The 127,427-nt window shown below is 40.7% G+C and overlaps 5 protein-coding genes and 2 long non-coding RNA genes across 9 annotated transcripts; 4 read left to right on the top strand and 3 right to left on the bottom strand.

The window, feature by feature from the left end:
• The first annotated feature begins 1,305 nt into the window (after positions 1-1,305).
• Positions 1,306-2,990, top strand: LOC115796657 (Fc receptor-like protein 5). The gene is made up of 4 exons (XM_030753018.1): positions 1,306-1,509; positions 1,640-1,894; positions 2,442-2,687; positions 2,842-2,990. Exons 1-4 carry the CDS (start codon positions 1,422-1,424, stop codon positions 2,988-2,990), a joined length of 738 nt encoding a protein of 245 aa, XP_030608878.1. The 5' UTR covers positions 1,306-1,421.
• Positions 2,991-12,498: 9,508 nt separating this feature from the next.
• LOC115796748 (uncharacterized) lies at positions 12,499-13,726 on the top strand. Its single transcript, XR_004021335.1, has 3 exons — positions 12,499-12,571; positions 13,027-13,098; positions 13,404-13,726. It is a non-coding gene; the product is annotated as an uncharacterized LOC115796748 (long non-coding RNA).
• Positions 13,727-16,081: 2,355 nt separating this feature from the next.
• LOC115797476 (uncharacterized protein DDB_G0290685-like) lies at positions 16,082-36,450 on the bottom strand. 3 transcript variants are annotated; one of them, XM_030754057.1, is made up of 7 exons: positions 36,311-36,450; positions 35,753-35,926; positions 27,165-27,276; positions 21,121-21,465; positions 20,773-21,030; positions 20,549-20,665; positions 16,082-19,011 (listed from the first exon to the last, which is right to left on the bottom strand). In XM_030754057.1, the coding sequence occupies exons 3-7, from the start codon at positions 27,268-27,270 to the stop codon at positions 17,168-17,170; spliced, it is 2,670 nt and encodes an 889-aa protein (XP_030609917.1). In that variant the 5' UTR covers positions 27,271-27,276; positions 35,753-35,926; positions 36,311-36,450; the 3' UTR covers positions 16,082-17,167. The 3 variants fall into 3 exon arrangements, with proteins under 3 accessions (XP_030609917.1, XP_030609916.1, XP_030609919.1); XM_030754056.1 differs by lacking the exon at positions 35,753-35,926 and having other exon boundaries at positions 36,311-36,442; XM_030754059.1 differs by lacking the exon at positions 35,753-35,926 and having other exon boundaries at positions 20,773-21,027; positions 36,311-36,442.
• Positions 28,824-32,894, top strand: LOC115796656 (low affinity immunoglobulin gamma Fc region receptor II-b-like). Its single transcript, XM_030753017.1, has 11 exons — positions 28,824-28,847; positions 29,296-29,337; positions 29,503-29,748; positions 29,847-30,113; positions 30,600-30,644; positions 30,770-30,889; positions 30,964-31,038; positions 31,402-31,476; positions 31,683-31,757; positions 32,542-32,628; positions 32,866-32,894. Exons 2-11 carry the CDS (start codon positions 29,301-29,303, stop codon positions 32,892-32,894), a joined length of 1,056 nt encoding a protein of 351 aa, XP_030608877.1. The 5' UTR covers positions 28,824-28,847; positions 29,296-29,300.
• A 10,596-nt stretch (positions 36,451-47,046) lies between the features above and the next one.
• Positions 47,047-56,057, bottom strand: LOC115796655 (butyrophilin-like protein 2). The gene is made up of 11 exons (XM_030753016.1): positions 56,027-56,057; positions 51,937-52,030; positions 51,236-51,577; positions 50,183-50,476; positions 49,961-50,089; positions 49,781-49,854; positions 48,408-48,458; positions 48,180-48,251; positions 47,955-48,104; positions 47,644-47,751; positions 47,047-47,554 (listed from the first exon to the last, which is right to left on the bottom strand). The coding sequence occupies exons 2-11, from the start codon at positions 52,022-52,024 to the stop codon at positions 47,417-47,419; spliced, it is 1,446 nt and encodes a 481-aa protein (XP_030608876.1). The 5' UTR covers positions 52,025-52,030; positions 56,027-56,057; the 3' UTR covers positions 47,047-47,416.
• Positions 56,058-67,230: 11,173 nt separating this feature from the next.
• On the bottom strand, positions 67,231-98,167 carry LOC115797477 (CD276 antigen homolog). The gene is made up of 12 exons (XM_030754060.1): positions 98,040-98,167; positions 76,780-76,873; positions 76,278-76,619; positions 75,369-75,662; positions 75,143-75,274; positions 74,963-75,036; positions 69,602-69,700; positions 69,259-69,309; positions 69,031-69,102; positions 68,806-68,955; positions 68,495-68,602; positions 67,231-68,405 (listed from the first exon to the last, which is right to left on the bottom strand). Exons 2-12 carry the CDS (start codon positions 76,865-76,867, stop codon positions 68,268-68,270), a joined length of 1,548 nt encoding a protein of 515 aa, XP_030609920.1. The 5' UTR covers positions 76,868-76,873; positions 98,040-98,167; the 3' UTR covers positions 67,231-68,267.
• LOC115797478 (uncharacterized) lies at positions 94,284-95,338 on the top strand. The gene is made up of 3 exons (XR_004021417.1): positions 94,284-94,368; positions 94,845-94,939; positions 95,285-95,338. It is a non-coding gene; the product is annotated as an uncharacterized LOC115797478 (long non-coding RNA).
• Positions 98,168-127,427: the final 29,260 nt, after the last annotated feature.

Here is a 127,427-nt window from a genome sequence, read left to right as displayed (position 1 = left end):
GCCTGGTTGAGTTTTCAATGCACAGCAATAAAGCTGTTGTGACTCCTGTATTATGGGTCCATCTCCTGTCTGCCACACAGCTGATGTTGACAGAAGCACTCGAACATAAAATATGAACTCTGTGGACATGAATTTGGCTTTGGAGGAGAAAGCCATCACCCAGCTTTTTGGATTGTACCCTGCACATGCTCAGTACAGAAACCTCTCCCAAAAGACAGATTCAGGTTGCATTGTATTTTTGGTTTTTTTGGACACCATTGTCAGCCTCCTGACAATGTCCATCTCCTTCATCACCTTCATTGATGCTGGTTTCCTGGGAGTTGTCTCTGTCATTTACCACCAGGAGAACAATAATTCTTTCATCAGCATCTGGAGGGAAGTCTTGGTCAAGGTCTTGGGTTTTTGGGATGTTTAGGGGTTACATAGTTTTGATTATCTAAGATATACTGTGTTTACATTCTCGGGTTTTAAGGTTCGTGTTAGTTTGGTTGACGCTGTGTTCTTTGTTTCCCTGTTTTATTTACATGGCAGTTTCTGTATTCTCCCACAGTTTCCCATCTTCTTGTTATCTGGTCTTGTTTAATGTTGCATGCTTCCTCAGGGCTGTGTGTTCTTTGCTAATGTGTTTTCTGCATGAGTCTAAATTTTGAAATATTTGTTCCTGCATGAGTTTTTGAGTAAACTGCACAGCAATAAAGCTGCTTTTGAATTACAGTATGTCTCTTAAGTCCTGTATTGTGGGTCCATCTCCTGCCTTCCACACAGCTGACTTTGACACCATGAGTGCCTAATTTATTTTTTGTCCACTAATTCATATTTGATGGCAAAACAGTTAATATTGCATGTTGTCAGATTAAACTATCTATGTTAATCTAAACTGCGATTTAATACAGATGGAAATGAATGCATGAGAATTGTCTGACTCACTATGATCACGTAATATAACTTTTCAAGAGAAACTGGACATGTTTTTGCAGTTTATGATTAGTAACAAACTTCTAACTGCATTCATGAACTGTGTATTTTTTTTAAAAACCACAATTAGTGAGTCCCCAGCTTTTACACAGGAAGAGGAAGTTTTCTTATGCAATAGACATGAGCTGTAATTCAGGCTGTGTTTCAGTTGAAGGACAACATGAAGGTCACAGTCATCTGCTTCAAGATGTGTGAGTTCTCTGGTTTTGCATATTTCCTTGTACTTGAAAAGAACTGTTTCACTTAGTAGTGGCCAACATTAAAATTGATACTTATTGTTATTAAATTACTTATTGTTTTGGCCAATCTAATCTTCATCAGGTATGTCATTATGTCCACAATGTGCAGTATATTAAACCCGCTTAAGGTCTGACAGATTGAAATGCTATAAATTAAAAAAATATTCCAGCAGGAGGTTGTGTGCAGTTCAATTCCTGTTATGTTTGATGGATCCAACTCTTTGGCTGATAATTTGTTTAATTTTTCCAGGGTCGCTTGTATTCATTCTGATGGTCATACATGTTGAAAGCAGGGGTAAGCAGCTGAGCAAGTTTCTCTCTTAAATCACATTACTTTGTTTTACAAATTTTTGTATAATAAAGAAAACAGTTGGATCAATATTTTTAATGTATACTAAATTTTGACCTCTGTCTTTCTGCTTAAGGTGCCATATTCCGCATTGTCCCAAACAGACTGCAGTTCTTTGAACTGGAGTCTGTCTTCTTTCACTGCGAGGGTCTTGATGGCTCTGCTCAGTTGAAAGGGATCAGAAACACTGAGGAGTTCATTTCAGTGTGTGACAAGAAGTCACCAACGCTACTGTGTGCGATTCATCGAGTCTATTCAACTGACAGCGGTGAATACTGGTGTGAGACTGGAGCAGGAGAGAAAAGCAAGAGTATCAACATCACTATCACTCGTATGTTTAACACTCAGGCTGTTATATACTCATATTGTATTAGAGATATTTTAATACATCTATTTGTATGTGTAGCTATGGTGCATCCTATTTGTGATATCTATTCTAAATCGCCCTTATGTAATTATTTATTTATTTAAGGAAAAAAAGGATATAACCTGAGTCAATTCAGCTTTTTTATTTCACAGTTATGTTGTGCAGTATTTGCTTTATAGATTGTGTAGCTGTAAATCTTGTCATTGTAGGTGTGTCAGACTTTTTTCACTGCAAGTTGTCACATTATAGTGATTCCAAGGTTACAATAAAACCAAAGTCTATAACATTAAAAACACATACCTATACTTCTGGGATCATACACAGTAAATGGACCAACACACTTTACCTTATTCTCAAAACATCAGCAGAGACACTATGGTAGTGACAGGAATAGTATTAATAGTAGTAATAGTAGTTTAAATAAAATGTACCACTAATTATTTTGATGTTGTCTTTGTTTTGTTTGAAATGTTAGTGATTTCTGTATAAGAGAAAAAGTCTTGTTTTTCAGCTGGTTCTGTGATCCTAGAGAGTCCCGTTGTCCCTGTCATGGAGGGAAACAATGTGACTCTGCGCTGCAGAAACAAGACAAAGACTTCTAACCTCACAGCTCACTTCTATAAAGATGGCTTCTTCATTGGGACCAGCTACACTGATGAGATGACCATCCGCAAAGTTTCCATGTTTGATGAAGGACTCTACAAGTGTAAGATCGTTGATACTGGAGAATCACCAGAGAGCTTGCTGACTGTCAGAGGTAAAACTATTTTAAACCATACATTAATAGCTCTAATTTATTTTAGCATAAGTTTGAGTATAGCACACTAACTGGAACCAATCAACTTCCCCAGTTTTTTCATTTAAAGCTGAACCTGATTTGTGTTACAACAGATGCATTTTTATCTTTGCAGACCTTCATGGAGAGACCTGCTCGTCTTGTTGTCCTGCCATCTATGTGTTCCTAACCTTGAGGACTACGTTCACCGTTCTGATGGTGGCTGTGTTTCTACTGGTCGTTGGATTATTTCACTGTGGAAAACTTGGTGTTAGGCAGAAATAAGTGAAATTTGCATATTAATATATTAATTTATTAATGACTGATACAGAATGTTCTGGAAGTCTGGATATTTAAATAATGAAACTGCAAAAAACTGGACAGTCACAAGAGATATACTATGTATGTGTACTTCAGCTTCAGTTTTCTTTACTGTATGCCTTTTTCTCCTCTGCAGTGTTCAGTTGACTTGGTTGGTTGCAGCTGTTAAACGCTCTCAGACAGAGCAGTTTAAAAACCACAGGCCTGCTGACAGTTTTAAAAAGGCCTCTCAGTTTCTCAGTATGTGGTGCTTTTAGATGCTACAGATGCTCATGAGTAATTTTAGCTTCTTATACACAAACCACGTGAGAAAATGTCTGTATGTTTCTTAACAGTGAGCTTATACTCTGCTTCAGCTCCATGATTCTAGTGACAACTTGACAATTCCAATAAAGTTTTGTGAAAATGTCAATGTGTCGTTTATTTATGATCTCATCTGCAAAGACCTAGCTTCAGCTAATTAGTGAACATGGCACGAATATCTTATAAATACATTTTTATTACAGCACAAAGGGGATGTGGATGCCAGATGCTTTCATATCTTCATCATCAAATTATTTCATGATTTTAAGAATTCACAAAAAAGAGATATTTACAGTGGGTATGAAAAGTATTCAGAACCCTTTAAATTTTTCACTCTTTGTTTCATTGCAGCCATTTGCTAAAATCAAAAAAGTTCATTTTATTTCTCATTAATGTACACTCAGCACCCCATCTTGATAGAAAAAAACAGAAATGTGGAAATTTGTGCAAATTTATTAAAAAAAGAAAACTGAAATATCACATGGTCAGCATTCAGAAACTAATATTTAACTCACATGCTGTCCATTTTTTCTTGAGATGGCTGTGCTCCTTCACTGGAGTCCAGCTGTGTTTAATTAAACTGATTGGACCTGATTAGGAAAGGCACCTATCTGTATAAGAGCTCACAGCTCACAGTGCATGTCAGCGCAAATGAGAATCATGAGGTCGAAGGAACTGCCCAAGGAGCTCAGAGACAGAATTGTGGCAAGGAACAGATCTGGCCAAGATTACAAAAGGATTTCTGCAGCACTCAAGGTTCCTAAGAGCACAGTGGGCTCTATAATCCTTAAATGGAAAAAGTTTGGGACGACCAGAACTCTTCCTAAACCTGGCCGTCCAGCCAAACTGAGCAATCGTGGGAGAAGAGCCTTGGTGAGAGAGTAAAGAAGAACTCAAAGATCACTGTGGCTGAGCTCCAGAGATGCAGTAGGGAGATGGGAGAAAGTTCCACCAAGTTAACTATCACTGCAGCCCTCCACCAGTCGGGGCTTTATGGCAGAGTGGCCCGACGGAAGCCTCTCCTCGGTGCAAGACATGAAAAAGCACGTGAAGGACTCCCAGAGTATGAGAAATAAGATTCTCTGGTCTGATGAGACACTATCAAACTTTTTGGCATTAATTATAAAGGCCTTTACACACCAGACGCGTCAATTCCGTGCGAATGTTTCGTGCGTTAAAAATATTTTTCGGACTCGCCTGTTCTTAATGCAGCCGTTCACACCAACCGCGTCATTTCACAGGACAAATTTGCGGCATTTATTTTTTCGGATCAAGTTCGATTTTTCTGACTTTCGCAAGTAAACAAACCGGTCTGACCAATCAGAGTGCTGCATTTAGCAACATGTGAGGTCATAGCTCAAAACGCGCGCCGATGTACTGAATATACAGTGATGTGGGAAATCAGAAATCAGAAACACAGCTACACGCTGCTCCAGGTCTCACTCAGGTCTCTGATATTATCCTCTGCCTCCTCACATGTGATTCCATCTCTTTCAACAAGAGCTTAAACTGCCAACTGATATCCTGAAATATTCGTAAAAGCGGCCGTGATGCAGCTTCAACTCCAGGATCAAACCATGAAACTCTCTTTGCTGCTGCTTTCTTATGAGTTTGGATGAACCCAGAATCTCTGTTTCTTCCTTCTCTTGTTTAGAAACATCAGGACCTCATTATATCATCGCTTGATGTCGACTGCATTTTTTTTTCACCATGCTTTATGTAAGGAGGATTTAGGCGCAAAAACGCAATATTGGTATATTGGTTACACGACAGGTTCGCATCCGAAAGATTTGGAATTTCGTGTCGTTTTTACGCAACGCATCCGGTGTGAAAGGGCCTTTAGCAGTATGTGTGGAGAACAGCAGGCACTGCTCATCACCTGCCCAATACAATCCCAACAGTGAAACATGGTGGTGGCAGCATCATGCTATGGGGGTGTTTTTCAGCTGCAGGGACAGGACGACTGGTTCCAATTGAAGGAAAGATGAATGCAGCCAAGTACAGAGATCCTCTTCCAGAGGGCTCAGGACCTCAGGCTGGGCCAAAGGTTCACCTTCCAATAAGGCAATGACCCTAAGCACACAACTAAAATAACAAAGGAGTGGCTTCGGAATGACTCTGTGACCATTCTTGACTGGCCCAGCCAGAATCCTGACCTAAACCCAACTGAGCATCTCTGGAGAGACCTGAAAATGGCTGTCCACCAACGTTCACCATCCAACCTGACGGAACTGGAGAGGATCTGCAAGGAAGAATGGCAGAGGATCCCCAAATCCAGGTGTGGAAAACTTGTTGCATCATTCCCAAGAAAACTCATGGCTGTACTAGCTCAAAAAGGTGCTTCTACTCAATACCGAGCAAAGGGTCTGAATACTCATGACCATGTGATATTTCAGTTTTCTTTTTTAATTTCTACATTTCTGTTTTTTTTTTTTTTTTTTTTGTCATGATGGGGTGCTGAGTGTACATTAATGAGAAATAAAATGAACTTTTTTGATTTTAGCAAATGGCTGCAATGAAACAAAGAGGGGGGTCTGAATACTTTCCGTACCCACTGTAATACCTACTGTAGTACCCACTGTAATACCTGCAATGATTTTGTTTTAAAGAAAAAAATTAAAGACAAAGTATTATATTTAGATAAAGTAGAATAATTAGAAACCTATTTTGTAACTTATTAAAAGATCAAAAATCTTTTTTTCTACAAATTTAAAATCTAGTAGTTCAGAATTTTAAGTGGACAGCAGGAGTTTGAGTTTCCTTACAGTACAAAGCCGAATGTGTCATCGGGGACACAGTATAAGTGTGTGCCACTGCTGGTGGACTTGTGACTACAAGGAATTCCTCAGCTTTTATAAATTGATTAACTTTTTCCAATAGGACAAACGGTCACATAATTATGGTAATTCAAAGTGTGTTTGATCAGACGTCTCAGCGGTGATACGCTTTGTGTTATCCAGCTGTTCACTACTACAACAGAAGGGAATGAACCAGCTATATCCATATTGGATGTAAAATACCCTAATCAATATCAACTCTCTGGTACTAAAACTCATCTAGTTTAACTAAAACATGAGAACACATTCATGGCTTTGGCAGAGAGCTGCATGAACATTCTGGTCAAGAACCTCCTGACTTATGGACTGCTGGGAGCTGCAAGTCAAAGGAAGCAGGGAGATGTGATTACACAACAAATACATGCCAGTCTTGTAGGTCATGTTAATTTAGAAAGCTTCTAATGGTGAAAGAGACCACCTTTTTTTCATTTTTTTTAATTATTCTTTAGCATGATTACTTTCCTCTAAGTTTCCCCCTTTTTGTTACCTCCTGCTGACTATTGACTGAAACATGGAGAAAGATGAGTTTAGAAGAGTGTTTGCACAACATCATCACATTTCCATGAAAAATAAAGACGACTTAACACTCACTGGTGATTTTAATAAAGGACTGGAATAATTTCTCCAACTCAGCCAATTCGTGCTTTCAGGCCTCTTCTGTGGAGCCAGCTTCCAGTTTGGATTTGGGAGAAAGACGCCCTCTCTATTTTTCAGATCAGGCTTAAAACTTTCCTTTTTGAAAATGCTTATAGTTAGCAACAATAGCTTAATTAAACTGCTGGGGGGGTCCATGAGTAGAACAACTTTTCTTTTCAAAAACACATGCAGTGAAATTCAGTCGTCCAGAGTAGGGGGTAGCTAGAGAGCTATCTGGGGTAGGCCTTGCTCAAAGGCCCACAGTGGTGCTAGTGAGAGTGAAGACAGGGAGTAGCAGTCTGGGATTTGAACTAGCATCCTCCCAGCTGTAAATACTGATAAAAACCTCTTCTTCTCCTCTAGGCAAACACACCCCCTAGATGCACTGAGTGTTTCATTCACCTCCTTTAATCAACCCTCTCTTTCCCCTCAGCCCAGTGGTTCTCAAATCCAGGCCTCGAGGTCCGGTGTCCTGCAGGTTTTAGATGTGTCCCTGATCCAGCACACCTGGATCAAATGGCTGAATTCCCTTCTCAGTATGCAGTCAAGTTCTCCAGAGTCCTGCTAATGACTTCTATATTTAACTCAGGTGTGTTGAAGCAGAGACACATGTAAAACCTGCAGGACACTGGACCACGAGGCCTGGATTTGAGAACCACTGCCTCAGCCCCAGCTTCCCTGAGCCTGGTTCTGATGGAGGTTTCTTCCTGTTAAACGGGAGGTTTTCCTTCCCACTGTCACCAAATGCTTGCTCATGGAGGGTTGTGTTGACTGTTGGGTTTTCTCTGTAATTATTAGGGTAGGGTATTTACCTTGCATTATAAAGTGCCTTGAGGTGACTGTTGTGATTTGGTGCTATATAAATAAAATTGAATTGAATGTGAAAACTCAAAGGAGCACGGACTTATCGGTCAGATATTTATCATGCAAAGAGATAATCCATAACTTTGATAGAAAAGAGTATCTAAACACTCAAATTAAAGCCATTTTTGAAAGAAAATGGTTGGGGGAGGGGGGGGGGGGTGAGTAACCACACCAACTCTGGAAGAAAGAACAAACTAAGCAGAGCAGATTTATGAGACTAAGAAATGGCTAGGCGGCTATATCAAAGAACAACTAAAGGATACTGGAAAGTAAAAAAAGGTTGTTGGCAAACAAACCAAACCAAAGCTCCACTATTATGGGTGAGCACTAGCTACTTATTAGTAGCTGAAAATACCACTAAACTCAGACAACGTGCATCACTTCAAGTAATCACTCTCCAGCTAGCCCACACTAAGCCTGAACAGCTCTTCACCAGCTTTTATAGTGTCTGGTGGTTAATTTGCTGAGTGGAGCCAGCTGCCCGTGGCTACTTGGAAAAAAAATGGATGGCAGCTGAGTTCATGGATGATAGAGTAACACATGACCTGTATTATTTTGACCTTTTGGTGCCCCAGGTGCTGAAAGGTGGGCTTGTCATGATTACAGAGAATCTCAGTGCAGAGAGATATCGAGATAGGATTCTGCTACCAGTATCCCATATCTCCACAGCCCGGGACCAAACTCTGTCCTCCAAGAAGAAAAACCTTGCTCACCACAAAGCTGGGTTCATCGGAGACTACCTTCAGCATTTGGGAGTGTACAGTAAGTTTGGACACAACATAACCACACTGGCTTACTTGTGACAAATTGTGCTGCAGGATACCATCCCACCTCTGTAGCCTCTTTTCCACCAACAGGGCTCCGGAGCGGTGCCTTTATTTGCACCGTTAGGTTGGTTTTCCTCCACAGAAGCACTCGGTGCTCGGCCGAAAATCTGGTTCAACTCCGGCCCCGCAAACTAGCTGGTCTCGAACCAAGAACGCGTGACGAAAGCAGCAGAAGGGCGTGACTCTGCCATCTCAACTTCAAGTTTTCTATCATATTACATGTGTATTACATGAGAAAAGCGAAGCGATTTTCACGGCTGTGAATTAGGTTGGGCTCTAAGGCTGAACTTGCTGCTTTGTATCAGTTCATATCACAGATAAAAGGACACAAAGTGCATACTTGTCGTCTTGCTCTAATCGCTGTCTGTGTTTCCCTCTGTGCTGCACACAGATGCTGCAGTAGTTTGGTTTGGACCCTAAAACGTATTTGCAGCACAAGAAAGGGTAGCGTGTTCTCCCACGTTTGTGCGCTTCGGCTTCTGTGTCCAGACGAGGACCCGCCAGCTGAAAATGAGCTGGGTGAGAGGAGGGAGAGAGCAGCAGAACACAGTAGACCTGGTCAAGAGCAGGGCACCTCCAGTCCCTTTTCATCAGGTCAGAAATCATTTACGGAGAACAACAACAGTTAATGCTGTAATGTATGAAAGGTTCAATGAAAAGCTGAAATGTATGAAATGTTGAACAAAAGTTCACTGAATTCTTACACCTCATGGTGATAAGATTTACCATAACTTTAATGTAATGGCTTTAATTTTTACTGGTCCATATATCACCACATCTACCACAGATACTTGGCCCCTCTGTGAATACTGTGGCCCCTTGATGGCCTCTTACTCAGAAAAATCCTAGATTCGCCACTGACCAGCACTATGTGTCCGATGTTTAGTCACTCTTTGGCCTCCTTTAGCAGTAATAGTACTTGAATCAAATGTAGCTTGTTTGTAGCCTTGAAGGCAAGGTGAATTGAAGACCCAGCTCCACAACCTGGAAAATCCTGTAGCTAGCCAGACCCTGGTAGTCAGTGTGGAACAAGGTAGCTTAGCCCCCGTTAGCTCTCCCCCAGTAGGCTGTCCAGAGCAGCTGGGAAATCAGGCCAGCTGAGTGTAAGCAGGAAGTGTAGTCCTAAAGAGAAGTACCCAGTACACCACCGACCCGTTCACGTTTCAGATTGTTTTTCCAAACTTGTCGGCCCACCCACCAAGAAAAAACTCTGGTTATTGGTGACTGTGTTTTGAGAAACAGGAAGCTAGCGACACCAGCAACCAAACTGCACAGGAAGAGCAAACCTGCCCTCCCCCAATGATACTCTTCAGTTGTAATTTAGTTTGCTACTCAGACAAGCAGCAGCAAGAAAACATGGTGATTACAGCTCCCTTCTTCAGAATATGTGAGTAATGGTTCTTTATATTTTAAGATTTATATGTACATACAGCAAATAATTTATGACTTCCCTTTGCTAATCTAGTGATACTTGAAATCATTCTGCTGGGGACACATGTTCACAAGAGCTGTACTTACAAAAGTGGTGAGTAATAAAGACAATTTAATAAAATTCATTATTTTTTCTTGGCTTTTGGGGGGTTGATAAGTTGGTGTTGACTTAAACATTTTAAATGTCTATGTATGGATGTATATATTTGTTAAATTTGTGCTGTTAAGTTTAATCTTCTGTCACTTGTACATCTGATTTATCTGTTAATATCTTGTGCTATTTTCAGGTGCAGCTGATTTTCATGTCACTCCCAACAGACTGCAGCATTTTGAATATGAGTACTTATTGTTTGATTGTGGTGATTACACTGAGCTGAGAGGGATGAGAATCACCCATGAAAGGTTGGAACCTTTTAGTCCAGTATGTAAAATTAAAAAATCATCCTCTTCATGCACAGTTTCTAGAACTTATCCAACAGACAGTGCAGAGTACTGGTGTGAGACTAAAGGAGGGCAGAAAAGCAACAGCGTCAACATCACCATCACTGGTAAGTTTTCCTGATTTCTGGACTTATTTTTTTTTAATTATGTAAGATTTTTCATAATCATGAGAGATTTATCATCCACTGTGTCTTATTTATGAAGCTCATTAATTTGTTATTTAGACTGTTTTACAGAATAGATACAGTCCCACTCAAAGGTTTGGACACACTTACCCATTCAAATGAATGGATACATGTGTTTATCACAAGATTTAATTCAGCTGAAAGAAACAACTTTACTGATAGTGAGCATGTACACATTATATTAATATTAGTTTTTTTATGTTTAATGCCATTACATTATGTTTATTATTAATCATCATCACATTAACATAAAAAAGGCAGCATTTTATTTCCAACAAGATTATTTTATTTGTAGATGGTATCTGTTTTATTCTGTATGTTTGCTTCTCTTGTGGGAAATGCCAAGACTGTACATAAAACAGCTGCTGATAATATTTTGCTTTTCCAATATATGATTCAGCTGGTTCTGTGATCCTGGAGAGTCCTGTTTTCCCTGTGTTTGAGGGAGATACTGTGACTCTGCGCTGCATAACCAAGAACACTTCCACCATCCAAACAGCAAAGTTTTACAAAAACAATGGCCTACTGGAAGGAAGTGCTTCAGACAACATGCAAATTAATAATGTTTCCAGTTCTGATGAAGGACAATACAAGTGCAACATTCCTGATGTTGGAACATCACCGGAAAGCTGGCTTCATGTCAGATGTAAGGCTAAAAATATATTTGGAGTTTCATGGCTTGGTAGCGGTCGTAATAATAAAATTTCTGTTTTTTTGGCACTTGATGGAAATGCATCAATGATGTAGCAACATTTTTGAGAAAAATTTACACATGCAGTGATATTTATAAATTTGCTCCATTGCAGCCACAGCCAGCTCTCCAGCAGCAGAGGCTCATGGCTCCATTCCCACTCCTGTCCTATACCGGTTGTGCATTGCTGCTCTTATTTTAGTAATCCTGCTGCTACTGCTGGTGGTCAGATTTCAAAATACAGGTAAAACAGTGGTAAGTAAGTATGTGTTTAGCCTATATTAAATGCAGTCCATCTAAGCAACATATAAAAATAAATAAATTAGTTAAAAAAAAAAACTGTTAAAAAATATTTCTGTTATTCTCATCAAATACTAAATTTGGTTGACCCTGCTTTGCCTCCAAGACCAGATCAGAAGAAGTGATATCAGGCATGTTCAGGGTGGTTGGGCTGTAAACTGTTCTGATGGTTTATTAATAACTTCAGATGATATATACTAATAGAAAAATGCTGCTCCAAGTGGAGGAGAAGTATCAGATCTTGTTCATAAGTGAGGGGAGAGGTGAATGAAAACCAGAGCTGAGCATAAAAGCAAAGCTGTCGATTTACCTATCGATCCATGTCCTCCCCTCCTGTGTGTTGACAAGCTTTACACAGTGATGAAAGAATGAGATCAAAAATACAAAATGACCCTCCTCTCCTTTAGAGGTGGGGTGAAGAGTGCAGTCATTCTGGAGGGGCTCAGAGCAGAGCCTCTACTCCACAATAAAAGCAGCCAGTTAAGGTGGCATGTGACTAGGATGCCTCCTGGGTGAGGTGTTCAGTCATGTCCCACTGTGTCATTTTACATTCAATACATCAAATTTTAGATGTGTATTTACAGCAATAGAATTGAATTTAACAGTTTTATCTTTAAAATAAACATATTTGTGAAATTATTACACTTGTGACATTTTTTAAGTAAAATGTAAAACCTTCTTTTCCCGTTACATTTCTCTATTGTCTGTTGTTGCTCTCAGTTCATTTGCCTCCTCTAAGATATTGAAGTGCTGTTAACTGAGATATGCTGCACAGCAAAGACTATTTTTGCCTCCTCTAAGTGTGTCATATATGAGTTTTGTTTTAGACGCTGCTGATCTTTGTGATAATTTGAACCTCTGCCTGAGGCCAAACCAGAGCAGAAAGCCACACATAGAAAAGTGTACAAATATAAATATGTATAACAGCCTCTCGTGCTTACAGGTGGTGCCACCCCTGCAGACGAGTCCTCACCTCAAAATGTTTACATTAAAGTAGCCACAAACGAGACACGACAGACTCAACAAGATGGTTCGTATATTAAATACATTTGGACATTTTATTACATTTCTTCAAGCACATTTAAGCTACAAATCTTTACAAGATGATTAACATGAATCTAGCTCTGGTATAGGTACTGGTAGGTTGGGATTATTTTCATGATAATAAACTTATTTCTTCTGTAGTTGTGTCTGTAAATACAGCAGGATCAAGCAGGAACTTTAATCTTGAAGTTGGTCAGACACCTCCTCCAGTCTTTATTTACGCTAAAGCAAATGATGACAGAACAAAAGGAGGAGGAAAATAGGACTTAGTGGATTCTTTGGGTCTGTAGATGGTTATAAAATAAATGTTTATAATTTGTCAAGTTGATGTCAAGGCAGAGAATTTGTTTGTATAATGCATTACAAAACCTTTGAGATTATGCTCAAAATATATTGCTTGTTTCCTTATAGAAACACTTATTCTTCTCATTTTCATTGCAGAATCTGGATCATCAATTTTTAGATCAACCCCTCAGTCCCCCTGCTGCCGAAAATTTGAGCTCTCCAGAGAAGGTTGTTTATTCACCTGTCCTAAGACTAATGATTGTTTTGGCCTCAGGCAGCCTTTACAAATGTAGCTGTTACAGACTATACATTGAAATATTTTCTGCAGTGGAAATGTGAAATACTCTATGCTTAAATATTTACAAGATAATATTTGAATCTTGTACAGTAAATACATTGCAATACAAGTATTATTGCAGACCATCTTTTTCTTGTCCTTTGTAGTGAATAGGGTGAAATTGTAAACTGTAAATTTAATTTACTGAAAAGTCCTGGAGAAGCTAAAGAGTTTTTTTCTTTTTTTCCTCTTTCAGGCAGAAATGTGCAGTGACACCTAAATTCAAAATCCATGCTGGATACCTGAGAGAGGTTCAGAAAATATAGTTTTTTTAATTTTGTAAAACTTTAGTTTCTGTTGTGTTTTTGTTAGTCTGTATGCACATGTGCTGGTCCAGTTACAGTTAGTTTCCTTGAGAGGCTCAAATATTACAGGTCTTATTCACATAATCATAACTCAATTGCATTTTAGTTCTTTTATATGTGTTTGTTTATGATACATAATCAATAATTTAGTATACTCAATTAAAATATGTGATTAAATTTTTGTTATTTAACTCATGATGTAATTTTATCAGTTTGAGCCTCGATCAGGTCTGATATTAATGTCGCTAACTATTTGTTTCTGTTATCAGACAGTGATAAGTTGTCTTGTTTTAGAGCTCAATAGCACAGCCTGTATCAGCAATAGATCTTTTGGAGTATTTTGGAGAGTACAGTACAGTATTTTACTTCAATACCAGATGTTTGGGCTGTGTTACCAAGACCATTTTGATTTATTTTCCAATAAAAGTTATGAAACTTGTGATTGTTTTTCACTATATCATAGAAACAAGTACAAAATAATCAAAATGAGAACTTAAGTGGCATCGTGTATGAAACACAATTTGTGCCACTGCCAAAACATTTAAGCATGACTGCTTTGTGCTACCTGCAGTCCCCTACAGTACATCATTCACCTCATCATTAAAATAAAATGTAAAAGAGAAAAAAAAGATGGTTAAGAGTTGGCTGCTCACTGCAGGGATCTGGATTCTGACCCAACACTTTTCCTGAATGTCTCCACTTTTTACCTGCCTAACCACCTAATAGAGGTGGTCTCTCTCTCTCTCTCTGTCTCTCATATTCATATATATATATATGAATGTTGACAGTTCCATGGCTTGGTAGAGCTTGTAATAATGAAGTTTCTGTTTTTCTGGCAGTTGATGGAAATGAATCAGTGAAGCATCAACATTAGAAAAAATGCAGTGATAATAAATATATATATACATTTTGAAGCTTAAACTTCAAAATGTTGTTTATTTTCCCACCAGTCTACTACACAGACCAACGAAGGGTGGAAGTGCTCCTGTGATAAGCAAACTCCTGAAATTAAAGTTAAGCATCATAACTGGATAGTTTTATTCAACATTAATGTCTCACTTGTTATAGTTGGAAATTAATCATTCGCTCAGATGTATTCCTTGTGATTGAAATGTGTCATGCTTGTTTTAACAGCTTATTTTCAATAAAAGAATTAAGATTAAACCACAAAAAGGAGAAAAAGTTCGTTCTCCGTTTAACCAGCTGCTTTTACACAGCTGTGCTTCACACTCACGTTGCTAGGCGGCATGAGCTATGCAGAGGTGAGGGGAGGTGACGCTGATATGAAGGCTAGCCGCTCACTTCCTCACTTTGCGGGAGGGGGGAGGCTCATATATTCAATTCAGTTCAATTTTATTTATATAGCGCCAAATCACAACAAACAGTCTCCTCAAGGCGCTTTTATTACATATATTACAGTTGTAATTCAAATAATCATAGAATCATGAATTGCATTTTAGTTCTTTTGTGTTATATATATTTGTTTATGTTATATAATCAATAATTTTGTGTACTTAAAATTTGGGGTTGTGTGTAAACTGTTGTTAATAATCTCATTACATCATTTTATCAGTTTAAGCCTCTATCAAGTGTGATATTAATGTTGCTATCTAACCATTTGTCTCTGTTATTGGCCAGTCATAAGTTGCGTTGTTTTAGAGCTGAATGGTGCAGCCTGTATCGGTATTTTGGATAGTACAGTACAGTATTTTACTTCAATATCTATGGCCAGATGTTTTGGCTGTGTTACTTTTCAATACAAGTTTTGAAACTTGTTAAATGTTTGTCATTGTTTTTTCACTATATCATAGGAATATGTACAAAATAACCAAAATGAGAACTTAACTGGCAAAATGAAACAAAAAATTTGTGCCACTGCCAAAATGTTTGGTCATGGCTGGATCAGGCCGATGACTGCAGTTTTTCACTTTTTGCTGCAGTCCCCGACATAATTCATCTGCAGCATTAAAAGAAAAAAAAAAGAAAAAGAAAGAAAGAGTGAAGGTTCTGCCACTATCTAATAAAGGCAAAAAAATAAAATAAAAAATAGAACCTGATGGTTCATAGTCTGAAATCCACTTAGACTCCGGAAGCAGCCAATTTATTATTGCATATTTGCAATTGCACCCTAATTGGAAGTCTTTTTGGCCTATACCAAAGACCATTATCTTATAAGCAGACTTATTCAATGCTTAGTATAAAATTCTCAACATCTAACAGAGCAATAAAGACTGAAGGATTTATAGGAATCCTTAGATTTATAAACTTAATCCAGATTCAGCAAAGAATTAAACATAAAAAGAGAGCACTCTTACATAAAATTGGTAGAAATTGGTTAAAAAAAAAAACAAAACTTCTGTTTGGGCTCAACATGATTTTGTGCTTGTAGTGCAGTACGCTGGCACATCATCGGGAGCTATGGACTGCACAGCTACCTGAACAGTGTCTGTTAAGGTAGTGTCCAAATTAGAGCTGACAGTGTGGCGTCTGTTGATGTGAGGATCCAAATGCAGGATGCAGGGGCAGGCAGAGAAGAACAAAACAAAAATGAGTCTTTATTGTAGCTGAACAAATACATGAACCAAAGAAGATAACTGAACTGAAGAAAACCTAAACTGGGAAGGAGATCTACAGCACACAGACACAACACAGCCACTCCGACAACAAGGCTCTGACAAGAGACAAGGGGAAGACTGAGACAATAAAAACACAGGAGGGTGATTAGTGGAGACAGCTGAGGCAGAACAGGTGCACTAATGACACTAAGACAAACTAAATACAACTGAACACAACATACAGGACTGTAATGTAGCAGACTGTCAAAATAAAACAGGAAGAACCCAAACATGATACAAACACACAGGGAGAGACAGACACACTAAGTCAAAGAGACACAGGAAAGTCCACACAGAGGAGAACACAATGGGATAAAACACAGGGAGAACTAAAGCAACTGGGAACATAAGAATATATGAGGGGAACACATGAAACAATGTAACAAAATGACATGGTGATAATGAAGACAAAATAACTACAAAAGATCATTAACTAAGAAAAAAAGGCCACAGACCCAGGACCATGACAGTGAGTGATAAAAACATATCTGTGGGCTTGCGTTGTTGTTGGTCTGTGGCAGCTACAGAGAAGAACAACATCTGAACAACATTCAAAGAACCAAACTGAAACTGAGGGTTAAGATCACGAAAAGTCCACCTCATCCACAGTCTGCTGTATTTTTTAAATTTTCATTGTCTTTTGGAATTCTCTCATTCCCATTGAACTCCGCTGTTGCTCCCTTCACCTGCCTTGTCAGGCAATCAGCCCTCAGCCTACACACTAGAATGTTTGTGTTGTTGTCCTCTACCGTGATCCACCATTGTAGCATTTCCTGCCAGAATATTATTAGGGTGATATTTGACATTATTGCCAGGCTTCTCTAGGTTTGTTCTACTTCCTTCTGAATGTGAAGGCAGAGTATCAGAGTTTCTCTTGCTACCTTTTTCTGTCATCCTGCCCTTTCTTGGTGTCTTCTCCCTCTGCCTGATCATTTTGACTCATGCCTTTGTGAGTTGAATCTGACATTTTATTATTTGCAGTTTCTGTTTTCTCTCCATTTCCATCATTATTCTGATCTTCTAGATTCAGTTGAATGTCCTTATTGTTGAGCTCCACTCACTGAACTCTCAGGCTGCTCTGTATTACCAGAAGACTTTTGGTTTGTTCCATCTGGATCTGTTGGCTGAACACCAGGTTTTGGCTTGCTGTCTTCCTCCTGCCCTTTTTTTGCCTCTTCTCCCTCTGTAGGACTTACATGTCTGCCAGGTGAATCTGCTGTTTCAGCTACAGTTGTTGCTTCTGTTTGCTCTCCATTGGTGTCATTATTCTGAGCTTCTTGATCACTTGTTGCATTTTGTGATTTAATTGTTTGTTGTTGTTGATCTCCATTCACTGAACTGTCATCTGTTGCTGAAGTAGTTCCTGACTCCTTTTCCTTAATATTAGGCTGCTCTGTCCTAGTAGGAGGCACTTGGTTTGTTCCATTTTCTTCTGGATGTGAAGGTTGAGTATCAGGTTGTGGCTTGCTACTTTTCTCTGTGGCATCCTGCCCGTTCTGTGACTCTCCTCCCACTGCATGATCATCCTGACTCGTGCTTTCGTCTGTTGAATCTGTTGTTTTATTTTCTCCAGTTTGTTTTCTCTCTAAATTGTCATCATTATTCTGATCTTCTAGACCACTTATTGGATCTTTTGATTCAGTTGAATTTCCTTCTTGTTGATCTCCACCATCTGGACCCTCATCTGTTGCTGAAGTATTTACTGACTCCTTTTCCTTAATATTAGGCTGCTCTGTCCTACTAGTAGGAGGCACTTGGTTTGTTCCATTTTCCTCTGGATGTGAAGGTTGAGTATCAGGTTGTGGCTTGCTACTTTTCTCTGTGGCATCTTGTCCATTCTTTATCTCTCCTCCCACTGCATGATCATTCTGAGTCGTGCTTTCGTCAGTTGAATCTGTTGTTTTATTTTCTCCAGTTTGTGTTATCTCTCCATTGCCATCATTATTCTGATCTTCTAGACCACTTATTGGATCTTTTGATTCAGTTGAATTTCCTTCTTGTTGATCTCCACCATCTGGACCCTCATCTGTTGCTGAAGTATTTACTGACTCCTTTGCCTTAATATTAGGCTGCTCTGTCCTACTAGTAGGAGGCACTTGGTTTGTTCCATTTTCCTCTGGATGTGAAGGTTGAGTATCAGGTTGTGGCTTGCTACTTTTCTCTGTGGCATCTTGTCCGTTCTTTATCTCTCCTCCCACTGCATGATCATTGTGAGTCGTGCTTTCGTCAGTTGAATTTGTTGTTTTATTTTCTCCAGTTTGTGTTATCTCTCCATTGCCATCATTATTCTGATCTTGCAGACCACTTATTGCATCTTTTGATTCAGTTGAATTTTCTTCTTGTTGATCTCCACCATCTGGACCCTCATCTGTTGCTGAAGTATTTACTGACTCCTTCTCCTCATTATTATCAGGCTGCTCTGAATCCTGTCCGTTGTCCTGTTCTTCCTCTGTCTCTTCTCCTTTTGAAGAATTGGGTTCACTTAAATTTCCCTCAGGTGTATCTGCTGTGACAGGATTTGTCAGATTTGTCTGACACTGATTTAGCTTTTCCGTATTACCATTACCTGGTTCTGGATGTGTTTCTAGTTTTCCCAGAGGTGGTCTTTTATCAACTAATTTGGTCTTTTCATCGCTGCACATTTCATTTGTAGTGTCTCTTTCTGCTTGGTCATTATTTTGTTGTCTTTCACTGTGCTTATTTTCACATGACAATCCGTGTTGCTTACTGGTATGTGCAGGGTCGTTTACATCCACCTTTTCTTGATTCATCACTGCCTCACTCCCTCCTTTGCATTCTTCTGTGTTCTTCATCAAAGGTTTTGTTTCTGGATCTTTACTTGAAGAGCACTGTGATTCTCCATCCTTTGAGCTCTTTTTGTTCTCTATGTGCAGATACAGATGGCAGTAGTTATAATATGGAAATTGATTTCCTTGACTCTATAAGTCAGATATAAATAGGTTTTGTTATAAATAGGTTTTATATATATATATATATATATATATAGTGGCTATGGAATGCCATTTAGGAAATATAATATATATATATATATATATATATTAAAATGAGAATCTGAATATATAGAATGAAACGTGAATATATGGAATGAACTCTGAATATATACAATGAACTCTGAATATTTTGAATGAAAGTCTGAATATATACAATGAACTCTGAATATATTGAATGAAAGTCTGAATATATTGAATGAAAGTCTGAATATATTGAATGAAAACTGACGTCACGGAAGCTCTTGCGCCATCTAGTGTTTTCGTTACGTAAAGCACATTATGTCGCTACAAGAAATGGCACTACGAGTCAATCTGCAGGGAATTTAGTGGCAGAAATCCCAAATAATGAGTAGCTAATTAACACCCTGGCAAATGCATGAACTGGCCAACATAATGCTAGCAGCAGTGTTCCTAATCATACTACTGATGAAGAGTTTTATTCAGTGAATCTCTCAGGTCAGACAGCTCCTGCATATCAAGCTAGCAATAAGCAGAACATGCCTTCCACGTCCACATCTCAGATTGTAGACGGCGCCTGTTGTTGTGGAGGGTGCCTGTGCATGTTCTGCGTAATGTTAGCTTGCATGCAGGAGCTGTCTGACCTGAGAGGTTCGCTGCATTTGGTCTTCCACGATGAAACAGTGAAGATGAACTGCAGATTGACTCATAGTGCCGCTTCTTGTAGCGACATTATTTGCTTTACGTAACGAAAACACTAGATGGCGCTTCCGTGACCACAGCTTTCATTCAATATATTCAGACTTTCATTCAATATATTCAGAGTTCATTCAATATATTCAGACTTTCATTCTATATATTCAGAGTTCATTCAATATATTCAGACTTTCATTCAATATATTCAGAGTTCATTCTATATATTCAGAGTTCATTCAATATATTCAGAGTTCATTCAATATATTCAGACTTTCATTCAATATATTCAGACTTTCATTCAATATATTCAAGTTTCATTCAATATATTCAGACTCTCATTTTAATATATATATATAATATTTCCTAAACGGCATTCCATAAGTGGCATATGATAGTATGTGTAAGCATTCAATGGTAGCAGCACCAGTTGAACCTGAACTATCAGTTTTGTTTTTTGGACAAAAACAAATTACTGCAAATTTTGTCCCTTTTGTGTCACAAAGAAGACCAGACAACATTTGTGAATCCTGTCTGATCTCTCACATGTACTGAATGTTGATGACCGAGGGTTTTAGATGTGATGTATAAAACATATCACCAGAGTCATCAATCATGCGATCATTAGTGTTAACTAAACTTAAAGAGATGTTATAATGATATTTAAAATGGAATATCACTTCCACTGAACAAAGAAAATTCAGTACACTGGGACCAGGACATTCATTGTGTTGCTCTGAAAACAGTTTAGATTCTCACCCATTTTGTTTTTTCTCCATTTCCACACCAGAAACAATACAGCACTAACAAACATGATGCCAGCAATCAAACCAATGACAGATCTAGTTGAGGAAGATGACTTCACAAAGAAATCACCTGAAATGATAAAGCACATGACATATGATTAATAATTAGTAATAACTTGACAAAGGCTATTTGTAGCTAAAATATGGATCCAACAATAATAAATACTGGAACTTAACCTGGAACATAGATCGTCGCCTCTCTTTGCAGGTTATTCTGTTGGATCCTACAGGTGAAGTTGTTGCTGTGTCCCTTTTCCAGAGTCAGTCTGCTGCTGAGGGTACAGAGGTCGTCAGGACCTCTGAATGTCTCTTTAGATCCTGCAGAGAGGAGCTTTCGCTCACTCTCCAGCCAAAGCACCTCAGGCTCTGGATACCAGCCTTCTGATTTACATTCCAGCACTCCAGGACTGACTTTGGTTATCTGAATATCAGCTTCTGATAAAACATCAAATTGTAACAGAAACTGATGAAAAAATAATAATCAATAATCAAACTGTAGCAGCAGTATACAGCTTGTCCACTTACCAACAACAAGTTCAACACTAAAATCTGTTTTCAGTCCGGGAACGAAGCACCTGTATGTTCCTTCATCTGACAGTCTCACTTTGGTGAGTTTCAGTGATGCATCTCCCATTTTCAGTCCATTGACAGACATCGACGTTCTCTCCTTGTAGGAGGGGTTTTGGTCAAACATGTGATCTTCACCGGACCGTCTCACATGCACAAATCTGGGATTGAGGTCAGATCTCGACCACTCCACCATCTCGTCCACAACATCAGTGGCAGGATGTATGCTGCATGGCAAGGTGATGCTTTGAGTGTGACCAATTACTGCCAGCATTCGATGCTGACTGTTTGCTGGAGATTCACCTGAGGAAGAAATAACTTTTCTTTTATTAGAAAATAAAAAATCGTGTTAACTTTAAAATGGAAACATGTTTTTTTTTAACACAGTTTTATAGTAATTTTATTGTATAATAAGTCTAAACTTGGCAACTTGTTCAGTCTCATGAACCTGAGTGTTTAACATGCTAACTGAGGCCTGTAGAGTGTTGGAGTGAATTTTCTTGGACATAATGCTCTTTGAATGTTTATCATTTTTATACCTCAAATAATGCTTTTTGCACTGTAGAATGATGGACTTCAAACTGACTTTAAAACACAAATGGCTTCTATAAGATCATCACTGATACAGTATCTATTACGCCAATGATTACTCCATATTAGCCCACTGCTTTTTGGATTTGTTTTTGAGAAATAATAACATAGCATAGAAAGAAAAACAAATCTTACTATTGTACTATCTGTGCTTATGTGAATCCTCTGAGGGGCCACGTCATCCAGCCAACTGAGAAAGTGGCGCCGGTGAGGTCAGCAGCCGTCGTACCTGCTCCTACGCTTTGTTTGTATATATTAGGTTTAGCTCTAATTTTGGACTTTATAATTCCGCCTGCTCTGTGTCATATCACGTATGACAGACAGACTCTTTTTAATATCAGAATACAGCACTCTGGCTGTATTCTGACACCTTTTTCTCCCGACTCGACTTGGCCTCAGGACATACTGCGTTTCCAGTGGGCCAGCTCAAACAAAGGACGGACCAGGTCACGGACAAGGCCCCGAGGGAAAAGAGCCGGCGTAAGAGAGAGGCTGAGGCGTAGAGCGCACCAAACGCCACTGCCGAGCATCCTGTTGGCTAATGTCCAGTCACTGGATAACAAGCTGGACGAACTCAGGGCCAGGATACAGTTTCAGAGGGACATAAGGGACTGCAACATCATCTGTCTCACGGAGACATGGCTGACTCCCCTCATACCGGACCACGCCGTACAGCCGTCGGAGTTCTTCAGTGTTCATCGCACGGACAGAACGAGTGAGTCTGGAAAATCAAGAGGAGGAGGTGTGTGCCTAATGATTAATAACAACTGGTGTGACAGTAGGAATGTTGTCCTTCTGAAACAATCATGTTCACCTAACCTGGAGCTCCTAACCCTGAAATGCCGTCCCCACTACCTGCCCCGCGAGTTCACTTCGGTCATCTTCAGCGCCGTCTATATTCCACCTCAGGCGGACACAAACACTGCACTATCCGAGCTACATGAGGCTATTTCCACCTATCAGGCTAACCAGCGTGATGCGGCTCTCATCGTAGCCGGGGACTTTAACAGTGCAAACTTGAAAAAGGTGATACCGGAGTTGATTCAACACATCGACTGCCCCACCAGAGGAGAGAGGACCCTAGACCACTGCTACTCTGCATTCAAAGATGGCTACAAAGCAAAGCCTCTTCCGCCTTTCGGGAAGTCTGACCACACCTCTGTACTTCTCATGCCGAAATACAAACAACGGCTCAGGCAGGAACCCCCTGCTGTGAGAGAAGTGACACGGTGGTCTGATCAAACAGAGGCCGCTCTGCAGGGTGCGTTGGATTCAACCGACTGGGACATGTTTCGCAGCAGCGCGGGCGGAGATATCGAGGAGTTTACGGAAACTGTTGTGGGATTTATTGGGAAAGTTGTTGAATACACTTCACTTAGGAGGACCATCAGGACTTTTCCCAACCAGAAGCCGTGGGTGGATAAATCTGTCCGCGACGCCCTGAGGTCCCGCACCGTTGCCTACAACTCCGGCCTCGCCTCTGGGAACATGGAGGACTACAAGGTTGCATCATACAACGTCCGCAGAGCGGTGAAAGAGGCTAAACATCGCTACGGCCGCAGACTGGAACAGAAACTACAACAGTCTGACTCCAGGGGACTGTGGCAGGGACTACGCACCATCACGGACTACAAAGCACCACACACACACCCGGTGAGTGCCGACGCTTCTCTGGCTGATGAACTCAACATCTTCTTTGCGCGCTTTGAGTCGGGAAGCCGACAGCCCGCTGCGCTCCCGGCCGGAGGGGCGGAGACACTCACTGTGACGGAGCGCGACGTGAGGAGGGCGTTTAGACGTGTAAACACCAGGAAAGCGGCTGGACCAGACGGTATTAGTGGACGTGTCCTTAAGACCTGCGCTGACCAGCTGGCACCTGTGTTTACACTGATATTCAACCTCTCACTGAAACTGTGTGTGATTCCCACCTGCTTTAAAAAGTCCATCATAGTCCCTGTCCCAAAGAAACCACACCCCAGCAGCCCCAATGACTTCAGGCCCATAGCACTCACCTCTGTGGTGATGAAGTGTTTTGAGAGACTCATCAAGACATTCATCACCTCCTCACTGCCCACCACCCTCAACCCACTACAGTTTGCATACCGGCCAGACAGATCCACAGACGACGCCATATCCTTCCTCCTCCACAAGACCCTTTCACACATAGACACTGGTAAGGGGAACTATGTGAGAGTGCTGTTTGTAGATTACAGCTCAGCATTCAACACCATAGTTCCCTCCAGGCTGGTCTCTAAGCTGCTGGACCTGGGCCTGGGCCCATCCCTGTGCAGGTGGGTTCACAGCTTCCTGACCAGCAGACCACAGGTGGTACGAGTGGGTCACCTCACCTCATCCTCCCTCACCCTCAACACTGGATCCCCCCAAGGCTGTGTGCTCAGCCCTCTGCTGCACTCACTGTACACCCATGACTGCGAGGCCACATCAGAGTCCAACGTCATCATCAAGTTTGCTGACGACACTGCTGTTGTGGGACTAATCTCTCACAATGAGGAGACAGCCTACAGGAGAGAGGTCTCCCGCCTGGAGAACTGGTGCCAGGAGAACCACCTCCTGCTCAACGTCAGCAAAACGAAGGAACTGATCGTGGACTTCAGCAGGAAGCAGCAGAGGGACTACCATCCACTTGTCATCAGTGGTGCTGAGGTGGAAAGAGTGGACACCTTCAAATACCTGGGAGTGACCATCTCACAGGACCTGTCCTGGACTCATCACATAAACATCACTGTGAAGAAGGCCAGACAGCGTCTCTACCTCCTCAGGCGGCTGAGAGACTTCAAGCTCCCACTCAAGGTGCTCAGGAACTTTTACATCTGCACCATCGAGAGCATCATGCGTGGGAGCATCACCACCTGGATGGGAAACTGCACCAAGCAGGACTTCATGGCCCTAAAAAGGGTGGTTCGTTCAGCTGAACGGACCATCAGAACCACCCTCCCCAACCTGCAGGACATTTACACCAAGCAGTGCAGGCTGAGGGCCATGAAGATCCTAAAACAGCCCAGCCACCCCGGACACTCTCTCTTCTCCCTGCTCCCATCAGGCCGGCGTTACCGCTGCCTGAGGGCTAAGACTGAAAGGTTGAAGAAGAGTTTTTACCCACAAGCCATCCGTCTGCTCAACTCTGAGCCCTAACTGGACCATTATTGCACAATGTAAATATTATAATTTATAAAAGTATGTATAGTGTATAGTATATAGAGTATAGTGTATAGTGTGAATTACTTTTTTTTTTTTTTTTTATTCTTCTTATTTATATGTGTGTGTATATATGGTTGCAGGTACAAAATACATTTCACTGTGCATTGTACTGTGTATAACTGTGCATGTGACAAATAAACACTATCTTATCTTATCTTATCTTATCTTTAAAATATGAGGAATTTTGTGTAACAGAGTGATTTCATTGCCTCAACCTTAATGGGTTTGCTGTCTAAAAATAACTAAACAGTGAGTGAAAAGAAAAGTAGTGAAAGGCCTTTATCTTAGTCTGCTTAAGACATTAAATCTACACCAACACAAACTGACTAGTGCACAGTGTAAAGATACAAAGACACCAACCGAGCACTTACAGCTTAACTCACCACAGTTTACATGTTGGTGTATATTTGATTTCATTAACGAAGTACAATAAATGTCATGACTCTCAGTCTTTGTCCCTGTACCTGTTTGTTTCCAGTTTTACTTTGTCAGTCCTGGTCATATTTTCCTGTGTTTAGTTCTGCTTCCTGGTATTTTGCGATTCACTGCACCTGCTTCCCACCTGCTGCCTGTCCCATCATTTCATCCAGTGTCACGATGTCCGCACTGATTTTCCTCCTGCTGTGCACTCTCTGTCAAAGTGAGTTCCCTAGCTTATGCTGCTGACTCCATCCAGTTCTGCCTGACTAGAGTTTTAGTAATAAAAGCTAAAGTTGAGTTAAGTTCTGTCTGGAGTCCAGCTTTGGTGTCCCCAACCTGCCTGACACAACAGTTCATGACAATAAAGGCCTTTTATTGTCTTTGCAAACCTACCTTTAATTCCTGGACTTGGAGTTTTTTTGGACTTGGAGTTTTTCTTTTTTGGTCATAAACTTTGCATGTTTCCTAGTGAGTACTTAACTCACTGGATAGGCACCAAATGTAAAGTCAGGAATCACACACATACACATGCTACTGATCATTTGGACCTGACATACAGTACCAGTCAAAAGTTTGGACACACTCACTATTAATATGAATGGGTGAGTGTGTCCAAAGCCTTGACTGGTACTTTAGTAACTATGCCAAATCCAACTGATGCTGGATTTTGATTGGAGTGAAATGTAAAGCTCCCAGGTGATGCTTTATCATAGAAGAAGATCATAGAAGTCAGCACAATATTTGATCTCTGATGCCTTGTCCTTGTAAGGAAGCTTGTGTGACTCAGTGAGCCTTGAGAGTTATATTGATGGGAGCTTAAGCTCCTGGCAGGTTTAACCAAGCCAAGCAGGTCTCGGGGTAGAGACCAGACAAAACTCAGTACCTGATCCTAAAGGTTGGAGGTTGGACGAAGGGCTAACAACCCTACTCCATAAAAACAACACCTTGTTATGGAAACTGCAGGAAGTGAGCGGCCTTTTGTCCCAAAAGGGATGGAGAGGACTGAGCAAATAATGTGTAGTTTTGATTTTTCAGTGTCATGCCAAACAGCCTATTGTCTCACCCAAAATAAATTCTGTAATCCAATTCACAATCATATTTCATAAAGAAAACAGCACTTCATTTTTTTGTAATTATTAACAGTTCTTTGAAAAACAAAGTTAATGATAAACTGTCACTCTTCCCTCTTTGATTAAAGTATGATCCAGTCTTTATTAAGATGAGCTGCTGTCTTAGGGACCTCCTAAAGTCCACATGCAATAAAATTAACTGACTAAACAATAGGAACACTTTCACTTTTATTATTAGTAGTGCACAGACCTGCTTATTTAAACAATGCCAATTGTGGTTAAACTGTAACTGCTGATATCATCATCTTGAACTAGTCTTTTGCACTGGATTGACCAAAATCTGAAGGGGTTTGGATCAGCGAGGGACTGAACAAACTGAACAAACCCACGTCACACTCTCCACTCCACACTGCAGAGACAGCAGAGCTCCTTCTCCCTCAGACCGATTCAACCTCACTGCCTCGTTGCCTCGCTGCCTTCTCTATAAAACGTCCACGCATGCATTTCTGTATCATACATTCTTGCAGGTGTTTCTTAGATTTACAGTGTACATATTATTTATTAATTAAATTTTCACTTCCCTGTTGCACAATCTCCATCTTACTTTTTACTCTTGCATCTACATTATGTGTATCCCAATTGTGCATATCAAAAATATTTCTATCATATTGGCCTTTGTCATTGATTTTGTGGACACATTACCTCCATTGATGTGCGTGAGTTGAAGAATGATGACGGTGTGGAAAATCATCGTGCTCCATCCCCTGAGTTGAGATTTACAGGATCGTGGGTCCTTGCACTGAGACATCTTACGCTGCGGGAAAATTCAAATACACTACAATTAAAAGACATGTTGTGGTACAATAGAAATGAAATTATTGCACCAAAAGTCGAGCACATCTTACGGTCGGCTTGGTTTTAAATCAACACGTTACAAACTGTCAGCACGTTTGCCAGGTCCTTAAATCAATAACCTGACCTGCGCCCGCGCGCTCCGTCTTATCTAATGTTCCATTAGATTCTGCTCTGCACAGCCTGTAATACAGAGCTGTAAAAGAGGGGAGCCACGCCTGTACGCTGGTCTCAACTGTTTTTAGGGACACAGCTCAAGAACACGTTCTTTTCCTAACTGGATAAATCGAGTGTCACCTTGAGAAATCTCACCATAATTTTCAAGCCAGTTAAAAGTTGAATTATTATCATAAGAATATTGTATGTGAGCGTGTGTTTGATTTATGTCATTTCTGTTTATTTACTCCTAACACCTTTGAAAATGGCCCTGTGACAGGCTGGCGACCTGTTCAGGGTGTACCCTGCCTCTCGCTCTATGACAGCTGGGATAGGCTCCAGCCCCCCCGCGACCCTGACCAGGATAAGCGGAAGTGAATGGATGGATGGATGGACCTTTGAAAATGGGCTACATGCACAGTGCCAGTCAAAGGTTTGGACACACTTACAGATATAAATGAATGTGTGAGTGTGTGCAAACTTTTGACTGGTGCTGTAAATAAGAGGCTGTACTTTGATCCTGTTGCCGGGTAACTTATCAACATGATTATAAAATGCTACAGCCAGGCACCAGTGAAGCAGTAACACAGCAACTGCATTACTGTACTGTAACCTGTAACATATTTACTACTCAGCAGGGGGACCTGTGATGTTGCTGCCATACTCTACTACTCAAGCTTATGTAAAGCTACACTCCTGGGTCCTGTTTCCCTCCCTCTCTCATTTTCTCTGCTTTATTATCAGTGATGGTCTCTCCAGTTTTTAAATAGTAAATGGACTAGTTTTTATTTATCATGTTCCTCTCTGCTCAAATTTCTTTATACAACACGCCTCATTCATTCTCATTTATACAAGCACTTATTTTTCTCCACCTAAGTGCTTTCTAGCTAACATTCATGCACATTCACACTCCACTGAACACATCGGAGAGCAGCTTGAGGTTCAGTATCTTATCTCTATAAGTTTTCTATAGGCTATTCAGAAGAAATAAGGGGACAGAGTGCAGGTAGACACACACACACACAAAATCATGCTGTGTTATGTTGTATCTGTGAGTGCCTTTGTGTCATATCTTAACAATGCTGATGTCACCACATGAAGCTCCTTTTCAAATTTATTGAAATATATTTATAACAGTTTAAATAAGGGATCATCCATAAATCCTATGACAGATGTTTCTAAGATATCCTTGTTCCATATTTGTCATTGTGAATCACTTACAGCAGCTTTCATAGCAGTTTTGCTAAAGTCTGCTCAACACCAGAAGTGATCTGCACAGGAAGAGGACGGCCTCAGCTACATATTTAGCTTCAAGGCTGCTTGATTCTCACAGTGAGCAAGGCAGCATGGAGGTCACATCTTTCTGCAGCAGACTCTGTGAGTACAGCATTTGTCTCTGGTCTCATTTACTTACATATACAATCTAATTTGTTGTTTCTTTGTTTGCTTTTTTATGCAGTAGTCAGTGATAGTAGTAGTGTTTACTTACTTTATTTTTTACCATAAAGTCTTCATTCAAAGAAAACGTTAGCTGTTTATCTTACTGTATTTTATCTATTTGGTACTTATGCAAATAACTGTACTGCAAAGTGTAATGAAATATTGCATAATTTTATCATTTAAACATTTTACAGGACTCATAATGTGACATGCATTTGTGCAAATGATGAACTGTTGCATGATGATATCAGATAGTTTATAATAGACACGCAAAGTGCTGATCTTTCATGAAAAAATGTGTTAAAGTATCTTTATACTGATTATAGATCAAATAAAATTTAAATGATACATATTGGTATGGAAACAGAACTGTCTGCTTCTGCAGGGTTGATGCTGCTGATTGCACATGTGCAGAAAAGTGTGTCTCGTAAGTAACATTCAGATCATTTTTCCAACCATTCCAACTAACTCCTACCTTATTTCTCACCACTGACCTTGAATTAAACTCACGATTTCTGTTGGGACTATAAAACATTATTTTTGGATGGCTGGGAACTAAATTAATATTTCATTACATGTGTTTCTTTCTCAGATTCATCTTTTCAAATCATTCCATCCAGACTGCAGCTCTTTGAATATCAGTCAGTCTCTTTTACCTGTGAAGGGTTAAATGATTCAGCTGGATGGAAAGTGAGGAATACCAGGGGAATTGTTAATAGATGTTCCAATGGCACTGTGAAGACCTGCAGCATAGACTATGCTTTTGCATCAGACACTGGAGAATACTGGTGTGAGAGTGGAGCAGAGAGAAGCAACACTGTCAACATCAATGTCTCAAGTATGTTGCTATTAGCGTTAATAATCTGAAATGGGGAACGTTATCTAATCGAGTTCCTGCACATCCAATGAAATATCTACATTTCTTCACATTTTCAGCTGGTTCTGTAATCCTGGAGAGTTCTGTCTATTCTGCAGTGGAGGGAGACGCCATGAGTCTGCACTGTAAAAGCAAGACGGCTTCCTCCAATTTGACAGCAGAGTTCTATAAAGATAACGTCCTCGTGGGCAGCAGCTATGATGGGAAGCTGAAGATCCAAAAGGTTTCCAAGTCTCATGAAGGTCTCTACAAATGCAAATTACACGGAGTTGGAGAATCACCAGAGAGCTGGATGGTTATTCGACTGAAATCCAGCACAGGGGGAGGTAAGTAACATCTGTGTTGTTTTTGCTCTATGTGTAAATGTCCAGTCACTGAACAGCCAAATAGTTGTTCCAAATTCAGCATCCATGTTAGTTTTCAGCAGTGGTCTCTGCTGTCTCAACTCTGAGAGGTTTCTGCACTTTAAAGCCTGGTTTAAAGTTCTGCACTGAATCCATGCAGAGCCTACAAAACAGCAGTCAGTGGGAGGGTCTCTGTTTTAAGTTTTTCTGCTTTCTTCCAGTCCACAAAGAAAAAATCTGTGGCAGAAGAAGTCGTCAGAAATGTATATCAGGTATAGACAGTACTGAACAGGCCAATCACAGTCATTGTTGATGAGTCAACACGATAAGAGCCACATGTTAGGTTATGCTGTAAGTTACAATGTGGGTTTCAGAAGGGCTTGTGGTTACAATATAGCTATGGTATAGATCTAACACATGACTATTCATATATTAATAGAGTTACAATTTTTTTTCTGTCACATGCAGGTGTTCCTGTGACCCTGAAGAATCCTGATCCTCCTGTGACTGAAAGTAAAGTTTTTACTCCAGAGATAGGTGGTGACACAACACTCATTAAATTCACAATCTTTATCAGACCTGTGAACTAAATGTTCCAACTCTGAAGATCTTCTCTTTCTGTATTTCTGTTCTTCCAGGATCTCACAGAGAATTTCCTCTGTCACACCTTTACTACATCCTGCTGTGGGCGGCTGTCGCTACTGTGTTGGCTCTGCAGCTTCTGGTGTTAGGACTTCTTTACTGGAAAAAGCAACTTGGTATAAAATGTTATATTTGAAACAAATAGAAAATACACTACAGGTTGATAATGACTCTATCCTTTATGTCTCAGTGGTATCAGTGATAAAGATGAATGAATCAAACAAGTACCAAGACGCTGTCCCAAAAAAGCCGAGGAAAAACAGAGGTAATTCCCTATTCTCGCAATCTCTCTCTCCACACACACACACACACACACACACACACACACACACACACACACACACACACACACACACACACACACACACACACACACACAAACAAACAAACAAACAAAGAAACACCATTTAAATACTATTTGTAATGAGGGCCTCCTCACACTCCTCTTAACTCTGGACTGACTTACTGTGCACATCTCTGATATCACTGTAGCCTGCACAGTAACAGCCCAGAGCAGGATAAAGTGTAAATTATGAGTAGTTATAAGAGCACATTATTTTCTAGCTGTTACAAGAAATACTTCATAGCTGTTGTTCTTGGCATTTATGTCATCTTCATCTTCTTTTAGGCACTGAAACTGCTGCTGATAATTTGAGCTTCTGTCTTGAAGCAGACAGCGCCACAAACCCACAGACAGGAAAAGGTAAGACGTGTGAGTCTGCGGTCCTCTGCAGCTGCTACGTGTTATATTTATACCTAAACAGCATTCTGAGAACACACCAAAATTGACCTGTTAACTGCTAGATGATAATTTAACTCTTAACATGCTCCTCTACTGTCACATCTTTATCAGTCACTGTGATGTGAATGATTAATGGCCTTCTTTATTTCCATTTGTTTCGTTTCCAGATAGAGATGAACTCTCACCTCACATGTTACACTCTACTTTCATGGGCAAGAACACTCCACAGTTTCTTCAAAATGGTGACTTCTGTTTTTCCTTTTTTCTTGTTTATTCTATTCTATTCTATTCTATTCTATTCTATGCTGTTCTATTTTATTCTGTAGTATTGCATTGTCATTTGCTCACTGTTGTGTTTATACCAAACATCACGGGAGGTTTAAGTGTTTCTATTGCTTTGAACAGGTGAGAGTGCATTTTGAAACTTCTTCACATGTGTATTTCAGCGATCTGGGAACCCTCTGGATTTTTGGTTATGTAGCCTCTGGGGACAGCATTCAGTTTTTAAAGGCTTCTGGTGTAGCAGGTCAAGACTTCCTGCTTGCCAGCAAGCAGCTTCAGCCTGCTCTATAGTGAACATGCCAGAAGCTGAGATACTGTGTTGGCTTCAGTTGTCCTGATTTTCCTCAGCCCTAAATGAGAAGTAGATGACTTGTAATTAGCAAGTCTGTCTGTACGAGGATGCAAACCCTGGCAAAGCCCCTTCTGGATTGTGCATTTTTCCACGATAGCTCCAGTTTAACCAGCTAATTAAAAAAACATGCTAGGTTAAGAAAAGAGAGAAAGAAGATTTCATCATCAGCTATTTGTGAATGAAAGGAGACTTTCAATCAGAGTAAACACACCATTACCCGATGATGATAAAATGACTCACTTTTCAGCCAACTTGTGCACATTCTTGATTGCAAGGATAAACTGTCCTTTCCTTTTAGGGTTCCCTGAAGTGAATTTAATGTTTTACTTTCAGCTGTGTTACAAAGACGAGCAAATCTAACCAGAGGCTGGTAATTCGGTTTGTTTCCGCAGAATCAGGAGGATGCGGCGTGCAAGCTGGTCTGTCAGATCCACGTTTAACTTATCAGAGACATCAGCGTTCTACCATCAAGTGGGAAAGTATGAGACTTTATACTGTGTACACTTTGTATATGTTAAAAAAACAGTGGGGTCAGGAGCATAGTAGAAAGTATGTTGTCACATGAATCATGCCTCTGTCACCACCTAGTGGCAGTTTTGACTTCCTGAGATTGAACGACGATGAATTATTTGAGTGGAATCTCGTATGATGTGATTTTGTAACATCTGGTTCTGCTTACTCTTTAAAATATTGATCATTTCTTTCCTTCCTTACAGATCACCGAAAGGAGACTCAGCTGAATTGAGGAGATTTTGTGACGTGCTTACTGTGCTGTTACATTTACTAAGATTGAGTTAAGTTTCTTAAAGTTTTGTCATTTTAGTCTTTGCATATTTAGAAGAATTTGATTTAAATTAGCAAATACAGCAGATTTAAGAAGTGAACTGTTTCATTACACAGTAAAGGTTTAGTCATCTCACCCATGAGTTAAATGTGTTTAAAATTCCAACATGTGCTTTACAGCATTATTATTTTTCTTGATTGTGTGAACATGATTGTGTTGTAGTGAAAACATTGTGTTGTAATGGAATGTTTCAAAAAATGGCTGCAATAACTAAATATCATGCAGCCACATGATATTTGTTTGTACTTCTGTAAATAAATATGGAATCATTTCAGAATTTGGTGTCAGAATTTCTCATTTGTCCGTATTTAATGTTCCAGTCCTTTCTTTGTTTCATCATTTAGTAAAATTTAACATTAGTTTAACTTCTTCTAATAATTGATTCAGATTTTCTCCCCACACTGGAACTAGTTCTACACATATTTTAACTCTCCCACAGTTCCAGATTTCCTGTATCTACTGTGTGTCCATGTGTCTCTGAATGAATGCAGCTATGATTACTTTCTCTTGTTTATCCTGGTCTCAGTAGTGACAGCAGCACAAACATAACATTATTGTAGAAGCTGCACAATTCATGATCAACTCATGCGATACTCAAGTGTGTGGAAATAGATGAAATGATGTGACATGCTTTGATAAAACTCATCTGTGAATACCTGCATAGAATAATTCATTTCACCTTTTAAAGACACATTTGTACAGAAACCAGAAGCTACCTCGAACATGTATGCTGTGTGTTTCCGTTTGATCTGGCAAATAGTTTTCCACTCTTCTACTGATGGTTTAGTTGGTGGTAACCTTCAAAAGAAATATCTAAAGTATTTTTTAATGAATAAAATCTGCTTCTGAAGTTATAATTTCTGTTTCTCAAAGAAACAGAAAATGGATGGAAAATTCAAAATACAAGGTCGAATGTAAGACATTTGGTGGCATAATCATGTATTACCACAGAATGCTAGAGTACTACTGCTTAACCTACGACTATAAAAATAACAGTAATAAGTAAAATTTGTGTTTGATGTGGGTTTATAAAATTGTCCCTTTGCATGAATTGTAAACTCTTCAGTCCCCTCCCTGGACTTGTTAACCGACTCAACAGGAATCATATCTTCAGCATGCTTATGTCCATGGGTCGTAGATTTAAGGCAGTCATTGACTGCAAAGTACATAAAAAAATTAATAAATCCACTGGTATACAGAGGCAAAACTACAAAAACTGTGTAACTGTCCAAATACTTATGCATACTCTACACCGGGGTGACCAAAAAGTATGGCCTGCAGGCCAAACACGGCCCAAGCTCAGATTTTATGTGGCCTGCACACCTTGTCCATACATGCTTCATTTTTGGCCCACCATCACAAGCAATTCCTCTTTTCAACTCATGGAGGCAGTGTTGTGTAACAGATGTTTGCCAACTGCTTCAAAACCTCAAAAAGCGTTACAGCCCATGCCATGTGATGCTGTGCACCTTGGGTAGGTGTCATAGGTGACACACATTGTTGCCAATTTAGGGACTTTTCAGAGCCCCTAGAATTTTTTTTTTCTTAAATGGGACTTGTGAGTAATTAAGCTACTTTTTGCAGTGACTTTGGCAACGTTTGAAGACTTTTTTGAGATGGACCAGAAAGCTGAAATCCTCCACAGATGCCCTTCTGTGTACATACAGCACTCCTTTCATACGACTTCGCTTTGGCACCAAGGGGACACCCCCCCACCCCACCCCACCCCCCCACCCCTCAGACCTTGGTGCAAACAAAGCTTTTCCAGAGACACTTGTCACAAACGGCACCCTGCACCACACACTTCCAGCTCTGTGGGAGTTCATGGTTGTCAGTACGAGTGTATAAACAAAGCCGTGTGGAGCAGTTATCGCTGGTGAGTTCAAGGACCATTTTTGCGATTTTGCTGCTATTGAAAAGGACATGTTGCTGTTTGATCCTAATGATGCTTGATTTTACCTGCAGCTACGCCTGCAGCTGGAGCAAACTGAGCTTCAGTGTGACAGCTGAGCCCAGCATCTCTCTATCACACCATTTTACCGGTGTGGTGCCAAAAAGTGATTTTTGGAATTTGCCAAAGAATATTTGGTGTATTTAAACTGGTGTAAATGACTTTTTGGCCTACAATCTGTCAGAAATATGTCTCATGAATGATATCAGTTATTAAGAAAGAGCTTTCCTTTCACTGGTAGAAGCTGAAATCCCTTTATGACAAGGGGACTTTTATATATTCCTGTCAGTAGCTTAGCTGTTGCTCTGTTATCATAATTACAGAGCAGTATTTTACAGTTTCTGTATGTTATAAATTTCAGCTGTAAATTCAGAGCTTTTATGCTCTACCTTTGGCTTCTTCATGTTTGTTTGCTGCATGGAAATGAAAGTATTAAATAACAATATTTATATGCATCTTTTATTCTTTAAAATAATGTCATCAAGGACTGTTGGCCGTCGGGCACTTTCACACTGTGAAATCTGGCCCTGCACCCTGAATAGCTTTTCAGTCCGTTAGAGGTTTGAGGGACTGGGACTGGGCATTGGCCCATTGCTCAAAGAGGAGACATGGGCACCCCTTCCATTAGGCCCAGGAGGTGTCATAAGGGTTAGGTGCAATGTGTGTGGCCAAGGGCGGCGGCCCTGACGGACTGATCCCTGGCTATCACGACTGGCTATTGGGACATGGAATTTCACCTCTCCGTGGAGAAGAAGTCTGAGCTAGTGCGTAAGGTTTTGAGATGCAGGCTAGATATAGGCAGGCTCACCTCAACACATGGCCTGGGCTCTGTAACCAGGAGTAGGACAGAACTCTGTTCCAGTCTGGAGTTCCCCTCGATGAGAGCCGGTAAGCTGGGATGGGTATTCTTGGATCCCCTTGGCTTGCTGCTTCTACGTTGGAGTTTTTTTTTTGTTTTTTGGCCACCAGATAAGCTCTGCTTCTGAGCAAAGTGGCTCAAACCAGCATCAACACCAAAAAATAATATTCACAGGAAGAGCTTATTAGCTAAACTATATTTATCTGTAGACCTGCGATACTCATTCACTCAAGTTCAAGCTTTTTGCACAAGGTTGTGTGAGTACTGAGTGTGCCTTTATGTATTTATTTTTTATATAAAATAGTTATATACATCAACTGAAAGCTATTTTGTGCCTGGAAATATCATTTTATATAGTGTCTATTAGCATCCAAAACCTCTAATTAAATAAAATACAATAGAGCACAGACATCCTTTACTTAAGTAGAAGACATTTCCTGGTCTTTCTAATAGCCTATCAATCAAACAGAAATGCAGTTAAATTCATTATTATGTAAAAAGCCTTACCGTAGATAAAGACCCCGACCAGCAACAAAATGATGCAGACTGTCCTTTCTGTTTTCATGAGCTTTACACTGAATCAGACATTTTTTCTAGTGTTTGTGTGGAATTATCTGAGCTTGCTGGAGTCCAGCAGGTGATAAAATCCACCAGCAAATGAAACTAAAAGCAGCAGTGTGCCGTTCTCTGTGGGCTCTGGTTTTCGTTAAACCGGACACTCCGGTAAGTTGGCTTCAGCTCCTGAATGAAACAAGTTTTCATCCAGCTCCATTGCGCAATCCGGACTTCACTTTACGCAAACAGAATGGCTGTTTCAGCCCACACAGCTGCAGTATTATTTGGATCCAAACAAGCCATAGCAATGTGTAATAGTGATGGGTCGGTCACGAAAGATCAGGCTCTAAGAGCCGGATAATGAAAGTGAACGACGGGAGCTGGCTCCTGATAGTGAATCATTTCTTTTTTCTTTTCATTTGTTTCTTTCTTTTTTTTTTTTTATGGAAGTAGCATGTGATTGGTTAAGATGTGTGGCAGAATCTGTGTGTCTACATGGAGCAACAGGGTGGGGGCAGAGACACACTACACAGTGAGTCCACACAGATCAAACACAGAGAGAGCGTCACCTCCAAAGTTTGCTCAGAGACCAGAAAGAGCAAGAGGAAGTTGCACTTTACATAGAGGCTACATGCAGGAATGGTGAGGAAAAGTAATTCATTTTACACCTTTTTTTAACTACAATCTGAGGAACCGTTTGGAAGCCGAAAGAGCCAGCTCTCTGAAAAGAGACGAACTTCCCGTCATTAATGTGTAAATTGTTTTAAGACACTAATACCACAAAACAGTCACTTGTTTTGCAATAAGATTCTTAAACAGCAGAACGTGTCACCTTCAGGGATTTACCCCTGTGACTTGTGCACCTGCGCCAGAGGGTCCTCACTTTAACCTGCTTTTAGTCCAGTTTTACTGTCTTAAAGCAAGTTCAAACTCAGCTGGATTCTGAGATTATAACAAACAGGTATTTCTCTTTTATTGGGACTGATAATAACATCACATAATGTGACAGGCTCATTGATCACCGTGTTATGTATCTGAAGCTTCATGTAAATAATTTTATTTGATCAGCAATCGCTTCAGGGGCACACAGTATAAAGGTTTTAGTGTGAAGGCTGCATTAATGTTGTTACTGTTAGAAAGATCAAACCTGAGATGATAATTAATCCACAATGATCAGTGATCGCTGTCTCACACTGATGACAGACTGATGATGGAAGTGCTCATGTGACATATAAGAAATGACAAAGATCTAACATGAATGACACGTTTTTAAAGACGTAAACTTGTGCAGGTTGATACACTCCAGTGCTTTGATGAGGAAACTCAGTCTGTTGAAGAAAACCTGCCAGGTGAGTCTTTTACCTGGAACTCTCCCAGCATGTGTCACACTCTGAAGTTTATTTGCTGCACTTTTAGTTTTGAATAAAGAAAATATCTGACTGTACTGTGATGGTGTGTAAGTGCAGGTGTGTTTGATATTGTTGGTATTTATTAGGGCTGAAAAGGTTACAGCAGCACATGTATAATGGGGCCCTGACCTCATTCTTCTTGCTGATGAAGGCAGAAAGATTTCAAAGGCATCAAAATTTGAATGCAAACACTCTTTGTCTCTCTGTGTGGGCTGTTTGTCTGTGAGCAACCACAGCCTGCTCAATCATGACACAAAGTGCAAAGCTTCCAGTGATATAAATCCTACAGATTCCATATTTTCATGTGCAGAGATTCATTCACAGAGATCATGACTGTGACTAGTAACATGTTTCTTTCATGGCTGAGTGATTTTAGTTTGAACACAGGAGCTCCCCAAGGCTGCATGCTCAGTCCTCTGCTGTTCACACTCCTAACCCATGACTGTGTAGCCACACACAGCTCAAAGTACATCATCAAATTTGCTGATGACACAGCATTGGTGGGGTTGATTACTGAGAACACTGACGCTTTGTACAGAGAGGAGGTGTCACAGCTCAGCAGCTAGTGTGTTGAAAACAACCTGTCCCTCAATGTGGACAAAGCAAAGGAACTAATCATTGATTTCAGGCGACCTCCAGGCAAACACATGCCACTAATTATTAATGACCTCCCAGTCGAGAATGTCCAGAGCACCAAGTTTCTGGGCATCCACAGACATCCTATCATGGACTACAAACACCACACACATCACTAAGAAAGCCCAGCAAAGACTATTTCCTGCGGAAGGCCCACCTCCCCTCCCCCATCCTGACAACCTTCTACAGAGGGACTATTGAGAGTATCCTCAGCAGTGCCACAGTATGGTTTGGAAACTGCACCGCTGCTGAAAGGAAGGCCCTGCAGCGGACTGTGAGAACAGCCCAAAAGATCACCAGAACCTCTCTTCCCACCCTCTCTGACATCTATAACACCCAATGTCTGCGCAAAGCCACAAGCATTGTTATGGACACAACACATGATACTTTTCCCTACTGCCATCAGGAAAAAGGTATGCCAGTATAGTGGGCCACACCTCCAGAATAGTGAAAAGTTTCTTTCCCCAAGCAGTCAGACTGCTGAACAGCAAAAAATCACACTGAACTGAAATGCACTCCTGCACTTTTTCTCTGCTGCTAATTATATATCATACCTCCACCTAAATGTGTATTTAACTGACAGTGTTAAATTATAATAACCAGTGCCTTAACTTATAACAGCCGTATGTTAACACATATAGCCAGCGCTCTGGTACAAATGTACCTATGGCCTTTCTCCTGTTGGGTCACACCCTTGTTCGTCTTAAAGTCTCTACCTTAAGTAGAAACTCCACTATGTAAATTGTGTTTTGATATTGTAAACTGTGTTTAGATATATTTATATGTAACATCGCTGGATCCATTGTGAAATGTTGTTTTGTCTCACTTTATACAGTGTATATTGTTGAAATGACAAATAAACCCACTTGAACTTGAACTTGAAATTAAGAGAACCCAGAACAATCACAGAACTGTATAGTTCATGGCAGTTTTGATTGTTTTTAGAGAACATTTTAACAAACAACTACATACCTGAATGTCGCACTTCAGTCATGATCTGATCAACTTGTGTAAATCAATGATAGGTACCTACGGAGCGCAGCAGTGTCCATAAAGGAGATAAATTGTATTTCGTGACTAAATTTTACTATGCTCAGTGACCAAAATGCTTTTTTATTTTTTTATACTCAATATGATACAATTTCTTTCAGAATTTGAGTAATTAGTGCACAAATTTTGGATAATTTGTTGCCCATGTTTAATTTTTTTGAGCATAAATGTGTGTACATAAAGAGCCACCACAACCTTTAAGCTTCTGGTTGTTGGACATAAGCTCCTACAAAAGAGAAGTTGTGTGTGGTTTCTGAAATAGTTTAAGTAAACATTTTTTTTTTTGTGCATTTCTATTAATAATACATGTCCATGTTCCAGTACCAGGGGTGTAGCAGCAAATTCTGGACCCTGTACACTCTCAATGTCAGTGGGCCCCTATCCATGCCAGTACACAAGGCATGTGAGCAAAAAAGGGGGAAAAAAAAGGGGTATTTATTTAAAATAAAAAAGCATAAATAAGGTTTTATGCTACAATCAGATCAGATTATATTGATGAGTGGTTCTTTCATTCACCACCTGTATTGATGCATTTGGCCTACTTGTACTCAAATACCTAAAACATTAGGCTACATCTGGTTTGTGTACTAACATTATGATCTATGACACGTGCAAATTTTGATTTAAAAACATTTACTCTTGAACAGGAGACAACTGTACACTCAGAATCAAATCAAATAAGCTGCATTACTTTTGTAATGAGAAGGTACAGTAGAAATGAACAGTCCAATTCCAATTGTATGGCTAATTGGCTTTCAATCGACAGAATGGCGAGGCTGTTCAGTCTATCCTGGCCCATTGTTGGTCTCAGGTAGTTCTTAACCAGCTTCAACTTGTTGAAAGCCCGTTCACCCCCTGCAACTGTGACAGGAAGTATGCAGAAAATTCTCAAAGCAATACAAAGTTCTCCAAAAATGCTCTTTAGCTGCATCTTCCAGATAGCATTAAGGAGCTCAAGAGAGGACAGATTTTTTGGAAATGTAGCATTTATGGTGCGGAAGTGTAGCACTTCATTTTCAAATTCTTGTGAGAGATCCATGTGATATATTTTTGCCAGTGCCCGGCATGTTGTTTTTATCTGGGCTTCAGTCATATCAGTCAGCTTCAGAATAGGTGCAAATGTTTCACATATGTTTCCTGTGGTCTGGAACCTTGCACTCAAAGCACTGATGATGCTATCCATTGCAACAAAAAATATGTTGTTCCTGAATGCATTTTCAGCACTGTCTTCAGTAGTTGCATCTTCTTGTGTCATCTCATCAGGCATGCATTTCCTTTTCCGCTTTCGTCTCTCTTCACTCCAAAAATAACCAGGGACGTCCATTGCTTGTGCTACTAGGGAGGCCTCTGCAAACAGCGAGTCCCATCTATTATGAAGAGCCTGCATTTCCTCTTGTAGTGCCTTGATGTTTGCAGCCTCAACTTCCAGAGAAATATCTCCTGCCTGAAGAATCACATTTCAATCAATGCACTGCAAAATCTTTACCCACACAGTAAGAAGGACAATGCCATCAAAGGTCTTGAAATAACTGATCACACCATTTGCCTCGGACTTGGCTTCACTTGTCAGACTGCAGGTGGCTAAGACACATTCTAGTGCCTCAAGGATGGAGGGCAAGTGAGCTGCCACAACTGGTACTGCAGCAATGCGGGCACTCCATCAAGTGTCAGAGAGACGATGAAGAGAGCATCCCATCTTTTCTTTCAAGGTTGCCCATCGCTCTGGGCTAGCACTGAAGAGATTATAAAGACGGTTTACAGAGCAAAAAATGTTGCAACCACTGGACATGACTCAGCCGCATGGACACCAACCAGACTGAGGGTGTGGGAAGCACAGGGGGAGAATGTAGCAAGAGGATTGACTTTTAAAATCTGAGCTTGTACTCCTTTCACCTTCCCAGACATGTTGGCTCCATTATCATATCCTTGTCGTCTACATTCTTGTAAAGGTATGCCATTGGACTGCAACGCTTCTAGAATCATTTCGGAAATTTCCTGGCCTGTCTTTTTGTGAAAATCTTTGAATTCAATAAACCTCTCAATTATCTTCCAAACACCACTGTCTTCTTTGTTGTGATGTACATATCTTACCAATAGCACGTTCTGTTCTGTATGAGATGTGTCTGGTGTAGAGTCACATATGAAAGAGTAATATACTTTGCATCTTCTCTTTCTTTCAGGATAGTGTTGAGCACTCTTTTGCCACAGAGCTCAATGAACTCATTCTGCGTGTCTGGACTTAGGGTCACGTTTGACTCACTACCTTTCGTCTTTTGTCTTACTTTTTCTAAGTGCTCGTCTAAGAAGGGATCATAATGGGCCAAAAACTCAAGAGTTCCAAGAAAACTGCCATTATGGACATCGTAAAAATTTGAGGTTTTGCCTCTGAATGCAAGACTTCTTGAAGCCAAATGAAGAGTTACATCCAAAAGCCTCTCTAAGATCTTGATATGTTTCTCTGCTTCTGTCTGGAACTGTTTTTGAAGGTGCCCATCAACTCCTGTGGCTACCAATAATGAGTGCTGAAGGCTTTTCCATTTTACATAGCACTGCTTATGGGGAATGTGTCTCATGTTCTGGGAACTTTCTATACATTTTTTTCCACTTAATGTCTGATAACTTAAGTCCATCTTTGCTGTTCAGTGCACTTTTAGATGGCCTTCTCTGCTCATGTGAGAACATAAGGCATGGGATGCAGAACAGAGCCTTTGCACTGTCACTGTGGATCAACCAGTCCTCCTAATCTTCTCACGGCCATTGGCTGACTTAACATATTGAAGATAGACAGGGGATGCTTTGCCTTCCTTGTCTTTTGGTGCCACTTTGGTCAGGTCTACACTTTCACTAGCCAGTCTGCAAAATTGAGTCTCTCTCTGCTGAGCAGTTAGCTTGTCTGGCCAAAATCCTGGGTCCTCTGACAAAAACTCCTCTGTATTTCCCTCACTTGGCCCTTCCTTTTCTCTCTCCCAAGCCTCCTCACTACTCTCAACCACATCTACAAGCATAGGAGAGAAATAGCTAATTGTTTTTCTATGTTCTCACCACCTACCTCTCTCTCTCTCTCTCTCTCTCTCAAAAATGTATGGCAAAAAACATCACAATTGTTTTTGATTGATATTGAGATCAGTTATTTAACATGATTATTCATTGGCTTTGGTAACATCATGAATTTATTGAGCATTGACAATAGCTTTTAAGCACTGCAATGTTAAGGCTTTTTTGCCAGACAAAAATAATAAATTGCTTTATTGCTTAATATATTACTAGTGTGCACTTGAGCCTACAGTGATATTGGTAGGCTATTTACATGTTGATATATGCAGCAGAAATATTGCTAGGTGGATCATTTATTAAGTCTCAGCACAGAGTTTCACTTTCAGCTCTGCTGTGTTAGTAGACAATAGGCTATAGCACATGCACTGAACCAAAAGGCTATCTTACTTTGAACTTAAGGTAAACAACTCGCATTTAGGCAATAGTTCTACCAGTCAGCAGCTCTCTCTCTCTCCCTCCCTCCCTCCCTCACGAACCAACAAACCAACGTAAGGCGGGGTCAGAGGGGGGAGCTCGCCCTTGAATACTTGAACAAAGATCTCACCTTGTCTTTGTTCATCTCTGAACTCAGGCTCATCTTCAGAAGAGCCGCCAGGACTGGCCACTACTGCTCCAGCTGCTGCGGCTGCGCCAGCGCCACTGTTTGTTTCTGAAACTGGTTAATGTTGACAACTAACGTTAGCCGGCTCATAATTGTCTTTATACTTACAGCCGCAAGCAGCCTGGTTGGCAACTAGCTAAGCTAACGACTTCACGTGAGCATTCAAACATCAGCAGCAGCTGTCTGGAGTGGACTACGTTAACTTTAATTGGACTTTGCATAACAAGCAAACTCGTTTCACCTTTGGGAAAGAAAGCCGTCAACAGCTGCCTCCCCTCATTCTGCCTTCTTTCTTTTTCCTTCCTTTCTTTCTTCTTTTGATAACCCGATTTCTGCTTTTTGGGCAGCATAATGTCTAGCCTCCCAGATCATTCAATCTGGGCTCACTGACATTACACCACTGTTGCCAACTCCTCACCAAGGAAGATAGTTATTGGCTGTCCTAAAAGTCGCTAGAAGTCGCTATATGATGTCATCACATCACAGAGAGGAATAACATTTTTAGAGAGACAAAAAGTGAAGAAAAACACAATATATATGTTTAGAACTACTAGGGCTGGGCGATATGGACCAAAATAATATCTCAATATTTTTTACCTGAATGGTGATATACAAAATATATCTTGATATTTTTTCTTCACATAGGTATAAACAAAAAGGCACTTCTGAGTCAAAGCTACATGTCCCAAATGTCACACAGACACTTTTATTAACATTCAGCTGTAGCTGTAGATGTACATGAGAAATTGCTCAAAAATAAACCACTGGCATTTAAATAATAATGCTCCCTTAATTAAACGAATGCTTTTTTTTTCCTCCACAACAAAAGACTCAGAGCCGTGCTATTAAAATGTAAACAGAAAAGATCCAGAGCAAAAATAGCAAAAGGCTGACTGATTCTTTAAAAAGCCAGTCTGCAGTGAAGTAGACTTAACCAAAGTGCTTCCTCCTGTGTAAGATAACAAACATGTAAACAAACTGAATGAACAAACTTCCGGCCTCAGTCAGCAGGATTTGTGACAGGGCCCCACCCGCTCAGTGCGGCGTCGTATCTGCCGCCTGCATCAGGTGACACAAACAGACCCACTTCCGCTATTTAGGTCATGTGACTTATGGTACATACCAACAGCCAGGTACTCTTGGGGTATATACACAAAACCCGGTGACAGCGGAGGATTTAGGTTAATAAAAAGCTCTCCAAAAGTCGCCGACATCACCAGGGAAACTCGCTAAATTTGTCGCTAGTCGCTTTTTGGAAAAAAACTCGCTGGGGGGGGGGGGGTCTGAAAATCCGCTAAATCTAGCAATAAAGTCACCAAGTTGGCAACAGTGCATTACACTTGTCGCCGGTTGCTGTCGGGCGGACTAAACCATTTTGCGCCTCCAAGAGGGGGGCCCCAGAATGTCCAATATGTTGAGAGGACTGTGACTAAAGTTCATTCCCTCAGCTGATGTTATCGATATATTTTAAATATAAATTAATAAGTAATTAATTGGAGGGCCCAATTCATTCGAAATAAAAACACAAAAAAAAAAAAATAAATCAGGATTTTCATGGGCCCCTCTCCCTACTCGGGCGCCGGGTAGTCAGGTCCTCTTTCTCCCCCACTACCACGCCCATACTTCTGTGCAGCAGTCTGTGAGCTCTGTCAGTACTGACTGCACACTTTATTTACTTATGGAAAATTATTAAAACCCTCAGCTAATACTTTATTATCTGGCATTCAGAAAGTACTAAAGTATGCATGTATTGTCAGCAAAGTTTCAAAAAATTCAGCTTTATTAGTACTTTAAGCATTTCCAAATGCCATAATAAAGCATTTTATTATTGTAAATTCCATTAAAACACAAAATCTATCATTGGATTGGAGCAGAATTGGAGTGGCGTTACAACAACGACTAAATATGAATTAAAAATATGAGCCTTATTTGTCCATTTGTTGGCCTAATCTGTAATTATGTTCCAAATGTGAAATGTTTGCAAACCCACCACCTCTGTCATGCTGATCCTCCTGCTGCTGTGCCTCCAAAAGGAGGTGCAGAGGTCAGCAGGAGTCCTGATGCAGTTTTCCATAAGATCACAGATTGTACCTTCATGTCATGTAAAACACAGCAGGTCATATGGAAGAACCACTCACATGTCCGCATATTAAAAGGTTAAAGTCCTGAAGAAGTTTGAAGATTCACTTAAGCAGCATTGTCCAAATCAAACACTGTACTACAGACAGTGACACAGTCTGAGTTTGACTAACTGTGAGGTGTTTAATGGTGAACATTAAAATAGTTTAAAACTATGCCGAGGCCCCGGGGAGTAGACTGCCTTCACCATCAGCTCCTTGGGGGGAACTGCAGAAGGTTCTCTAGATGCTCCTGAGTCTGTTACAAAGACAATACAGATCTGTGAGACAGATCCTCTGCACTCCAATTTTATATACCTCGTATTTGACCTCAATGCAGGAATACATGGAGCTGAGCTTTTTGAATAATATTGGGGCCTCACTCAGAACCACTTTGGCAGGAACAGTTCAAACTTCAGACACATAAATGAAGTTTTGTACTTGAAAAGATCATTTTACAATCATATTCAGGATCACGGTACCATCAGCCACCCCACCAGCTGATTGATTGTTTTTGCCCAGACCTGATCCTGGAGCACCTTAAATCAGCTTGAAAATGGTGGAGTGGTGATATCTAATCTCATTTTCTATTGCCACCCATGACACAGACTACAAAAAAATCAAGTTTGATCAATACAAATTAAATAACAAATATCACTGATCAGATCAAATAACAGAAATGGTTCCAACACGCACAAAAAGCAGTGAATGAGCAGAGCTGGCAAAAGTACTGACATTCTGTACTTTAGTGTTAAAAAGTACTCTGGTAAAAGTTGAAGCACTGGTTCAACTTCTTTACTTAAGTAAAAGTAAAAAAGTACAGGCTCTGAAATGTACTCAAAGTAAGAAAGTAAAAGTATCTCTTTGCAGGACGTTTCTATCAGCTATTTTTGTGTAATGCTAACTGAACCTCATCATACATTATTGTAATAATATTAAATGAGAAAACAAACATTATTCCAATCTAATTTTTAATTCTAATGAATGCACTCAGCTTGAATCTGTTATGTAGGACACAAACTGTGAAAGGGAATTTAAACACAGCTCTATTCTGTGTCCTCCATAGTAGAGGGTGACTGTGCCTCCACCTAAACACCAACATGAGGATACTCAGGGTTACAGAAGGTGGAGGAACCCTAAGATTAGCTGTAGTGGCTCTGCATTTAGAAACGTTGCCTTTAAAATTACCTGCTACATGTTGCTCTCTTTATGCTCCTTCTCTGTAGTGCTAGTTAAATGCTGAATTACCGCGAGCACAACTTACAAACATCGGTGCTCCGGCCCGCTGTAACCCCTGAATATAGAGCTATAATGATACAGTAATTATATGGGTTTGCCTCTTTAATGTCTTTGTACGCGATAACTCTGGTGATGGAGGACACGCCAGTGTGATTTTCTCTTCTATGTTATTATTCTTCTGTTTAGGCTCAGATCGTTTGATGGAGCACTGACCGGAAATAAAAACGTGTTAAACCTAAAGTAACAATTCTGTTTTGAAAATGTAAGAAGTTGAAAGTACAAATACTTGTGTGAAAATATAGGGAGTAAAAGTAAAAAGTAGGAAAATAAATACTATGATACCTGAAAAATGTACTTAAGTACAGTAACAAAGTATTTTTACTTCGTTACTTCCACCTCTGACAATGGGGAACAGAAAAAAGGAACCAAAGCAGCTCGTTAGAAGGAAAGAAAGAAAATCTATTACTGAAGCCACACAGGACCTGCTGTATAATACAATCCAACCACATTTGGCCTTGTATTGTGTTCAGTTGGATACAAAAACATCATTGTCAATTCAACATTTGTTTATGCTGATTATTATAGAGTGTCAAATTCTACATATTGTTAAAGGCAACTCTCATTAATTTGGCCCACAAATTTGTTTGGCATATAAATAAAACTGAATTGAATTAAAATAATTTTCACTAAGAATCCAGCTGGGCTCTTTTTGGAGCTCTTGTGAGGTTTTCACTCAGGCAGCTTCAGCTTCAACAGACTCAGTGAAGCCTCATCTTCATCCATGTCCAAGCAAAACTACTTTTGTGTTGCACCTCAAAGAATAAGGAATCATTTTTAAAGATCACATTTTATATCTACAAATTTTTAGTAACATACAAAATTTAATGATGCTTAAATGAGACAAAAGTAATTCTGGTGAATTCACAAGTGTGTCTTTGTTTTTAATGAAGCATCACTTCAGTCTGTGCTGCTCTCCAGTGTTGCTGATGAGGTCGATCTTCAGGCTGTCATCCAGGCTCCAGTTCTCCAGGTCCATCCAGATCAGGTCATCACAGTCAGTATTTGGGTTTCTGGTAGCTGGTATCCGTAACTGTAGATGGAGCCAATAAAAAGGTCACAGATGTCCAAGTGAAAAGAAATAAGAGACTGAAAGAAAATTCTAGTAACACAGAGACTCACAGTGAGTGTCCGCCCAGCTCTCAGTGTATAGTCTCCTTTAAATTTGTGTGTTATGGGTTGTTGTTTGCTGTTCTGTAGTTTCAACTCCCAACCTCCCAAAAATTGATCCTGGAAGAGAGAATGAGGAGAATGAAACAAACAAAAACAATCAATAATATCAACAAAGTTCAGTGTGTGTTGAATCCAAAGTGTTTATGAACGAAGGCGTGTGATTTATGACTCTGTTCTATCTTTTTGTTTTGGAAATTATTTTTTGTACATCTAAAAATCATATTGTTTGTGCTACAGTATCAGCATGTAAGCAGCATTACCTCTCTGGAAATGTTTTTGAGACAGAGATAGCAGCCATTTCTATCGACCTCTTCCAGAATGATGTCACCTCTCACCGGGCTCTGATTGGCTGAGCTGCTCTGATTCTGCTCCTGGAAACATCTCAGAGATTCATCAGACTGAGACTCTGACTGAGAGAGAGAGAGAGACTGTGTGTGAGAGGGTGTGTGTCTGTCTGTGTTTTTTTTGTGTCTGTGTGTATTTACCTGTTGTACTTTTGTTGTATTCAGTTCTTCAGTGTCCTTCAGCTTCTTGTCAGCTTCCTGGTTTTTCTCCAGCTAACAGACACACAGTGAAACTGATGTCAGTGAAAACTACTCTCACTGAAACATTGTGTTTTTAACAAATGCATTTTTTTGATTTTTTTTGTGTTGAACTGATCAGACAATGTAGAATATAAACATGAAATCATTTATAATCTGGTGTCACCCTGCCTCTGAGCCTGTGGCAGCTGTATTCAGATCCAGCAACTTCTCCCCGAGACCCTGAAAAAGATAAAGCAGAAGACAATACATGGATGGATGGATGGATGGATGGATGGATAATCTGGTGTCAGTGTTTTTGTGAGCTTTATTAAATTTTCAGTCCACTTTGTGACAAACACAATTGTCAGACTTTAGTAGTTTTCATATAAGAAAATAATAAAACACAAATACTACAGTTTATTTCTCAGTCAAAGTACTGTGAACTTTTTTCTGTAATTTCTTTTTAATAATATTAATATGAAATTAAACTCTTATTTCAAAGGTTGACATTGCTATAAAGGAGTGGAACTAGAGTTAATACCAATGAAGGCTTATGCTTTTGTTCTTTGGCATCAAGCAAATGTTGCAGCTGCTGCTTCTCATCTTTGAGTTTTTCTACTTCAGCCATTCCACCTCATTCTGGGCAGTTTGTGGACATTTTGTTGTTTTCAGTAAAACCTTCACTGTTTAGTAACTTTGAGTTTGAGGTACAGGAACATGAGGAGCATCCAACTGAAACTGTAAAATTCATTTTCCAACTCATCAATTTAAAAAAAAAAAAGAGAAGTGTACGGCCTGTACACAGCAGGCTGTGCAGAGATGCTCCTGAGACAATCCAGCACATAACAGCAGGGTGCAAGATGCTATCAGCCAGGGCATACATGGAACGCCATAACCAAGTGGCCGGCGTAGTATACAGGAAGTCCAGAGGTCAAAGGTTTACGCTTGTGGCATTAAACAAAGCTGCTGCAATGTGCTGTTTATATTAGAGAGCAAGGAGCAGACTGCTCATTTCATTCAACACTTTCTGGAGGCACAGAAACAAGAAACAAACAGGTTTATAATCTCTGCTATGGAGAAATTCAACTGTTAACAAGGCTGCAGGGACAGTGTTGTTGTTTCTAACAGTCCTGTTGGCAGGTTTGATCCTTTAAACACAAATAAGATCATCTAAATAAATACTGCTGTGTGTGTCCTGTTGTTCAAGGATTAACATGATCAACACATTCTCTTATTTTACTTCTGCTATCTGGAGGAAATGGACCTGCAGGGGAAGGTACTGAACCTGCCTTTTTAAGTTTATAAACAAAAAGTCGATTAAATAACTGACAGCATTTTTTTTCATGTAATGATAAGCAGAAGAAGATGGATGGATGGATGGATGGATGGATGGATGGATGGATGGATGGATGGATGGATAAAATGTGTTTGAATACTACAGAGCTAAGGTGGTCACAGGGATGTTTAGCATTCTGTTAGTGACCATCTTGTTATTTATGTTGATATTTATGTTTATCTCCTGGTGCTTCCATCTGAGTCTCTGTTTTTCCTCTTGTCATTACCTTCATGAGCCTCTCTTCCTCTCTGTTTTCTTCAGTGGAAGCATCTTCACAGTCCTCGAGGGTTCTTTTGGTTTCTTTTTGAAAATAAAATGCAGAAACATGAGTTAAAATTTTAAACCTCTCACAATTCAAACATTGATGCTTTGCGTTTTAGTAAAGCATAATTGATCAGTGACTTACTAATCATGTTTCGTCTCTTCATGTATACAAGAAGAGCAGATGCTAAAATTAACAGGATGATGCAAAGAGCCAAACAAACAGCCAAACCGGTGACTGAGGAAGAACTACACTGGACCTCAAAGAAATCCTCTGAAATCATAAACAAAAATATTATTTCAAGAAAATTGGACTACAGATACTCAAAAAGTGATAATTTCATAAATTCTAAAGTATAATGTGTACCTGGAACATGTATGTGTGTCTCTCTGCTCTGGTTGATGATCTTCTGTTGGACTCTGCAGGTGATGTTGTTGCTGTGTCTCTTCTCCACAGTCACTCTGCTGCTGACAGTATAGAGGTCATCAGGACCTCTGAGGGTCTCTGTAGGTCCAGCAGAGAGGAGGTTTCCCTCACTGTCCAACCACAGCAGCTCAGGCTCAAAATACCAGCCTGCAGACTCACACTGTAACACCACTCCAGGTCTGTTACTGTCAATCCCTGATAGACTGATGACAGGAGAGGTGGCGACATCTGGCACTGAGAAAAACAAAGAGTTTGATCATATATTTTGGTCAGTAATTCATAATCAGTAAATTATTAATATTACAAAAATTGGAAGTTGTGTGTTTTCTGTCATGAAGTTTATGAATAAAGGTTTCTAGGATTAAATATTTCTGCATATAGTGTACACAGCATGATGCAGTCATATAAAAAAAGAAAGAAAAAGGCAAAAGAAAACAAAGGGAAGTATTCATCTTCTTGTATTACATGTGTGATATATATAAAGACAATGAAATAATTTTACATATTGCGTATCACGTAGATACTATAGCCAAATAGGAATCAGTAGAATTTTAACAGTTATCAAACCTCCCCTTTTTCCAAAACAAAACAAACAAAAACAGCATTTATAAATATTTTCAGCTTGGGTTTTTCTCATCTTGACCAAAGGAAAACACTCACTAGGAACTCCATATTTCCTAAATTCATTTCTCATATCCATACAATTGGTTGCATCAATATTGTTTGTATTGAGAGTTGCTGGTTTGAGTCCCCATCTGAGCACATGCTGTCATTGTGTGAATGTGGTTGTGTTTTTGGTGGTGGTTGGAGGGGCCGTAGGCGCAAATTGGCAGCCCCGCCTCTGTCAGACTGCCCCAGGGCAGCTGTGGCTACATTAGCAGCTTACCACCACCAAGTATGATTGAGGTGTGAATGAATAGTGCATGAAATTGTAAAGCGTCTTTGAGTGTCTAGAAAAGTGCTATATAAAACTAAGGCATTATTATAACTTACCAACCACAAGCTTAACCAAAGCGTTTTTATCCATTGAAGGAACCTCGCATTGATATGTTCCTTCATCAGAGAGTTTTACTCTGGAGAGTTTCAGTGAAATGTTTCCATTCTTCAGCTCATTGATGAACAGTGATGTTCTTCCTCTGTATGAAGGATTTCTTGTGTTCACGAGATCCTGACCAGAACGCCACACATGTACAAATCTGGGCGTCAAGTCAGACCTGGTCCACTCCAAGATCTCAGCTGTCACATCCTTTCCAGGCTCCACGTGACACGGGAGAATGATGTCATTATCAACTAATGCAACTATTGGTTGATGTGGACCAACCACCTGAGACTCCCCTGTAGAAAAGAGAAAAAAGTATATCTATTCATTTTGTCATTTCTGCAGGAGGGACGTTTGTATCAAACTTAACGATGAAAAAGAAAAAAGATATCTTGTGCTTAAAATAGAACATAATTATTTTTCCTTTTTTTTTTTGGACCCACAGGTGTTTTAGTTAAATTAAAAACAGATGCTTCACTAAAGAATTAAATACACATATGCAGGCAGTCAATAAATCATATCTCCAAATTACAAATTACCATTTGGACCAGTTTGTACAAATTTGTACCTTTTTGGAATAAGTATCATTTTTATACAGTCACACTACACACAAAGTGATATTAGTACACTACAAAAAATGTAAAATCCAACATACCTCTGTTTAAGTCTATTAGAAGATGGAGAACTAAAATACTGTAAACTCTGATTGGAGAAACAGAGGATCCGTATATCTGGGGAAGCATCCTCCTCTGAAAATGCAGCAGGAATATTATACAGTGATTCTCAAAGTGTGGGCAACATGAGGTTATTGGATAGCATACATTACATAATAAATACATTTCAGTCTTTTTTTTCTCTTCTAAATACTGGATGTGACAGCACCTCTAACGTACATACATGACCTCTGTGATGAACCTCACAGGAGGTGGTAAAATTCCAACAGGTTTCATTGTGAACAGGTGAGTGAATGGGATGATACAGGAATGCACTGATTGTGTCAACAGGAAAGTGTGAGTGTGTGTGCACATGTGAGCATGCATTTGTGTATGTTAAAAATGTGTAGTAAGAGAGACAGAAGGGGGAGGGGGCAGTGTTGCATTTGGACAAATGAGTATGAAAGGAGGGCTATTAGGAAGATTTATTCCTCTGGTCTTCCTCTGAGTGAGGAAAGAACAAGATCTGAAGAAGGAATTTCAGCGAGCAGCACCAGAGGATTAACCACTGACCAACCACTGTGGACTTGGGAATGTAATGGGATTTTTTTTTTTGAAGGGGGAGGGGGGGGTCTATTGATTTCAACACCAGTACCAAAAATTAATAGTAGTATAGCATAGCATAGTTACATGATTTGATCATGTGATTCATATTATTCAACTGATTATTTGATTGGCCTTTGCTTTGCCTTGCTAAATTGCTAAAATAATATATCATACATGTAAAAGATGAAACTGTGGACATTCCCTTCTTAAGCTCTCTGTCTGACAGTAAAGGAAATGTTGTGGATAAGTATTACATCTCTTCAGTGGTTCTCACAGGTTACTCTGACCCTGCTTTAACCTATTGTTGATAACAGGTGAGGCTGTTCAATCACACTTGACCTGCATGGCTGCTCAGGCAGCGTTTTATCACCACCATCTTAAACAGTTTCTGCATTGCCGGTTGAGGAATATTCCTTGGAATCAGAAACCAGTCCAGACTTCCTGTACAGGAGTAACTGATCAATCCACAATACAAAGTACTCAAGTGATTTAAAGTGTCAGACCAGAAGATGTTTTGATCTTCTGCGTTGTTAAACAATTTGGAATTAAAATTTCGGGAACACCGCAGATTTTAAGATTCTCAAGTGGGTCATAACATTTGTAAGTTTGGGAATAACTGGTGTGTGAAACCAGGCAAATAGAGTGGGGTCAACTAACTACGCTGCATGTAAATGTAAATAAAGACTGGCATAATGAGCTAATTATAACTTTGCTAAAAATAAAGACCACAGATTCATGTGAGGGAGTGAAAGTGTGAACACACCATCTACTGACCACTCATTAACTTACATGACTGACCTCTCTCACTTATCTTTATCCCAGCTTGCATTTACTTCAGGAGGAGAAAAAACCAACCACAAAGAGGGTTAAAACCTGGCCTTTCTGGGTGCCCGGGTGGCTTAGTGGTGAAGCTGGCGACCACATACATATGCCACATTGCATATGTATGTGGGCGGCGCGGGTTTGAGTCCTGGTCTGTCACCAATTTGCCCGTGAGTCTTCCCCCGCATCTTTCCCCCATTTCCTGTCTTCCTCCACTGATAATAAAAGGCGCTGTGGCCAAAAATACAAAAAAAAAAAAGAAAAGAAAAAAAAAGCACCAACTCTTCCAGTTACTCCCAAAGAGTCGACTGTCTTATATGAACACTGTACATGCATGGACTGTGTCACGCTAAGTATACCTGGGTTTCTGTGAACCAGAAGCCGTGGGTAACGTGAAGGTCGCTCACTCCTGAGAGCCCACAATTATGCCTTCAGGTCAGGAGACAAAACTCTGTGTAGCCCAGCCAGAGCTGACCTGAGGGCAGGTACTGAGGCTACAAAAACACCTATAAAGACAGAGTGGAGCAACATCTCCCTAAGCTATGCAACGTATGGCAGGGATTAAAACTGAAAACTAAGTACAACACTCCTGTAACTGCAAGCCCCCCCCCCCCAAAAAAAAACAAAACAAAAAAAACAAAAAAACAAGCACACGCACGCACGCACACACAAACACACACATTACATTCACTCACCCACTCCAGGCTCCAGAGTGGAACATTTCTGAAACGCTCCGGTCTCCATTTCCGTGTAGACACACAAAAATCTTTTTGGGAAATGGGGAACTCGCACGTGTGCACTATGTTTGTGACCTGGCAATAGGAACTGCAGCGTTTTCAGCGTCTTGTGTTTCCATGTAAACAGAGATTGTTTCTGAAATGTTTCCATGTGAACGAGTTACTTTTCAAAAAAGAAAATGTCAAAATGACACAGTTTCCACTGGAAATGCTCTCGTGTAAACGGGTCCTAAGAGCTTCAACTTTTCCATGACCCACAGTGCAGTCCTGTGCTGTATCAAGGCAGCTATTTAAATCTCCATCCCATAAAACTCACAAAACAACAATTTAAGTGACTAAAGGTCCACTGAATGAACAAAAATGATTGCAAATGCTTTGAGAGGCTTGTGTAACAACCTTTTCGCTGCCTCCTAACCTTCTCAATTTGCATACAGAACAAAAAGAACCACTGATGATGCCTCGATGACTGACTATCTCCACAGACCTCCATACTGCTTGAAGCCATTTAGACTTTACAGGGACCTCAGTCAGAATGCTCTTCATAGCTTCACTACAATCATCTCTGGCATCCTTATTAAGAAGATGGCAGCCTGGACTTCCTTCTGCCACCTGTGCCTGGATAAAATACTTCCTTTCAAAAGGTCCACAGACTGTGAAAATTGGTAACATCATCTCCTCCACCTTCATGCTCAGTACTGGTGCTCCACAGAGATGAGTGCTGAGCCTTCTCCTATTTTCCATCTACACTCAGTACTGTTCCCAATCCATCCCACCAACTCAGCCTTGAAGTTTGTTGATGACACCACTTTGGTGGGCCTTATAAGTCAAGTCAAGTTTATTTATATAGCACATTTAACACAATAACAGTTGACCAAAGTGGTGTACATAACTTTAGAATCTAGAATCAATTTAGGACCAAATTATTGTTGTCAAAAATATAACGAGCGTTTCAGAACACCATTCCAAAGACAGAGACAAGCAAGAGATAAGTGCTCCGTGGCTTTGCTGTAATTGCGGCCACTGGCGTTTAAGAAGAGGGAAACAAAGCGAACACAATAGGATAGATAAGGAGATAAAATCATCTTATATTTTGTCCCATAATCGGGGCACAGTATGAGGATGAAAAACCTCTGCATATAACTGAAGAAGAGGAGATGGCCTACAGGGACGAGGTACAGCAGCTGGCAGAGAGGACAATTTACAATTTGTCGATCAACTCAAAGAAAACTAAGGACTTATAGACTTCAGGAGGAATAAAATTGCCTCCACCCCCACTCCGCTTTCAAGGTGACTGTTTGGAGAAGGCTTCCTCCTTCAAATTTTTGGTGACTTACGTCACCAAGAATCTCTCCTGACAAGTACACATAGTTACAGTGCTGAGGAAGGCCCAACAGCAACTGAGAGTAGTCAGGAGGAACCAACTGAAAAAAATCATTGTCCACCATCTTCCCTAATTCAATAATATCACAAGAAGTTACAGGAGCTTAAAAAAATCAAGACTAACAGAATGAAATGAAGCTTTTTTCCAATTATTATTCCTCTGCAATATCCAAACTTGAGTTCAATAGTCTGAAAGACCTTTACTATATCTGGTTATTCCACTCCCACTGTTAAAGTTGTCATTGAATAGGATTTATCATCTATTTATCCTCATCACAGGTGAGGATGACTCAGAGTACAGACAGTGGACTCAGGACTTTGTGGGCTGGTGCAGCGGAACCACCTCCTGCTCAACGCTGCTAAAACCAAGGAGCTGGTGGTGGATTTCCGCACGCGCAGACCCACCAAACTGACAGTGGTGAACATCCAGGGAGTGGACATGGAGATAGTGGACTCTTATAAGTACCTGGGTGTTCACCTGAACAATAAACTGGACTGGACTCATAACACTGATGCGCTCTACAGGAAGGGTCAGAGCAGACTCTACCTGCTGAGAAGGCTGAGGTCTTTTGGAGTGCAGGGGGTGCTCCTGAAGACCTTCTATGACACTGTAGTAGCATCAGCCATCTTCTATGCAGCACTATGTTGGAGCAGCAGCTTGTCTACAGCTGAGAGGAAGAGGATAGACAAGCTCATCAGGAAAGCCAGCTCTGTCCTCGAATATCCTCTCGACTCAGTGCAGGTGGTGGGAGACAGAAGGACTCTGACCAAAATAACATCACTGATGGACAAAGTCTCCCATCCCATGCATGAAGCTGTTGCTGAGCTGGAGAGCTCCTTCAGTGACAGACTGCTGCATCCTAAATGCACAAAGGAGCGCTACCGCAGATCCTTCCTCCCAGCAGCTGTAAGACTTTATAACCATCACTGCTCCCAACAAAACCACAATAACCTACACAATGTAGGATAATATATAATATACTGTAAATAGTCCGGCCTGTTAAGGTTCAACACACAGGCACATCATGTACATTGTATATACTATTATTATTATTATTAAGGTCAATCTTGTTTGTTCTTTATATATATATATATATATATTCTTCTTCATAATAATGTAAATTATTATATTTACACTTATAATAACTGTGGGTGCTGTTGCATCCAAATTTCTCCTCTGTGGGACAATAAAGGCTTTTTCTTCTTCTTCTTCTTCTTATTTATTGATTTATTTATAGGATAATTTACATTATTCTAATGGGATGAATGTTCATGTTTCTTTGTATTCATCAAGTACAGCAGGGAAACCAGTTTGAGTTCCCAACAACAATAAAGCCTTTCTTATCTACTCACATCGTTTTACTCAGATTCCAAAGAGTAAAACAAAACCTGTGGAACTATGTGGTGAACAAACCAGTCAAAAATAATATCAGTTACTTGTTTCACATTAAAAATGTTAATAAAAACATATCTTTATTCACTAGCTAAAAAATACATATCAAGTGTAACAATATAAATGACAGAATGCCTAAATGAAAGCACAAACTCAAAAACTTACATCACCTTATATTCAAGTATTAATCGATTAAATTTATTATTATGTAAAAAGCCTTACCGCAGATAAAGACCTCGAGCAGCCACAAAATGATGCAGACTGTCCTTTCTGTTCTCATGAGTTTTACAGTGAATCAATCATTTATTCTCAGGTTTGTGCAGAATTCTCTGAGCTTACTGGAGCCGAGCAGGAGATCAAATCTGTCAGTAAATGAAACAAAAAGCAGTGTGTCACTCTCTATGGGCTCTGGTTTTTGTCAAACCAGATGCTCCGGTAAGTTGGATTCAGCTCCTGAATGAAACAGGTTTTCACTCCATTGCACAATCCTGACTTCGCTTTACACCAAAACCGCCTCATCTGTGCCCAGAAACACACAGCTGCAGTATCATTTGGATCCAAACAAGTCATACTAAGACACACATCACAGGGGTACCTATTGGTTTATGCCAGTTCAGACAGGTATTACAAATGATGAACATTTCTACTCAAACATCTGCTGGGATAACATTGTTAGTACCACTCCACTTAGCCAAGTCTTATCTCTTTCCCCCTCCTGGCCAGAAGAGTACGAGGGTGGGGGCCTACGGAACTCCATTTTAGGAGCACACCTGTCATAAAACACTGCTGAAGTATAACATAGTGTTACAGGTGTCATGAGGAACAGCGCTCACTCTGGCAACTCTCCAAAAGCCTCAAACGCACACCCAAGATCTAACAGGTCTCACCCTCACCCCAGTGACAGCGAGAACATAAAGCACTCTATACATTGGTGTGTGTGTGTGTGTGTGTGTGTGTGTGTGTGTGTGTGGGGGGGGGGGGGGGGGGCTTTTCTCTTACTTTTTACTTTGCACAAGCCATAAAAGTGATGCATGGTATCTAAAACATGAGAATAATGACTCCATGCACCGGTATGAAGGCCATAGAGAATATAAAATAGTCTCAGTGTAGGTAATAGAAGTAAAAATAGTGACAATACAAATAACATAGGTGAAAAATAAGAGTAGATATATTCTCATATATGTGATGATAAATGAAAGTAACACTGACTCATCAGAGGCCCCTGGGAACAGGGCCAGTAATTAGCCATGGGGAAAGCAGAGTAAAATATTGAGATAATAAATGAGTCCCTCAGCAATGGAAGAGTGGCCCTCACAGTACATGGTATGGAATGATAGATGCCCCCCTGCTATGGGTGGGGAAAATCTCATCCTGTATATGACGCAGTGTGTAAGGCTGCTACCAGTGGGGAAGACCCACCCAGCATACAGTACAAGATATTGAAAGGGCGTCTGGAGCCGTCACTGGAAGGTATAAACTTGTGCAGGTAATTATTCATTATCATTCACTCCAGTGCTCTGATGAGGAAACTCAGTCTGTTAAAGAAAACCTGCCAGGTGAGTCTGTTACCTGGAACTGTCCCAACATGTGTCACACTCTGATAGGCCTTAGTGTAATCACAGCTGTCAATGAAAACCTGCTTTGGAGAGATTTGAAGTTTCTTTTCTGCACTTTTAGATCAGTTTTGAATAAAGAAAATATCTGGCTGCACTGTGACAGCGTGTAAGTGCAGGTGTGTTTGGTTTTGCTGGTATTTATTATGGCTGATAAGGTTACAGCAGCACACGCAGGTCTCTACTTCTCATCAGCTTGTTTGTGATTCTCTGGCTGAAAAAAAACAAAGAGACAGTTTGAACAGGAACTGACCAGAGCAGGTAAGTACCGGTAAAGAAAAAACAAACTAATTATGAGCATAAACAAAAATGAACCATGGGTTGAAAAAAAATACAAGTGAACTAAATGTGCATGCTTACAAACAGAACAAATGCATTTAACCAACCAATTTATTGCAAACTAAAATAATGGTACTTGTATGAATAGTGCATAAGGGAGTTACCGACTTTGCTGGAGTGTGGCCATATGGCCATCACAATTATTTAAAGTATTATGTAAAGTTTAATTATAGAGAGCAGGAACAAACATGACATGAAATGGTCTAAAAATAAATATATAAAGAAAAAAAGATTAACCTTCTCTGTTAAAAGTGGGACTTCTCTCACAGTGTCCTCCCTCCTCTGCTGGTTATTGTTCAGGCTTTTGGGGGATTCAAAAAGTGCTGAGATGAAGCAGAGAAGCACAACCGACATTTGACACTTTATTTGTTAGGACATGTGAGCAAACATGCTACAAAATGTTATTAAATGTTATTAAAAAATTGAGCGTCCATTACTCTGTGAATGACGTTGAACAAATAGTGACTTGTGCAGTGTTGCTGCTTACCAAAGGAAACCAGGATGACTGGGCTGCAGCAGATTGATTTGCCTCCAAATGGGAGTAAAGAAACACACATATGGTTACTTATAAACAGACTCACGCATTTCTGTTTTCAAAAATGTTATTAATTATTTTGGTTCAAGTTTCTAATAGTATCACTTTCCAGAAAATAGAGCACAGTCAGATAGAAGAATAAATCCATTGATGTAAAAGTCTGCTCACTCAATACATTCACGGAGCGAGCTGACCTGACATTTTGGGTACAGAACAGAGTAATGGGCTCCCACTTTATGTCAAAACGAATGATTTATGGTGAGCAATAAAATATGATTGATGACACATCATAATTCTACGACCGGATATATCATATTTCTATAATTGGAAATATTTTTCATATTTCATATTTAATATTTCAAAAATGGGCAGTGAAAATGTAGGTCGGAAATGCTTCAGAACCACTAAATGAAATTGTCAACTTTTTTCACGAAAAAGGCTCCTTTTTTATAAAATAGAAGTGCTTGTCTGTCCACTGACCAGGGAGATTGTATTTTATTTCTTTACTGAACAAATAAGACCAGCTGTTTTTAATCCGATTGACTCTGTGCAGCTCCTTTGCTCATCGACATGACGAAAACGCAGTGCGGCTTCGGACCGCGGTGGAAATCGGTATTTAATTTTGTATATGTTTTATTCCTCCTAAAATCAATTGTGGCCGACCTGGGTGGGTGATCGCTCCCTTTTTCTCTCTCCTCTTGCTTGCTCTCTGTGAGTTCATACCACACCTGTGGTTGATTGCAAAGTGGCGTCCCTTAGGATAAAGGCATGCGGCTTGCGAGTTGGATTATTCCTCTGTTTAGCATAAAGTGTGGAAGTACCAGCCGGTCGAATGGTGTTAATTCCTCGTGTGAATACGCCAGATAGGCACTACTTTAAACTGCTGTGGCTGTGTGTGTTTGTTTAAGCAGTTACTGATGTGCATTTAATTACTGTGAATGAGTCTTGTTCTTGCACTCCAAAAACCTTCGGTCGCTAAAAACTCAAGCAGCGTTTGGGCTACAGACACCGTTCTGGTATCAAAGCGTTCAGCCTGTTCTGGAGATTTATGCTCTTACTTTTCTTTTTTGTAACCTTTATACTTTTTAAGATATTGAACTTTTTATAATCATTTTTGCCATTCAAAATGAATGGGGAAATATCAAATCCTTTCAGGCTTTAAAAGCTAATAACTTCAGCATACTTTCAGCTAGAAAAACCATTTAAGCTTTAAAATAAAGCCAAGCCTTTCAGCTATCCAGCAGTTCAGCTATTCAGTAATTCAGTAGTTCAGCAGCACGAATATTAAACTGCAACAGGTGCTGATAACCCATTTTTTTTTTTTTTTACAAAGCCAGGAATCCTACAAGAAACTACTAATTATCTTGTGACCAATTATGCTGAAACCATTACAACTTTAAGTCTGGCGTATTGCCGTTTAAGTGAGCTTACCGGAAAGGCAGGTTTGTAGATATACCACCATGCTAAAAGTCAAGGCTCCTATATCTGGCAGCTACACTGTAACTAGAAAAAGCATTTCCTGAAGAAAATGCACTGTGAATGCTGCAAGCTGAAAGATTGCAGCTGAAATGCTAAGAAATGCTTCAAAGAGCTGAAACTATTTGCTGAATGAGCTTCAACAGCTGAACTGCATGCTTCACCCATGACAGCAGTGATTATCCTCTATCACCAGCCTGCTGTTTTGCCTTATGGGGATTGCTTTGCCTAGCGGCTTACCGTTTTCATGAAGGGTTCTTGTTCTGCCCTGAGACGGATGTTGCGACACCTCGCTAACGGACTCTCACCCACCTGGACTAAGTATATCGCCTCGGTTTGACACATTATACTGGAACTGACTATGATGCAGTGGTGGGATCCACTAGCGGAACAAATCAGAGCCGGGGCGGGGCAATTGACCGGGCCCTTTATACCCAAATAATAAACATCATTTTACAACATACACATGCCCAGAACAATGGGAATGTGTATGTTATGAAGTGCCACTCATGTTAGCTTAGTCCGTAAAAATGTTCCACTTAAGGCCTTTAAGGCCCTTTCACACCGGATGCGTTGCGTAAAAACGACACGAAATTCCGAATCTTTCGGATGTGAACTTGTCGTGTAACCTACATACACACTGGACACGCTGTGTTTTTGCGAATAAATCGCCCTCATATAACACACTGTGAAAGAAAGGAAGTCCACATCAAACGATGTGGTGTGAAAATAAAGCCAATCATGCAGTCCAACATCTTATTCAATATTTTACACCTACTACATCACTAAAGTCAGTCGGTCTTGTAAAGTTTTGAGCAACCATGACTCAGTCCTGACTGTGGCAACCTTTAAAACCCCCGTGTAAAACATGAATGATGGGTGATGTATAGTGGGTTGTATACTGTGCACATTGAGCCATGCATATTGCGATATAATCAAGACAGGGCCCTCTTTCTCCACCTCACCTCGGACGTAACAGAGGCCTGGCTACCTGAAATCTTATTCTCCTCTCCTCTCTCCCATCTGGGCCCCCTGTAGCCCCGGGCCGGGAGCGTGCCGCCCTCCCAGCCCCTCCAGAAGCTCCGCCCCTGGTGGGATCTAATCTACATAGCTTGGCGTCCCTTTTTAACTATTGTTAGTTTGTTGGTTTTATGTTGGAGCTTTTAAGTGTTTTTGACGCCTGTGTGTGTGTGTGTGTGTGCGTGTGTCTCATCGTATACTGGGCATTTTAGAATTGTTTTTTTTTCATTTATTTGTACCCTTTGCCAAATTGTTGTCATAAGGTGCTCATTTGTGTGATTATTGCACCTCATTGTGAGTGTTTTTTATTTGCTTTTGTTTATATTTCTTCTTTTCTTTGGTTTTAGGTGTGACTGGAGAGCGACGAGCCAGTAGCAGTGTGGGCCCTTCTTGGTGGTGTGGTTTTGTCCAGTTTGTGGTCACGATTGCTGTGCTGCACTTGGGGTGAGATCGTTGAAAAGTAATACTTTCCAGAGGGTGAAATTCCCTCCGGTGGCGTTGTCCCAGCAATTTACTAAAACACCAAAAAAAGGCTTTGACGACACCGTCACACAATCAATCAAAATCTGTCTGAAACGCCGACGGCGGCTTGTCGGCGTGCAGAAGTCCTTGTAATTGCTGAGCATTGTTTGCAGAGGTACTGAATCAGCTCTGAAGTTGAAAAAGCCGAATGAACGCTGAGAAAGCCGGTGTCGTTACCCAGAGCGCTTCCAGTGGGATGCCACAAAGAGAAACCAATCACGAAAGGTCAGAGGGCTCTCCAAACACCCCCTCCCTATTCGGGATACTCACCAAAGACCCCCTCCCCTCAGTCCGGGGGCTGCAGGCACCCCCTCCCCTTCAAAATCAACCCATTTGTCTGATAAGATTTGTGGGTGATATCCAGGGGCATAGCAGCAAATTCTGGGCCCTGTACACTCTCAATGTCTTTGGGCCCCTATGCATGGCAGTACATGAGGCACGTGAGCAAAAAAAGGGGTATTTATTTAAAATAAAGCATAAATAAGGTTTTAAGCTACAATCACATCAGATTATATTGAGTGGTTCTTTCATTCACCACCTGTATTGATGCATTTAGCCTACTTGTACACAAATACCTAAAACATTAGGCTACATCTGGTTTGTGTACTAACGTTTTGATCCATGACACGTGCAAATTTTGATTTAAAAACATTTACTCTCGAACAGGAGACAACTGTACACTCAGAATCAAACCAAATCAAATAAGCTACATTACTTTTGTAATGAGAAGGTTCAGTAGAAATGAACAGAAATATTGTTTCAATATGAAAAAAAGAAGTTGACTGGTTTCTGCTTTTTACATCAAAGGCCTATATCCTCTTATCAATAGAGCCTGCGATAGTGCAAAACGTCAACTGTCAAATTGTTCTTCAGCTTGCAGAAAAAGAAATAAAGCCTTGCTGACACGAGATGTAAAGATGTAATTTACATCCCAGTAAATGCCCACTGACGGGTCTTTTTGTTTGAAAAGTCACTAATAAGATCTGTAAAGTCCAGTTGTTTGGCTAATTGGCTTTCAATCGACAGAATGGCGAGGCTGTTCAGTCTATCCTGGCCCATTGTTGGTCTCAGGTACTTCTTAACCAGCTTCAACTTGTTGAAAGCCCGTTCACCCCCTGCAACTGTGACAGGAAGTATGCAGAAAATTCTCAAAGCAATACAAAGTTCTCCAAAAATGCTCTGTAGCTGCATCTTCTAGATAGCATTAAGGAGCTCAAGAGAGGACAGATTTTTTGGAAATGTAGCATTTATGGTGCGGAAGTGTAGCACTTCATTTTCAAATTCTTGTGAGAGATCCATGTGATATATTTTTCCAGTGCCCGGCATGTTGTTTTTATCTGCGCTTCAGTCATATCAGTCAGCTTCAGAATAGGTGCAAATGTTTCACATATGTTTCCTGTGGTCTGGAACCTTGCACTCAAGGCACTGATGATGCTATCCATTGCAACAAAAAATATGTTGTTCCTGAATGCATTTTCAGCACTGTCTTCAGTAGTTGCATCTTATGTCATCTCATCAGGCATGCATTTCCTTTGCCGCTTTCATCTCTTTTCACTCCAAAAATGACCAGGAATGTCCATTGCTTGTGCTACTAGGGAGGCCTCTGCAAACAGCGAGTCCCATCTATTATGAAGAGTCTGAACCAAAAGGCTATCTTACTTTGAACTTAAGGTAAACAACTCGCATTTAGGCAACAATTCTACCAGTCAGCAGCTCTCTCTCCCTCTCTCCCTCCCTCCCTCCCTCGCGAACCAACATACCAATAGGCATACCAGGCGGGGTCAGAGGGGGGAGCTCGCCCTTGAATACTTGAACAACGATCTCACCTTGTCTTTGTTCATCTCTAACCTCAGGCTCATTTTCAGAAGAGCCACCAGGACTGGCCACTACTGCTCCAGCTGCTGCGGCTGCGCCAGCGCCACTGTTTGTTTCTGAAACTGGTTAATGTTGACAACTAACGTTAGCCGGCTCATAATTGTCTTTATACTTACAGCCGCAAGCAGCCTGGTTGGCAACTAGCTAAGCTAACGACTTCACGTGAGCATTCAAACATCAGCAGCATCTGTCTGGAGTGGACTACGTTAACTTTAATTGGACTTTGCATAACAAGCAAACTCGTTTCACCTTTGGGAAAGAAAGCCGTCAACAGCTGCCTCCCCTCATTCTGCCTTCTTTCTTTTTCCTTCCTTTCTTTCTTCTTTTGATAACCCGATTTCTGCTTTTTGGGCAGCATAATGTCTAGCCTCCCAGATCATTTAATCTGGGCTCACTGACATTACACCACTGTTGCCAACTCCTCACCAAGGAAGATAGCTATTGGCTGTCCTAAAAGTCGCTAGAAGTCGCTATATGATGTCATCACATCACAGAGATGAATAACATTTTTAGAGAGACAAAAAGTGAAGAAAAACACAATATATATGTTTAGAACTACTAGGGCTGGGCGATATGGACCAAAATAATATCTCAATATTTTTTACCTGAATGATGATATACAAAATATATCTTGATATTTTTTCTTCACATAGGTATAAACAAAAAGGCACTTCTGAGTCAAAGCTACATGTCCCAAATGTCACACAGACACTTTTATTAACATTCAGCTGTAGCTGTAGATGTACATGAGAAATTGCTCAAAAATAAACCACTGGCATTTAAATAATAATGCTCCTCAATTAAACGAATGCTTTTTTCCTCCATAACAAAAGACTCAGAGCCGTGCTATTAAAATGTAAACAGAAAAGATCCAGAGCAAAAATAGCAAAAGGCTGACTGATTCTTTAAAAAGCCAGTCTGCAGTGAAGTAGACTTAACCAAAGTGCTTCCTCCTGTGTAAGATAACAGCCAGGTACTCTTGGGGTATGTACACAAAACCCGGTGACAGCGGAGGATTTCAGGTTAACAAAAAGCTCTCCAAAAGTCGCCAACGTCACCAGGAAAACTCGTTAAATTTGTCGCTAGTTGCTTTTTGGAAAAAATCTTCGTAGTGGGGTCTGAAAATCTGCTAAATCTAGCAATAAAGTCGCCAAGTTGGCAACAGTGCGTTACACTTGTCGCCGGTTGCTGTCGGGCGGACTAAACCATTTTGCGCCTCCAAGAGGGGGGGCCCCAGAATGTCCAATATGTTGAGAGGACTGTGACTAAAGTTCATTCCCTCAGCTGATGTTATCGATATATTTGAAATATAAATCAAGAATTAATTGGAGGGCCTAATTCATTCGAAATAAAAACATCACAAAAAAAATCTGTCATTCAGAAAGTACTAAAGTATGCATGTATTATCAGCAAAGTTTCAAAATTCAGCTTTATTAGCACTTTAAGCATTTCCAAATGCCATCTTCAAACCAAGCAGCTCCCACTATGCAAACATCAGTGTCATCAGAAATAAAGCATTTTATTATTGTAAATTACATTTTGTGTTTTAATGTAACATTGGATTGGAGCAGAATTGGAGTGGCGTTACAACAACGACTAAATATGAATTAAAAATATGAGCCTTATTTGTCCATTTGTTGGCCTAATCTGTAATTATGTTCCAAATGTGAAATGTTTGCAAACCCACCACCTCTGTCATGCTGATCCTCCTGCTGCTGTGCCTCCAAAAGGAGGTGCAGAGGTCAGCAGGAGTCCTGATGAAGTTTTCCATAAGATCACAGATTGTACCTTCATGTCATGTAAAACACAGCAGGTCATATGGAAGAACCACTCACATGTCCGCATATTAAAAGGTTAAAGTCCTGAAGAAGTTTGAAGATTCACTTAAGCAGCATTGTCCAAATCAAACACTGTACTACAGACAGTGACACAGTCTGAGTTTGACTAACTGTGAGGTGTTTAATGGTGAACATTAAATAGTTTAAAACTATGCCGAGGCCCCGGGGAGTAGACTGCCTTCACCATCAGCTCCTTGGGGGGAACTGCAGAAGGTTCTCTAGATGCTCCTGAGTCTGTTACAAAGACAATACAGATCTGTGAGACAGATCCTCTGCACTCCAATTTTATATACCTCGTATTTGACCTCAATGCAGGAATACATGGAGCTGAGCTTTTTGAATAATATTGGGGCCTCACTCAGAACCACTTTGGCAGGAACAGTTCAAACTTCAGACACATGAATGAAGTTTTGTACTTGAAAAGATCATTTTACAATCATATTCAGGATCACGGTACCATCAGCCACCCCACCAGCTGATTGATTGTTTTTGCCCAGACCTGATCCTGGAGCACCTTAAATCAGCTTGAAAATGGTGGAGTGGTGATATCTAATCTCATTTTCTATTGCCACCCATGACACAGACTACAAAAAAATCAAGTTTTATCAATACAAATTAAATAACAAATATCACTGAACAGATCAAATAACATAAGTGGTTCCCACACGCACAAAAAGCAGAGAATGAGCAGAGAATGAGCAGAGCTGGCAAAAGTACTGACATTCTGTACTTTAGTGTTAAAAAGTACTCTGGTAAAAGTTGAAGCACTGGTTCAACTTCTTTACTTAAGTAAAAGTAAAAAAGTACAGGCTCTGAAATGTACTCAAAGTAAGAAAGTAAAAGTATCTCTTTGCAGGACGTTTCTATCAGCTATTTTTGTGTAAAGCTAACTGAACCTCATCATACATTATTGTAAAAATATTAAATGAGAAAACAAACATTATTCCAATCTAATTTTTAATTCTAATGAATGCACTCAGCTTGAATCTGTTATGTAGGACACAAACTGTGAAAGGGAATTTAAACACAGCTCTATTCTGTGTCCTCCATAGTAGAGGGTGACTGTGCCTCCACCTAAACACCAACATGAGGATACTCAGGGTTACAGAAGGTGGAGGAACCCTAAGATTAGCTGTAGTGGCTCTGCATTTAGAAACGTTGCCTTTAAAATTACCTGCTACATGTTGCTCTCTTTATGCTCCTTCTCTGTAGTGCTAGTTAAATGCTGAATTACCGCGAGCACAACTTACAAACATCGGTGCTCCGGCCCGCTGTAACCCCTGAATATAGAGCTATAATGATACAGTAATTATATGGGTTTGCCTCTTTAATGTCTTTGTACGCGATAACTCTGGTGATGGAGGACACGCCAGTGTGATTTTCTCTTCTATGTTATTATTCTTCTGTTTAGGCTCAGATCGTTTGATGGAGCACTGACCGGAAATAAAAACGTGTTAAACCTAAAGTAACAATTCTGTTTTGAAAATGTAAGAAGTTGAAAGTACAAATACTTGTGTGAAAATATAGGGAGTAAAAGTAAAAAGTAGGAAAATAAATACTAAGATACCTGAAAAATGTACTTAAGTACAGTAACGAAGTATTTTTACTTCGTTACTTCCACCTCTGACAATGGGGAACAGAAAAAAGGAACCAAAGCAGCTCGTTAGAAGGAAAGAAAGAAAATCTATTACTGAAGCCACACAGGACCTGCTGTATAATACAATCCAACCACATTTGGCCTTGTATTGTGTTCAGTTGGATACAAAAACATCATTGTCAATTCAACATTTGTTTATGCTGATTATTATAGAGTGTCAAATTCTACATATTGTTAAAGGCAACTCTCATTAATTTGACCCACAAATTTGTTTGGCATATAAATAAAACTGAATTGAATTAAAATAATTTTCACTAAGAATCCAGCTGGGCTCTTTTTGGAGCTCTTGTGAGGTTTTCACTCAGGCAGCTTCAGCTTCAACAGACTCAGTGAAGCCTCATCTTCATCCATGTCCAAGCAAAACTACTTTTGTGTTGCACCTCAAAGAATAAGGAATCATTTTTAAAGATCACATTTTATATCTACAAATTTTTAGTAACATACAAAATTTAATGATGCTTAAATGAGACAAAAGTAATTCTGGTGAATTCACAAGTGTGTCTTTGTTTTTAATGAAGCATCACTTCAGTCTGTGCTGCTCTCCAGTGTTGCTGATGAGGTCGATCTTCAGGCTGTCATCCAGGCTCCAGTTCTCCAGGTCGATCCAGATCAGGTCATCAGTGTCAGTATTTTGGTTTCTGGTAGCCGGTATCCGTAACTGTAGATGGAGCCAATAAAAAGGTCACAGATGTCCAAGTGAAAAGAAATAAGAGACTTAAAGAAAAATGTAGTAACACAGAGACTCACAGTGAGTGTCCGCCCAGCTCTCAGTGTATAGTCTCCTTTAAATTTGAATGTTATGGGTTGTTGTTTGCTGTTCTGTAGTTTCAACTCCCAACCTCCCAAAAATTGATCCTGGAAGAGAGAATGAAGAGAATGAAACAAACAAAAACAATCAATAATATCAACAAAGTTCAGTGTGTGTTGAATCCAAAGTGTTTATGAATGAAGGCGTGTGATTTATGACTCTGTTCTATCTTTTTGTTTTGGAAATTATTTTTTGTACATCTAAAAATCATATTGTTTGTGCTACAGTATCAGCATGTAAGCAGCATTACCTCTCTGGAAATGTTTTTGAGACAGAGATAGCTGCCATTTCTCTCGACCTCTTCCAGAATGATGTCACCTCTCATCGGGCTCTGATTGGCTGAGCTGCTCTGATTCTGCTCCTGGAAACATCTCAGAGATTCATCAGACTGAGACTCTGACTGAGAGAGAGAGAGAGACTGTGTGTGAGAGGGTGTGTGTCTGTCTGTGTTTTTTTTGTGTCTGTGTGTATTTACCTGTTGTACTGTTGTTGTATTCAGTTCTTCAGTGTCCTTCAGCTTCTTGTCAGCTTCCTGGTTTTTCTCCAGCTAACAGACACACAGTGAAACTGATGTCAGTGAAAACTACTCTCACTGAATCATTGTGTTTTAACACAAATGCATTTTTTTGATTTTTTTGTGTTGAACTGATCAGACAATGTAGAATATAAACATGAAATCATTTATAATCTGGTGTCACCCTGCCTCTGAGCCTGTGGTAGCTGTATTCAGATCCAGCAACTTCTCCCCGAGACCCTGAAAAAGATAAAGCAGAAGAGGATGGATGGATGGATGGATGGATGGATAATCTGGTGTCAGTGTTTTTGTAATCTTTGTCAAATTTTCAGTCCACTTTGTGACAAATACAATTGTCAGACTTTAATAGTTTTCATATAAGAAAATAATAAAACACAAATACTACAGTTTATTTCTCAGTCAAAGTACTGTGAACTTTTTTCTGTAATTTCTTTTTAATAATATTAACATGAAATAAACTCTTATTCCAAAGGTTGACATTGCTATAAAGGAGTGGAACTAGAGTTAATACCAATGAAGGCTTATGCTTTTGTTCTTTGGCATCAACCAAATGTTGCAGCTGCTGCTTCTCCTCTTTGAGTTTTTCTACTTCAGCCATGAGACGATCCACCTGAAAGGAGAAACAAGACAGAGGAAAGATGAGAGCTGTGTTCTGATTTATTAAGATAAACAGGAAGATGTTACATGATGGAACTCCATAGTTGTTTGTGTTTGTTTTGTTGTTTTTAAATAGTTCAGAGGTCAGCTGTTCATGTATGAGTGAACCTCTATCTTTCAGTGCGGAGCAACATTATAATTCCATCTCTGTAGAGAGGAGCAGCAGAGAATAAACTCATTCTGGGCAGTTTGTGGACATTTTGTTGTTTTCAGTAAAACCTTTACTGTTTAGTAACTTTGAGTTTGAGGTACAAGAACATGAGGAGCATCCAACTGAAACTGTAAAATTCATTTTCCAACTCATCAATTTAAAAAAAAAGAAAAGTGTACGGCCTGTACACAGCAGGCTGTGCAGAGATGCTCCTGAGACAATCCAGCACATAACAGCAGGGTGCAAGATGCTATCAGCCAGGGCATACATGCAACGCATACATAGAACGCCATAACCAAGTGGCCGGCGTAGTATACAGGAACAGCTGTGCCGAGTATGACCTGGAAGTCCAGAGGTCAAAATGGGATACAGCCCTGAAGGTGACCGAGTATGACCCAGCTAAGATTTGTGGAACAGCCAGATACAGACGGACAAATTAGTGATGGCCACCTAACAGACACAGTAGTGATGGACAAACAGAGGAAGAAAGCTGTAGTGATAGACGTTGCAATACCAAGCGACGGCAACATCAGGAAGAAATAACATGAGAAGCTTGAGAAATACCAAGAACTGAGAGAAGAGGGCAGAGAGGACTTAAGGTGAAGGTAACAGTGGTCCCCGTGGTAATCAGAGAGCCCAGGGTGGTGACCCAGAATAAGTCAGCCTTTTGCTGTTTTTGCTCTGTATCTCTTCTGTTTACATTTTAATAGCATGGCTCTGAGTCTCCTCAAATAAAGCATTGCGACTCTTTTGTTATGGAGGAAAAAAAGCATTTGTTTAATTGAGGAGCATTATTATTTAAATGCCAGTGCTTTATTTTTGAGCAATTTCTCATGTACATCTACAGCTACAGCTGAATGTTAATAAAAGTGTCTGTGTGACATCTGGGACATGTAGCTTTGACTCAGAAATGCCTTTTTGTTTATACCTTTAGGAAGAAAAAAATATCAAGATATATTTTGCATATCGCCATTCAGGTAAAAAATATCAAGATATTATTTTTGGTCCATATTCCCCAGCCCTAGTAGCTCTAAACATTTTTCCTCTCTCCTACAGACTGCAACTACATGCAAATAAGCAGTTATGCAAATTAGGTGATGACATCACATCGGGATTTTTAGCGACTTTTAGGACAGCCAATAGCTGAGTTGGCAACAGTGCAGTTCACAAAGCGCGGCGGAAACGCAGACCCGTTATTAAGCGTTTCGCCGGTTCATTGGAACCGACACCACAGTGGTTTCACAAGTTTCACAGGAAACCCTTTGTGGTAATGACCCACACTTTTTTTTTTTTAAACAGCTTCGCTCATGTGATGATGAATAATAATGTGTTAACAACAACATCCAAAGGGGACAACCCCCACTGAGGTTTAAATACCTGCAAATCTCCACCTTTCACTTTTACAATTGTCAAAAAATAAAGTCCAGTCACCTTTATTCAAGTTCTTGGGAATACTGGGAATGACACTTTGATTATCAAAGTTAGGGCTGGATCACGTGACCCTGAACCAGCTCTTAAAACACACCGACAGCGGAGGTTTCAGGTTTCTGGTGTTGTACCAAAAAGTCATTTCCTTTTTTTTTTTATAAATGTTTTTCTTTGCTTATATAAATTAAATAAAATGAAGAAATTACTTGTTCTTCCCCTCATCAACAAAGAATATATTTTAGCGTCTGTTAATACGTTGAAGAAGATGATGACAGATTGCCAGCAAAAGTTGCCCTTTTATCAACAATTAAATGGTTGCTGTGGGCCGCAACCATGCCAACAACAACAACAACAAAATGGGACTCCAGCTCTGACTCTGGCTCTCACTCCGTGCGCACACAAGTTCAAGGACCACCAAAACAGTGGGAAATCAGAACATCTGCACAGAACCATCTTAACTTTAACAGAATCGCTACAATATTAAAGTCACTTTGCCAAGAAGTCATTGCAGCTTCTCCCATGTGACAGAAATGTTCTTTATGACTCTAAATGAATTGATATCATTCATAAGAGATAATGTTTGAGATATGCTTGACAGATTATAGAGTGTGTGGTGCCATGTACATTTTGCATACATGCAGTGCAGTACAGAATCACATTAAAATTCACATCAATTTATTGTAACCTATAAATTCAAATATGAAGGTATATCTTTTAATTAAAGGGTGTACCCTCCTCTCACCCTATGACAGCTGGGATAATTTACAGAATTTTTCAACACCAGGGTGTGTTTTTATAGAACCCAGCAAAGGACATCGGAGATTAAAAAAAAAAAAAAAACGGGGGAAAAAGAGAGAGATGTACACATACACTTAATATATATGATATAGATAGTTTTGTTGTGGTTACAGCCAACAGGAACCGCTGAATTATAAATTAAAGGCCATTTTTGCTGCAATCTGTCGCCGATCCTTTCAACTTCCTGACGGACGCTGCCATGTCCCCCTCGGTGCCAAAGAGAGGTCCGGACGATGCCACAGCATATGAAGGGACACAGTACGAGCGCTGTATGTACACAAAACACGTTGACAGCGGAGTTTTCAGGTTTCAGGAGTCAAAAAGGGAGTTCCTTTCATTTTTTTTTTTTACTGTTTTTTCTTTGCTTATATCAGTAAACAGACAGGTGCACAGGATTTATGAAGGGCTTATATATAAAATGAAGAAATGACTTGTTCTTACCCTCATAAAGAACATATTGTAGCGTCTGTTAAGACGTTAAAGAAGGTGAGAGATTGCCAACAAAAGTTGCCCTTTTATTAACTATTAAATGGTTGCTCTGTGCCGCAACCAAAGCAAAACAGTAACAACGAGACTGACTCGGATAATGACGAGAGGGAACCCGGCATGCTTGATGCTGAAATCGCCCAACTGTTCAACTCAGACACTGAAGATGAAGAATTTGATGGATATTCTGAGTTATTGTGAATGAGTTCAATAAAGTTCAACTTACCTGACGCTTTTGTTTCGCTCTACATATGTTTTATCATGTGCCTTATAACCCGGTGCGCCTTGTGCGTGAAAATAGACCCGTTCAATAATTGTGCGCCTTATAATGCGGACGCCTTATGGTCCGCAAAATACGACTGATCACAAACACCTCACATCAGTAGCCACGCATCTTATCACATCATCACAAAGAGAGACATCCTGAGCATAAAGGTCAAAGATCGGTGACACTATGACAGGATCACACATGTCTGTGTTTGATTCTGTGTTCTGAGTGCTGCTTTCAGAGCTCTTGGATCCCAGCACAAAACTTTCATCCAGTGATATCAGCCTGCTCCCTCTCACATTTGATTTCCCAAAGGCAAACCGAGATGCTGATGTTTCTGCTGTCTTGGTGCAAAGTTACAGGGTAACTGATCTAAACTGTTGAATATTCTCATTGTGAGAAAAATATTTCCAACCGTTGTGGCCTCATTTAGTTTTAGGAATGAAGACTATTATTTATGCCTTTTCTCTAATGGCAAAGGGGGAAGGGAAAGCTTTCAAAAGGACTGAAAAAATCAAGTAATAAAAATGTCCTTCTTGAAAAAATCTTTGAGTGTTAGAATCATTATGCTTTTGTCATGCCTAAACTGCGAGTAGCGATGCTTTGTGCTGTGTCGGGTTGTTCATCTGAAAGATTGTGTAACTCTCTCCACAGTCCCGAGCTCGATGGAAGGAGCTCAGTATTCTGGGAGAGAGCAACCAGTTGGAAAAGATCATTTAGAGCATGTTTCTGTCTTTTTCTGGGCATCATTTTCATTGTGTCTCCCTTTTTTTGCCCATATCCACAAACTCACTGCACAGGGAAGGAGGCGACCCGGTTTATTTACTGAGATCAACAGCAGACAGTTTAAGAGTTAATACATAAATGAAAATGACCCAAATCAGAATAATGAACCACAGCTTCTAACATGTGAATGATGGTCAGATTAGGGTTGATCTTTTTTGGATAGGAGTGTAAATCAGTAAATCAGTCTATAGCGGAGTCCTAGTTCAGCATCCTTCGAATGCCGCAGTTGAAGGTTGATTGTGTCACAGCGAGGCAACAAAGACTGTCTCAGTTTGAAAGCTCCTCTACTTGAGGCCCACAAATGCATCCTCCTTTTCCCCAAATTCCAAGAACATGTCCCGAGTATCCTTCGAGGTCTAGCCTATCCCAAAATTCACAGCATGGCGCAGCCCATGTTTCCTTCTTCACAAACAAATGTCAGCAGCAGCAGCAGCTGATTTTAGCTTCAAATGTAAGTTTATGTTTTGACTCTCAGCTTGAAAGCTCTGCTGCTTTTTAACTCTCAACACTTTAGTTTTCACTTAAAGTGAACTTAAATGACTTTAGTCCTCATGCTGGTCCTGCTCTATTTTAAAGAAAAAGTTGTGTATTGTTTTTTTCACAGCTGAACAACAAGTGCTGAACACACAACTAAATTCACAATGGAAGCCTGTTAATTTACCTGGTTGTGTTTGTGGTTTTTAACAAAACCTGCTGCAATGTGCTGTTTATATTAGAGAGCAAGGAGCAGACTGCTCATTTCATTCAACACTTTCTGGAGGCACAGAAACAAGAAACAAACAGGTTTATAATCTCTGCTATGGAGAAATTCACCTGTTAACAAGGCTGCAGGGACAGTGTTGTTGTTTCTAACAGTCCTGTTGGCAGGTTTGATCCTTTAAACACAAATAAGATCATCTAAATAAATACTGCTGTGTGTGTCCTGTTGTTCAGGGATTAACATGATCAACACATTCTCTTATTTTACTTCTGCTATCTGGAGGAAATGGACCTGCAGGGGAAGGTACTGAACCTGCCTTTTTAAGTTTATAAACAAAAAGTCGATTAAATAACTGACAGCAGTTTTTTTTCATGTAATGATAAGCAGAAGAAGATGGATGGATGGATGGATGGATGGATGGATGGATGGATGGATGGATGGATGGATGGATGGATAAAATGTGTTTGAATACTACGGAGCTAAGGTGGTCACAGGGATGTTTAGCATTCTGTTAGTGACCATCTTGTTATTTATGTTGATATTTATGTTTATCTCCTGGTGCTTCCATCTGAGTCTCTGTTTTTCCTCTTGTCATTACCTTCATGAGCTTCTCTTCCTCTCTGTTTTCTTCAGTGGGAGCATCTTCACAGTCCTCGAGGGTTCTTTTGGTTTCTTTTTGAAAATAAAATGCAGAAACATGAGTTAAAATTTTAAACCTCTCACAATTAAAACACTGAGGCTTTGCATTTTGGTAAAGCATAAATGATCAGTGACTTACTAATCATGTTTCGTCTCTTCATGTATACAAGAAGAGCAGATGCTAAAATTAACAGGATGATGCAAAGAGCCAAACAAACAGCCAAACCGGTGGTGACTGAGGAAGAACTGGACTGGACCTCAAAGAAATCCTCTGAAATCATAAACAAAACTGCACTTTTTAGGGAAACAGGATTGCATACATTCAAAAAGAGATCATATCATAATTGTCATAGCATAATTTTAACCTAAAACATGTATGCGTGTCTCTCTGCTCTGGTTGATGATCTTCTGTTGGACTCTGCAGGTGATGTTGTTGCTGTGTCTCTTCTCCACAGTCACTCTGCTGCTGACAGTATAGAGGTCATCAGGACCTCTGAGGGTCTCTGTAGGTCCAGCAGAGCGGAGGTTTCCCTCACCGTCCAACCACAGCAGCTCAGGCTCTGGATACCAGCCTGCAGACTCACACCGTAACACCACTCCACCTCTGTTACTGTCAATCCCTGATAAACTGATGACAGGAGAGGTGGCAGCAACTGATGCTGAAGAGACAAAGAGTTTGATCATATATTTTGGTCAGTAATTAATCAGTAAATTATTAATTTTAAGAAAATTTGATTTTTGGTGTGTGTTTTTTATCATCAAGTTAATGAATCTAGATTTCTGCGCAGTATACACAACAGGATACTTTCATGTGAAAAAAGAAAGAAAAAAGGCAAAAGAAAACAAAGACAAGTATACGTCTTCTTGTACTCCACGTGCGATATATGAAGACAATGTGAAATAATTTTACATATTACATATCATGTACATACTGTACCCAAATAGTAATAGGTACAATTTTAATGCTTATCGAAACTTACTACTTTTTCCAAAAGCAAAACAAACAAAAACAACATTTATAAATATTTTCAGCTTGGAATTTTCTCATCTTGGCCAAAAGAAAACATTCACTAAAAACTCAGTCCTCAGAGGATTATTTCCTTAATCCATTTCTGATATCCATCCAATTTGTTGCATGAATATTGTTTCCTCCATGGTTAAATATGATCTTAAACTAAAACTAAATCTGCAGATCTCTCCATTTTCTACCTACCAAAATGCTGTGGACTCAATGCAGGAACTATATCAAACTGCACTAATGTGCATCAACTTACCAACCACAAGCTTAACAAAAGCTTTTTCATCCATTAAAGGAACCTCGCATTCATATGTTCCTTCATCAGAGAGTTTTACTCTGGAGAGTTTCAGTGAAATGTTTCCATTCTTCAGCTCATTGATGAACAGTGATGTTCTTCCTCTGTATGAAGGATTTCTTGTGTTCACGAGATCCTGACCAGAACGCCACACATGTACAAATTTGGGCGTCAAGTCAGACCTGGTCCACTCCAAGATCTCAGCTGTCACGTCCTTTTCAGGCTCCACGTGACACGGGAGAATGATGTCATTATCAACTAATGCAACTATTGGTTGATGTGCACCAACCACCTGAGACTCCCCTATAGAAAAGAGAATATTTATTCATTTTAACATTTGTACAGATTTGTACCATTTTGGAATAACTATGATTTTTATATAGTCTCATTGCACAAAACGTGATTATATTAGTACCGCTGCACAGGAAAAAAGTATTATTCATTCATGTAAAGTACAGCATACCTCGATTTAAGTCTATTAGAAGATGGAGAACCAAAATACTGTAGACTCTGATTGAAGAAACGGAAGGTTGAAGTATCTGGGGAAGCATCCTCCTCTGAAAATACACCAGTGATATAGACAGTGACTCTCAAAGTGTGGGCCACATGATGATATATTTTTTTAAATTTTATATTTAAAATCAAATTATTCAAGACTAAAAAATATTTTAGTCTTTATTTGCCATTTTAATTTGACCATTTTATATTCACCACTAATATATTTATCTTAATTGTTATGGAATAATAATTGATTGGTTGTTCTGTTTATTATAATTAAAAGAACAACAATTCATTGAACTATTAGAAGCACAAAATGACTCCTTGAAATAAACCTATCTAAAAATCTAAAAGTGATTTCAGAATCATGTAGAGTTCTAATTATAAATAACTCTTATCAGGTAGGGCAGCACAGTGGCGTGGTGTTTAGCACTGCTGCCTCACAGTTAGAATACCATCTAGGAGGCCTCGGTTCAATACCACCTTGGTCTGGGCCTCTCTCTCTCTCTCTCTCTCACTGTGTGGAGTTTGTATGTTCTCCCCATGTGGACTGTAGGTTTCCTCCCACATTCCAAAGACATGCACTTACTGGGGTTAGGTTAATTGGCTACACTAAATTGCCCATAAGTGTGAGTGTGAATGGTTGTCTCTCTCTGTGTTAGCCCTGCGACAGGCTGGCGACCTGTAAAGGGATGTATCCTGCCTCTCGCCCTATGACAGCTGGGATAGGCTCCAGCCCCCCCCCCCCCCAATCCTCATCCCAGCCTGCACTTCCTTTAGGAGGAGGATAAAACCAGCCACAAAGAGGGTTAAAACCTAGCCTATAGGTGGGTGACTGTGGCTCAGGAGGTAGAGCAAATCATCTACTAATCACAAAATTGCCAGCTCGATTCCTGGTTGCTCCGGGCTGCATGCCAAAGTATGCTTGGGTAAGATACTGAATCCCAAGTTGCTCTCCAAAGCAAGTGTTGGAATATGAATGTGTGTGAATGTTAGACAGTAAAAGCACTTAGCTTAATTACATACAGAAGTGCTTGTGTGAATGTAAATGTGCTGTATTGAGTGGAAATTTGAGTGCTCAGATAGAGTAGAAAGGCACTATGTAAGAAGTAGTCCATTTACTGCCATAGAGTGGACTGTCCTATAGGTAACCTCAACCTACAGTACTATATGGACACTCTAATGTCATCACAGTACATGAATGAATGAATGAATGAATGAATGAATGAAGTTTATTGCCATGTGGGTGAACAAGTTCACACATTGGAAATTGCAGTTACAGAACACCATCCAAGAATACACAAAAACACAACACACATGGGGGGATATGTGTCCTCGGGTCATGCAGCCGACTTGCAGCGCTACCTTTGGCAGGAGGAGAAAACAACACATCATGGGGAAGTTAGGTTAAAAAAAAGTCATCTGGTACAGTGCTCAAAAAAGAGCACTATACCAGGGTCCAAAAAAACCACCTTAGCAAAGCATTTGCACATGTAAAGCTAGGACAGCGGCGGTAGGTGAGGTCAGGTCAGGAGGGAATGCAGACGGGAGACGAGAGGTGGGGGCATTGTGGAGCCAGATGCCAGGATCCAGCCAAAACAGTTCGCTGATAGTGGTGGAATTTCATCAGCGGCCGTGATACACCAGACCCAGCTTCACAAATCACAACGCGGAGTGGGGGGAAGAGCAGCCGCACACAGAGCCCTGGAGAGAGATATGGTTGCCAACCCAAGGCCGGCAGGGGAGCCGAATTCCTGATAACAAATGTTGTTTTGGAACAGGCTGCTTGTTTTTCCAACAGCCTTCAGTCTTACTGGGAAACCATTCAAAAATCCAATATTCCAAATTCGTTGATTGCCGTCCTCACTGTGCAGAACCGAACTATATCTCCTGATCTAACCCCTCTCGCCTGCGAGCCCGCTAATCTTGCGGCTCAGGTCCACCAGGCTTTGAGTCTGAGTTTGTACGGCTCTGCTCAGCCCTTCCACCTGGGTCGGCAGCCTCTGCAGATGTCGAACCGCCGTCCAGATTTTCTTAATTTGCCAGTAAAGCAGGTATCCACCGAGCCCAAACAGAGAAGATACCGCTACCAAAAGGCCGAATATATATGCGTCTTCCACGTCTTCCACTCCAAGGGCTGAGAAGCACACCGGTCTCCACGAGCTCCAAGAGTCGATGACGTATCCAACCGGGTCTGTTCCACTCGGACACGCAGGCTCCCCTGTCCCGGATCTCATAGTGGAAAAAATTCGATCAATGATGGAGAATGCCCAGTTTGCCAGATCCATGGTTCAATCTTGTTCTTATTCGGACAGTGTGTAAAAGACGCTCTCACAGCAAGCAGCAAGCGGAGAGATGGGGAGGGCAGGGAGAGAGAGATAGTGCGACCGTCTCCGACAAGAGCAGGAAGAGAAAAAAACATCACTAATGTCATCACATTTGCTTAGCATATTTGTATTTCCGCAAAACTGTAAACTGTATTTTAGGAGTGAACCAAGTGCTAGGCAATGGAAAATAACACGTAACTACACAGAAGAACTGCTTTTATGGAGCCTACGTGTTGTGAACAATGAACGACTTGAGAAAACCAGGTAAAAATGTGACCACAAATGTATTTAGAGATTTAACACCAATCAAAATAAAAAACACAAATCCATAAATACAATATAAATTCATAACAGTATAAACTTTTCAACTTGATCTGCACCTCAGAAACTGAAACTGAAATTCTAATTTGTACAGGGGCTGCAGATTATGCTGCTATAACAATGGACGGCGCAAAAAGGCGGTATGGACGAAATGCAATGCATAAGGGTGCCGCACAAGAAGGGGGGGCGCCAAAGCGATATGGAGAAATTATTTCTCTAGTTGCATTTTCTGTATTTAACAGCTGTGCATATGATATGATCAATAACAGAGGCGTGGTGCTGATTAGGCACCCCTGCGCTCCTTCACCTCCCCTCCTCCTGCCCCCCGCCTACACACACACGCACACACACACACACACACACACACAAGGCGGTACAACGCCTGCTTTCGGGAACGTGCTCGTCACGACTGTTTTCATTTGTATCAAGAGGAGGCTTTTAAATAATCAGGTTAGCTTACGTTACTAGTAGTAAAATAACAGGTCACTGTTCTTCAACTGTGTGATGTAGTTACAATTTAAGTTATATTGAGAGGGTGCGTTGTGTGTGTGTGTGTGAGTGGGTTTGGGAGGGCGGGCGCCTAAAAATGCGTCTGCATACACCTCAAAAAGTATATAGTTGCGCTATTGACAGATGATCAGATTCGGATCACCCAGAACGCTTCCGCTGTTTCCCATGTCTTTTTCAGCTGCTCGAATCACATAATGAAGAAGTCAGGTGATTTCAGAAAACAGGGCCTTGGTTAGCTTTTGTCACGTGATTTTCTCAAAAAGGATATGGGCGTCGACACAGGCTTCATTTGGACACGCACCCTTTTGCTCGGTATAGGCCTCAGGGCTTTGGTGCAAGACATAACATCACTACAGGCCGTTTTAACATAAAACCCATTTCACCACAGGTACATTCCAGATATCTGAAATTGATTTATGACTAGACGTATTAGTAAATTAAGATATCTCTAATTATATTTTGACTAGACAAAAATACCTATTTGAGATATCTCCAATTACATTCTGACTAGTAGAACTGACGTCAGATTTACCATTGAGTTGACTGGAGGCTTCAATTCAAGATATCTACAATGAATTCCTGACTATCTGGAACATATTTCAGATATCTACAATTAAATTCTGACTAGTCAGAAAGTTAATTTGACATATTTCGCTTTTTGTTCTGACCAGTCATAATTCTAATTAAAGACATCTTGAATGTATTTTTAGACAAGATATATAAATAGTTTTGACTAGTGCAAATTAAATTCTAGATATCTTGAAAGCAAATAATGAATAGTCAAAACTAAATTAAAGATATCTAGAACTGTAATTTTGATTAGTCAAAATTCCCTTTGAGATATTCAATCCAATCCAATCCAGCTTTATTCATAAAGCGCTTTAAAATCACCCACAGGGTCCAAAGTGCTGTACAATAAAACAGTAATATACATAAAAAACAGCTCAATAAAACGCATTAAAATACCTGAGAAATACATACCCAGAAATACAAAATAAAAAAAACAAACAAAACAAAACAAACAAAAAAAAAAACACAGCTCACAGACTCAGTGTTTATTTAGTGTTAAAAGCCAAAGAAAAAAAGGTGAAATTTTAAAAGTGATTAAAGTGTGTGAGTGATGAGGCCTGTCTAATATGCAGTGGCAGATTGTTCCAGAGATTTGGTGCTGTCACGGCAAAAGCACGCTGCCCTCTGAGCTTAAACCTAGTTTTAGGCACCCTCAGAAGCAACTGTTCTGCCAACCTGAGTGACTTGGTGGACTTGGTGGTTTGTGATTGTTGGCTTGAGATACCAGAGCACAGATCTACCAAAGGGGGTCACAGAATTGTTACCAAAAACCACCACCTCTGTTTTTTTTTTTATCTCATTGAAACTTTGGAAATTTAGAGCCAAACCATGCCTTAATGTTACCTAAGCATTTAAGTAATTGTGCAGCTGAGTAGGGGTCTTTCCTTTTAAGTGGCACATATATCTGGCTGTCATCTGCATAGCAGTGGAAAGAGATACCATATTATCTAAGTATGGGTCCCAGTGGTATTGAGAGAAAAAGCATGGGACTAGCACTGAGCCCTGTGGTACCCCACACACAAGTGGAGCAGTGGAGGACACAAATTCACCAAGTCCAACACAGAAAGTCCTACTTGACAAATACGACTAAAGCCAACTCAGAGCTGTGCCCCCGATTCCCACTCACTGCTCCAGAGATTAAAATTTTATGGTCAACCGTATCAAAGGCAGCAGTTAAATCTAAAACAACAAGAACACCACAATCGCCTGAGTCAGTAGCTAAAAATATGTTATTAAAAACTCTTAAAAGTGCTGATTCAGTGCTGTGCAGGGTTTTAAAACCACATTGGAGGACTTCAAAAATATTGTGCACAGTTAAAGAATGGTTTACAGTTAAAGAGTGGTCATTCTTTAACTGTAAACTACCTTTTCAAGGATTTTTGATAAAAAAAAAAAAAAAAAAAGGTAGACCAGAAATAGGTCTAGTTAGCCTAAACTATTGGATCCAAACCAGGCTTTTTTATCAGAGGCTGCACAACAACAACTTTAATATTTACACAGACCACACCTGAGGACAGACTGCTGTTTATAATATTGAGCACAGCTGGCCCAACAGTGGGAACAGTTTCTTTAAAAAGACAGGGAGGGATAACGTCATTTGGAGAACATTAAGGCTTCAAATGACCAACAATCTCCTGTAGAAATTCCAACGTTAGAGGTTTTAAAGTGCCAAAAACAGCAGAACAGGAGAAAGAGACTGAGGGGTCATTCGCAGGAGGAGAAATAAGAGTCCTTGTAGTGGTGACCTTATTGATGAAGGATTACAAAAATCTTTCACAGACATAAGAAGAGGCTTCAGTGCAGTCAGACTGTGGTGGATTTAGAACACTACTGATGGTTAGTAGCCCCTTAACTGGCAAGGGCCCGGTGACGGGCCGTTTGTAGTCCCTTTTATATGGCAGGCTAGACCCTCCCATTTTTATTGACACGTCATTCGGCCAATCATGTAACTGGCTGCACCAAATCACCTGACAAAGCTACGTGACGCCCTCTGAGTATTATTGGCTCTGGGAAACCCATTTCTTAACATTATTGGCCGAATGAGGTGTCAGTCAAAATGGGCGGGTCTAGCCTGCCATATAAATGCACTTCATTCGGCACGCGGACCAGACGCAGCCGATTAATAGGCTATGAAATGGGTTTTTCAGAGCCAATAATAACCAGAAGGCGTTATGTAGTTTTTGTCAGGTGATTTTTTTGCTGCCAGTTAAGGGGTTAAACAACACACGAGGCTTGTGATAATTTGAGACAACAGTGGTTGAAAAATATATAGTCCTGGCCTCTTTTACAGTTGACTGATAGCGACATCAACAATCTCCAAGAATTTGAAAGACACCTGCAATCTGTCTTTTCTCCACTTCCGCTCAGCTCTGCGGCACTCCCGTCTGACTGAGCAGGTCATGTCATTCAGCCAGGGCTCATATCTCCAAATGAATTACAGATATCTTTAATTAGATGGCTTTTATAAATTCTACACTACAGGCAATTGTCTGGACAGCTCAGTACAGTACGAGGGGGCATACATGCATATAAATGAAACATACAAACATGAAACAGAACTATTTGAACAACAACGAGACTTGCTTTTGCAGCTCACCATCAATATCAAACCTCTAACTGGTCTCTTGAACTGTTTTTTTTTTTTTTTTAAACCACAATGAAACAGGCCACGGCTTTTGAATCAGCGTCAAACTGCACAGGAAGAGGAGGTTTCATCTGCAATATACATGAGCTGTATTTCAAGCTTAGACATTCAGCTGCACGACAATTTGAAGGTTACAGCTTTCTGCTTCAGAATGTGTGGGTTCTCTGGTTTTGGATATTTCTTTATTTAACTTACAGTAATATTAAACAACATTAAAATGGGATACTTATTAAAGTACAATGTTTGGGTCAAACTGGTTGTCATCAGATATCTAAGTATGCAGTGCAGTATATCAAACCCACTGAAGGTCTGACAACTTGAAATGTTACAATTTAATAAATATTCCAGGAGGAGATAATGTGCAGAAGTTCTACTGTTCTACTGTTGTTTGATGGCTGATTAGTGGCAGTGGCACAGTGGGTAGGCGTTCGCCTTACAGCAAGGGTTGCTGGTTCGAGCCCCTGTCCCTGTGCTGTGTCCTTGGGCAAGACACTTAAACCTCATTGCCTAACGGTAGCGCCGGTCTCTGGTTGCATGACCGCAGGTGCTTGTCTCTGGATGAGTGATCTGGAACAATCATTTTGTTGTGCACAATGACAATGAGTTGAATCTAATCTAATAATTTGTTTAATTTTTCCAGGGTCACTTGTATTCATTCTGCTGGCTATGCATGTTGAAAACAGGAGTAAGTAGCTGAACAAGTTTATCTCATAAATTATTTTGTCTTCAATTTTTTTTTTTTTTTTGGTTAATAAAGAAAACAGTTGTATCAATATTTTTCCTGTATATTACATTTTGACCTCTGTCTTTCTGCTTAAGTCTGTCTTCTTTCACTGTGAGGATCTTGATGGCTCTGCTCAGTTGAAAGGGAATCAGAAACACTGAGGAGTTCATTTCAGTGTGTGACAAGAGGTCACCAACGCTACTGTGTGCGATTCATCGAGTCTATTCAACAGACAGCGGTGAATACTGGTGTGAGACTGGAGCAGGAGAGAAAAGCAAGAGTATCAACGTCACTATCACTCGTATGTTTAACACTCGTGTGACCAGGCTGTTATATACTCATATGCAATTCAAAGATTCAAAGATATAAAATGGATATAACCTGAGTCAGTTCAGCTTTTTCTTTTTTCACAGTTACATTGTACATTAAGTATTTGCTATATTTTCAATTCAATTTTCTTTGTATTGCACCAAAGCACTACAAAGAGTAACCTTTCCATTATCCTCACATCATTACCAGACAAGCTGTAGGAACAGTAAACTGGCAAGTTCAAGAAGACATTTTTGGGGGATTAAAAATATAAATATATGGATATGGTATTTATATGGACAGAGCCATAGCATTTGTGCAATCTTAAGTCCTATCAAAAATAACTGACAGCACATTGAGTGACATATTGATGAGGGAGTTTCCTTATTATAGCAGCTATATTTTGAGACTTAATTACTTGGACATTTAGAGGCCACATCAAGTCATCCATACACACTACAGTAAACTTTAACGTCTGAACGGTAGAATAGAGTGTCATCAGTTTAATTAACTACAAATGTACCACTAGTTATTTTGATGTTGTCTTTGTTTTGTTTGAAATGTTAGTGATTTCTGTATAAGAGAAAAAGTCTTGTTTTTCAGCTGGTTCTGTGATCCTAGAGAGTCCCGTTGTCCCTGTCATGGAGGGAAACAATGTGACTCTGCGCTGCAGAAACAAGACAAAGACTTCTAACCTCACAGCTCACTTCTATAAAGATGGCTTCTTCATTGGGACCAGCTACACTGATGAGATGACCATCCACAAAGTTTCCATGTTTGATGAAGGACTCTACAAGTGTAAGATCGCTGATACTGGAGAATCACCAGAGAGCTTGCTGACTGTCAGAGGTAAAACTATTTTAAACATACATTAATAGCTCTAATTTATTTTAGCATGACTTTGAGTATAGCTGACTTAGTGGAACCAATCAACTTCCCCATTTTTTTTCATTTAAAGCTGAACCTGATTTGTGTTACAGCAGATGCATTTTTATCTTTGCAGACCTTCATGGAGAGACCTGCTCGTCTTGTTGTCCTGCCATCTATGTGTTCCTAACCTTGAGGACTACGTTCACCGTTCTGATGGTGTTTCTACTGGTCGTTGGATTATTTCACTGTGGAAAACTTGGTGTTAGGCAGAAATAAGTGAAATTTGCATATTAATATATTAATTTATTAATGACTGATACAGAATGTTCTGGAAGTCTGGATATTTAAATAATGAAACTGCAAAAAGTTGGACAGTCACAAGAGATATACTATGTATGTGTACTTCAGCTTCAGTTTTCTTTACTGTATGCCTTTTCTCTGCAGTGTTCAGTTGACTTGGTTGGTTGCAGCTGTTAAACGCTCTCAGACAGAGCAGTTTAAAAACCACAGGCCTGCTGACAGTTTTAAAAAGGCCTCTCAGTTTCTCAGTATGTGGTTTTTTAGATGCTACAGATGCTCATGAGTAATTTTAGCTTCTTATACACAAACCACGTGAGAAAATGTCTCTATGTGAACTTACATTCTGCTCCAGCTTGATGATTTACGTATCAACTTGAGACTTGAGAATTCCACATAAAGCTTTGATTCTTGTGTGTGTGAAAACTTGTCCTTCATTTATGATCTCATCTGCAGTGACTTAACTTACATCATAACAAGTGCATTTGATCAGATGTCTCAGCGGAGACAGGAGCTGCAATTCAAAGGAAACGAGGATGTGATTGCACAACAAAGTAATCTTGTAGGCAGTGGTGGACAGTAACGAAGTACAGACACTTCGTTACTGTACTTCAGTAGATTTTTCAGGTATCTGTACTTTACTTGAGTATTTATTTTTCTGACAACTTTTTACTTTTACTCCCTACATTTTTACACAAGTATCTGTACTTTCTACTTCTTACGTTTTCAAAACAAGCTCGTTACTTTAGGTATAATGCGTCTGAGGAACGTTTGCATTTCCGGACAGTGTGGGAGCCGGCTTCTGATTGCGAGCTGTTTTTTTCTTGGAAGTCAGAACAACAGGGTGGGAAGGAGGGAACAGACACCCCACACGGTAGAGGGAGAGGCTCCTGCAACGCTCGCTCGGAGACCGTTAGTTGGGCTTTACATAGAGGCTGCACGCCGGAACGGTGAGGAAAATAAATGACAGAAAACGTAAAGGACAAAAAAAGTGTGTGCAGTTTGTCACACAGTGTGTCTGCTAGCTAAAAGAACAGCTGCTGTATTTTAAGGGAGAGCAAAGAATGAGATAACTTCACTCAGATGGAGGAAGATGTAAGAAAGAGGTAGAAACGTCCTTCAAGGAGCTACTTTCACTTTCTTACTTTGAGTAGATTTCAGAGCCTGTACTTATTTACTTTTACTTGAGTACAGAAGTTGAACCAGTACTTCAACTTTTGCCAGAGTAGTTTTTAACGCAAGTACTTGTACTTCTACTTAAGTACAGAATGTCAGTACTTTGGCCACCACTGCTTGTAGGTCATGTTAATTTAGAAGGCTTCTAATGGTCAAAGAGCCCCCCTTTTTGTTGAGTTTTCTTATTCTTTAGCATGATTATGTTGGAAATTTATTGCTACTTTTATCCAGCATATATACTTTTCCCCTAAGGTAGTAGTGGGCACTTGCTACTATACATATATTCCATTCATTGCCTGTATCATTCTGCCCTTAACAGCCCCTATACTCTCTATGCTTTCTTTCCCCTCTTTGAACTTTCTCCCCTTGTACTCTCTCTCTCTCTCCTTATACTGTCTATACCTTCCCTCTCCCTCTGAATTCTCTCTCCCCTTATATTCTCTGTACTATCTCTCCCCTCTTTGAACTCTCTCCCCTTATACTGGTTGTACCTTTGACCCCTTACACTGTTTGTACTCTCTCCATAGGTGTCCTTATCAGCGTCATATGCTGTTTATACCCCTTCCCCCCACCATTAGCAGTAATTATTCTTCACTTGTGTAAAAAGGGACTTTCCCTATTTGTTAGTAGTGATTTATTCACATGTGGTAAAGTGTGGTTTTAGAATGGGTCTTAACTCTATTAATCACTATTTACATTTATTATTATATGGGGATATACTTACTTGTATTACTCATTACTTATATTGTTTTAGTGCTATTAGTTTTATTACATGTGCACATACTATTCTTACACTTTATATTATTTTCACATAAGTGCCTAGGGTTGTTGGTTTATCTTAAAGTACCAGGCGCCACTTTTATGGCACGTGCCGATAGGACACACACACCAGCGTGTTGAGAGTTTTATGTTTTTGGGTCACTGAGGTGAGGATAGGACCTGTGTGTGTGTTTGGGACCTTTGAAGAGTTGCTGATGTAAGCACTGTCTTATTTGACACTTGTACCCTTTTGTCATATATCAGTCAAGTTTTATGGCAGGTGCACTGCAAAAAAGGGAGTTCCGTGGGCCCCTTGTAAACAGCTGAAAAGGGGGGAAGGAATGAAAATCTGGCTAAGTGGGGGACTGGTGATCTTATCTTAATGGATGTTTGAGTAGAAAAGGTCATCATTGGTGACCTGGCACTGTCTACTCATTAGTTGCTCAAAACACCACTAAACTCAGTCAGAGACTCAGACAAAGTGTATCACTTCAAGTCACCACCCTCCAGCTAGCCCACAGTAAGACTGAACAGCTCTTCACCGGCTTTTATAATGATTGGTGGTTAATTTGCCGCGTGACACCAGCTGCAACCTGATTCCTTGGAGAAAGAATGGATTGTAGCTGAGTTAATGGAAGAGAGAAGCACGCATGACCTGTCTTGTTTTGAGCCTTTGGTACCCCAGGTGCTTAAAGGTGGGCTTTTCATGATTAGAGAGAATCTCAGTGTAGAGAGATGTCAAGATAAAATTCTGCTACCAGTATCCCATATCTCCACAGCCTTGGACCAAACTCTGTCCTCCAACAAGAAAAACCTTGCTCACCACAAAGTGGGGCTAATCAGAAACTACCATCAGAATTTGGGAGTGTAAGTTTGGACATAACATAATCTCATTGGCCTGCTTGCAACATATTCTGCTGCAGGATACCATAGCAATATGTGACCAAAATGGTGACCATGGTTCTTCCGCAGCTGAGGCCCCTGTTTGTTAAATGAATAAACTATTAAATTGACAATACATCTTCTTTCATTAAACTTCAATCATCCAATGCAATAAATGCCACCAAACAAGTGTCAGTAACAGAATAAGCTGTTTGGTATTGGCAGAGATGATTTGGCAAGTCTTTCATGGGCACAGTCCACATGATCAACTCTGCTGCACAACCCACAAATGCAGTGCAGGGGCCTGTCCTTCCATAATGGTTCCTTTTCTTTCTTGGGTTTCTGTTGCCTGGGGTGTTCACAAAGCAAAAAAGCAGTTGTGGACATCTTTCCAATATACTCACAGATCTTTGTTTTTGTTGTCCTTGATAGTGGTTCTGACACTCACTAGTCCTCAGCCTCCCTGGGGTTAAGAGCTTTGCGTTTTTGATGTCAGTGCTCATCTATGTCTTTGGCCAGCTTGTTATCCCAGTAACTGATGACCGGCAGGGCACAGGTGTTGTTGTTGCCATTCAACTGACTCCTCAGGACTTGCATTACTCTCTGCAAGTGCGTAATGCAATAACTCTGGTTATTGGTGACTGTGTTTTGAAGAACATGCAGCTAGTGACATCAGTAACCGTAGTTGAATGCATGTTGAAGCCATTATGCCAAAAAAAAAAAACTGCACAGGAAGAGGAAGTCTGCCCTCCCCCAATTCTTCAGTTGTAATTTAGTTTGCTACTCAGACACGCAGCAGCAAGAAAACATGGTGATTACAACTCCATTCTTCAGAATATGTGAGTATTGGTTCTTAGGGTTCTTCTTTAGATTTTAAGATTTATATGTACAAACAGCAAATAAATTATGGCTTTCTGTTGCTAATCTAGTGATACTTGAAATCATTCTGCTGGGGACACATGTTCACAAGAGCTGCACTTACAAAAGTGGTGAGTAATAAAGACAAATTATTAAAATTAATTATCTTTTCTTGGCTTTTTGGGGGGGACAAGTTGGTGTTACCATACCACACGATACCATACCAATTTATTTATAAAGCACCTTAAAAATAACAACAGGTGTTGACTTTAACATTGTAAATGTCTATGTACAGATATTTATTAAATACGTATTATTAAGTTTAATGTTCTGTCACTTGTACATCTGATTTATCTGTTAATATCTTGTGCTATTTTCAGGTGCAGCTGATTTTCATGTCACTCCCAACAGACTGCAGCATTTTGAGTATGAGTACTTATTGTTTGATTGTGGTGATTACACTGAGCTGAGAGGGATGAGAATCACTGAGGAAAGACTGGAACCTTTTAGTCCAGTATGTAATATTAAAAAATCATCCTCTTCGTGCATAATTTCTAGAACTTATCCAACAGACAGTGCAGAGTACTGGTGTGAGACTAAAGAAGGGCAGAAAAGCAACATCGTCAACATCACCATCACTGGTAAGTTTTCCTGATTTCTGGACTTATTTTTTTTTAATTATGTAAGATTTTTCATAATCATGAGAGATTTATCATCCACTGTGTCTTATTTATGAAGCTCATTAATTTGTTATTTAGTCCCTTTTACAGAATATATACAGTCCCACTCAAATGTTTGGACACACTTACCCATTCAAATGAATGGGTAACTTTACTGATAGTGAGCATGTACACATATCATAGTAATATTAGTTTTTTATGTTTAACGTCATTACATTATCTTTATTATTAATCATCGTCACATTAACATAAAACAGGAAGCATTTTATTTCCTACAAGATTATTTTATTTGTAGATGCTATCTGTTTTTTTCTGTATGTTTGCTTCTCTTATGAGTAATATTTTGCTTTTCCAATATATGATGCAGCCGGTTCTGTGATCCTGGAGAGTCCTGTTTTCCCTGTGTTTGAGGGAGATACTGTGACTCTGCGCTGCATAACCAAGAACACTTCCACCATCCAAACAGCAAAGTTTTACAAAAACAATGGCCTACTGGAAGGAAGTGCTTCAGACAACATGCAAATTAATAATGTTTCCAGTTCTGATGAAGGACAATACAAGTGCAACATTCCTGATGTTGGAACATCACCGGAAAGCTGGCTTCATGTCAGATGTAAGGCTAAAAATATATTTGGAGTTTCATGGCTTGGTAGCGGTTGTAATAATCAAATTTCTGTTTTTTTGGCACTTGATGGAAATGCATCAATGATGTAGCAACATTTTTGAGAAAAATTTACACATGCAGTGATATTTATAAATTTGCTCCATTGCAGCCACAGCCGACTCTCCTGCAGCAGAGACTCATGGCTCCATTCCCACTCCTGTCCTATACCTGCTGTGCATTGCTGTCCCTATTTTAGTAATCCTGCTGCTACTGCTGGTGGTCAGATTCCAAAATACAGGTAAAACAGTGGTAAGTAAGTATGTCTTTAGCCTATATTAAATGCAGTCCATCTAAGCAACATTGAAAAAAAAAAAATTAGTTAAAAAAAAAAAACAGTTAAAAAATATTTCTGTTATTCTCATCAAATACTAAATTTGGTTGACCCTGCTTTGCCTCCAAGACCAGACCAGAAGAAGTGATATCAGGCATGTTCAGGGTGGTTGGGCTGTAAACTGTTCTGATGGTTTACTAATACTTGCAGATAATATATACTCGTAGAAATAATGCTGGTCCAAGTGGAGAAGTATCAGATTTTGTTCATAAGTGAGGGGAGAGGTGAATGAAAACCAGAGCTGAGCATAAAAGCAAAGCTGTCGATTTACCTATCGATCCATGTCCTCCCCTCCTGTGTGTTGACAAGCTTTACACAGTGATGAAAGAATGAGATCAAAAATACAAAATGACCCTCCTCTCCTTTAGAGGTGGGGTGAAGAGTGCAGTCATTCTGGAGGGGCTCAGAGCAGAGCCTCTACTCCTCCACAATAAAAGCAGCCAGTTAAGGTGGCATCTGACTAGGATGCCTCCTGGGTGAGGTGTTCAGTCATGTCCCACTTTTACATTCAATGCATCAAATTTTAGATGTGTATTTACAGCAATAGAATTGAATTTAACAGTTTTATCTTTAAAATAAACATATTTGTGAAATTATTACACTTGTGACATTTTTTAAGTAAAATGTAAAACCTTCTTTTCCCGTTACATTTCTCTTTTGTCTGTTGTTGCTCTCTGTTCATTTGCCTCCTCTAAGTGTGTCATATATGAGTTTTGTTTTAGACGCTGCTGATCTTTCTGATAATTTGAACCTCTGCCTGAAGCCAAACCAGAGCAGAAAGCCACACATAGAAAAGTGTATAAATATAAATATGTATAACAGCTTCTCGTGCTTGCAGGTGCTGCCACCCCTTCAGAGGAGTCCTCACCTCAAATTATTTACATTAATGTGGCCACAAATAAGACACGACAGACTCAACAAGATGGTTCGTATATTAAATACATTTGGACATTTTATTACATTTCTCTCATATATTTTATAAAGTTATGCCAGCACATTTAAGCCACAAATTTTTACAGCCACTCTAAGATGATTAGAAAATACTGAATTTTCCATTATGGTGTGGTAAGGGTATAAATAATTTAGAAGATATTATTCAAGATGGGACTTTTATTACATTTCAAGAATTTATATCAAAATATGGACTTGGCAGCAGTAAATTTCTTGAATATCAGTAACTAAAGTCCATTTTACAGGCGCTTGGGTGGATGCTGCCTTGCGATCTTCGGGTATGGGCCTTGGGGCTTGGGGTGCCAGGTGCTGGCCCTTGACTGGGTGGCTAGGCTTCCCTGTGAGGCACAAGGTGTGTGGTCTGGGGCCTGGTGGGGTCCCTCCCTGCACTGGGGTGGTCTCTGCTGTCTCAGGCACGCCAGCAGGTAGGGCGTGCCTGGGTGGGGCTGGCTCTCTTCTTCCAGGTCATCGTTTTTTTTTCCTGGTCCTATTATCACCCACACACACGCGCTAGACATCACTCACACATATAGGGTCTCGGTGAGGCTACATGTGGAGCCCTGTGACCGCTTGACGCTCCTTTTTAATTGCATCATGCTACCCAGAGGTTGATGACATAGGGCTGCTCGCCCGGGGCTGCAGGTGTTGGGCAGCTCTCAGGCACCTAGGGCCCTGCTACAGGCCTGCGCTGGGGGCTGGCGTCTGGGCAGGGGCTGCTTCCCATTACCTTGTGTTCTCTGGGGTCCTTACCCCTCAGCTGGGGGGGGCTTTGTCTGGGACCTCCCTCTCCCATCTGTTGGGGTGGGCATGCGGTTTTCATTGTAATGTGTGTCCACGGGTCTTCAATGCTCTTGATGGGCTGTGGATGGCCCGGGTTTCCTGGGTCTTTCTCTATCCACCTCTGGCTTCTGGTGGGCAGAGCTCTGGCTTTCTGCCCTCATTAGCAAGTACATTTCATGACATGGACACAGTCACTCATGCAGGAATGCCACCGCTGGATTGTTGGTTTGTGTAGCCATGCTTTGTTTCTGGTTTGTTTTTTCCTTATAAATTGATTTTTCCAGGTATTGTTTGTTTTTGTATGTTGTTTGTTCTTCTACAGGTGCAGCAGTTGATGAACCATTGTGGTTTATCTGCTTCTGCTTTTCTCTCTATTTCCTTTTTTTTCTCCTCATCCTCTTTTTTTTTTCTTCTCTCTGAGCCTGTCAGCTCTGGCATTACATGTGTATATGGGGAAAACAACACAAATAAACAAATAAAATAAGAGGACAAAGATTAACCAGTGGAGCCTGTAGAGAATCTTGGGAAAGTAAATATGTTTGGCACAACAGTGCATTCAGATCTCAATGCTGTTTGCAAAATGTGAAAACTTCTTTTCCCGTTACATTTCTCTATTGTCTGTTGTTGCTCTCTGTTCATTTGTCTCCTCAAAGATATTGAAGTGCTGTTAACTGAGATACGCTGCACAGCAAAGACTATTTTTGCCTCCTCTAAGTGTGTCATATATGAGTTTTGTTTTAGACGCTGCTGATCTTTGTGATAATTTGAACCTCTGCCTGAGGCCAAACCAGAGCAGAAAGCCACACAAAGAAAAGTGTACAAATATAAATATGTATAACAGCTTCTCCTGCTTACAGGTGCTGCCACCCCTGCAGACGAGTCCTCACCTCAAATTATTTACATTAATCTAGCCACAAAGGAGACACGGCAGACTCAACAAGATGGTTCGTGTGTTAAATACATTTGGACATTTTATTACATTTCTCTCATGTCTTTTATAAAGTTATGCCGGCACATTTAAGCCACAAATCTTTACAGCCACTCTAAGATGATTAACATGAATCTAGCTCTGGCATAGATACTGGTAGGTTGGGATCATTTTCATGATAATAAACTTCTATTGTAGTTGTGTCAGTAAATACAGCAGGAATAAGCAGGAACTTTAATCTTGAAGTTGGTCAGACACCTCTTCCAGTCTGTATTTACACCAAAGCAAATTATTTAGACAGAACAAACAAGGAGGAAATACAGGGTTCAAACGGATGCTTGAAATCCTGGAAATTGCTTGAATTTTAATATTGTGTCTTCAAGGTTTGAAAAGTGCTTGAATTTTGGAAATGGTGCTTAAAAGTGTAACTTTATTTCTTTCACAACAAATAACTATGTTACTGAATAGGTCTCTTATGTGATCAGAATGTCTAAAATGACAATTTCTTCGCCTCGGCCTGGCTTGCACATCTGCGTGTGACCTGTCAGTCTGTTTATGACCCCGCCCCCTTAGACAGAGTCAAGGTTCAGTGTGCCAACATACCGGGAGGTTGCTGTTTTAATGAGTGTTTGCTGGAAAATGTTTTTGTCTGTTGTTGCTCTCTGTTCATTAATCTCCTCAAAGATTGAAGTGCTGTTAACTGAGATACGCTGCACAGCAAAGACTATTTTTGCCTCCTCTAAGTGTGTCATATATGAGTTTTGTTTTAGACGCTGCTGATCTTTGTGATAATTTGAACCTCTGCCTGAGGCCAAACCAGAGCAGAAAGCCACACATAGAAAAGTGTACAAATATAAATATGTGTAACAGCCTCTCGTGCTTACAGATGGTGCCACCCCTGCAGATGAGTCCTCACCTCAAATTATTTACACCACTGTCACCAAAAACGAGACACGACAGACTCAACAAGATGGTTCGTGTGTTAAATAATTTGAACATTTTGAACATTTTATTACATTTCTTCAAGTTACGCCAACACATTTAAGCTACAAATCTTTACAGCCGCTCTAAGATGATTAACATGAATCTAGCTCTGGTATAGGTACTGGGAGGTTGGGATTATTTTCATGATAATAAACTTATTTCTTCTGTAGTTGTGTCTGTAAATACAGCAGGAATAAGTAGGAACTTTAATCTTGAAGTTGGTCAGACACATCCTCCAGTCTTTATTTACACCAAAGCAAATGATTTAGAGAAAACAAACGGAGGAAGAAAATAGGACTTAGTGGATTATTTGGTTCTATGGATGTTATAAAAATAAATGTTTATAATTTATTTGAAAGGCAGAGAATTTGTTTGTATAATGCATTACAAAACCTTTGAGATTATGCTCAAAATATATTGCTTGTTTCCTTATAGAAACACGTATTCTTCTCATTTTCATTGTAGAATCTGGATCATCAAGCTTTACACCGGCTCTCAGTCCCCCTGCTGCCGAAGAGCTGAGCTCTCCAGAGGAGGTTATTTATTCACCTGTCCAGATGGTAAGACTAATAATTGTTTTGGCCTCAGCCAGCTGTTACAAATGTAGCTGTTACAGACTACACACTGAAATATTTTCTGCAGTGGAAATGTGAAATAACAGCTGGAATGCAGAAGTATGTCTGAGATATGATTTATTTTAATCTTGTAAATACATTATAAGTATTATTGGAAACCATCTTTTATTGTCCTTTTTAGTGAATTTGACTTGTTCAGGTATCATTATTTCAACTTAAGTCTGTCCATTTTGTTTACTCCTAAACTTTTTAAGGTAAAACATTAGGACAAAGTCCTGGAGAAGCTAAACAGTTCTGTTTTTCTTCTTTTGTTTGTTTTTTCTCTTTCAGGTGCAGTGCAGTGACGCCTAACTTCATAATCCATGCTGGATACCTGAGAGAGGTTCAGAAAATATAGTTTTTTAATTTTGTAAAACTTTAGTTTCTGTTGTGTTTTTGTTAGTCTGTATGCACATGTGCTGGTCCAGTTACAGTTAGTTTCCTTGAGAGGCTCAAATATTACAGGTCTTATTCACATAATCATAACTCAATTGCATTTTAGTTCTTTTATATGTGTTTGTTTATGATACATAATCAATAATTTAGTATACTCAATTAAAATATGTGATTACATTTTTGTTATTTAACTCATGATGTAATTTTATCAGTTTGAGCCTCGATCAGGTCTGATATTAATGTCGCTAACTATTTGTTTCTGTTATCAGACAGTGATAAGTTGTCTTGTTTTAGAGCTCAATAGCACAGCCTGTATCAGCAATAGATCTTTTGGAGTATTTTGGAGAGTACAGTACAGTATTTTACTTCAATACCAGATGTTTGGGCTGTGTTACCAAGACCATTTTGATTTATTTTCCAATAAAAGTTATGAAACTTGTGATTGTTTTTCACTATATCATAAAAACAAGTACAAAATAATCAAAATGAGAACTTAAGTGGCATCGTGTATGAAACACAATTTGTGCCACTGCCAAAACATTTAAGCATGACTGCTTTGTGCTACCTGCAGTCCCCTACAGTACATCATTCACCTCATCATTAAAATAAAATGTAAAAGGAAAAAAAAAAGATGGTTAAGAGTTGGCTGCTCACTGCAGGGATGTCCCACAGGATATTAGCTTGGTCATTCTCAACTATCCCATTTTGACCTCGGACCTTCCAGGTCATACTCGGCACAAATGTTCCTGTATACTACGCCGGACACTTCATGGCTTCTGCATGGCAGATAGAAGAAATGCCTGACAGAAAAATCCTACCAATGGCTGGACAAAGCTGAACTGACAGACAGCACAGACGCTCTAATCATGGCAGCACAGACCCCAGGTGCAGGCTGTGCAGAGATGCCCCCGAGACAATCCAGCACATAACAGCAGGGTGCAAGATGCTAGCGGGCAGGACATAGATGGAACTCCTGTCCTTCCATGATAGTTGTATTTGATCATTAGTTATTATTCATCTCTATCTCTCTTACACAGTGTGTATTTTGTACTGGATCTCTCTCTCTGCAGCCCCAACCGGTTATGGCACATTACTGCCCCTCCCTGCTGGAGGCTTCTTCCTGTTAAAAGGGAGTTTTACTGTAACCTGTCACCAACTGCTTGTTCATAGGGTTTTTTTTTTTTTTTTACTGTTTTCTCTGTAATTATTGAAGGGTCTTTACTTTACAATATAAATTGCTTAGAGGTTACAGTTTATTAGCACCCCCCCACAACCCTGAACAGGATAAACTGAAGAGGAGGGACGAATGGTTTGATACAGCAACAAAGCCATTGTGGTGCCTATATATATATATATATATATATATATATATATATATATATATATATATATATATATATATATATATATATATATATATATATATATATATGATGTCCAGCATTAAACCAAATCCATCAGCAAATGAAACTAAAAGCAGAGCGTAATTATCTTTGGTCTTTGTTATGTCAAACCAGACTCTCCAGTAATTTGACTTCAGCTCCTGCATTAAACAGGTTTTCACTGAGCTCCATTGTGCAAACTTGACTTCAAGTTACAAAAAAACACAGAATCTGCTTCAGCTCACACAGCTGCAGGATTATTTGGACCCAAACAAGTCATAGCAAGGTGTAAACTGTTTAAAGACGCCAAAACCAGAACGACAACAGTTCTGTTTAATTCTGTTACCAATATAAGCAGAAACATTAACAATCAAAAACACGTAAAAACATCACAAACCTTTTTTTGGCAAATGATCACTTTTTAGCACAACACCAGCAGCTGGACAAGTTTCCAGAGATGAAATTTGTAAAGAAAATGTTCATCTTGTTCAGAACAGATTTTCTCTGTTCTGAACTTAAACAAGAACCAACTGAGATCAAAACTGAGTGACTCCCATCTGTGGGACACACGTCTACCACTGCTCTGGACCCAAACCTGCCCTGTGAGCTTGTGTGGCCGTCACATTAGTGTCAGTACCTTACCTGCTCTGTTATCAGAATTACACAGCAGTATTTTACAGTTTCTCTATGTTATACATTTCAGCTGGAAATTCATTCAGGCTCTACATTTGGTTTCTTCATGCTTGTTTGCTGCTCTGTCCAAAGCAGAGTAATGTCTGAGACTAAAGTAGGGAAGTTAGACTAAATGAAAATTAGTTAGAGTGGCTCACTGTTTTCTTTCTCCAACCAGCATAGTTTGTTTTTCAAGCTTGTATTATTTAAAAAAAACAAAAAACAAAATCAACAACAAAAACAAATACTGCTTTGGAAAGTACACTTAGGTCCATTTGTAAAAGGTCCAACATCAGAGTAGCGTGCTGATGTTGGACTGGTAGATAGCAATAAAACATATTGAGAAGAAAGCAAAAGCAAAAATATTCAGCACATTAGTGGCAAATGTAACCAGGCAAACCCAGTTTTCCCACTTTAGACTGCTGTTAAGAGAATGACCAAAAGAAAAAGATCCTTTCTGACCAAATGCTAATCCAATAGAATACAATAAAGCACAGACATTCTTTACTTAAGCAGAATAAGTTTCCTGATCTTTCTAACAGCCTATCAATCAAACAGAGACACAGTTAAATTCATTATTATGTAAAAAGCCTTACCGGAGATAAAGACCCTGAGCAGCCACAAAATGATGCAGACTGTCCCTTCTGCTGTTGTGAGCTTTAGAGTGAATCGATAATTTATTCTTGGGTTTATGCAGGATTATCCGGGCTTGCAGTACTCCAGCAGGAGATAAAATGAAACAAAAAGCAGTGTATCATTCTCTGTGGCCTCTGGTTTTCATCAAACCAGACGCTCCGGTAAGTTGACTTCAGCTCTTGAATGAAACAGGTTTTCACCCAGCTCCTTTGCACATTCCTGACTTCACTTTACACTAAAACTTCTTCATCTGTGCCCTAGAAACACAGCGGCTCCTTCAGGGCACACAGCTGCATTATCATTTGGATCCAAACAAGTCATAGTGAGGTGTAAACTGTTTAAAGACGCCAATACCAGAACAACAACAGTCACTCATGTTGTAATAAGGTGCTTAAACAGCAGAACGTGTCATCTACAGGGGCTTACACCTGTGACTTGTGGTTGTGGCCACCTGCTCCAGAGGGTCCTCACTTTAACCTGCATTTAGTCCAGTTTTACTGTTTTAAAGTCAGTTCAGATTCAGAATATGGCATAAAGGCATTTCTCTTCTATTGGGGCTGATAATAACAGCACATAATGTGACATGCTCATTGATCAGTGTGTGATGTGTCTGAAGCTTCATGCAGATAATATTATTTGATCAGTAATCGCTTCAGCAGCACACAGTAAAGGTTTCAGTGTGACGGCTGCATTAATGTTGTTACTGTTACAAAGATGAGACTGTAGGTTTTAATATGAGCTGATAATTAATCCATGATGCTCAGTGATCGCTGTCTCACACTGATGACAGAGTGATGATAGAAGTGCTCATGTGACATGTAAGAAATGACAAAGATCTAAAAGGAATGACACATTTGTGAAGACTTAAACTTGTGCAGGTTAAAACGCTCCAGTGCTTTGATGAGGAAACTCAGTCTGTTGAAGAAAACCTGCCAGGTGAGTCTGCTACCTGGAACCTAGTGAATAAAGAAACTATCTGGCTGTACTGTGACAGTTTGTTAGCACAGGTGTGTTTGGTATTGTTGGTATTTATTAGGGAGGAAAAGCGGCACGTTTTGTCCTCTTGAAGAAGCAGAGGCTTTTTCAGAGCTTCTGGTTTCAGCAGTCTATAATGAGGCCACGAGTTCCTCTCGCTGATGAAGGCATGCTCAATCATGATAAAAAGTGCAATGTTTCTAATTCAGTTAAATTTTATTTATATATCATGAAATCACAACAAACAGTCACCTCAAGACGCTTTATATTAAAGGTAAAGACCCTTCAATAATTACAGAGAAAATTCCAACAGTCAAAACCACCCCCTATGAGCAGCACTTGGTGACAGTGGGAAGGAAAAACTCAATTTTAACAGGAAGAACCAGGCTCAGGGAGGGGCAGTCATCTGCTGCGACCGGTTGGGCCTGAGGGGAGAGAAAAAAAGACACGCTGTGGAAGAGAGCCAGAGATTAATAACTAATGATTTAATGCAGAGTGGGGTATAAACAGAGTAAAAAGAGGTGAATGAAAAGAAACACATGAAAAGGAACCCCCCCAGCAGCCTAGGTCTATTGCAGCATAACTAAGGGATGGTTTAGGGTCACCTGATCCAGCCCTAACTATAAGATTTATCATAAACAAAACTCAACTCATCAAAGAGTATGTTCAATATACAATATATATGTAAAACTACACAATATTTATACAGCAGATTAAAATCTTTGATATACACAATATATAAAGTGTACAAGATACATGTCCTGCATGCACTGGGGCACATCATCAGTGATTTGACCTGGGGTCATCGGGTGTTTCGGGTCTTTCAACATTAGACACCCTCACCAAGGCAGCCCAGCCGGGGTTGATCAGACTCCAACTTGCGTCCTAGCAGCAACCACCCACAGATCTGCCCTCCCTATCCACAGTCAACTTGTGGCTTTCTCTGCAGCTTCACTTACAGATTTAATGGTCTTCATTTATCTATTCCTGTTAGCCCAGACGCTTGAGGACTTTGCAAAGTGAGGGTCGTGCAAGGCCTCTACAGCCCACCTCTACTGGCTCATAGTAAGTCTTCCAGCCCCACTGCTGTCATTGCTCCACTAGTTCCTGGTACGTGGGAGAACACGCTCCCCTGCTTTTTGCTGCTTAGATCATACCTTCACACATCCCAGAACTGGAATTTAAATTATGGATCTGGTCAGCTGGTCTCTCAATACTACTGATGATCAAATTCTCATCATGAGGAGATTGGGAGAAGGGGAACCCTCTTTCCTCCGGTCCGGCTACATACCCGGCTTGCTATGTTACGGATTCCTGTCGGGATGGAACATAACATTCCTGGCTGCACTGTGTGGACGTGGCACATATATTGATACCAGGATTTTTCCCGATTTGGACCTGGGGATACCTGGTTTCTGGGCAGCTGTTCAGGCCCTAGTAAGGCTGCCTATGAGGGATGCAGAAACAGTACGAACTCAATCAGATTTAGTAGAGCTGAATCGAAGTGGATCACATCTGGAGGAGTGTTGGAGTCTCTGTTCTGCGTGGCGGAGTAGATTCGAATGATTGGATTTCTGAGAGGTAACCAGAACACTGTAAGGTCTGTCAGCAAATAGTTATGACGGCCTGAACCAAAACAATTGCACTATTTGGAATTTGGCTCCCAGACGGCCTTGGATGCTGTCTATCTAAATCGCCTCTTGGAGATGTTTGTAAACAGATGCTCTTCACCCCCGCCCTGTGTTGTGACCTGTATGAACTGGTATCCTGGCAACCAAGGCTGACTGTACCATCTTATCATGAACATTATCATGAACTGCTGGTCTGGAAGCTGTGTGTCCATCACAGTATCCTGCTTATCTCCACTGGCACCCCCTCCCCTACCCACCCTACTGCTCTCCAGGCTTTAAATGTGCTGCTGCTTTGCTGAGGTGTTTTTTTGGAACCTCGTAAGGTGTTCATAATGATTTTTTTGAACCTACCTATCCTACTGTATCTCTTTCTGTTTTCCTGCTAATGGCAGCACTGGTAAAATGGCTCAGACACCTGTCTCCCCTGTTTGTTTCTGTTGTTTGCAATTCTCTTGGATGGGTGTTCTGGAATGCAAATTTCATTAAATGTAAACATATAATGAAATTTGCATTCCAGAACACCCATCCCTTTAGCTTTGACCTAAGTAGTTTCTCTCATCAGGGCAAGACAGTATTTGCTGGAGCTGTGAGCACTGGCTATGCTTTTTGCAACTGCCTTAGCACTTAGTCATGCCTCTAACGATAGCAAGCTTCCGCAAGGGCCTTAGTGCAGCTGCCTAACAGGTGTTCTAAGGATCCTCTTTCTAGAGCATAATAGGCAGTCAGGAGTCTCCCTCTTGCTCCACATATGGAGGTTGGCTGGACTTGGTAGGACATCATAGACAGCCTGGACAAGGAAGTGGATATGGTGAAAGTCAGCCTGCATGATGTCAGATCACGTGATCTTAGGCTGTGATACACTCTCCCATGCCAGCTCCTTTTGCCTCAGACGTGACTCACGGTTTATACACAGTAACTAAAATATTTGTAACACAGTATAGACGTAGACTATTCAAAGGAATAGACTCCCCATTATCCAAGTTTCGTCTAAACTCTGAGTGAGTGTACAACAAATGGCACACCAGGAAAATTACTGTGACCAAGAAAGAAATGCACAAATGGAAATCTCAGTATTTGAGACTACAACAAAAAATTTGAATCTGTTTTAATCTAAGGATTTTTGAGCCAACAGGAGGAACAGGTCTGGCGATGGTGAACCTCTTTTATAGATGAATTCTATCAGACTCCTAAATGCTGAGGCTATTATGACAAAACAAAGTGCACAAGAAGAGGAAACCTGCTTTCCTCAATGACATTCTGCAGTTGTATTTTAGGCTGCTACTCAGTCTGCAGTGAAACAACATGGTGATTACAACTCTGTGCTTCAAACTATGTGAGTAATAGCTTTTAGGTTTCTTCTTCATATATATCAATGTAATTGAATTGAATTGAACTCTACTCACATGGTGTATAGTGCAGGTGAGGTGGTGCTGATTTCAGTTGAGGATGGTGGAAGGAATAAATTGAGGACCTCCTCCACTGACAGGCCTTCTGTAGTGGCAGAGTCTGGGGATGAGGGGGATGACTTGTCTGTCACTGTGACTTTGTATAATCATTGTTCACAGCTAGGTTTGCAGTGACTATAGCAGAATAATAATAGCAACCAGTCTGTAGGCACTTGTATATTTTTTAAAAGCGTACATTTCGTTTTCGCTGCATGTCTTCTTCGGTGTTTTATTTAGCAGCTACAGTCTGTAAAGAGCAAAGCCCACAAGAAAATATGAGATAGAAGAATGGCCCTTTTAGATACAGAAAATGTTTACACAGTTTAAAATGCCTACGCTGGTTGATGAATAGTATCTCAAACAAGCTAAAAAAAAACAAAACATTTTTTTTTTTTGATGGACTAATGGCCAAATCAGTATCTCATGTACACTAGTATTTTTAAGGCTTGCATCAAAGTCTGCTCAGCAGCTGACATAAATTGCACAGGAAGAGGAGGACCTCAAACACTTCTTTAGCTTTATTGTTGTTTCATTGTCACAGTCAAGACAACATCAAGACAACATGACAGTCTCAGCGTTCTGCAGGAGACTCTGTGAGTAGCGTATTAAACTCTATTAATCACAAGTAAAACAATGTTGCTGCTTTTGCAGTGACTGTAGCAGTTTTGAGATTTTAAGATTATTGCACTTCAATAGTATGTCTTCTTTCAGAAAATGTCTATTTTACTACTTTTTTAGATATTTTTGCAATTTAGTATGTTTACTGAAATGTACGTGCATATTTAAACATAAGACTAGCAATGCAGAGCATATTTGTCTCAATGCAAGTATTGAACTTGGAAAGTTTTTAACCTGTAAATTACAACTGGGGTCGTTCCATCTCAAAGGAAAGTGGTCCTTTTGCTCGACCATCTACAATTTGTCTAAAAATTTTATGGTCCAAAACGTGGACATATATAATGATCGCTGTGTAATTTTAGTTTCATATATCAAAAACTATATATTTTTTTAATATTCCGTCCACACGCTTTCAGGCCTCTTTTGTTTTTTTGGCATATTGAAATATGAGGAAATGTTTGGACATACAGTCGTCCCTCGCTATATCGCGGTTCACTTATTGCGGCGTCACTGCATCAGATTTTTTTTTTTTAAATATTGCTAATTCTGTTTTGTGGAGTTTTCACTATATTGTGGGATTTTGCGGTATATAGGTCTTTCTGTAACACTCCATAACTATGTTCATCACTCGGACATAGAGATAAGTTACACCTACGCCTTTAGCGGAAATAGAAGTTAACGGCCAAGGGTTAAGATACTGCACCACCTTCATCGCCATCAGTACTGCACAGATACATAATTCATCATCGTCATCATTCACATTGTAGTAGGAGTGTGGAAAGGGTTTATAAAGCCTTAAAATCAATAATAAAATAAATGTTTAATGTTGTGGATTTTCACCTATTGCGGGGGTCTCTGGAATGTAACCCCCTGCAATAGGTGAGAGATCACTGTGTATCTCAAAAACAAAGATAGAAGCCTGAAATTCTCATTGTTCTTGATATTTTTGTTTTCATGGTACAACTTGTCATATTTACTCAATCCAACATGAAAGTTGAACAAAAATAGCATTTTTTTTCCTTCTTGTGACTAAGAATTTTATGTTAAATAGTTTTCTACATGCTTTATTTTACAGTATTGTGAATAATAACTATGTACTATTCAGAAACTGAAACTATACTTTGCAATATGAAGTTTGTTATTAGGATATGCTCAAATATGGGACTTTACAGGGTAGCTTTATTTTTTATTTATTTGATTTGATTGTACAGCAATCGACCCTGTGTGTCAAAACTTTGTACCAAAAAATTTTAAAGCAAATCAAAGATGTTTGAGCAGAAAATGTTTTTAAAAATTGTTGATTTGAGATGGAATAACCCAATTACAAATAAAGTATGGAAGAAGCTTTTCCCCGTGCTCTTGGCCAGAAATCTTCCCTCCAGTGAAACCTAAATCACCGTTATTATTCCTGTGTATATTCTTAAGGTTTTCAAAGGGATTTGCTCTTCTAAGTTATACAGAACTATGTATTCCCAACATGGCAGACATTGAGATTAAAAAAAGATCTCACAGTAAAAAACATTGGCTGAAAAGTATATGAAGAGTTAAGATAAATCCACCTGGACACTTTGTTTTTAAAAGAGGATTTTTCATCTGGCTCTTAGGGCAAAGTTCATTAATTTCATTATACAGACAAAGTGAGGTTATTATTGAGAGAACAAATTGTCTTTTTTTCAAAAATATAAATATAGTAATTTCCCTCATTTTTAACAAAATATTGTGTTTTGTGGTTAAACCAGCTAAATCTAGAGGTTCTTTTATTTATTTATTTTTTGTAAAAATGTCTCAATCCACTTCTTCTTCCACATAGACAAAGTGGCAAAATCAGCTATGACTGAAAGGCAAAAGGCTCAAATATTAGACCATAAATGGTAGATACTACGCCCCAGTGGTTGTCACAGCGGAGAGATGTGAACGGGGGGCTGTGACCGGCACCACCCGCATGAGGGTACAAATACAGGGGTACAGGGGAAGACCAGTGTACAAATGCAGAGCCCGAGGTATACAAGTATACCCATCCCCACTCAGTATGGATGATAATAATGTCCACCCCGTCTCCAGGAGCCTGGTTCTCAAACCTGAGCTGTGCACCGACACAAGCTCGGTTACATCTAGTCAGTAATGTTCATGCGCAAGCTCGGGCTCGTTCCACGTCAGAGAGATGACATTGCATTAGGGGTGTGGGGTGTCTGTGATAACCAATATGAATGTTTATGTGCTTTGAAAGTGTCACGTCATGATATCATCGCTATAATAACACCATGTGTTTATGGGCTTGTCTCACTGAGGACAAGTGGACAAGAGGGTTGTTTGCCTGCACCTTCATGTCAGGGAATTGGTCCACATAAAAAGGAAAAGAAAAAAGAAAAGAAAAGAGAGAGCAATGTGTTAGCCTTCAATAAAAATTTAGTAAAGAGGAAGCTACTTTGACAAGCTCTAACAAAGAACAATACTTTTAAAAATATTAAAGAAATTTGTTTCAACTAAAGGTGAAAATCACAAAATTCTTATAGGATATGGAGGAATCAGTATTTTACTGTGATATAATGGTCCTGCACAGTGCTCTCTCACTCTTCAAGTAGGCTAGAAAAATGAGTACAGGTGTCTCAACTATACATATAAATAAAATATATATGGAATCAATTTTATACAAAACTGTCCTTGCTTTATTTTGAAGGGTTGATCCTGCTGGTTCCACATGTCGCATCTGGTAAGTAGCAGTCAACATTTTAACAACAAACATACACACATGCAATCTTCTTCCACACTTTTTTGTAGGTTTTGTTTAAACTTGTTATTTTGTTTCTTTTGGGGTTTTTTTCTAATGTGTGTATTAAATTGCATTGCAGTGGCATTGTTCCTTCTTTCCCAGATTCACCTTTTTATATACTTCCATCTAGACTGCAGCTCTTTGAATATGAGTCAGTCTCTTTTAGTTGTGAAGGGTTTAATGTCTCAGCTGGATGGAAGGTGAGGAACATTCAGGAAATCCTTTCACAATGTTCCAAAAGCACCTGTTGGATCGACTATGCTTTTGCTTCAGATAGTGGAGAATACTGGTGTGAGAGTGGAGCAGAAAGAAGCAACACTGTGAAAATCACTGTCTCGAGTATGTTTTGTTAGAGTTGAGAAAACTTATACAATCCATCCTTTACAACGTCAGAAAATCCTTATAAATGTCTACACGTTTTCCAGCTGGTTCTGTGATTCTGCACAGTCCCATCCGTCCTGTCATGGAGGGAGAAGCAGTGATTCTGTACTGCAGGAACAAGATGAATTCCTCCAATTTTACAGCTCACTTCTACAAAGATAGCGTCCTCATTGGCACCAGTTTTGAAGGACAGGTGAAAGTCCAAAATATTTCCAAGTCTCAAGAAGGACTCTACAAATGCAAAATAGAAGGAGTTGGAGAATCACCAGAGAGCTGGCTGTCTATGAAAAGTAAGTACAATTCAGGGAAAGATATGTTTTTTATTGTATATTGTGCTTATTGTGTATGTTTGCCATTTGTAATCTGTTTTATTTTTTGTATTTTTTTTAGATAACATTTGAAAATATTCTTGGTTGCCAAATAAGGCCTTAAAATTGACCAAGCAACACGTAAAGTGCTTACATTCCTTTTGATCAACTAAATACCTGCTGATGCTGGTTGGGATTGGTATGCTAATCAGGAGTGGTATTCATCCATCCATCCATCCATTTTCTTCCGCTTATCCGGGGCCGGGTCGCGGGGGCAGAAGCCTAAGCAGAGAAGCCCAGGCTTCCCTCTCCCCAGCCACCTCCTCCAGCTCATCCGGAGGGACCCCAAGGCGTTCCCAGGCCAGCCGAGATACATAATCTCTCCAGCGTGTCCTGGGTCTACCACGGGGCCTCTTCCCGGTGGGACATGCCCGGAACACCTCACCCAGGAGGCGGCCAGGAGGCATCCTAATCAGATGCCCGAGCCACCTCAACTGGCTCCTTTCGATGTGGAGGAGCAGCGGCTCTACTCTGAGCCCCTCCCAGATGGCCGCACTCCTCACCTTATCTCTAAGGGAAAGGCCAGCCACCCTTCGAAGGAAACTCATTTCTGCCGCTTGTATTCGCGATCTTATTCTTTCGGTCACTACCCAAAGCTCGTGACCATAGGTGAGGGTAGGAACGTAGATCGACCGGTAAATCGAGAGCTTCGCTTTTACGCTAAGCTCCCTCTTCACCACGACGGACCGGTGCAGCGTCCGCATCACTGCAGAAGCAGCCCCGATCCGCCTGTCGATCTCCCGTTCCCTTCTCCCATCACTTGTGAACAAGACCCCGAGATACTTAAACTCCTCCACTTGAGGCAAGAACTCGTTCCTGAGCCGGAGAGGGCACTCCACCCTTTTCCGGCTGGTATTCAATGAACATTTTTAATATTTTACAGGGATAAAGTAAGCCTGAAAATTCTATGACTAACTTTAATATGCACCTCATATTTTTGGTCACATACAGAAAGTGCTGTGACCCAAGAATGTGCTCCCAATGCTGTCACTGAAGGTAAAGCCTCTACTCTTATCAGCCTAAATTCTTAGTAGTATACACATATACCCTATATGTGAAAATATAGTTCCATTAGCAAGTTTGATAACTTTTTTTGTAATTTTGGCTCATATGAATGGATGAGTGTCTGGTGTGGTGCTATTTACACCCATGGAGCAAATATTGGTAAGAACATCTCCTTACTGCCCCTAATCGCGCTCTGTGATTGGTGGGGACATGATGGACATTCTTTGATATTTCTCAGGAGGTGCAGGCCAGGTTACAAAGTAGATTCCACTGTGAGGCCCAAAGAGATGCAAAGCTGCAGAATAAGCCTGGGCTAAGAGTACATGGAGCACAATGTAAAAAAAATAAAATAATAATAATAATAACAATTGTTTTTTGTCAGTTAGACTGTTTTTTATGATTTTTTTTTTTTTTAGCCAAAATCGAAATCTAAATCAAATGAATTGCACAGCCCATACTGATCCAGCCCTAACTGTAAGCTTTATAAAAATGTCTGTCTCCCAAATCCACACTAGGAGCTGGTTCCACAGAAGAGGGGCCTTAAAGCTGAAGGCTCTGCCTCCCATTGTACTTTTAAGTAGCATAGGAACCACAAGTAAGCCAGCAGTCTGAGAGTGAAGTACTCTTTTAAGGTGATATGATACTATGAGGTCTTTAAGATAACATGGAGCTTGATTAGTCAAAATCTTGCATGTGAGTAGAAGGATTTTTAATTCAATTCTGATTTTAATAGGGAGACATTGAAGAGAAGCCAATATAGAAGAAATATGCTCTCTTTCTAGTCTCTGTCAGTACTCTTGCTGCCACATTTTGGATCAAGTGGAAGCTCATCAGGGAGCTTTTAGGCCAGGGCTCTTCAACTCCAGGCCTCGAGAGCCCCTGTCCTGCAGGTTTTAGATGTCTCTGCTTCAACACACCTGAGTCAAATATAGAAGCCATTAGCGGGACTCTGGAGAACTTGACTGCATACTGAGGAGGTAATTCAGCCATTTCATTCAGGTGTGTTGGATCAGGGACACATCTAAAACCTGCAGGACAGGGGCCCTCGAGGTCTGGAGTCGAAGATTTAGATAATAAAAAATTGCAATAATCCCATCATTCTGAGAAAGGATGTTTCAAATTTTAGGGATATTGCACAAATGCAAGAAAGCAGTCCTACAAATTTGTTTAATATGTGCATTGAAAGACATATCCTTGTCAGAAATGATTGCAAGATTTCTCACAGTGGTACTGGAGGCCTAAGGGAAGCATGTATAATGTAAACAGAATTGGTCCTAGCACAGAACCTTGTGGAACTCCATGATTAACTTTAGTTTGTGAAGAAGACTCCTCATTTACATTAACACAATAGGGTCTATTAGGTAGATATGATTCGAACCACTGACGCGCAGTACCTTTAATACCTATGACATGCTTTAATCTGTGTAATAAAATGTTATGGTCAACAGTATCAAAAGCTGCGCTGAGGTCCAACAGGACAAGCACAGAGATGTCAGAGGCTGTAACTTTTTCTGTGCTGTGATGAATTCTGAATCCCGACTGAAACTCTTCAAATAAACTGTTCCTCTGGAGATGATTTTTACAACTACTCTTTCAAAATTTTTGCGATTAAAGGAAGGTTGGCGATTGGCCTATAATTAGCTACAGTAAGACAGCTGGGCCAAGTAATGGCTTTTAAAATAATGGCTTTGCCACCTTGAAGGTCTGTATTTCAGAGAGACTGGATGGTGTCAAATCAGATGCAAAAAGAAAGTAAGAATACAAAGGTCTCTTGTAAATATGTGACTTTCTGGTGTCTTTGCAGGGCTTCAGAGAGATGCTTGTCTATGTTCAGAGAACTTCCTTCATATCCTTCTCCTCTTAAGGGTTGTTTTCACTGTTGTAATGGTGGCTCTGCTGGTGCTGGTGGTGGGACTCCTTCACTGTGGGAAACTAACCATAAATGGACTCATAGATAAAGGAACAGCCACATAACATTTTGAACCATCCATCCATCATCCATCCATTCTCTTCTGCTTACACCATTTGACTACTGGGAGTAAATCCAAGATTAATTTCCGCACCCAGTTCTTGTTTTTTTTTTTTTCTTTTTATCTTTTCTTTTTCAGTCATTAAAGATTCATGCTGTATAATTATTCCACAGAACAGTTCAAAGAAATCATTAAAAATTTATTAATTATTTAACAAACACACTGATTAAGTAAATGATGATTATTGAGTAAATAATGATTATACTTTCTACGTAAAACATTTTATGCTGAAATGGATCAAAAGTCAAATTGGGTATATTCATAAAATATTCAATATGGTATGGCACAGTGTACAAAAATCATTTTCTTTCTTCATATTTCCACCAGTTTGGACAAAAACACCACCCCAATCAGAAGTGCAGTGCCAAACCGTGATAGAGCCCGCACTGTGTTTTGCAGATGGCTGTAGACAGTGTTGCACTTTTCCTGAACTTTGTAAATACCAACACACTGATTTTAACCTAAAATATCAAATTTGGAGTCATAAAAGAAAGAAATATAATTTTGTGTTTTTTTTTTTTTTTATTTAACATTGTTCACAGTACAGTTATTAAACCTTAATGTACAGCTAAATGAAAATATGATAATCAGCAGAACCCACTCTTTAGTATGTATGTATGTATATATATATATATATATATATATATATATATATGAGAATAGCACCCCCACCATGGCTGGGGACAGCGCAATACTGGAAGAGCATACAGGAGAAGGACGCAACACAAAACAATAATGCTCAGTGGCGACTGCATCTAAGAGCAGATCACAGCAACCTCCCTGAACAGGATCCAGTAACCATCACAGTGGCAGACATCCAGGATAGAGTCTCACATATGAAGAGCTGGACAGCACCAGACCCTGAAATGATTCACACAAATACCATACTTGACAAATACCAAGGGCTCAGAGAGGAGCTGGAAAGGACGTGGAAGATGAAGAACATCCAAGATTTCTGTCCAGAAGAGCGCAATACTGGGAACAGATAAGATACTGTGCAGGACCCTCAAGCTCCCAGGCCTCTGGTAGAGGACCCAAGCTTGAAGGGCAAAAAGACCGCCCGTAGGGGCAATATATATATATATATATATATATATATATATATATATATATATATATATATATATATATATTTTTTTTTTTTTTAACCAAATTTTCTATTGATGTCTTTGATATGGCCTATGTACTACTGCATGTACTGCTCTTTCATCCATATGATTAGCAAATAAAAATAACACATTTATAAGAATATACAATTCTTAATGACTTGTTGCTTTCACAATATATCTTTGGATAAGCATGTTTACATGTTGAGCATAAATATAACGCAAAACTCAAATCAAGTGCTGTAAAACATGCAGTCTATCCAGTGACAGTTTTTTATAACATATAATCTGCATTAATCGTACACTACATAGCAAAAGTATTGGGCCACACCTCTTACGCTCTGAATTCAGGTGTTTTCCGTTCCATTGTGAAAAGCGTATGATGTCAAGCATGCAGTCTGCCTTTACAAATATTTGTGAAATAGTTCATTTTAAAGAGCTCTTTGAAATCAAGTGTGGTACTATAACAGCATACCACCATTGAAACAAGTCAGCTTGTGACATTTCTTGAGTTCTCTGAGATATTCTACAATCAATTGCAAGTGGTATTATGGCAAAGTGGAAGCATTTAAGAACCACTATGACTCGGGCACTAAGCAGCAGGTTATGTAGAGTTATAGAAGGTCACTGATTGTTCACACACATAGTCAAAATTACCAACCTTCTCCTGACCACCTCTTTCATACTGTGTACACCTTATGGCTGGGTATGTGTCTACATTAGGCAGTGAAAAATGTACTACAGAGCAACCAGTGATACACTACTGCTAATGGAGTAAGTGTTGGTGTGACAGAAGAGGATATGGATGAAATAAGATGGAGACAGATGAGTCACTGTGGTAACCCATAAAAGGAGCAGCTGAAAGAAGAAAAAGAAGATTGGGAATTAAATACAATATGAAAGAGTACTGTCACTCATTAACCCTTTATTTACCATGTATCATACAGGCCCCTTGGACTTATTTAGTAATTTTGGATGTAAAAGAAATCAGAAATTGTACTACGAGTGAGTGCCTTTGACCCTTTTTTTCCAAAAAAATATCAGCTTTCAATATCTAGCAGTTATTTTATATTATGATGAGTTAATACAATAGAACAAGAGTTGAATTCGCTTGTCTTCTTTTTTCCAGCGTTTTCTGGGTCTTCGTTTCCTCTTTTCCAGCAAGCTGCTCCTGTTTGTCTCTTTCTCGTTCCATCTGAGACAGATGTTCAGAGTCTTGTCTGTGTCTCTGTGCACACAGAAATGATATTTACTTTAGAACAGCACTCAGTTTACACAAGTAACTCATGATTTTTTAATGAAGTAGTCCTGCTATGGCATTTGAGCCCCTCCAGACATTAAATAATGTTTTTTTCTGCCTCTGTGTTCGATGCAGCTGCAGTCAGACAGATACAATATGCACAAAGAGTCCTTTGTGGAACAGAGGAAGACAGAAACCTCACACATCTGGGTTAAAAATCAACTGTTCCACAACATCAAGTCTCAAAAAAAGACACCTTAGCACACAGTGCACTGAGGGAGGCCTGACAAACCATCTATATGTGACCGGTTGGAAATGGGTCGTGTCTTATGAATGTTGTCTACTATTGCTGCATCATGGCATGAATGGACTCCCCAGTCGATGTCTTTTAGATATGAACACCCATAAGTCAGCATTATTTGAGATTTTTTTTTTTTTTATGTTACAACCATTCAATTTCAATTCAATTTTACATATGTAGCACCAAATCACAACAAACAGTTGCCTCAAGGTGCATTATTTTATAAGGTAAAGACTATAATTGCAATAATTACAGAGGACAGTCAAGACAACCCCCTATGAACAAACACTTGGTGGCAGTGGGAAGGAAAAACTCCCTTAAAACAGGAAGAAACCACCAGGAGAACCAGGCTCAGGGAGGGGCAGTCATCTATCTGCTGTGTTCGACTGGGGGTGAGGGGAGAGAGACAGAAATTAATAAAAACTCGTGATTAAACGTGAAGTGCTGTATAAACACAGTAAAAAGAGGTGAATGAAAAAAAATACTCAGTCCATCATGGGAAGGCCTATAGCAGCATTACTAAGGGATGGTTCAGGGTCACCTGGTCTCTTTTAAAAATTGGCTCTCAAATCAAATCTTGGGTGCTAAGAATCTGTTGGGAGAGAGCTAATGGTGGCTAAGCTACCTTGGTCTGTACCTGTAACTATTAGTTATGAGCCGAGTCTCCAGTTTAATCACTGGCCTCCAAAGCTAGAAACAGGCTACATTTTTTACAAGTATCATTACTGCTAAAGGAGACCGAAGAGTAGCTAAACATTTGACACACAGAGCAGGAAAGTGTGCAAAGGACAGGAGAAGCAGACATGCTGAGAATGAGTCGGCTAAGCTATGCTAAGCTAGCAATTTCTTAATGACACACTAACTAAATACTGTGGATATAATTTACATGTGATTCAGAAGAGAGTGTGCTTCGGATAAAGCACGTGAAGATTACGTGCTTTATCCAAAGCAGGAGGAAAGAAGTCATGTTAGGTAGTCATGTTTTGGGGGGTTTAATAACTTTAACCAAGTTTCTAGTCCTGCTCCTGTAGCAAGTTAATTTAGATGAACGTTCTCAAAACTCCACAGTGAAAGTCAGTTCATGTTTATATATATATATATATATGTTTTTTTTAAGTAAATATATTTCTTTGTATTAAGCCGTTAATGTTGTCTTGGCTTTTTACTATGGTTCCTTATTGTGGTTCCTTATCGCCACCTGTTGCTTGGGGACATTAAATGGCGTGACACACCCCAGCTACATGTGTCACAGCTGCCCTGTCTCGCTCAGAGGAGACAAGCAGCTCGTGATGGTAAGATGTGTTCCTCCACTCACTGCTGGTAAACTAAGCTAGCAGCTGAAAAGACTGTGTTAATAGACTTTGAAAATATGTAATTACTGCAATAAGCATTATAAAGATGATGTTAATAGGGTTGTATCTATTTCCAGCCTGTGAAATAATAGATTTTAAATCATCTGTGTTTCTTTCATCCACGTCTTACAGAGAGTGTAGCCTGGCTGTGTACACCAAACTAATGCCCCTCGTTCCCCATTTTAAAGGTGCGTTTTGATTATCTGTTTTATTCATTTTATTTTTGTAACATATTTGGTCACTCAGTAATTTTGTGTTGTCAATTCTCTTTGAATGTATATATTTTTATTTTACTACCCATGTTTTGTTTTTTTATGTACACTGTTGGCTGCTGCGTTTCTCGCTCAGAGGAGACAAGCAGCTCGTGATGAGAGTGTAGCCTGGCTGTGTACACCAAACTAATGCCCCTCGTTCCCCATTTTAAAGGGGGATTCAAATAAAAGCTGTGGTGACCAGAGCAAGTGTCCTCGTCTCATTAGCGACCGATTCAGAGCTGCTACATAAAACTGGTGCCGTGACCCGGATATCCAGATCAGCCGCCGCCGATCGCCGAGTTCAAGTTGGTGGACAAATGGATCCTGTTAGCCTCTGAGTTGGCTGCAAATTGTCATTAATGAGCATAGGACTGTGTATATAACTTTCAATTTGTGATCTGTTTTTTTGTTCATATATTTCTTGATTGATTTAATTTCCTAAAACCATGGCAGACAAAACGTTTAATATGTTTTCTCCTACTGGTAGAGGGAGGGGCTTATTTACATTTGTGAGTGACACCCCAGGGCCTATCCCTGAAAAACTGTTTGGGTTAGATGATGTTAATCACAATCCTGAGCACAACCCACCCTGCTCTACACCTGCAAATACCCATGAGAACAGCACAGGGCAGTTACGGGAACTTATTGGCGAATTAGGAAGCCAAATTGGTGAGTCCATAGCTGGCCGCCTTTTGGCCTCCCAACCATTTCTCACTGCACAACCCTCTCTTGCTAACCCAACTGCAGCTGAGACATTAAACACAGTTGCTGACCTGTCCAAGGTGAGTTTGATAGTCAGACCTGACATCAAAGATCCACCCATGTACCGTGGTGATGGAGCAGACAAGTACTCCATTCAGGAGTGGATTGACGTTATGGACGTGTATTTGAACAAAAGAGGGCTGTCGATTACTGATCAAGTGGAGGAAATCCTGAGTCATCTGCTTGGCAGAGCAAAAAATATTGTCAGAGTGGGACTTAAGAGTAGCTCTTCAGCCAACACTGCTGTAACCCCAGAGACAATTTACCGCATCTTGAGACGCTACTTTAGTGAGACACCTAGCTCTTGCTTACCATTGGCCGATTTCTATGCCACACAGCCAGTAGTTGGGGAAACATCAGTAGACTACTGGGTCAGACTAAACACAGCTGCTGAAGTAGCTGACAGACATTTAAAGCGCCAAGGTGGTAAAATGGACAATATGGACTCAGAGATTGCCATGATGTTCATTAGGAACTGTTCAGATCCCAACTTTAGCTGAGTTTTTAAATGTAAACCCATCAGCAAATGGTCACTAGCTGACGTGCAGGAAGTTATTGATGAGCACCAGAGGGAGCACCAAGCTAAAAAGTCAGCTGCCAACATGACCAAAGCACATCCCCTCCGTGTTGCCACTGCTGCAGCAGTTAGCAAACCCCAACAGTGTGACGCAGAGTACACAAATGTTAACACAGCCAAGCTAACTAATCCTGCTAAGCCAGGTGAGGCAGCAGCTGCTGAATCTAATGCACTGGAGAGAGTGCTTAGCATGTTGGAGAGAGTGCTAGAGCGTACAAACCAGCCTACATTTGCTACCAGTAGACCACAACCCTCATCTTTCAGTCGTCAGTCACCGTGCCGAGTTTGTGGACATAGTTCACACTCAACACGAACACACTGTATGAGAGAGAAAAGATGTTTGGACTGTTTGGAGATTGGGCACCAACGAAAGGACTGTCCTAAGCCTCCCACTACTCAGTCAGACAGCACTCCACTGCGTCAGGGAAACTAATGTACTCACACGTGGGAGGGGGCCGTGTGAGTGATAGAGACGAAACCCTCAAAGCCGATGATGATGCACAGTCTGTATACACAGAATACGTTAAATCCTCTCCACCTAATGTTGTTGTACTGTTCCAGAACATTGCTAGGCTTGATAAAGCTGACAGCCTATTCTATACTAATGCACAAGTGGAGGATCAGGTCTCGTTACAAGCTTTACTTGATTCTGGCTCAATGGCATGTACAATCAGTGAAGAAGCTGAGCAGATGTTAACCAACATGCACTCGGTACCTATGCCCCATGATACTTGTCCTGACATTGTACTTGTTGGCTGTGGGGGAGTCAAAGTTAGGCCCAAGTGTATCTATGACTTGAAAATGGAAGTCTATGGTCACACATTCAGGGTCCCTGCTTTAGTAGTTCCTGGACAAAGAGACCAGATGATCCTAGGGACTAACGTCATCAAACACCTCCTTAAACAGTTCAAACAGTCCACACAGTTTTGGCAAGTTCTGAGTAAACCTGAGTCGACTGACGCACCTGAGATAGTGCAATTTCTCAATATGTTGTCCGGCATTAACAGGTGGAGGGGTGACAGCATCCCTGATGTCATTGGGGTGGCTAAGTTGACCCAGGCTGTGACCCTCTTGCCAGAACAGGAGCACTTGGTGTGGTGCAAGTTGCCTGCAGCCTCAGCTCTTTCAGAAGGCAGTGCTGTCCTAGTTGAGCCAGCAAAGGTCCTTGCCCACAAAAAGGACGTAATTGTTTGCAGATCTGTGGCAAACATGAATGGTGATAGGTGGATCCCAGTTAGAGTGCTAAACACTTCCAACAAACCTGTCACCTTACGGCGCAACACAAAAATTGCAGAAGTGTCAGCTTGCATTGCTGTTGAGGACCTGGACGAGGTCCCTGAGTTAGGAGTAATTGACTCGGTTGAAATAACCAACCAGACGATGTGCAGCGAACCAGCCAACCAGTCTCAAAAACCTCTCGAGCCCAATCACAAAGACACTTTAACCAAGCTTGGACTTGAAAGTCTAGACATTGATGCTTGCGAAGTATCACATTATTGGAAGGGCCAGCTTCTGCAGCTTATCCAAAAGTACGAGGATGTCTTTTCAAGGACGAAGCTCGACTGCGGGTCAGCGAAAGATTTTGTTCATCGGATCCATCTGTCTGACACGCGGCCCTTCAGACTCCCATACCGCCGCGTTCCACCAGGCCAGTACCACAAACTCAGACAAGTACTTTCAGAAATGGAAGAACTTGAGATCATCCGCAAGTCAAATAGTGAGTGGGCGTCACCACTAGTTCTGGTGTGGAAAAAGAATGGAGACTTGAGAATCTGCGTGGATTACCGCTGGTTAAATGCTCGCACAATCAAAGATGCTCATCCGCTGCCACACCAAGCAGATTGCCTCGCAGCTCTGGGAAAAAGTGCCATATTCAGCGCAATGGATCTCACTTCTGGCTTTTACAATGTTGCTGTGGCAGAAGAGGACAAGAGGTTGACAGCCTTTACAACACCTATGGGACTCTACGAGTTCAATAGCCCAGCCAGTTTCATGCGACTCATGATGAGCATATTCGGCGACCAGAACTTCTTAACTCTCCTCTGCTACTTGGATGACGTTCTGGTCTATGCACCTGATGAGGCTGAAGCTCTGAAAAGACTAGAAATGGTTTTCAGCAGGCTGAGAGTCCATGGATTGAAATTATCCCCTAAAAAATGTCAGCTACTCAGGAGGAGCGTAAAGTTTCTAGGACATGTTGTGGACAGTAGCGGAGTTTCAACTGACCCTGACAAGATCAAAGCCATTGCATCAATGACTGAGACAGATCTTATGATGGAGGATGCCATGACTCCTTCTCAAAAGAAAATCAAGTCATTCTTAGGCATGGTCGTGTACTATCAGCAGTTCATCCAAGATTGCTCCAGAATAGCCAAACCCCTCTTTGCACTCACAGCTGCCCCTAAGGGGAGAAAGGGTAATATCCGTGGCGTTGCCGCATTCAAAAAATTACATCCAAGTGACTGGAAACAAGAGCACCGTGACTCATTCAAACAGCTGAAACTTGCCCTTTTGGAGTCTGTTGTCCTGGCGCACCCAGACTTCAGTCGCCCGTTTGTCCTCTCAACAGATGCCTCGACAGATGGACTCGGTGCTGTGTTATCCCAGGTCCAGGAAGGTGAAACCAAAGCACGCCCAGTCGCCTTTGCCAGTAAGGCACTCACTCGTGCTCAGAGCAAATATCCAGCCCATCGTTTAGAGTTTTTGGCACTTAAATGGTCAGTTTGTGACAAGTTCAGCCATTGGCTAAAGGGACACGCATTCACTGTATGGACGGATAACAATCCCCTGACCTACATCCTCACGAAACCCAAACTCGACGCATGTGAGCAAAGGTGGGTGGCAAAGTTGTCCCCATACAATTTTGACATTAAATACATACCTGGCAGTAAGAATGTAGTTGCTGACGCCCTCAGCCGACAGCCATTCATCAAGAGCCGTGTCTCCCAAAGGCTGGTAACAGAGCCCTATGAAAGCTTGCTAAAAGAATCACAACAACTAAGGGAAGATACAGTCCAAGAAGTCTTTAGAGTCAGTGCCAATCATCAGACAGTTGAACAGCTCCAAGCCGCACAGGGCTTAGAACACCAGTCATTCAGTGGTGAGGAAGTGTCTGCAGTTCTATCAGGACATCTCGAGTGGGAGTATAGCTCCGAACAGAGAGTAATGGCATGGTTGGCTCATGACCTGTAGGGGCTGGTACAGGCTGGCCAAGTCACCCTACCTGCGTTTTCCATCCAAGAGCTTCAGGAGGCACAGCAAAATGACGCCACAATATCTCAAGCCATTCCATTTATCACACGTGGTAGGCGACCATCAAGGAGGGAGAAATCCAACTTGCCCCCAAGAGTCTTGAAACTCCTGAAGCAGTGGGAGAAACTGAAAATGCTCGATGGCATCCTGTACAGGGTGTGTAGAGACCTCACCACTGGCAAGAAACGATACCAGTATGTAACACCCCTGTCCCTTGTTGGTCAAGTACTCTGTGGAGTACATGATGATGCTGGGCATCAAGGTCAGAGCCGGACACTACATCTCGCACGACAGCGATTTTTCTGGCTCAATATGGAGCACAGTGTCCGTGAATATGTCAAATGCTGCAAACGCTGTGTTGTGAGTAAAACCCCCGAGCCAGAGGGTAGGGCTCCCCTTGAGAGTATTAAGACCACAAGTCCCCTGGAGCTAGTGTGTCTTGACTTCTGGTCCGCAGAAGACTCTAAGGGTCGAAGCATAGATGTACTAGTAGTGACTGATCATTTCACCAAAATGGCCCATGCTTTCCAGTGCCCAGATCAATCAGCTAAACAAGTAGCCCGCCAGTTGTGGGACAGGTATTTTTGTGTCTATGGCTTCCCACAAAGAATTCATGCAGACCAAGGCGCAAACTTTGAGAGTGAGTTGCTTCAACAATTACTGCAAGTGTCAGGTGTAAAAAAGTCAAGGACTACACCCTACCACCCCATGGGCAACGGCCAAACTGAAAGGTTTAACAGAACCTTAGGAAACATGATCAGAGCCTTACCACCCCGTGATAAGAGTAAGTGGGCCCAAATGCTACAGACACTGACCTTTGCTTACAACTGCACGGTCCATGAATCAACCGGCTATGCACCCTTCTACCTGATGTTCGGTAGAATTCCTAGGCTTCCGGTAGATGTCTTGTTTCACAATGTAGAGAGAGATAATGAAATCACTGACTACAATGATTATGTCAGAAAAGTGAGGGATAACCTCAAGGAGGTCCTTGCTGCTGCTCAGGCCAATGCCAACGCCAGCCAACAGCGTCAGGCCCGCTTGTACAATTTGAAGACCAAAGGCACGGATATTGATGAAGGCGACCAGGTTCTCTTGGCAAATAAGGGCGAACGTGGATGCAGGAAACTTGCAGATAAATGGTGCTCCACCATCTACATGGTTGTATCCAAAGACCCTAAATGTCATACTTACCGCATCAGAAACACGACCAATGGACAGGAGAGAGTCGTCCACCGAAACCTGCTCCTGCCAGCGAACTTCCTGCCGCTCGAGTTGGATCGAGAACAAGGGTCTGTGTCCTCTTTTGATACCAGCCCTGATCCGAGTAGTGTACCCGGTGTTGAGCAGGACCTTTCTGTTGCAGATCCAGAACATGATGGGGTGGATCGTACAGCTGAGTGGGTAGCTAGTACAGTGTCTTCAGGAGAACCCATTTCCCATCCACCGTCCTGTCAGGTGACCTGTGACCCAGCCATTGAATCCCATTCTGATTCTGACCTTGAAGCTTCTAATGAGGTTGAGGGCTGTGAAGAGGGTCACAGAGTAGGAATAGGCAGTGTTGGGAGTCTCGTGAAGAACGACAGAGACACTGTCAAAGGCCCAACCCCAAGTCTCAGTCGTTTTCGTGACCAGCCCATTATCGATGATGTGGCAGCAGCCACGGGGCCTGATGAGCTGCCACCTCACACAGGAAGTGTTGTCAGGACTAGGGCAGGGAGGATAGTGAGACCAGTCAACAGACTGATACCTAACATGACACAAAAAAATAGGCAGCTACGCTGTATGGTAACTGATCTCACCAGGAGTTTACTTTTGTAGATAAGAGAATTTAGTCCCTGTGACTGTTTGAGTTTTGACGACTCACTGTAAATTCTGTATGTTGCCAATCGGCACGAGGTTATTGGAGGGAAACAGCCACTGACTTACCTGTGTGAGGTTGTGTTTACGGCACTATCTTGTTGCAAGCAAACATTGTCGAGTCTGGCCAACTTTATAGTGTTGCTTTTCCTTTTGTAGAGGAAAACAGTGATGTTGCAATCAATTGAAGGTCATTGTTTGTGGTTAGTGGTTATAATGTTTCTCTAGGTCCAATTTTGATGTGCATTGGTACAGTTTTGAGAAGTTCAGGGGGAAGCATGTAGCAAGTTAATTTAGATGAACGTTCTCAAAACTCCACAGTGAAAGTCAGTTCATGTTTATATATATATATATATATATATATATATGTTTTTTTTAAGTAAATATATTTCTTTGTATTAAGCCGTTAATGTTGTCTTGGCTTTTTACTATGGTTCCTTATTGTGGTTCCTTATCGCCACCTGTTGCTTGGGGACATTAAATGGCGTGACACACCCCAGCTACATGTGTCACAGCTGCCCTGTCTCGCTCAGAGGAGACAAGCAGCTCGTGATGGTAAGATGTGTTCCTCCACTCACTGCTGGTAAACTAAGCTAGCAGCTGAAAAGACTGTGTTAATAGACTTTGAAAATATGTAATTACTGCAATAAGCATTATAAAGATGATGTTAATAGGGTTGTATCTATTTCCAGCCTGTGAAATAATAGATTTTAAATCATCTGTGTTTCTTTCATCCACGTCTTACAGAGAGTGTAGCCTGGCTGTGTACACCAAACTAATGCCCCTCGTTCCCCATTTTAAAGGTGCGTTTTGATTATCTGTTTTATTAGGCCCGAGCCTCCCGAAGGGATCGGCGAGGAGCCTATTGTATTCGCTCGCGCGAAAAACGAAAAAGGGTCAAAGTCGAGCGCGAAGCGCTCGACTTTGACAACGGACCCTCAAACAAGGTAGGTCAGGTCGAACGCTTCTCGAAAACGTATATATGGGGGTGAATGGAGCAGCCCATAATTGAAATCGTTAGCGTCATGAGCTAGCTTGCGCGATGAAATTGGGTCAATGACGAGCGCAACGCGCTCGTCATTGACCATGGACCTCACGACAACGTGGGTCGTGTCGAGACGTTTCCGAAAATGTATATATGAAGGTGACTGGAATGGCGCATTATTGGAATCGTTGGCGTTCTCCATTATTATTAGGCCCGAGCCGACGAAGTCTCGGCGAGGAGCCTATTGGATTCACTATGCCACATACCCCAAAATGCGTTAAAATCCCCACGGTCGCATGGGACGCGGTCGCCAGTGACCCCTGACCTCATAGGGACGTGGGTCAGGTCGAGACGTTTCCGAAAAGGTATGCGTCGGGGTGACTGGGAAAACGCCTAATTGTTTTTGCTCGAATTCTCCATTATTCTTTATTATTATTATTAGGCCCGAGCCGACGAAGTCTCGGCGAGGAGCCTATTGGATTCACTATGCCACATACCCCAAAATGCGTTAAAATCCCCACGGTCGCATGGGACGCAGTCGCCAGTGACCCCCGACCTCATAGGGACGTGGGTCAGGTCGAGACGTTTCCGAAAAGGTATGCGTCGGGGTGACTGGGAAAACGCCTAATTGTTTTTGCTCGAATTCTCCATTATTCTTTATTATTATTAGGCCCAAGCCGACGAAGTCTCGGCGAGGAGCCTATTGGATTCACTATGCCACATACCCCAAAATGCGTTAAAATCCCCACGGTCGCATGGGACGCGGTCGCCAGTGACCCCCGACCTCATAGGGACGTGGGTCAGGTCGAGACGTTTCCGAAAAGGTATGCGTCGGGGTGACTGGGAAAACGCCTAATTGTTTTTGCTCGAATTCTCCATTATTCTTTATTATTATTTATTATTATTATACTTTCTCTCTCTTTGAACCCAATTTTGACCCCCTGAACATGCGCGAAAAGTCACCATTTTTTGCATGGTGGTCAGGTCTGGCGAAAAATTACGTATTTTAATGTCGCCACAAACTAACTCAAAAACACGGCTACACTGCGCCCCCTGGAAATTTCATTTTTCGGGCCCCTATGGGAGAGGCCAAATTCAAGTTTGCCCTAGATTCATGAAATTCTCGTCACACATAGATCATGTCAGGACAAACAAAAAATCCTCTTGAGGCACCCCTGCATGACCCACAGGAAATCCACCAGGTTCACTTTAAATTTGGCTTTTGCCGAGTCAGCAATTTCGCTCACCTTGTATTTGCGCGAACTCCTCCTACAGCATTTGACCCACAAACACCAAAATGGCTCAGCATCATTTAGAGACATAGGGCATCTAAAGTTATCGAAGGCTTCGTATTCATTTCAATTGTCTTGTCACACTAGGCCCCTGAAGTTGGCCTTCGTTTGACCAATAATTCCGGTCCTCTTTCCTGCCATCAATCGCACATGCTTTGCCCGATCTGCCCCAAAATGGAATCATTTATGAACACACCTACACTGAATCCATAAGTGCAGAAACCACGTCGATTGATGCCATAGCGCCCCCTACAGAACAAAATGAAAATTTGTATGGGGGTCCACAAAATTAGTTTCTCTGGTATGCATGAAAATTTTTGTACACAATCCTCCGATCCTCCTCGTCAGAAAAGGCAATCAGACCTATGCCCAATTTTGCACGCCACACGCGCCACCACACCGCAAATGTGCGTTGCGTTTATATGGGGAGCCAACAATTTACTTTCTCAGACATGCATGCAATTCGAGACAAACATTCTTTACCCCAGCACGATCAAAAAAGTCAATGACACCCATGTCCACATTCCCACAGGAAATCCGCTAGCTTGGCTTGAAATTCTGTTTTTGCCAATTTTGCACTGTTGGACACCTCGTATTTGCGCGAACTTCTCCTAGGGCATTTGACCCACTAAACCCAAAATGGCTCAGCATTATCTAGAGACATGGGGCATCCAAAGTTATCGAAGGCTTCGTATTCAATTCAACGGGCTTGTCACACGAGGCCCCTGAATTTGGCGTTCGTTTGACCAAAAATTTCTGTCCTCTTTCCTGCCATCAATCGCACGTGCTTTGCCCGATCTGCCCCAAAATGGAATCATTTATGAACACACCTACACTGAATCCATAAGTGGAGAAACAATGGCGATTGCTGCAATAGCGCCCCCTACAGAAGAAACTGCAATTTTGTATGGAGGTCCACCGCATTACTTTCTTTGAAATGCATGAAAATTTTTTTACATGTTCTTCAGATACTCCTGATCAGAAAAGTCAATCAGACCTATGCCCTTTTTTGCACGCTGCAGCCGTGACCACCACCCCAATGTCAACATGACGTCACTATGGAGAAACCACAACCTTGTCGTACGTATTGCACAATCACTCACGCACTCTTTCTGCACTTTGCTTGCCATTTCCTTTCCCGTTTGTACTGGACAAGACTTAATTTAGATTTGTGGATTCAGAGCAACAAGTGCACTAGTGCCCCCTACAGATGGAACAAAAGCATTAGATGGTGGGAATCACATTTAGGTTTTCTGAAATGCATGAAAAAAGGTAGACAACTTCGCGACAGTCAAATAGATAGATTCAACAGTGTTATCATGTCCATCCTTGCCAAGATTTTCATCTTTTGCCAGTGGGGATTACATTTGGCAGAACAGGTGGCTCTCTGACAGCTTGAAGGGGGATCTCAGGTGGCTCGCAGGTGGGTTGCAGGCTGTTTGCAGGGCAGGTTGTTCGCAGGGAAGGCAGGTCGCAGGTTGCAGGAGCAGCGGCTCTCAGGCGGCATGCAGTGGGGTTTGCGGGGCTCGCAGGTGGCTGGCTGGAGATTTGCGGAGCTCGTAGGTGGCTCGCTGGGGGTTCGCGGGGGCTCACTGGCGGCTCGCGCTGGGTTTGGCGGTCGCGCAGGCAGCGAGGGCCGTAAAACGCCGCTTGCGGCTTTAATTAGGCCCGAGCCGACGAAGTCTCGGCGAGGAGCCTATTGGATTCACTATGCCACATACCCCAAAATGCGTTAAAATCCCCACGGTCGCATGGGACGCGGTCGCCAGTGACCCCCGACCTCATAGGGACGTGGGTCAGGTCGAGACGTTTCCGAAAAGGTATGCGTCGGGGTGACTGGGAAAACGCCTAATTGTTTTTGCTCGAATTCTCCATTATTCTTTATTATTATTTATTATTATTATACTTTCTCTCTCTTTGAACCCAATTTTGACCCCCTGAACATGCGCGAAAGTCACCATTTTTTGCATGGTGGTCAGGTCTGGCGAAAAATTACGTATTTTAATGTCGCCACAAACTAACTCAAAAACACGGCTCCACTGCGCCCCCTGGAAATTTCATTTTTCGGGCCCCTATGGGAGAGGCCAAATTCAAGTTTGCCCTAGATTCATGAAATTCTCGTCACACATAGATCATGTCAGGACAAACAAAAAATCCTCTTGAGGCACCCCTGCATGACCCACAGGAAATCCACCAGGTTCACTTGAAATTTGGCTTTTGCCGAGTCAGCAATTTCGCTCACCTTGTATTTGCGCGAACTCCTCCTACAGCATTTGACCCACAAACACCAAAATGGCTCAGCATCATTTAGAGACATAGGGCATCTAAAGTTATCGAAGGCTTCGTATTCAATTCAATGGTCTTGTCACACTAGGCCCCTGAAGTTGGCCTTCGTTTGACCAAAAATTCCCGTCCTCTTTCCTGCCATCAATCGCACATGTTTTGCCCGATCTCCCCCAAAATGGAATCATTTATGAACACACCTTCACTGAATCCATAAGTGCAGAAACCACGTCGATTGATGCCATAGCGCCCCCTACAGAACAAAATGAAAATTTGTATGGGGGTCCACAAAATTAGTTTCTCTGGTATGCATGAAAATTTTTTTACACAATCTTCAGATCCTCCTGGTCAGAAAAGGCAATCAGACCTATGCCCAATTTTGCACGCCACATGCGCCACCACACCGCAAATGTGCGTTGCGTTTATATGGGGAGCCAACAATTTACTTTCTCAGACATGCATGCAATTCGAGACAAACTTTCTGGACCCCAGCACGATCAAAAAAGTCAATGACACCCATGCCCACATTCCCACAGGAAATCCGCTAGCTTGGCTTGAAATTCTGTTTTTGCCAATTTTGCACTGTTGGACACCTCATATTTGCTCAAACTTCTCCTAGGGCATTTGACGCACTAACACCAAAATGGCTCTGCATCATCTAGAGACATAGGGCATCCAAAGTTATCGAAGGCTTCGTATTCAATTCAACGGGCTTGTCACATGAGGCCCCTGATTTTGGCGTTCGTTTGACCAAAAATTCCCGTCCTCTTTCCTGCCATCAATCGCACGTGCTTTGCCCGATCTGCCCCAAAATGGAATCATTTATGAACACACCTACACTGAATCCATAAGTGGAGAAACAATGGCGATTGCTGCAATAGCGCCCCCTACAGAAGAAGCTGCAATTTTGTATGGAGGTCCACCGCATTAGTTTCTTTGAAATGCATGAAAATTTTTTTACATGTTCTTCAGATACTCCTGATCAGAAAAGTCTACCAGACCTATGCCCTATTTTGCACGCTGCAGCCGTGACCACCACCCCAATGTCAAGATGACGTCACTATGGAGAAACCACTACCTTGTCACACGTATTGCGCAATCACTCACGCACTCTTTCTGCACTTTGCTTGCAATTTCCTTTCCCTTATGTACTGGACAAGACTTAATTTAGATTTGTGGATTCAGAGCAACAAGTGCACTAGTGCCCCCTACAGATGGAACAAAATCATTAGATGGTGGGAATCACATTTAGGTTTTCTGAAATGCATGACAAAAAGGTAGAAAAGTTCGCAACAGTCAAATAGATAGATTCAACAGTGTTATCATGTCCATCCTTGCCAAGATTTTCATCTTTTGCCAGTGGGGATTACATTTGGCAGAACAGGTGGCTCTCTGACAGCTTGAAGGGGGATCTCAGGTGGCTCGCAGGTGGGTTGCAGGCTGTTTGCAGGGCAGGTTGTTCGCAGGGAAGGCAGGTCGCAGGTTGCAGGAGCAGCGGCTCTCAGGCGGCATGCAGTGGGGTTTGCGGGGCTCGCAGGTGGCTGGCTGGAGATTTGCGGAGCTCGTAGGTGGCTCGCTGGGGGTTCGCGGGGGCTCACTTGCGGCTCGCGCTGGGTTTGGCGGTCGCGCAGGCAGCGAGGGCCGTAAAACGCCGCTTGCGGCTTTAATTATTATTATTATTATTTTTCTTTATTATTATTATACTTTCTCTCTCTTTGAACCCAATTTTGACCCCCTGAACATGCGCGAAAAGTCACCATTTTTTGCATGGTGGTCAGGTCTGGCGAAAAATTACGTATTTTAATGTCCCCACAAACTAACTCAAAAACACGGCTACACTGCGCCCCCTGGAAATTTCATTTTTCGGGCCCCTATGGGAGAGGCCAAATTCAAGTTTGACCTAGATTCATGAAATTCTCGTCACACATAGATCATGTCAGGACAAACAAAAAATCCTCTTGACGCACCCCTGCATGACCCACAGGAAATCCACCAGGTTGACTTGAAATTTGGCTTTCGCCGAGTCAGCAATTTCGCTCACCTTGTATTTGCGCGAACTTCTCCTAGAGCATTTGACCCACAAACACCAAATGGCTCAGCATCATTTAGAGACATAGGGCATCTAAAGTTATCGAAGGCTTCGTATTCAATTCAATGGTCTTGTCACACTAGGCCCCTGAAGTTGGCCTTCGTTTGACCAAAAATTCCGGTCCTCTTTCCTGCCATCAATCGCACATGTTTTGCCCGATCTGCCCCAAAATGGAATCATTTATGAACACACCTACACTGAATCCATAAGTGCAGAAACCACGTCGATTGATGCCATAGCGCCCCCTACAGAACAAAATGAAAATTTGTATGGGGGTCCACAAAATTAGTTTCTCTGGTATGCATGAAAATTTTTTTACACCATCTTCAGATCCTCCTGGTCAGAAAAGGCAATCAGACCTATGCCCAATTTTGCACGCCACACGTGCCACCACAGCGCAAATGTGCGTTGCGTTTATATGGGGAGCCAACAATTTACTTTCTCAGAAATGCATGCAATTCGAGACAAACATTCTGTACCCCAGCACGATCAAAAAAGTCAATGAGACCCATGCCCACATTCCCACAGGAAATCCGCTAGCTTGGCTTGAAATTCTGTTTTTGCCAATTTTGCACTGTTGGACACCTCATATTTGCGCGAACTTCTCCTAGGGCATTTGACGCGCTAACACCAAAATGGCTCTGCATCATCTAGAGACATAGGGCATCCAAAGTTATCGAAGGCTTCGTATTCAACTCAACGGGCTTGTCACATGAGGCCCCTGAATTTGGCGTTCGTTTGACCAAAAATTCCCGTCCTCTTTCCTGCCATC

This window comes from Archocentrus centrarchus, chromosome 18 (assembly GCF_007364275.1).
Source record: "Archocentrus centrarchus isolate MPI-CPG fArcCen1 chromosome 18, fArcCen1, whole genome shotgun sequence".
NCBI classification, from domain to species: domain Eukaryota; kingdom Metazoa; phylum Chordata; class Actinopteri; order Cichliformes; family Cichlidae; genus Archocentrus; species Archocentrus centrarchus.
The sequence above is the reverse complement of the archived record's forward strand: the minus strand, read 5'-3'. Positions and strand labels throughout refer to the sequence as shown.

Excerpts from the sequence above, each read along its gene's own strand:
- LOC115796657 (XM_030753018.1), top strand. The coding sequence starts at position 1,422 with ATGGATCCAACTCTTTGGCTGATAATTTGTTTAATTTTTCCAGGGTCG. Across the intron at positions 1,510-1,639 it reads CATACATGTTGAAAGCAGGG|GTGCCATATTCCGCATTGTC; the intron begins GTAAGCAGCTGA and ends TTTCTGCTTAAG. Across the intron at positions 2,688-2,841 it reads GAGCTTGCTGACTGTCAGAG|ACCTTCATGGAGAGACCTGC; the intron begins GTAAAACTATTT and ends TTATCTTTGCAG.
- LOC115797476 (XM_030754057.1), bottom strand. The coding sequence starts at position 27,270 with ATGTCTCAGTGCAAGGACCCACGATCCTGTAAATCTCAACTCAGGGGA. Across the intron at positions 21,466-27,164 it reads ACTCACGCACATCAATGGAG|GTGAATCTCCAGCAAACAGT; the intron begins GTAATGTGTCCA and ends TTTCTTCCTCAG. Across the intron at positions 21,031-21,120 it reads TAGTGTTGAACTTGTTGTTG|AAGCTGATATTCAGATAACC; the intron begins GTAAGTGGACAA and ends ATGTTTTATCAG.
- LOC115796656 (XM_030753017.1), top strand. The coding sequence starts at position 29,301 with ATGCTGCTGATTGCACATGTGCAGAAAAGTGTGTCTC. Across the intron at positions 29,749-29,846 it reads TGTCAACATCAATGTCTCAA|CTGGTTCTGTAATCCTGGAG; the intron begins GTATGTTGCTAT and ends TCACATTTTCAG. Across the intron at positions 30,114-30,599 it reads GAAATCCAGCACAGGGGGAG|GTGTTCCTGTGACCCTGAAG; the intron begins GTAAGTAACATC and ends TGTCACATGCAG.
- LOC115796655 (XM_030753016.1), bottom strand. The coding sequence starts at position 52,024 with ATGCTTCCCCAGATATACGGATCCTCTGTTTCTCCAATCAGAGTTTAC. Across the intron at positions 51,578-51,936 it reads TCTAATAGACTTAAACAGAG|GGGAGTCTCAGGTGGTTGGT; the intron begins GTATGTTGGATT and ends TCTTTTCTACAG. Across the intron at positions 47,555-47,643 it reads GAGCTGGGCGGACACTCACT|TTACGGATACCAGCTACCAG; the intron begins GTGAGTCTCTGT and ends CTCCATCTACAG.
- LOC115797477 (XM_030754060.1), bottom strand. The coding sequence starts at position 76,867 with ATGCTTCCCCAGATACTTCAACCTTCCGTTTCTTCAATCAGAGTCTAC. Across the intron at positions 69,103-69,258 it reads CAGCTACCACAGGCTCAGAG|CTGGAGAAAAACCAGGAAGC; the intron begins GCAGGGTGACAC and ends TGTGTCTGTTAG. Across the intron at positions 68,956-69,030 it reads ATACAACAACAGTACAACAG|TCAGAGTCTCAGTCTGATGA; the intron begins GTAAATACACAC and ends TCTCTCTCTCAG.